General features: G+C 50.6%; 1 protein-coding gene across 1 annotated transcript; it reads left to right on the top strand.

Annotated features, from left to right (window-relative positions):
- Positions 1-33,391: 33,391 nt before the first annotated feature.
- FOXO6 (forkhead box O6) lies at positions 33,392-128,516 on the top strand. Its single transcript, XM_090057776.1, has 2 exons — positions 33,392-35,265; positions 121,153-128,516. Exons 1-2 carry the CDS (start codon positions 34,816-34,818, stop codon positions 122,563-122,565), a joined length of 1,863 nt encoding a protein of 620 aa, XP_089913902.1. The 5' UTR covers positions 33,392-34,815; the 3' UTR covers positions 122,566-128,516.
- Positions 128,517-143,247: the final 14,731 nt, after the last annotated feature.

Here is a 143,247-nt window from a genome sequence, read left to right as displayed (position 1 = left end):
GTAACCACCTGGCATTACTCATATTCTGAAACAGAATAAAGAAACCTGCTTTTCATGAGGAACTTAACTCACTAATGAGCCCAGAATCTGGGTCAGGTACTTTTCCACATCAGGAATGGATCAACACAGGTGTATGCATGAAATAGCCTTAGCTGTGACCCATCGTAGCTGTGGCTGTCTCAAGCTGGGACAACAGAGACTGATTTTTTTTGGTATCTGATTCCCATCAGTATCCACGAAACCACTTCCCACCTGGTTGAATTGTTTGCTTCTCTATTTACTTAGAGGGAACTGTAGTACTTATGCTAGGAATGAATTTGGGAGTCCTGAAAGCTACAGCATTTCAGTGACTCTATGAAACTCGAAGAGTATGTGGCAGCTGAGGCTGCCAGATGAAGCTGGGGCAGCACTGGAGGCACTGCTGACACGACTCAGTGCCGATGCAGTCAGGAGAATTTCGCTGTTATTTTTCTCCTGTTTTCCTGAATCTAAAGTAGAAGTGATCCAGGCAGAAGGTGCATCCCTGCTCTCTGAGCACAGGAAACCTTCATAGGGGCTGCATATGGCAGGCCGATACAGAACCTCGCAGTATGCAAGCAGGTGCCCCACCTGCAGATCTAGCAGAGCATCTCTATTCCTTTTAGATCGCATTCATTTCATTCTTAGCCTAGCACAGATCCTCTTTGCAGGTCCCTACCCAGTAGTGGATGAGACAATTACTTCCTTTTACCACTTCCACAAAGTCCACCCTCCCCAGGAAGTGCCTAATCTTGCCCTGGCCCTGTTGATATCAAAGGAAGCTTTACTGCTTGCTTGAAGGGGCTCAGGGATCAAATGCACAAACACTAGGGGCGTGTGAAGCTTTGGGTGGTGATTTGATTTGGAGGAAATTCAGCCTGATTCTGTGGCCGAATCTCTGAATCCAAATGGAATCAAGGGACCAATTTAAATGTCTGAATCGATTCAAAGATCTCCGAATCGAGAGCTTTGATGATTCAGGCAGTCCCCGGTGGCTGCAGTGGGGAGCTGCAGAGGGGGAGGGGAGGGGGAGGCAACCAAGGGGGGAACCTTGCCAGCTCCCCTGACCCCCCCACTTCCCCAGCCCCCCCAACCCTCTGCTCCCCCATGGCTGCCCCCTGCCCACCCCAGCTCCTGGTACTTTAAAAAAAGACCCGGTTCACTGGGTGCTACCTAGTGGGGGAGTGATCCCCACTGCCTCCCACTGTCCCACGCTGCATGGGAGGCTTTGCCACGAGCCCCCCAACCCCCGCCTCACTCTCCCAGTCCCCCCATGGGTGTCCCACCCAGACCAGCTCCAGCCCTTTAAGAAAAAAAAAATACTGAGGAAAGCCCTGGGACTCACTGCTCCTGCACCTGGTGAGTCGGGGCTTTTTTTTAACGAGAGTTGGGAGCTGGGGCGGGTGGGGCAGCCATTGCTGGGCTGGGAGTGGGGCAGGGGACAGGCCTGCCTGATTTGGAGATTCGGCCAAATCGAATCAGAACAGTGATTCAAATCACCGAATCGAATCACTGTCCCCTGAACTGGCCGAATCCGAATCTGAAGCAAATACTACCCGCTTCGCACAGGCCTAACAAACACACAAAGATGTTCCAACACTGCTCATATTTACCAGGCACAGTGCATGTGTGAGCTCCAAGTGACTTCATCACAGTCAGCATAACTAGATTGGGGGAATCACTAAATAATAGCCATTTCCTCTTTTTTCTTTATCTTTCTGGTTCCTGATTTATGTGCTGTATTCACATGCAGTTGTCACAACTGGTATACAGCCTAATATGGAAATTAGATTTTCCCATGCACAGTTACCTGGTTTGTCCGTGCACTTGGATGCGCTTGTCTGCTGGCTGGAAGCAGTTTGGGCCACACCTGCAGTAATCATGCCTGAGAATTAAGTGTGCCATCATGCATGCATTCTGTGTGAAAACCTGCATGCCTTATATTTTGAGGATCTCACCCTACATGTCTGCAAGAGTGGTTCTGGGACTACTCTGAGCTGTGAGTTTCTTTAATTGCTTGAACCAAATAACTTGTTCAGTAAAAATCAATTTAAATAAAGCTCTGCTGGTTTCCCCCTCTCCACCATTGCAGCCCAGCACTTCAGTCAGATGGGCCAGAAACTCCCCTCAGCTACTTATTTATTTTTGAAAATGAAGCCAGTCCAAAGCAGGATTATCTGAATTAGTTGTACAGCACTCCCTTGACTACAAAGCATGAACATCCAGGACAGCCAGCCAGTTAGATATTCACTGATGGGAATCCTGCCCTCCAAACACTACATGTATTTACATGGCCTCTTGGCTGCCCATGCTCAAGCCCATCTGTTAGGCTGATTTGGGGTCTGCTTGCGCTCTGAAGCTGGTTGGACCTTTGCCGTAGGGCAGAGATGCCAGAAAACGATGGCTTAAATGGGCAGCCTGTGTAACGCTACAAGCTCCTCCTTGCTGACACCATCATACACTAATGATTTTCAATGTGCCAAGCATAAGACAATGTCAGAGCAGGGTGGGAAGGGAAGCAAAGGGCTCTGAGAGAGCAGCTGGTCTTTTCATAGCTGGATGCCAACACAGCAGGTGGTACTTTTTAGCCAGCCCCTTAGGGAAGCCCTGGATCATGAAAAGCCAGAGACCATGTACTGAGCACTGCCTGAAGATACTGATGAAGCCCTAACATCAAAGGACATATGGGAACATGAGGATGGAAATGCTTTCCTAAGCCCAGGATGGCCTGTATACACTCTGCTTCTGGGAACGGGACTAAGAGCTCTCACTAGGGTTTGGTGCCAGTGATAAAATCTGGATCCGGAGCCATAAATCTTGATCTGGGTATTTAGTGCAGGATCTTTTCTAACCCTAAGTCAAGGCAGTCAAAACTAGCAGATGATCTTCTTTCCTAGAGGCAAGGGACAGCAACAGCCTGGTGGGGGCTGAGTATGAGGTAAGCACAGAACCAACAGGCCTTATCTTTCCCAGCTATTTGAATAGCAGTGGACCTCCCAGTGTGACAGCTGCTCTCTTGGCTGACACACTGGAGACTGAATGAGGCACTCCAGAGCTAAAAGACATGAGTTGCTTCAGCCAGAGATAATGCTCCCTAAGTGGGACAAAGACAATTCATGAACTGGCCACAGACTGGGCTCCTAGAACACACACTCACCAGTAGCATGCTGCAGTAGTACCAGATCCTGGAGATCCCGGCTGGCAGATCACATGCATACCTAGGAAGGAGTCTGTCTTTGTTCCCTAGTGATGCTCTCATCTGGTCCAGCCAGCTGTTTGCCAGAGGCTGAGGCTGCTTCTGCCTCGAGGAACATGCTCAGCTAAGTCATTTGTGGGAGATGGGACTCCACAGTGTGCTTGCTCTTTGCTCCTCTTGGTGGGGTGGCTGGGAAGAGTGTGCTGTAGCCCACCATGTGAACACTGAAGGAGCAATGCAGTCAAAACATCTCTCTTCTCACCTGTGTGTTTTCCTGGGGAGCAAAATACAAGAAGTGATATTGCGGGGAGAGGAGAACGGTCCTCATAGTCTGGGAGAGCTCTGAATGTTGTGACCAGCTGGATGGCCTGGGATAGAGGCCACCATGATTGCCCCCCACCCACAGCCAGAAGAGCTGGTTTCAGCCTTGTTGAATTTTACTGCATTGTCCACAATGTTTTAAGAGCACTTTGAGCTGGACTCTGCTGTATTGCAGGGTGGGGAGGTGGGTCTCCTCCCCACCCTCTCCCTTTTGAAAGGGTCACGATCAGTTGTGTAGCTTGTCCTCTACAGGCAATTTGATTAGCTCTACTGCTCCTTGTGCCTGCTAGACTGCTGCTCAGCTCAGGGCCTTGAGTATCTGGTGAAGCCATGAGTGAAATACACAGGCCACAGAATCATAAAAATTAAGGGCTGGAAGGGACTTTGAAAGAGCATTGAGTCCAACCTCCCTGCTCTGGGCAGGAGTACTGCTAAGATCAAAAAATCCCATCAAGGTGTCTGTCCAGTCTCCAGTTGAAAACTTCCAGGGTTGGGGACTGCACCACCCAAGTGAAGTCTATTCCAGATTCTGATCACCCTTACTGTAAGAAAGTTCTTCCTGACATCCAACCTGAAACCATCCTCTAACAGTTTATAGCCATTGCTCCTTGTTCTCCCCTGGGACACCCAGTTTTTCTCCCAGCTCTCAATATTCATCCCTTACATACTTATGGACCGGGGGCAGGCAACTCTTCCGGCTGGAGGGCCACTTAACGAGTTTTGATGAGCTGTTGAGGACCACAAGGGTAGCTCCACCCCTCAACAAGCACCCAGCTCCCTAGTTGCCATGATGGGATTGAAGTCCGACCACTAACCCCTGACCTTTGCCACTGGAAGTCCCTCCCCTTGCCCCTGGAAATACTCCTTTTGGGAAGAGGATTTGCCATCTTAGAACTGGAAAAGCCCCCAACTTATATACTAAAAACCAAACATTCATAATAAATTTAATTTAATTTAAAAATATATATTTTTGTCCTGATTTGGGTGTGTGTGCTGTATATATAGAAGTGATTGCATAATAGCTTAAAATGAAGTCTTACTCTTCTATATTGTGTGGGGTGTGGAGGGGTCTGGGTGCGTGGGAGGTTCCTGGGGAGCTATGGGTGTGTGTGTGGATGTGGGTGGGTGAGTATGGGGGTTTATAGAGATGTGTGGATATGTGTGGGGGTGGGTATGAGGTTTTTGGGGGGCTGTGGGGTGTGTGAAGGGGGAGGAGGGCTGTGTGTGTGTGTGTGTGTGGGTGCATGTGTGTAGTGGGGTATGTGCATGTAGCAGTAAACAGCACTCCCCCCAGAGGTGAACAGGTGTGTGGGTACGGCACTCCCCCCAGAGGTGTGTGTGTGGGTACGGTATTTATGGGGTGTGTGATTATGTGTGGGGGAAGGTATGGTTGTGAGGGAGGGTTTCAAGGTATGTGGGATGTGCATAGGAGCTCCCTGCATGCCTCCCTGAGCCAGTCAGTACCCGCCCCTGCCTCCACCCTGCAACAGCCCAGAGCCTGTATGCCCTGTGGTGCCTCATAGTTTCATAGCAGCTAGGATCAGGAGGGACCTGATCAGATCATCTAGCCTGACTCCCTGCCACAGGCAGGAATGAATGCTGGGTTCACAAGACCCCAGACAGGTGATCATCTAAACTCTTTTTGAATTTACCCAAGGTAGGGCGAGGACCCTAGGAAGTTGGTTCCAGATTCTGGCCAGCCTAACTGTAAAATATTGCCTCCTGATCTCTAACCTAAACCTGTTCTCCATCAGCTTATTACCATTGTTCCTTGTTACCCCAGGTGGTGCTGAGGAGAATAGGGCTCTTCTTATTTGCTGATGATCTCCCCTGATGAATTTGTAGGCAGCCACCAGGTCCCCCCTCAGCCTCCACTTGCCGAGGCTGAACAGGTTCAGGTCCCTCAGTCTCTCCTCATAGGGCCTGTCCTGCTGCCCTCTCACCAAACAGGTGGCCCTCCTCTGAACTCTCTCCAGGCTGGCCACATCCTTTTTAAAGTGTGGCACCCAATACGGGACGCAATAATCCAATTGTGGCCTTAACAATGTTGCATAGAGGGGGAGTATCACTTCTCTGGACCAGCTTGAGCTGTATCTTTGGATGCACAACAAGGTATGTCTGGCCTTGCTGGCTGCAGTCTGGCATTGGTGGCTCAGGTTCATCTTTGAGTCAATAATGACTCCAAGATCCCTTTTCTGCCTCTGTGCTTTCAAGAGGGGAACTCCCCAGCCTGTATGTATGCTGTGGATTCCTTCTCCCAAGGTGCAGCATCCTGCATTTGTCTACGTTGAACCCCATCCTATTGTCATCTGCCCACTTTTGTAGTCTATCTAAATCTAGTTGCAGTCTCTCTCTCCCTTCAAGTGTGCCTACCTCGCCCCATATCTTAGTGTCATCAGCAAACTTGGACAGCATGCTTTCAACCCCCTTGTCCAAGTCACTGATGAAGATGTTAAACAGTGTGGGCCAGAGGACTGAGTCCTGGGGGACCCCACTACTCACATCTCACCAGGCTGAGTACGACACATCCACCACTACTCTCTGGGTGCGCCCCATCAGCCCATTTTTTACCCATCCAACTGTGCAGGCATCAATGCAACAGTCACTTAATTTATTATTGAGAATGGGGTGAGAGACAGTGTCAAAAGCCTTCTTAAAGTCTAGAAAGACTATGTCCAAGGTGACACCATCATCCAAGGATTTAGTTACTTGGTCATAAAAGGCAATCAGGTTAGTCAGGCAGGACCTGCCTCTGATGAACCCATGCTGATTGCCTCAGAGCATGATGCCCCCTGCTAGCCCCCCACAGATGTGCTCCTTGATGATTTTCTCCAAGATCTTCGCAAGCACCGAGGTGAGGCCTATAGTTACTTGGGTCCTCCTTCCTCCCTTTCTTAAAAATGGGGACCACATTAGCTAGTTTCCAATCCTCCGGCACCTGGCCAGATGACCACGAATGCTCATACAGCCAGACCAGGGGCTCTGCGATGACCCCTGCCAGCAATCTCAACACCCTTGGGTGGAGGGCATCTGGACCTGCAGATTTAAAAATGTCCAGCTCTTCCAGAAGATCCCTGCGTGCTCTGGTCCCCACCTGTACTGCAGGGCTGGGGCCAGCAGCAGCAGCAAAGGAGCTGCTGCCACCCAGGCTGCCTACAAAGGTAGTCCCACTGCAGAGCCACCCTAGCCCAGGGGGCAGGAGGCCATGCCACAGCCAGATGGCGCCTCAGCTGGGCGTGACTGAGGGACCCACTGCCAGACAAAGCCCTTCTATGGGCCAGATCTGGTCTATGGGCCATATTTTGTCCACCCTATTATAGACAGCCTCCAGTTCCCCCCTCAGTCTTCTTTTCCCCCGGCTGAACAATCCCAGATCCCTTAATCTTTTCTCATAAGATTTGTTTTCTAGGCCCTTAATCATTCTTTTGGCCTTTCTCTGGACCCTTTCAAGATTCTCTACATCTTTTTTGAAGTGTGGTGCCCAGAACTGGACACAGTACTTCAGCTGGGGTCTCACCAGCACTGAGTAGAGAGGAAGTATTACTTCCTTAGCCCTGCTTGTGACACATCGGCTAATGCATCCCAGTATGCTATTAGCTCTGTTGACTGCAGTGTCTCACTGGCGGCTCTTGTTTATCCTGTGATCAGCTATAACCCTGAGGTCCCTTTCAGCCATTGTACTAGCCAGGACATCTCCTCCAAACCTATATTCATGTTGGTGGTTACTTCTTCCCAGATGAAGCACTCTGCATTTATCCTTATTGAACTACATCTGGTTCGACTCCGCCCATCTTTCCAGCTTGTCCAGGTCTGCTTGGATCCACATCCTATCCCTTAGCAAGACTACTTTTTTCTATAACTTAATATCATCCAGAAACTTGGCCAGTGTGGTTTCCAGATCCTCATCTAAATCATTGAGAAAGATGTTGAACAGCATGGGGCCAAAAACTAAACCCTGCAAAACACCACTGGGCACCTCCCGCCAAGATGATGCAGACACATCCACTAATACTCTCTGGGCTTGACCCCTTAGCTAGTTCCCAACCCACCTGACCATGGACCTGACAGCCCACAATCCCCCAGTTTTTTTAATAAAAGCATCATGGAAAACCATATCAAAGGTCTTTTTAAAATCCAAGTATACAACATCAACCATGTCTCCCGTATCTAAATGGTTCATTGCTTGATCATAGAAGGAGACGAGGTTGGTCAGACATGACTTGCCCACAACAAAACCATGCTGGCTATCCTTCAGCATCAAGCTTTCTGCCAGTATCTCACAAATGGACTTCTTGATATTTTTTTCAAAAATTTTACCCGGTATTGAGGTCAAACTGAGTGGCCTATAGTTTCCTATAGTTTCCTCCACCCTTCTTAAAGACGTGTGACACATTGACCCTTTTCTGGGCTTCCAGAACCTCTCTTCAGCACTACAAGTCTTCAAATACCTTTGCCCACCAATGGTCCTGCAATGATTTCATCCAGGCCCCTCAGCATTCTTGGGTGCAGTCCATCCAGTCCTGCCAACTCAAAGACATTCAGCCACTCTAAGTGCTCCCTCACCAGTTTGACACTGACCATTGTTTCGCAATCACCCCCCTGCATCTGTCCAGTATCCAACCAGGCAGATGACCACCATTTGTATGCAGGACCACCAATGCAAAGTATTCATTAAAGAGTTCAGCTTTCTCCTGACTGTCTGTTATCATCTGTCCCATCCCATTGTGTAAGGGTCCCACATTTCCCTTGGTCTTCCTCCTGCTCCCTATATAACTAAAGGACTTCTAATTGTCCTTGATTTTGGTTGCCAACCTGATCTTGGTCACTGCCTTTGCCTTTCTTATCCTCTCCCTACAAATATGGGCTATATTTGTGTATTCCTCCTTGGTGACTACCCCTCACTTCCACTCTCCATAAGCTTCTGGATAACTGACTCATGTTTAGTGTAAAAACTGGACATGAAAGTTTTTGATTCATACATTGAGTAAGAAGGAAACTAAAAGATTGAATAGCTTCTTTCTTTGATGATCAGGTATAGCAAATGGGGCAGGAGCTACATACTAATAACAGCCTGTGATCATACAGTTAAAGACTCTAACACCACGTAGGGTTGTGTGCTTTGGTTTACAACCTTATCATTCCTGTACCATGTAGCCTATATATAATACTATATAAAATACTAGCAAATTACCCATCAAAAATGGGCGGCGGGGAGGGGGGGAGGCTGGAGCTATGTCCGGCCCTACGCGCTCCCTCCCCATGCTACTCCAGGTCTGGTCCCTCTCAACTCTCCCCCACACTGCTCCGGGTCCAGCACTGCTCTCCCCCGCACTGCTGCCACTCTGGGTCTGGCCCCACTCTCCCCACCATCCTCGCCACTCTGGGCCTGGCCCCGTTCTACCCCCCGGCCCAACTATACCTCCCATTCCCCATCTGCTCCAGGTGCAGCCCCACTCTAGCCCCCCTGCCACTCTGCATCCCCTGGCCCGCATCCACCTCCCTCTCCCTGCCAGCTGTTCTGGGGCACATCAGGGCCAGGCACGGTAGAGGCATTTCCACTGTGATCCCCCGCTTCACCCTCAAGCATGGAAGTGGGGGGAAGCCCCACTGCTCAGGCAGCTGGAGAGTGTCCACCACTGCCACGAACTTCCTCGGCAGCAGCTCAGACTTGAGCCCACACAGCCCAGGCTGTACAGCCAGTCACTGCCTGCCCTCTTGGCAGTGCATGTGCAGTTGTCCAAAAGTGTTATGGACAGACAGAAACATAGACAGACAAACTAAGCATTTTATTATATTAGAATGATTTTGTAAGATCCTCCAAGCCAGCAGAACGTGGAAACAATCTCAACTTTTTCTAGCACAAAGCCAATCCAGCCATTCCACCAAGAACAATAGGATTTCTGATGGAATAAAAACAGCAGGTGTTGCAGTTGAAATCTCATATATAAAAATAACATACAGAGTTATGTGACCAAAAGATATGAATCTATCTTGTGTTCCACTCTCATCATGGCTTCTCAAGTCTCTGCCACATTGCACCCCACCTATGACATAAAAGTTTATTCAGAAATTATTATAAAAGGACTTAACCCTGTGAGGCAAGTTGTATCCTTCTCTCCCCTTTGCTTCAGTGAGAAGCCTTTAACAGTCTATGGGAGTAGCAGTTGTTAAAAATTTAAAGCAGTAGAAGTTGTGCTTTCTTTAGCTGATGGTGACACATTTTGTGAAGCCTAGTCTGAGTATGGTCAGTTCAGTGAATACACTGAAAGCTTTAGTATGATCATGATCACTTGAAATACAATAATGATTAGTTGGTTGGTAGGTTGGTAGATATTACTATATTCCAAGCTGTGAATGCCACGTCCAAACAGAATTTAGTGTATTAGCAGAAGGGAGTTTACCTCTTTCTGTGACAGCACCGCAAACAACCATCTATGCATTCTTACTGGGTATGTCTATAATGAAATGGGCAAGACAAGATGGGGCCACTGCAAATTCAGTAGGGAAAAATCAGTATATATTGATGGTGGACCGTCGGTGGGAGGGAGGAAGTGCCATCAGGCACCCTAACCCACAGAACAGGAATGGTCCATTCCTGATAAAACACAAATCTTTCTCAGCACAATGAAACAGGCTAGTGTTATAAGAAACTACCCAAAGCACTACAGAGCTTTTGTACCCTTTATACTGTCTCCTAGGAAGTACTCCACCCACCCAGCCATACACATCATTGCATTAAAGGGTCCTTGCCAAGATAATATTCATATATTTAAAATAAAAATATTTTAAGTTCAGGTTGCTAAGTAATTCTGCAGTTATACAAGCAGCTGTGAAGCAGCATAAGACCAACAGAACGTGCATAAGCAAATGCTTGGAAAGGCACTGTTCACTTTGTCAATGCAGAGTTTTTTTCATGCATGTGAATATTTCAGCTCAGAGTTTGAGAACCCCTTAAGGGAGTTAACTGCTTAATTTCAATTCAAATTAGTCCGACACCTAAATTCCAGAAAAGTGGGAATTGGACTTCCAAATCCCTGATACAACATTGGAAATCTCATACTTAGATAATATAAACGTAATGCAAACTGGTCACATCTATACGAGACACTGACTGCGCAGTCATTACTGCACAGTCATTTAGTATTTTAGTCCAGTGGTGCATAAACAAGTGCTAAATGACCGCACAGTAATCTGAGTTACTGTGCAGTAGTGCTGATGAACACCTTTTTTGTGATGCTACTGCACAGTAGCCTTATACTACTGCACATCAGTGTTGCGTTACAGGTTTTGCCACATGACGTTACTGCAAAGTAATATTGGGCTACTGCACAGTCAGCATCTCGTGTAGATGCAGCCACTACTGTGATGTTTGTCCCTTTTGCCTTGTTTCTTTTTTACTGCACCTTTAAATGCCTGCACTGGAGGCAAGGCTGTGCAGCTATTCAAGATGGAGGGGATTACAGCTCAAGAGAGGCACTATTCTGCAACTCTCAGGAAGACTTTTTTCCCCCTCTCTTTTATCTAAAAGTAAATGTCACTTGGGATAAAACTGCAAGGCTTTGATCTTTGCATATGGAAAATAGAAAATAGAATAGCTATCTCTGTAATGCTTAGTCCTTCTGTGTTGTCATATTATAGCGTAACATGGAGCTGATTTCCAGCTACAAAGTTCTCACATTTGCCTATGCTGTGTGAGCAAGCAGTGGATTTGCATACAGTGTCGACAAACTGGCATGTAGGCATAGGCATGTGCAAATCCCTGACTTTGCATTAGGGCATGCAGGATACATATTTAGGTTTGGCTAAACAAGGTTCTCTGTTTAGTTATCATTGATGAGATTTGTCAACTTTAACTATAGTGGTGGCTACAGCTACTGGGAATATATCCAGAAATTTAAAATTGTAGTAAATTTATCTATGTACTTTTTTTTAAAATGCATGGACTTGCTTGCTTTTAACCCTTTTACAGGTGGATCTAGCTATGGCTAGGTTCAGTCCATAGGGAATGGCTCTAGAAGCAACTACATACTTAGGTGGGAAAGAAGGGATTGGGAAGGGAAGGGAAATGGTGCGGTTGGCTCCGGAACTGAAAAAAGACACAGATAAGTGCCACCAGTGTTTGAACTCAGTGGTGTTACAAACAAAGATGAAGTGTGAAATTTGCACTTGAATCTGTAGTGGGGAATATTACACATTACTGTTGCTATTATTATTGCATTATTTTTAATTAGTTAGAGTTCAGATTTCCTCAGCCATGGGCTCAATTTTCTAGCACCTTCATGTTTTCTTCTCTGCTCCTTTGGAGTCCCCTTCAACATCCATAAGGCCATCTTACCTTCTCTCACACCCCTCCTTAAAATTCTCCTCTGCCAGGATGTCTACAAAAAGTAAAAACCACAGCTATGTCTTATAACAGTGACCAGCCTTGTCTTGTTGTTCCTCAGTTCACTCTCATCAGAGCCTGTTTGGGGAGTGAGCAACCAGGGAGCGGTCTATGGGGTCAGCATTTGGCTAAGCTAGCTCATATCTAGAGACTAGCAGAGCGGGTCATCCAGCGGGCAGATGGGAGAAGAGAATGTCTGGGCCTTAGCTCTGGCCCCCATCTCTCCATCTGTTTGCCTTGTCTCAGTCTTAGGCTCAAGTCCTACTCTACATTGGAGATGTCTATTTGGTACATACGCAGCTTTTAAGCATCTAAGTCACGAAGCACAATCCTATTCCACCTTGTGCAACAGACACAATTATAATGAGGCACCCAGATTCCTTACACGCCTCCACCTTAGCATGGGAAGATCGCGTGGTAAATGGATTTGGCCTTCTGCCCATGCTCAGAAACTTTAATGCTCAGTATGGCCACCCAGGCATCTCACACCATCTATCATCTGCTGGGATCTTGTTCTGTTTGGGAGTGCAACTCTCCAAATCTTTAGACTAAACAGTTAGAAGATGAGATTGGGAGAGCAGTAGTGAGGGGCCAGCTTTTGTTGAGTAGCCTAGTTAATGCACCTGACCAGCAAGTAGAAACCTTGGGTTCCAGGATCTTTTCAGCCTCAGAGGATTTGATTTCATGTCTTCTATATCCTAGAAGACAAACACCTACCCTAACCACCAAACAAGGTTGCACAAATCCTCCAGCCGGCCTGCTGAAGCTGGGCCGTTAAACGGAAGGGAAACCAAGAAGGATGGGGCCAGAAAGAAAACCAGCAAGAGGGGATGTGACTGTAGGCTAGTCAGGAGGGAGTCCTGGGTTCTGGTCCCAGGGAACAAGAAAAATTGAGTGTGACAGGTGGTGTAACGCAGTGTAACTCTGTTGACTTCGGTAGAGTTATGCTGATTGGCACTACTGGAGGAGTTGGCCCTATAGTGTCCATTTATGGCTGGTTTCATAAGTGAGGATCTACCTCATGTTTACCCAGTTTTGGATGTAGGAATTTCCTGTTGTTTAGAGACACATAGAAAGGTTCAGGCACCGTGGTACACGGTGTCTCTGCTTTTAATTAAGGGCTAAACAAATGGAAAGTGGAGGAGGTAGTTTAATCAGTGTGTCACTGCACTGGGAAGTATTGCCTGAAATCTACTGCTGAAACCGTTTCACTTTGTGAGGAATGAATAAGAGGAGAAAGGGCAGGTTATGTGCTCAGGGGAAGCACTAGGATCTGGGAGGGGTAACAGTGAGCAGTAGTCTGTAGTGAGGTCTGGTGGGAGTCTTCACTTCCTTTGGGGGGACATCACTTGCACGCCTGTTGCATACTGCATACTGAAGGTATACTGTAAGGTCCCAGGCAGTTCCTCATACAGGCATCAGAGAAACAGTTTCTCTAAGATAGGCTAGCACTTCACTTTTCATCTCTGCCTGATGTACACTTCAGTACTTCAGTGCTGATTGCCTGGTTCTTAAGTACCTCTTCTGGCTGGGATGTAAAAGTTTGTTGTAGATTAGCCAACACCTAAGCAGTTAATTGCAGAGCCACTGGTATTTCCATAGTGCGTATATATTTAGTTATAGACTCACCAAAGATTAAGTAGTTCATCCAGATTCACTAATGACTATTCTGTTTACCACAGGCTCACCAACGTCTAATTAACCCCTCGCCAAAGCAAGCTACTGACCCATCAGTTCATAAGAGAAAACCTTTAATAGCTTCTTAATGTTTATATAAGTGTTGGTTTAAGGTGGCCTATGCTTTCTTAGCAAAGGGGAAGCAGTGGGGAATCTTCAAACCACAAAACGTAAAACCACTTTGTTGAATTCTGGTTTCCAAAAGCATTTAGACATTTGAGGGGGCCAGGGGTATGTTGAGGGGGGAGCAGTCTGCACAACTTTAATTCACATACTACCTGGCGGTGTGAGTTTAGACTTTTAGAATCCCCTGGACTGAGAACATACATAGACTTTTTCGTTCCAAAAAGGAGGAACTCTGTTGGTTTGTTTCATAGTTAGGAGAGGTAAAATTAGGTGCATAAGTGGACTTAAGGGCCTAAGTGCAATTCATATTCCACACTGCTTGAGTCCCTGAAAACCTGTTAATACAAAAAGTATGTGGGTCCTTCCTCTTGCTGCTTTTTTGTAACTCAGTCTTAAGGGTCAGATGATGGTGTGTTACATAAGTAGATGCATTAATGGATTTTCATGGACTCGAACAGGGTGGAATACAATTGCACTTAGATGCCTGCGTCCACTTACGGCCCCGCAGGTGGAATAGAATGAGGCCCTTTAATTCTAATGCACAATTTTCACAATGGCCAGTAACTTGCAGTGTTTTGATGAAGTCCTTGGCTCACTGGAGCCTATGGCAAACACATTTTGCTTCAGCAGGGCCAGGTTTGCAGCCATTCTCTCCATTCTGTATGTCCATCTGCAGTCTACTTATAAGTAAGCAGTTACATCTGTCACAGTCAGGAATAGCAACCTCAACAGTTCCCTCAAGCGCTCTGCAGCAGAGTGGGCACACATGCCAGTGCTTGTGTGTCTGCATTAGTGTGTTGCTGTTAAGCTGTGTCGGCCTGTGGATGGGTGTTGGCCTGAGTGGACATGGCTTGGAAATGTGCTCATTTCTGAATTGTCTATGGCATCTCCTCATCCCCTCCTTTCAGCTGAAATTGCCTCTGCTGTGTTGATAACCATAGTAATATCCATTCCAAGCACCACCCTCCTGCTTGGCTTTGGTATTGCAATCCACAGCAAACAGAAGGAAAGTAGTGGATGGCCAGTGATATGCCAAAAAAGGAGTTGCAGTGGAGTTAGAGAAGGCAGGGGCTGAAAGTTTTTGTCTTAAAATGCAAGAGGGATTCATGTAACTGAACACCCCAAGGGTAAGGCTATGAGCAGCCTGATGCCAGGCTGGGGTACAGGCTGGTTCCACTAAATGGGGCTTTAACTGCTGGCTCTTTGACCCGGAGGCTAAAAGAGTGTTATTCATTCACTAAGCTGTCAGAGACCTCCTTGGCTTGTTAGTGTGACTCCAGCTCTTGGTCCACTATGTCAGCTAGGGTGGGGAGGGACATGCATTCACTTGGATGAGACTGGTTTTCCGGACGCCTCGGGAACAGTGCCTTGTACATTAATGAGTGACTGAAATGATAGAAGCTTCTGCTTTGGTGAGTCCTAGGGGCGTCTGCAGATGGTTTAACATTCCTCTAATGCTTTTGGAAAGCCTTTATTTTTTCTTCCTTTGGGCAGATGGAGGGAACTGAACGTACTTTAAGAACTGACCTCTAATTCAAGGTCAGCAGGTCCTCTGGCCCAAACCTCAGGAATGTTGGATCACAGGATTTTCAGATGTCTTGCTAGTTAACTTCGCTCTGAGTGCTATGTATCCATTTAAAAATATCCTCTGACAAATGCCTGCCTCCTTCATGAGCACAAATACAGAGCCTTTGAAGGGAAGAGCGACACCTCTTTTTTTAAAAGAGCATCTGTAATTTTCCACAGCACCAAAGCTTTTTTTCTGGCCTCATTGTCCTGGGATGGTACAGAGATTTTATTCCCCAGGACTTTTTTTGAACGAATAGGAGGAAGACTTTGCCCCTTATGTGTCTTCCAGGAGGAAGTGTCCGAGTGCTTTGCAGACTGCAGTGAGTTCAGTCTCATGACCCTCCAGGAGGAAGACAAATGTTTCTCACCCTGTGCCATGCAGGGCGAGGAGAGGTGAGGAGCCTCCCCAGAGATACACAGCTGTTCTGAGAACAGCAGCAAGCCCTGGCTTCTTGGCTACTCCCCCTCCTGTCTTATCTTCCCTATTACTCCTGCTTTTGTTTGTGAACCTTTGTGATATCTGTTGTTCCTCAGTCAGGCTGGCATTGTGACACCAGGAAGTGAGCGCCACCAAAAAAGTGCTACTTGCAGAAGCTCTGGTCTCACGAGTGTTTCCAGCACCTGTATATGCCATTATTCACTGCTTCTGGGCAATGGAGATTAGTCATGTGCTGTGGCTGATGACTGACAGTGTATGGAAGTCAAGGGGATAATGTGGCTTGCTGTCCTTGGGGGCCAGTTCAGAGAAGGAGATCTGGTCTGAGCTGTGTGAGATTTCTGCAGCAAGGCAGACACTTATTGCTCCAAACTGGGAATTGCCCATGGAGCTGCCAAGGTTTCCCCCCAACTCTGCCAGTTTCCCCCACTATCCTTCCCACCCATACAGAGCCCCTCACTAAAGTGAAGAGGCAGCACACCATTGTAACAGCCATAAATGGGACTCTGTTGAACTCAGGCAGACATGGTTCCCTTTGGCTTCCAGTCCAATTGGCACAGCTCATGGTATCTAGTCCATAAAAACCTACCTGGAAATACAGTCTCAGAGGGGGTTTGCTGAGCATGCAACAGCTCTTTTTTCCTGTCTTCCATCTTCAGCATTCCTTTGACTGCCTCCTCCAATTCTGCCCTTAGCCTCTTCCATGCCTTGTCTTCCGACCCAGTGCACCAGGCTTCATTCTCTTTTCACTCATTGCCCTTATGCAACTTGCTTGTGCTGAGACATTTTGTCCCCAGACTCATTTATAGCAAAATAAGCTCCTGTTTGACTTAGGGCTCCCCCAGGCACCCATCTGACCCTATGATCTGTACTCATGGCCCACGGTGAAGCATGGTGGCTTTATTTGTGTTTCATTGTCAGCACTTAACAAATGACCATCTCACCTACCTCCCCAAATACCAGCCATCCTTCTCAGCATCCGTAGTGAGGCATGGCTCAGAACTCTGCCATGGGAAAGGGCTGGATGTGACTCATTCAGCTCTGGTGTGGGGACTGGGAAACTCCACATGCTGGTCCGGGCTGGTTTGGGGAACCTGTTGGATCTTCATTGGAACTGTTAACGTTATTGGATATGAGTCATGCACACCCTTTATTTTTAACAGTCCTAGTAAAATATCCTGGGTCACTTGCAATCTGTGCTCTTTGGAAGGACCAAAGTCGGACCCCAGTACCAGAAGAGTCTACAGAGCTTGTCCCTGACCTGGTAAGACCCAGAACAGTTCCCAGATGCCAGAGAGAATGGTCCCATGACACTTCTGACCACCCTGTGCAAGACTGGGACAACTGCAGCCTGCTGAAGCCTCCATGAACCATATGGCTTTCTTGAAGGGAGGTGTCAGAGGGAGTGGAGCACTGTACCTGGCTGAGGTGCTGTGTTATTCAGACCCCACAATGGTGTGTTAGGAGTGAGAGTCCAGGATTTCATCCGTGGCTGCTGGGCTTGGTTTGAGCTCACTCTGTATATAAGAACCATGCAGCAGTGCTGGTTCTTCTATCCTGTGACTCCCCTCTGGGGCCATGCACAGCACCCCTCTCTACAAACCCTCTCAGCATAGCCAGTCATAGTAATCAGGCCACAGCCTGTCTCTCAGCACCAGCGGCTTTCCTCCTAGCACTGCCAGACATTCATCAGGGACTCTCTCCAGGCGGCCATGTAGGCACAGTTTAGATTTGGCTGCAGAGTCCTATGCTCTGGGCCCTGCCTGTTGTGTACCAGCCACAACTGCCAGAAGGATCCTTCTATGGTAAATACAGGTTATTACCACATCCAAGAAACTGCTGAGTGCCCTGAGATACCAGGAACCACCCAGTTCCTCCAGCATCTGGGAACCAGTCCCTTCTGCCCCACCCATTGCTCAGGACTGACTCCACTTCAGGGCTCAGTCCAGGCTGCAACCAGCCCAGCTACCTCCTCCCCTCTGGATGGCTACCTCCCTCTGTGCCCACCTCTTGCCACCTCTTTGCCAGCTGCCCTCAGGCTGTGCCCTGCCCTCCTCTCCCGCATTTGCACGGCTCTAGTCACCCACTCGCATGGCCTTGGCAGCCAGCACCGGCATGTGCAAGTTTGTCATGGAATTCAGTGTCTGCCAAGGCCTCTCAGTGCATCACATTTGTCCCTGGCTGAGGGTCTGGGGTTGATGTGTGTGTGTGTCAGGGGAGCAATGCATGGTGGGACTGTGAGGGGTCACCAGCTTGGCTCTATGGAATGAACCAGCATCATCTCCACACTCAAAAAAGGGCAGAGGAGTGCTTAGCCCTTGGGAGGATGATGGTGTTGGCTCCCCAGACCTGTGATCCATGGTGGGAAAGCTGCCTAGTCTTGCACAGAGCCAGGGATGCTTTAGAGAGAGATCCCCATGTTCCCTTTAAAAGCATGGAGTATTTGTGTCTCTCCAGGAGGTAATTTCCCTTCCACAGAGCAGTGTTCCTCCCGCGCTGGCAGCAAACCTCCGGCAAAGTGTCAGCTGGCTGTACGGAGAAGCAGCCTGAGCTGGTAGAACATTAACCTGCCAAGCTGCTCTAATCCTTTAGCCATAACCCCTGCACCCCTGCACAATGCATTCATCAAAGACTAATGAGAAACACATTTCCTGGTCCTCAATGACCTGCAGCATGGACTCTGGACACTCCTCTACCCCCACTGCTTCTGGGCTTGGCTTCTTCATGGATGCAGTGCTGCCTCATTCCTGGCTAATAATGGAGCTCCCTGTCATGTGCATCTGCTTCTTGGAGAGACCACCAGCCTGGCTTCTTAGGGGCAGGATATGAGTTCCTGGATTTCATGGCCTGAGAATCCAGTCTGGGCTCCTGGTGCCCATGGCCCACAGTACAGGAGGTAAGACATGAATAGCACCAGCCTGCCTCTGAGAGAGAGCTGCAGGACAGGACAGAGAGGGGCCGCAGGTGGGGGGTGCATGCTGGTTCCTGGGGTTTTTGGTCTAGGAGCTCAAATGAAGCTCCAGCAAAAATACCTTGCTCTGGCCTGATTAGCAGTGAGCAGGCTGAGCCTGTGGCAGCAGTAGGTGGCCAGTGCTGAGAACTGGAGGCTGGTGTATCTTCCCATGATCCAAACTCATGGGATTCAACTCTGGACTGCAAAGACATGTGCACAAGTTTTAGCCTGGGTGCCCATGCTGTATGTTATGGACCCCTGACTTGGGGTGAGCAGGGCTCCTCAGCTGAGGAAAGACAGTATGGATGGGGAGAGGGGGGAATGTTCCCCATAGTAATAGATGACCTGATGGGAATATGATTTTTCCAAACCTTTTGGGGTCCCTGCTTTGGCTCTGGATGCCATGATTTCTTAGGCAGGCTTACACTGGGCAAAAGCAGATTCTGCCAGCAGTGACTTTCTTACCTGGGGGCTTGTGGTGTACGTGCCTACACTATGCACGTGTTAGGTCTAAACTCTGCACAACTCTGTGTGTAAGCATGTGTGTGCAGAGGTATGTAGAGCCCTGGCTGCCTTTGTTGCATCTGCCTGCTAACTCCTCCCTATCATAGGGAGGTAGGTATGTGCTGGCAGGCATATGTGCTAAGCCCCAGGTGCCTTTCCTGTATATGCTCATTTTCCTAGTAGCTCCTTCTTAGCTATGCAGGGTTCTTATGCACGAAAAGATGTGGATGCATTGATCCCCTGTTCAGTGACCTTCAAAAATGTTCAGTAAATTCAGCTTGGACTCAATGCCCCACCAGATGGCCCTTCTAGAGCATGTTGGCCATGCGCATTTGGGTTTAACTCTCGATTCCTGATCCTGATCCAAGGCAGGCTCATGAAACAACGCATTCAGTATATGTTACTGGGAAGGCAGCCACACACCCCAGCTTGAAGAAAGATGCTGGGCAGAGGCCAAGTCTGGGTGTGGAACAGAGTGGGGGGGAAGACATTACAGCACATTCCAGTAGAGATTTTTTAAAATTGAAACGTGAAACAGAGTTAAGATTGAGTAATGAAAGTGGAGAGATCAAGCAAAGAGGGGGCTAGCTTCTTGATGAAGGGGCTCCAGCTCCAAGCATGGTCAGGCTGCATGCAAGAGGGAGGCATGCTGCTGCTCTGGGCTACTAGTGCTGTCTCCAACCTGAGCTGCGGCCATAGCAGAAGTTGCCCTTGAGATGTGCAGGGGGAGGCACTGGACATTGGGAGACACCTCTGATGTCAAATGGGTGGGGTTGGCCTGACTTTGCTCCCAGGGATCATGTGGAAATATAACCTTCAGGAGCAAAATTAGTTCAGTGTTGACTGCCAGGAACCCAATGACAGGCTATAGAAGTTGCCGAACCATGATTCTTTGTGATCATCACCATCCCACTGCCACTGGGATAAATCCAGAGAACTCCTCAGATGCCAGTGGACCTGGCTGGTAAAAATCTCAGGAAAAGGGTAGACTCTTTCAAAAGCACTGAACCCATCCCCTCCTGGCATCTGACCCTAGCCCAGGACTGTTCACTGGTAGCATTTTAACCCTGTTCATGCAGTACGCTGTTTAGGACAGTGGCTGTCAGTGTAGTACCCAGGACAATGGGGATCTGATCTGTGACAGGGGCACCTGGGGGTCACCACCATACATTAATAGTGGAATTTCCAGCACCATTTGGTGAAAGAACAACTTCCCCGTGGCACATACCATTCCCTAAGCTCCACTGCCAGCTGCTGTGGAACCACGGCTGCTTGGATGGGGTCAGGGCTCCTGGACCTCTCTATGTGGGCAAGAACAGCTGGTCAAAAGTTAAAGCAAGCCACCAGGAGGAAGTGCAATGACAGTGCAGCTGATAGGGCATGGCTAGACCTACAGGGAGAAATGCATTTCCACTGTAAACTCATGGGAGCAATCTGCAGCTGCACAAAAGCTGAGCAACCTTAGAGCCTCAACAGTAGGACAGAGGTTGCTAATTATAGTATTACAGTCCCATACCTAGGCACCAGCTGAGATCAAGACCCCCTTGTGCTTGGTGCTGCACAAACACAGAGTGAGAGACAGTCTCTGGGCCCAATTATTTATAGCATAAATGGACAAGGAAGGGATCCAGAAATCCCACCCAAGGAAGGGTGACATGCCCAAGGTCACCCACTGGGCCAAGCAGGGAACAGAACCTGGCCTGCTAGTTCCCAACTCTGTTTCCTTGTTACAAAACCAGATCTCTTTGACCTAGGTCCTGACACCCAAAAATGTTATCTGATTGTTTTTATTTTGTCATCCAAGTTCTGATTTTACTCCCCCAAATACTGGATAAAATTATGTGCTTGCATCCATTCCCTTCCAACCTGCTCATGTCCAAGGGATGAATAATAGACAAGGGCCATGTCTCAGTCCACCACTCACTGTCCATACTCATCTGTATAGTCACTTTTGGCTCATCTGACTTCTTTCCCCCATCTCTTTCTTATTTAGATTCCTACATGGAAAAGAATGCATACTGCATTATCCTATTACCACTCACCTACTGGAGGCTGGGGGGGGGCTAGGCCTCATGCAGGTCTCTGTCTCAAGGAAGAATGTCTTGAATTTCCAATTCCAATATATCAAACAGGTTATTGCCTATTGATGTAGCAGTGGGATGGGGTAGAGAGAAAAAGCAAGGAGGCTACATGCATGGGACACATACAAAAGCCACTCAGTTCCAGGTCTGATAGCATGCTTAAATATCCCAACAGCTGATAAGCTCCAGGGCTTCTGATATCCTGCATAGCACAAGCTGTGTTTTTTGGAACCGTACCTTTAAGTGTCTTAGCTTCAGAGGCAGGAAGTCTGGGAACAGGCAAAAGACGCTCATGGTCTGTTATGCAGAGGTAGCAGGAATTGGACACTGAATGAAGTCACTAGAAATGAAAGAATACAACCTGAGTGCAAGGATAGAGCAACCAAAAGCTCTCCCGGTGCTGAGGCTCTGGAAATATGACAGAAAACCAGAAGAGATTTATGTAGTGCTTAACTCTGTATCTGCAAACAATGGTGCCTCTGAAAAAGAAGAGTCGGGAGGCAGCTTTATTTTTAATAGCTGGTTCTGACGCACTTGATGTATTTAGCAGTTCTCAATTAACTCAGGCAGAGAACATTAACTGAAGCTAGAGCAGAAATGTGAGGAGGATAGCATGCCGTGGAAAAAGTGACATATAGGAGAGGGTGGATTTTAACTTGAAGATACAAAAAGGTGAGACTATAGGGCTCTGTGGCGGGATAGCCAGTCTTGCAATGTTAGAGGGCTAACTGAGAAAATGCAGAGATCACTGGGGGGGGGCTCCGAATTAACCCTTGCCAAAGCAGTTAGAATTTGCCAATTACCCAGTCCAGACTGAAGCGACTGCAGCTTATGCTTGAACACTGTGATTGAAAATCCAAAATGCTACAAGAAAGAAAGCTAAGGCAGAAGGCATATGAAGCTCAAAGTCATAGTAAAGTAAGAACAGCACATGGAACTATACCCACGGTGACAAACAGCAAAAACCTGGACAATGCCTGACATGGCAAAAGACACTAAAACTGCAGCGGACTAAATCATTTTGCAATAACATGCAAGAGCCAACAAAACACACACAGCATGGATAAGGAAGACAAGAACCACACCAAGGGAATTTGACCTAAAAGCAATAGATGCTGCTTTGGCAGAAGGTGACCAGACTGTTCACTTGAATGCAGCTGAGACATGGAAGCCACAGATGGCAGAAGGTAATAGATACAACTTGAGGCTCATCAGTGTTAGTGCATCCCATTAAAATAGCAGCATTTAGTGAGATCTACGGTCAAATAAACACTGGAAAAGATAAGATTTGTAATAGCACTGGGGAAGGGTGCACCAATGCTGGGAAAAGTGTTTTAAGCCCTTGATGTCATCAATAGGTGCATGTGCTTAGGGGAGGGACAAGGACCAAAACAGTTGAGGAAGAGTTTGGGGACATTTTTCAGGAGATAGGAAAGCTCTCAACAAAGTACAGAACTGAGCTGAGAGACCCTAGGTGTATTTCACAGGAATGACAATACTGGACTGTATGATATAAAGGTTTCATGTACGTTGCAGGACAAATAGGACTTTCCATCAAGCAATGATGTTTTAAAATCATATTTGGTGTCAGGAAATATCACTGCAACTAATCCTAAGTATTACAGAAGAGGCTAGAAAGTTCTCAGAAATGCCCCTCAACTGCTCATATTCAATACAAAAATATAAACCGGCTGCTGGTCAAAAATTTTCCTTCCAAATTGTTTTAAATGGAAAAGGTTTAAAATTGTATCTAGTCTACAGAAATGTATAATTTTTCATTGGAAAACTGTCAACTGAAAATCCAAATATCCTAGCTGAAACATATTTTGATTTGGGATTAAAAGTCTAATTATTTTAACTTATGCCACAAATAAAGAAATTCATTAAAATGTTAGGTGGTTTTTTTTATTTTTGATGAAATTTTCCAAGAGGAAAAAAGTATTTTAATCAGATATAATACTTGCTGTTGCTCCAGGAACTCAATTTAATGACTTACACATGTTTTTTTAAATTTGTCTTTGTGAAATTCCTTTCTTAATAGAGCTAATTAAAATATCCATAGAAAAGCTTTCCAGGAAAAAAATCAGTTTTGCTGAAGTCAAAATGTTTTACAGAAACATGCTGATTTTGATAAAAATTTTCAAGAGGAAAAAAATCTAAGCTAATCACTTAGACTTCATCATTTTGTTTCAGTAACGTCAAAATGTTCCATTTTGATCATGTCAAAACATCAATCTCATTTCAATAAGGTAAAAATAATTCATTTTGACTTTATCATTCCATTTTTTATGGTATTAAATGATTAATACAATGTGCCATACTTTAAATAAATATTGTATATCAGGATGCCATCACCTTATTGCAACAAGATCATCTGATAATTCCAAAAAACATTCTGGTGTTCCTGACCCTTTTTTTTTTCTTTTTTATTAATTATTTAGTAGGACATTTCAATCTTGTCTTTTCTTTCTGATTCAAAACAAAAGCAAGTTTTGAAATGTGGAAATTTCCAGAATAGAAAGTCAGGGTATACTTCTAAACCCTTGGGAAAAGCAAAAATAAACTCCCCAGCATTATGGCACTTTCAACAGCTCTGGACAGCCAGAAGAGCTCAGGCTGGGGACCACTGAATGGGTCTGAAGCTTCCTTATTCAATAATCCCTGATAAAGGAAGGGCATTTTCATTCACCCTGTTAACAACCCTCCTAGTTGTTCTTGTTCTCTTGTGCTTCAGCTATCCAAGAGACAGTCCTAGTGAACTGTACTTTGATCCAGTTGTTTCTGTATTCACTCCAGTATTCACTACAACATTGATCATTTGCTTTTTGATGACAAAAGAACTTATTGGAGAAAATTAAAGACTTCTAATTTGGGGAGTTTTTTTGTGACATTGCCCAAGAAAATACACAGGCAAACATCTCACATGCATCTAATCCTACTCTGAGGTCCAGCTCAGGGCTCTTCAGTGTCCTTCAGTACTGAAATGTGGCATTATAGCATCATAGAGTAGCAGGGTTGGAAGGGACCTCTGGAGGTCATCTACTTCAACTCCCTGCCTGAGGCAGGATCATCCCTATCCATATCATCCTATACAAATCCACTACCTAACCTTTCAACAAACCTACACAGTCAACCCTAGCACAACACAAGACATAACACCCTATCCTGCCACAGATAAATCAGGGTGACCACAGTAGCCAACATCCTGGTACTGCAAACGTTGTTAATATATGCTTAAGAGACCCCAAGAAGAGGCCTAGATCCCCTGCTACAGAGGAAGCCAACCCCCTGCCAAGTCCATACCAATCTGACCATGGGGTAAAATTCCTTCCTGACCCCAGATATGGAGATAGGTCAGACCCTGAGCAGAGGGGCAAAATCCTCGAGCCAGGAACCTCTGGCTTCAAGTTCCAGCAGGAGCATAGATAGGCACATCCCCGGCTTTGGCTCCAACTAACACCCGGTGCCTCTGAGAAAAGCTTTAACAAATCTGAACACATATAGCAGTGTGGGGGGAGAGGGAGGAGGAAGGAGGGAAGGAGGGGCAGTCTGTTCTGTGGACAGTGGTCCCTCAATTTGGGTATGAGCTCTATCACAGCTCATTGATGGGCTATGAGGTAACTTAAGAGCCACAGACCTGTCCACAGAATTTGCCAGTCTTTCCACAAGGGAGAGTAAGCCGTAGGCCAGGATTTCGCTCCTTTTCTTTCCTCCTCTCTCTCTTGTCTGCTTCAAGGGCAAGATGCTGTACCTTGAAGTGAACTGTCCCTTGGCTGGGGTTGCAACACCACCATTGGAGTCTGTTAGCACAGTCTGTTCCACTGCCTCGCCGTTCTAACTGTGAAAAAGTTTTTCCAAGCAGCCAATCAAAACCTATTTTATGGCAACTCCAAGCCATTGCTCCACATCCTACTCACTTCAGAAAAAAAGAAAACATGTTTTTATGGCACCCCGCAAATATTTGAAAACTGCTATCATGTCCCATTAAGGAACTTACTGCAATTTGAACACAGGTAGCTCCTTCAGCCTCTATTTTTGACACCTACCTCTGGATCCTCTCTAATTTCTCCACTCATCTTTTAAAACGTGGAGTCCAAAACTATACACAGTACTCCAGATGAGGCCTAACCAGTGCCAAGTAGAGAAGCATCACTCCCCATGTCTTGCCCCTAATGCTTTGTTTCATGCATGCCAAAGCCACATTTGCCGTTTGTGAAGCTGCGTCGCGCTGCAGATTCATACTGAGGCTGTGATCTATCAAGACTCCCAGATCTTTCTCTGTAGTGCTGCCATCCAGCCAGATGTTGCCAATTTTGTATTTGTATTTTTGATTATTCTTTCCCAGGTGTAGCATCTTTCATTTGTCAGCATTCAGCTTCATACTGTTAGCTGGAGCCCAGTTTTCCTATCTGTCAAGATCCTCCTGAATTGGGCCCCCATTCTCTAACGTGTTTGCAATCATTACCTGTTTCATGCTGTCTGCAAACTTGCTCTTAGGAAGCTTCTGTGCCAGCACCCACATCATTAAAAAGCATGTTGAACAGCTCTGATCCCAGGACAGACCCTTGTGGGACTCATTTTGAAACCTTCTGTTATTCTGGCATAGATCCATTTATAATTACCCTCTGCTTATGGGTATTGATCCACTTGCCTATCCACCTTATGGTAGTTCTGTCCATCTCACATTTCTCCAATCTCTTTACAAGAAAGTCTTGTAGTATTTTGTTAAAACTCTTGCTGAAGTCCAGATGTACTATATCTACAGCATTCCCTTCATCCACCCAAGTAGCTTTTTTGTCAAAGAAGGAAATCAAGTTTGTTTGACATGTTTTGTTCTCAGTAAATCCGTTGTGGTTGCTTGTGATCAGCATTTTCTCCTCCAGATGTTTGCTTCCCCATCTCGGGATCTGGAATTCTATCGTATGGTGATTGCCTCCACCCGAGTTGCCCATAACCTTCACATCCTTCACCATTTTTTCCTTAATGGTCAGAAAAGATCCACAGTAGATGATCACCTAGTTGTATTTTAAACTTTCTGGAAAATAAATTTGGCCACTACGCAAGTTAGGAACCAGCTCTATACATTTGGCTGTTTTGTTCTTCCACTAGACGCACAGAAAATTGAAGTCCCCCACCAGTACCATCTCATACCTTTTGGATGGATTTGTCACCTCCTTGAAGAGTACCTCATCTGTCTCCTCTTCTTGATTTGGTGGCCTATAATAAATCTTTACCATTATATCAATGCCACACCTTTCATCTTCACCCAAATGCACTCTGCTCTGCTATCTTCCTCCTCCTGAACCAGGAAGAATGTGTATATGCTTTTTACCATACAAGGCAACACTGTCATCTTTTCTCCCCGATCCTGTCCTTCCAAAAAAAAAGTGCAACCCTCAGTGTTGATATTCCAGTCATAAGAGCTGTCCCACCAGGTCTCTGAGATACCAATCAGGTAATAGTTCTTCATAGACTGCAGCTTCCAGCTTATCCTGCTTATTCCTCATACTTCTTGCACGTGTACACATACACTGGACTTATTCTGCATTTTGACCTATTTAAAAATGTTGGTGTCCAGTTAGTACTCTGGCAGGCTGATTGTAAGAGGGTGGTCAGGCCCTTTAATTGGGGCAGACAGCCCTTGGGTAGAAGCCCAGCAGTGGGTGATTAAAAACCCAAGGGGAGAGCAGAGCAAGCAGCTCCAGCTGCGGAAGGAGCAGTTTGCGGTCAGGAAACAGACTGAAACCCAGGAGCTAGCTTGGTTCTAGGAATGGCCAGAGCTAAAGGGCCCTCTCTTGACACCTGGAGAAAGGCCAAAGGTTTTTCTTCTGTTCATTTGTTTGTTGTTTGGGCAAAGATCACTGTTTGTATTACAAGGACTGACTGAGGGGCTCCCAGGGGAGCAAAGGTAGCCAGCTAGCATCCCTTGGGGTGCTCTGGTGAACAAACATTCCCCCAGATCCTGGTGGTCACCCGGATAAACTTATAGGTGGCTATCAGATCGCCCCTGAAGCTCACTTATGGACAATTGTTTGGACTGTATGAGGGGCATGGGAGCAGCCAGGCACATCAACCTATTTACACTGATGGACTCCTCCATAAGAATGCAAGTGAGAAAAGGGAAAGGGGATGTTTGAAAGCTCGAACATGTTTTATACCTCATGGGAATGTTTTACATTTTTGAAAAAGCTGGACGGGATATTGTGGAACTAAGAAGAGGTGCCTGGCAGGCCTGAGGACTTTACCCTGCTGAATACCAAAGACCTATTGCAAAGAATGAAAGATGAGAGTGTTTCTCAAAGGAAATGCTGCAAGAATCCCTCGTAATGGGAAATATTACAAGAGCAGCTTGGATTGCCAGCTCCCCTTTTAATTGTTACTCTGTCTGATACAGCATGAGGCTTGGCAACCCCAGAGTGGGTTATTAGGTTAATGGCTCTATCATTGCCATGTTAGCCTAAATTCTAAGTCAGGCAGAAGGCTGGGTAGATTTGCACCTTGTAGACTAATTACATCAGAGATACCTAGCATAAGCTTTCATAAGAACTGGCTTACTCCATCAGATGCCAGGTGTGCCTGCACATGCATTTAATATGCCTCAATTTTCTGCTAAGAAAATTCAGGCTCATTAAAGCGCTCCTGATCACACATCTACATATGCACCCCTGTTGGGAACAAATTTGCTCCCAACCAGAGCGGTTCAGTCCAGGGCTGCTTGTGCCTGGCTTCCCTGCTCTGCCCCCCTGCGACAGCCAAGGGGAGCTCCAGGCTCTCCTGGGTGCCAGCCCTGGGCTGGTAGGGGGCACAGGGGTCAGGCCTCTAGTCTGGGAAGCAGGGGGGTGGGGAAGGGGGCAGGAGAGGAACTGCCCCAGAGCAAAGACAGCTCCCAGCCGTGTGGAGCTCAGGATCACAGCCTGACTCTGTGGCATTGCTCATACCCGAGCATGGGAGTAAGCAGCACCGGAACAGAGGATGAGACACAGGAGGAAGCAATGTCAGGACTGGGGAGGGGGAGGGGGAGATGTGAGAGGTAAGGAGCACCAGGACCAAGGGAGAGATGTGGGGGGGAATTGCTCCCAGTCAGCATCTACATGTGCACTATTGTGCAGTAGCTAATGCACCATAAGTCTAGTGCCTGTATTTGTTGGTACTAGCAAACAGTGCATTAACCTAATTTACTGTGCAGTAAATCCCATGCATGTGTAGACACTGATGCTTTACTGCACATTAAATTAGCCTAAGGTGCAGTAAAATATCTTGTGTAGATGTACCTGTTATGCATCTAATGGAAAAAAGCTTCTGCTTATGGAAACATAGATTCATAGACATTAGGGGCTGGAAGGGACCTCAGAAGATCATCGAGTCCAGCCACCTGCCCAAAGGGCAGGAAGTCAGCTGGGGTCATAGGATCCCAGCAAGATAAGCATCCATTTTACTTTTGAAGGTGTTCAGTGTAGGTGCTTGAACCACCTCCGATGGCAGGCTGTTCCAGACCTTGGGGACTTGGACAGTAAAGAAATTCTTCCTTATGTCCAGCCTGAAACGGTCTTGCAGGAGTTTATGACCGTTTGACCTCGTCATCCCTTGGGGTGCTCTGGTGAACAAACATTCCCCCAGATACTGGTGGTCAACCCTCATAAACTTATAGGTGGGCATCAGATCGCCCCTGAGCCTGCGCTTTTCCAGGCTGAAGAGCCCCATGGCTCTCAGCCTCTCATCATAAAGTCTGTTTTCCTGACCTCTGATCATGCGCGTGGCTCTTCTCTGGACTCTCTCCAGCTTCTCCACATCCTTTTTGAATTGTGGAGCCCAAAACTGGACACAGTACTCCAGCTGTGGCCTCACCAAGGCTAAGTACAAGAGGAGAATGACATCCCGGGATTTATTTGCTTGAGAAGCATGTATGGGTGCAAGCCAGCGTTTTGGTTGCTTTACTAGCCGCAGCATCGCATTGAAGGCTCATGTTCATCTTGTGGTCAATGATGACCCCCAAGTCTCTTTCTTCCATGGTGCAAGCCAGCATAGCACTGCTGAGCCTATAAGTCTATGCATCAGTGATTTAGCTAGTCTACAATGTACAAATCTATACTGCCTTCTACCACTGCAACCAGACTCAGCAAGCCAAGCTGCTAGCTTAGATGATAGAAGCCCCAGAACAGAGATCCTTCAGATGACTATCTGAGATGCCTTAAGAACTGTAATGGCAAATAATTTACTAGGAATGGCATACAGAGGTAGAACGTATTTTAAGGCAGAAACTATGGAGACAGTGTTTAGATGAAGCTCTGCATTTTCTGACCACACCATGTTTCACATTGAAAAAACTTATTGTTCTTGTAGCTAATGCTCTTTGCATTTGCTCTAATGCACCACAACTCATTGCTGATGGTGTTCTTTAATTTCCTTCCACATAGGCTGTTAATACAGTGATCCACTGTGTTCCTCTTAGCACTGGCTCCACTCCACTCCACACCACACCCCATGACTCTGCATCAGTGATTCTCATCCAGGGTGCTGTGGCTACTTGGGGTGCCTTGAGATCCTTTCAAGTAGGGTGCCATGCAATGTTAGCACTGCTAGGTGTGCAAACATAATTCACATGATAAACCCAAAATTTCAAATAGGGATCCATAATGTTAAAAACATTTTGACCTGTTGTGATCTTTCAGAGTTCTTTACAACAAAAGAATTATTTCTTTACTAAGAGCTGGAATTTTCCAATGGGTGCCTCAAGTGTAACGAGGGATGCCTTGAGTTTAAAAAGGTTGAGAATTACTGCTCTTGGGAGTCTGGTGGCAACCACAGATAGTCCCATCATACTCTATCAGGATTAAGGGCAGCCTGTGCCCCACAGGACCATGAAAGGAGAGGCTGCTGGCCCTTACTGCAGTCCTTGCACAGTCATACAGGCCCCAGCACACTCCTGTCCTTATTTGCCACCTTGGTAGTGGGAAAGCGAACTCTTGCATAAACACATTGGTGGAACACAGCAAAAAGTATGTGCCTGTGAGGAATAACTGCAGGAGAGGAGATTGGGGAGAGGTGATATGACTGCAGAGGGAAGTGGAGGGGTGTTGTGGGCAGAGTGAGGTGCTTGGCTGAAGAGAGGTGTGGTGGGCAGGCCTGAGGAGTGTTCAGTGACTGACAGCACCAGACCTGCTAATAAATCTGTGCAGTCATCCGGAAGAAGAATTGCCTGCAGGGTTGCATTCATTTTATTCACTGAAACCCTCTCCTGCCCTACTGTGAGAGCGGGAACCGCTAGCGAGACATCTGAAGGCCTATGATGCTCTGTACTGATCGGGTCTTGATCGAGTCACATAACAAGAATATGACACACCCCTTGTACATGCTCCAGCCTTTTCCAGTCACCCTTGGCATCTTCTCTCCCACTCTGCTCAAGCTGGGTTACTAATTACACCCTTGGCCTGGATTGCGGGTGTCTGACTTAATTCCAGCAGCATGACATTCCAGTGAGATCATTAGGGAGTCACCAGTCCAATTATTCTAATGAGCTGTCGTGCCATCCCAGGGAGTACAGGCGGATCTCACTCGTGTGTCTGCGATGCCTACTCCTGTGCAGAGGGGAAGGGCAAGAGGAGGAAAATCAACAGCTCCTGGAACCTGTTTCTCTGGAGCAGGAAGAGCAAGTTAATCAGGAAGCCTTCATTGCCCTAGACCCTGCCCACCCACAGATTGGCAGAGGGACTATAAGCCATTGCTGACTCAACTGGCCAGCCATTCACTGTGGTGCATGGCTCTCCTGTCCCAGTGTGGTGCCCACAACCCAGAGAAAAAGCCACAGAGGTGGATCTCAGGGGTTAGTCACCCTAAGCAGACAGGCCCTCAATAGCATAGTTCAGATGAAGATTCTGTTTTCCTCTAGTCTCAGAAGGGAGACCTGGCGTGCCAGTTAAGGAACATCCCACCCAGTGAACACCAATGCCAAGCAAACTCCGGTGAGTATGGAGTGCAGGCTCAGGATATCTCAGTTTGTGCTTGCCTTGCTTCTTGGAGGCCCAGCTCTGCTGAGAGCTTGGCCCTTTTCCAGTGCAGGTGCTCAGTACTCAAAGGGATGCCACTCCCTCTGTGTCCTTAACCCAACCCTGCTTGGCGGCACAAAGGGTCTGGAGTTGGATTGCTGTAAGCAGCTGTGATTACATGTGCAAAGTGTGCACACCTTTCACACCTGGCTGGAGTCACCTCTCTTGCTGTGCTGGCAAAACACCAGTCAGCAGCAACAAGAGGGAGAGCAGGGCCTCCCATGGTACCCATTTGGACCCAGGTTTCCCAGGAGTGCTGCAAAGAAAGCACGCTTGCTGCTGACACAGGAAACGGCTTCCTCAAGGAGCTGCAGGAGGAAGTGATGGGAAGAAGCAGGCACTTTTCCCTGTACTTCCATGAAATAACCCATAGCTCTCTTCTCTTGGACATGAAACTCTAGGGAAATCAGTGAGGTTATGCTGTACGAAAAAAGTAAAGCCCTGATCCAATTGAGGTACAGTCACTAACTTTCCTGATAGCTGGTATGTTTGCCTTTAAGCCTCAGGTCCTGGAATCATGTGATTGCATGAAAACCTTGCATTTTATTTTTAAGAAAACTTAGTTCAAGCCTCCCTGGTTGCAGAGAAATGATTGAACATGTGCCCTAAGGACTCAAGAACCAAACACAAATGCATATGACCAAAATTGTAAATCCAGTTTCATTAACTTAACAGTGTGACTCAAGAGTTTTGGAAAAAGCTTCAGTTTGGTAAAGCTTGAGGAGGGTAAAAGTGCCTAATTCTCAATCCTGACTAAGCACTTTGGTTGTCACTGGTGGGGAGCGCTGAAATGACGCCGTGTCTTAGGGAAACTCCAGAGCAGGTCACGTGGCTGTGCAGAGGGACTGTGGTCGGCGTGCTCCAAATGGCCCAAGTTCTACTCACCGATTTCCTGAGCAAATGTGCCTAAGCACTGATTAGGACACTGCCTTCAGATACCACAGGAAACCAAACGAAGTGAAATATTCCAGTATTTGACCTGAGGTTACTCACAAACCCTTTTCAGGATGTAGCCAAAAGCATGAGACCAAAAATTCCCCAAAGTTCCCTGAAACGGAAACAGGAGTTTAGTCGTATGAATGGTTCCTGGCCCTAGAGCATTCAAACACGACTCTGAGACCCTCCAAAACCAGCAGCTTGTGCTGCACGCTTCGGATCTGGGTCTAGCTTCTACCGTCCCACAACCTGGAGAGGTTCAGGTGCCAGGTTTAGTTCAGCCTTTTATAAAGAAAAAGTGCTTTGTACACCAGAGGCCTGGTCTAGACCGGAGCTGGAAATTCAGTGGGCTTCATTTTGGGGGCATCTCTAGGAGCTACGACTGTTACATCTCCCACTCATCCCTCACCACCGCTGTGTGCTCCTGGAGCATCAGTCGGGTTTGCAGGGCCGACAGAGAGCTCGCATATCCCATGTCTAGCTATTGCGGAGCAAATTTTAAAACGGTGCCATGAGCGGTATCAACTGAAGCGTGAGGAGAGGGGAGAACGGAGAGGAAGTTATTCTGGATGCTCCGAAGGGTGACCCGGAGAAGCAGAGCAGAGGCAAAGATTTAGGCAGAACAGCCTAGTGCCCAAGAGAATGCCATAGTCTTTGGGGACCGGGGTGGACCAGCCGGGAGTTGTCAGACTTCCCGGCTTCGAGCTCCCGCGGTCCTGAGAAAATGCTGCGGGAGAACTTTGAATTTGACTTTTCAGACAGTAAAGAATAGCCACGAACCGCTGGCCTCCACCGGCTCCCAGAGAGGCGGAGGGAGCTGCCCCGGGGCAGGGCCCCTTCCCCACCGGGCTCCGAGGTCTGAGACCCCGCACCCAGCCCCGGGGGGAGGGGCCGACAGGGCGGAAGGGCGTGGCCCGGCGCGAGGCCGGCTTGCAGGGTACGTTGCCCCGGGTTACCTCTGGAAACCCTGACGTCACTCGGAGGGAGGAAGCCCTCGGCGCCCCGGAGCGTTCTACCCCGCCCCCTATGGAACGTCCGCTCCCAGCGCCGGCCAATGAGAAGCCGCGGCGGGCGGTGCCCGGGCCGCATCCTTCCAATGAGGGGCGCGCGCCGCGGCCGGTGTAACAATGGGGGGCGGGGGGCGGGCTGGGCACGTGGGCCGCGCGCTCGCCCCGGCCCCGGCGAGGCTGGCCCGGTGCCGCGCGGGCGGCCGGGGGGACCCTGACCCCGGGGCGGGGGCCGGGATCTCCGAGGGAAGCCCGGCCCGGCCCGGCCCGGCGCCGCTGGCTCGCACCATGTGGTTGGGCTGCCGCCCGGCGGGGCGGCGCGGGGCCCGGGTCCCCCCCGACGGGGGGCCCCCGCCAGGTGCCTTGCTCGGGCACTCCCCCGCCTGTCCCCTCCCCTCCCCTCCCCTCCGCGGGCCCCTCCCCCTGCCCCCGAGGTGCCGCCGGCGCGGGCTGTCGCGGGAGCTGCCGCCGCGCCGGGCGAGGAGGGCACGGAGGAGCCGAGTGGCAGCCGCAGGCAGCATGGTGCCCCCCGGCCCCGGCGCCGTCCCGGGAGAGAGGCGGAGCGGGCCGGCGGAGCGGCCGCCGCGAGCGGGGGCCGGCAGGTGCTAGGTGCGCGCCCACCTGCTGCAGCCGCGCACGCCGGAGAGGGGCGGGGGACGAGCGGGCGCCCGGAGCCGCGCTCCGCGGAGCCTTGATTGGGCTTCCCGGAGGCTGCCGCTCATGCCACTCGGGCGAGCAGTGCGCGGCAAGTGGCAGGAGCTGCCAGTCACGGGCGGGGACCCTCCCGCCCCCCCCGCCTCCGTCAGGTGCGCGCCGCTGTGAGCACACCAGCCCTGGCGCCGCCGCTCCGCCGCGCTCCGGCCGGGCCCGGGGGCCAGAGCCGGGCCTAGGGCAGGGGCAGGGGCAGCGTCGCCGGCCGCCGCCTGCCACAGCGCCGCTTCCCTGCCCGGCACCCCGATGCCGTGACCGTGCCTGCGGCGGGGAAGCCGGGCCGCGCTGCACTTGCCACGGGAGCCCCCGCGCGCCCAGGTGACCGGCTCCGACCCGCGCCCGCCCGGACTCGCCTCCAGCCTCAGGCTCTTCTTTTTTGGGGAAGAACTCGCGCCTCCCTCCCTCCCCCGCCCGCCGCCCGCCCGCCGGGCGCTCATCTGTTGCTGAACGAGCCGCTCCCCCGCCCCACGCCCGCTCCGGCTTCCCTGGATGGATGCGGCCGCCCTGCCCGGCTCCCCCGCGCCCTGCCCGCCGCGCTCCTAGTTGCCCGGCAGCTCCGCGCTCCGTCCGGGCTGGCGGCGGCCGCCGAGCATGCGGCACCCCCCCCGCCTGAGGATCCGGCTGGCTGCGCGGTGGCTGGAGCGACCTGCCTCCTAGATCGCCGGACCTGGGGCCGCTCGCCGGTCTCGCCCCGCGGTCGCGGTCGCGCCCTCCCCCGCACGCGAGCGCCGGGACCCGGGCACTGGCGGCGCGCCCCCCCGGCCGCCCCGGGCGTGAATCCCGCTCCCGCTGCCTCGCTCCGGCCGTGTGGAAATTTACAATAAGTCCGCGGGGGAGGCGGAGCGGGGGGGAACATGGAAGAGAAGCTGCAGGCGCATCAGGTTGAGATCGACCCGGATTTTGAACCCCAGAGCCGGCCGCGCTCCTGCACCTGGCCTCTCCCTCACCCCGACTTCCCCGGCGAGGAGGAGGATGGAGGCGCGGCGGCGGCCGGCGGCGGCGGCCCCAAAGCCCTGGCGGCCGGGGGAGGAGCGGGCGAGGGCGCGGAGAACGCGGGCGCCCTGGCCGAGCGCAAAGCCGGCCCGGCGCTGCCCGCCCTGGGCGCGGACGCTGGACAGCTCCGCAAGGCGAAGACGTCCCGGAGGAACGCCTGGGGCAACCTGTCCTACGCGGATCTGATCACCAAAGCGATCGAGAGCTCCCCGGAGAAGCGCCTCACCCTCTCGCAGATCTACGACTGGATGGTCCGATACGTGCCCTACTTTAAGGATAAGGGAGACAGCAACAGCTCGGCCGGGTGGAAGGTACCGTAGCGCCCCGTCCCCGTCCCCTGCCCCTGCCCCTGCCCAGGCCCCCGCCCCCAGCCTGCGCCCGCCGCAAGTTTCCCCGGCCCGTCTGCGGCCGGAGCGGGCCCCGGACCGGAGGGAGCGGGGATCGTCCCGGCTGCCCGGGGAGCCTGTGCGTGCGGCCGGGGAGAGGGGAGCTCCCTCCATGCCTGGTACCCCACAGCCGGGCAGAGAGCACTTCTCTGGGGCTGGGCATCTGGGGAGAGGCGAGTCTCTGGCTGGGGGTGGGGGGGTGGTACGTGGGTTGCAGAGAGACAGGGCTCCTGTTGCACTGGATGTGCCAAAAGGCAGGTCCTTGCAGGGCTAACTTGTCTACATCAGCTCCTGTTCACCTGCTCGCCCTCCCCTTTCCCTGGAGCTAGGGCGGGCTGGCTTCCTCACCTGGCCCTGGCTGCTGCTGGGTTTGGAGTGTCCCTGCACCTGCCAGCTGGGAAGGACGTTTGGCAGTGGGAGCAGAGCAGGGGGTTGTGTGCCTTCCCGATTCTCCTTTGCGTTTCAGTCTTAATTCGAACACGGTTTGGCTAAGTGGCACCCAAGACGGGCCCCTGCCTGCCTGCCTGCCTTCCCCCATGCCTGGATTTTGTGGTGTGGTGATAAGGTTCAATTCTCAATCTTTGTTCTTGAATTGGATTTTCAGTCAAGGAGTGAATGCATCACTGCGAACAAGGGGGTTTGGGAGGAGTGGTGAGGAGGGATACATGTCTACTTTATCACTTGAGAAGTGACTGACTCGCCTCTCTGATGGTTTCAGGGCTATCGGCCAGTAAAGCTGGAATCAAGTGTGGCACAATGATCTTGGCTTGGGGTCTGGAAGGGAAGATTTCGGTGCTGTGTAACACCCATTTTTGCCTGTTCGTATATACGAGCACTAGAGCATTATTAATTACAATTCTGCCAATCCCCTATACATCGTGCATGTGGATGCGTGCATGCCCGATACGAATGCACAAGATTTACCCTGCAGAAGGGCAATTAATGTGCTTTTGCCAATGTGTGGTCAGCGGAGACATTGTCGTACTACATTTGTGGAGTTAAATAAGCGCGCTTTGCTCAGAGAGGATGTAGCACTGCTAAGTGTCTGACAGCAGCAAGAGGCAGCAGACTCTCCACAAACAGGTGTGCTACAGAGATGGCTTTGTACAGCAGGTTTGGTACATGTGTAGAGTATCGGGCATGGCAGCGCTTAACCCTTGCAGCGCTTCGAGAGAGAAAGCAAGCAGCGCTTGGGTCTTTCCCACAGGAGATGCTGTGTCTCCCATCCCTCATGTGCGCGCACACACATGTACACCCCTCTTGTCTCTGGATTTGGTTTCATTGGCAGTGCTCCAGGCTGTTGCCTTTGGTTTGTTAAATATTTCTGTCAGCAGCAATCGATCCCCCCTTACTCTGATTTAATGTGGAACTGTATTACACGGCACTCCCGTAGGCCAAGCACTGGGGGCAGGGAGAGGCTGCGCTGAGCTCTAGCACCTGGGAGCAGAGGTGCTCTGTCTGTGTCACGGCACGGTGCTCAGCGATACAGGGCCTTTGCACCCTGCCTGGCACTGGCAGACACACCTCGTGTCTGTGACACTTGGCAGAGGGGGAGAGCTCGCCTTGTGTCCAGATGGTGTCAGTAAGAGAGGAGACATTTTCTCTTAACCCCTCCCCTAAGCCTTGTCACCTCTATTGTGATTACTGGCTAATGACCAATATGCTGTTAATACCAGCTCCGTTGTAGGCTATGGGCCAAATCGATCCACTCCACTGGAACCAAGAGGCGTTGTGTTTGTTTTCATTGTGCTGAGTTTATCCCCATTTGGTCGTATTTGGGGCTGCTTTGGCCCCAATTTGTGTACCTGAGCACTTGATGAATTTGGTGAAGTACTGAATCCAGTCACTCAGGTATGCTATTATTGGCATGACTATAGCTTCTGCTGGGCCAGCAGAGAGCACTGTGCTTGATGCAGTACAGGTGGTTTGTGCCCCATCCTCTAGGAAGACCAACCAAGAAGTATTATCCTTTTATGCCCTAAGTCACTTCGGGAGTGTGCTGCAGAGCCAGGGCTTGAACGTAGGTCTCTTGAATCCCAGCCTGGTACTCTTAACTGCGAGGCCAGCTTCCTAGGGGGGAGAGTGGTCTCAGAGCATATGTAGAGTAGAGTAAAATGAGAGCATTGTGCAGAGATGTGACCAGTGAGGAGTCCATGGTAAAAGGAAAAAACGGCAGTGCCACGATGTGCACTTGTGTGCGTGCATGCATGTATTAGAGGGTCTTATCCAAGAGCGCATAGGATCAGCACATGGAGGGTGACAGACATTGATGTACTTGGGGATTGCAAGGGGTCAGAGCCCAACAGGGGAGCTGGGGAACCATGTTCCATGCTGGGAAGGTGCTTGAATAGGATTTACTTGAAGAGCCACAAAGTGCCATCCTTGGGGAACGCGGGTGCCAAGCCTCCTTGGAGAGGTTCAGATGTTGATGCAGTCCACCCCAGAGGTGGGTGCCTTTCAGTAGTGGGTACAGAAATTCCCTTCCTATCTCTTCTTCAGCTCTCTGAGATATTGTTATTGAGTGAGTGTAAAATGCTTTATTGTCCCAGATGCCAGGTCTCCTGAAAAGATAATAACAATTTCTGTTGTTACTATGGAGGAGCTTGGGTGGGGTGAGAGGCAGCATTTGTGAGTGGCGAACAAATTTATGAACTATGATCTAGCTGAAGCTGAGAGGGTGGATGTTTATGCTTCTGGTGGCCTGGTGCTGGCACTGATATGGCATATGGGAGGTGGAAATTGCCCGTGAGCAGAGATCAGCAGAAGCTTTTATCCCAGACAGTAAGAGCCCTGGCTGAGGGTGGCACATGGGCTGAGGGCCAGGTTTGGAGCAAAACACAAAGCCTTTCCATGCAGTGTTAGCACCAGCATTAGAGTTCACTGCAGCTTGCAAGTGGAAGGAATGACTGAAAGGGGCCATGAAATAATAGAAAAGTAGGGCTGGAAGGGACCTTCAGAGGGCATCTAGTCCAACCCGCCCCCCACCCCCCCGCAACACTTCATCTCCCCGGTGGCAGAATCATTACTGTCCAAACCACCCTATACAAACCCATTGTCTAACATATTAATAAAACTACTCGGTTAACCCTGACACGACTGCAAGGCATAACACCCTAACCTGATACATGTAAGAAAAACAGCGGCCAATGACCAACTGCTACTAGGGTCCCTCCTGTGCGACGTGTAAGGACTCGGATGAGGGTAGGGGAGGTGTTTGATGGGGCTACTCCGCACACTGCTGGCATGGAGGCAGAGTGCTGAGGGCCAGGGCGCGGAGTAAGGAGTGACTCGGGACTCTGAACATGGACTGTTTTCCCAGTGCAGCCTTAGGCACAGGCAGTGTGAAAGCGTTTTTTCTTTTTTGCAGAATAGGTGTGGTAGTCTCAGGACTGTCTGCAGCATTTTCTTCTGAGCTTCCCTGTCCAGATGTGGTGTCCACAATGCAACCCACAGCCACTTGGCCGAGAGGGTGGACAGCTTTCTGTAGCATCCTGGAGAGATGTTGCACTAAAGCATCCACTAGGGAGCACTTGAGAGCAATGCAGCTGCTTCCCTTGCCCTCCCACAGCTTGGTGAGCTTCCCTTTCTCAGACCTGGAGCCTATAGGGGATGGCCACCACCTCGCCCGTCTTGTATACAGCGACATCTACCTGCATGTACATTAGCAGCCATGTGTGCGACAAGTTTCTGGTGGAGTTTAGCATTTAGTGTAAGGTACTACCAGATTTTCTTGTCTAACCAGTTAGTCTCTAAGGTATCACCTTGCACAAACTTCCTTAATGAAAACTCTGTGCTGAAGGGCCTCTTCTGGAGCTGCCTGGCCAGGTGGTGGCATGAATGAATTTTCAGGGAATTTTCAATGAATTTTTAGTGCCTCTGGGGAGGAATACCCTGAGATGAGCATGCAAACTCACCTGGCTGGAGCTCCACCACAAGCTGAAGTAGCTGCTGTGACTGTGAAGGGGGCAGGGCGGTAACCCAGGCAAGAAGCCAAGTGCTCCCAGCTTCTCTGCAGCACCCTGGCTTCCCTGGAGGAAGTCTGGAGCCCTGGGGCCTGCCTGCCTGCCTTGAGGGGGAAGAGAGGACCACACATTGCAAGTATAGGCAGGTCTGTGAGGGTCTTTCCCAGCTTCCCTCGGTAGTGGGTAGGCACCTGCATGCAGGTTGAGGCTCCTGTTCGAGACACCGCTGCTGTCACGGGGGAAGATGGTAAATCTTAGACTTTCTTTAGGACATTCTCTCTGTGCAGACCTCCCATCTGGGTGGCCCAGTGTGTTCCCAAACAGAAGTAACCGTCATGGGGGGGATGGCAGAAGGTCAGCAGTGGTGCTCTGTTCCTCATCTTCCTGGGCTGATTGCATGTGGATTTTGTCTGCAGTGTGGCATTGCTGCAGCAAGTAATGACTTGCCTCTTGCTGCCTCCCAGTGACATTCAGACCGTGTCTGATCCCTCCCACCCAAATACAGCAGTCAGCAAGCCGCCTGTCCAGGTCCTGGAGTTGCAGAGTTAGCAAGGAGGGCAGGGAATGCCCAGCAAAATGCCTTTGTGTGGGTTTTTCATAGCAGATATATTCTGTAAAGCAGCGTTAGGAAGAGCAATGCTTCTTTTACCCCTGTGCAAGGAGCCTAGGGTGCTGAGACTGCTTTTGCCCTGTCTGCTGTAGATTACCCTGATCTATAATATGTGTCTGTGCCCGCTGTCTGTAGGTTTGGAACGGGCCCTGCGCATAGTAGGCTTAATGTGCTAATAGCTTCTTGCTTTCCCTTATTCTGTTCTGTCCCTGTGTCCTGCACCTGCTCACATGATGCTTCCCACCGAGCCCCACATTGCCCACAGCAGCAGCACACGGGAGGGGATTGTTTTTTCCTTTTCCTCCAGCAACAGAATATCACGGCTGCTATGGAGCCATGGTAAGCCAACAAACTGGGACTCCCTTGGTTGAGAACAGTAAGTCCTGCACATACAATACCAGCCTAAACCTAGGGTAGGGGGAGAGTCTTTGTCCTGCTTGATCCCTGTAAGGCATCAATGTGCCGTGGGTTAAATGCCACACCTGCCTTCTCCCAGGCAGTCCTGCCAATGAGCCAGGGCATCTGGCTCAGCCAGCAGGACTGATAGCTGACTTTATTTTGTTATCCCTCTCATTGAAATAAAGACAGTTTTCCTTTGTTTAACCTGAGGCTGTAAGCAGTGTCTGGATGGTACTGCCCAAAGGCTAAATGAGGCAGTTGGCAGCAAAGCAACAGCATCTTCTCATGTCCCTGCCTCCCCAGGCCTCAGCAGGGTCCCTGCCCTGCCCACTACCCACCCCCAGGCTGCATCACAGCTGTCTCCCTCCTCCCCATGGCAAGAAGTGATGTGCTGATAAAGCTTCACTTGGCAGTCTTGGAAGCACCCAGCCCTGCCCCCATCTGTGCTAGGGGAGCACCATTTCTCTGGCTGGGGGGAGGCTTGGTGCTCATGCTGATAGCTGGGCACCTGGAGTATTGGGCAGTCAATCTTATAGTAATGAGCTGCTTGCAGCTTATTAAAGAGCCCTTGGAGACCCCTCTTCCCCCTCCTGCCCCAGGCCTGGGAGAAGCATCATGGTTTTAAAGAGTTTCATTACTGACACAGCAGTGTTGGAGGGGGGTCTTGGATAATGGGCTTTTGCCTTTAATTAGTTCCCTGCACAAGCATCATGATACTAATGCATTGCATTGAGAGAGGAGTGTGCTTCGGAGGATCTTTGAGCAGTGTGCAGGGGGAACTACTATCTTCCATGCCTGGCATGGATTGAGGGGAAGTGCCCAGTGCCTTCCAGGGAGTTAGTACTAGAGCTGGTAACAGAGCTGACTTTCTTCCCACTGGATAGGACTCTTCTCTTGTCCAGAGCCCACTGGAACTCCAAGTCCCGGCTCCAACCATCAGAGCGCCTTTAACCTTACACCCAGGTAGGATTGGAGCCCAGAAGTCCTGCCTTGTGTCCTGCTGTAGCTATTTAGGCTTGCCTCTTTCACCTGCATGCAGCCATATCAACACAGTGCCTGGAGCTTGGCAGGTCATGCAGAAAATTGTTCAGGGGCTGAGGTGGTGCATAAGAAAGAGAAGGACAAAAAGAGGCCGGTGCGTGATCTATTTTGGGGTATTACCTGCATATACACATGCATGTGTTGGCTCCTGAAGGGCCCTGAATGCCTTCCTCCATCATTTCTTCCTGAAGCATACCTTGACCTGAAATGTGGCTTTGTGCACCCTGGCACCTTGCCTCATGTGGGAGGCGCTTTGCATGTCAGCGTGCCTGTGGTCAGGAGGTCTGCATGGTCTTTGTCCCTAGAATGGCAGAGCCTTGCTGCATGCTGGGGCGCTGGGCTGGGCTGGCCTGGCCTCAGCTGCAAGCCCAGTGCACAGGACACTGCAGGGAGACTGCAAGTTGTTGAGAAAACTGGAAGGACATCCTAATAATGGGAGCATGTCACCCTCCTCTAGCCTGAGCCATGGGCTTACAGTGCCTTGTGAACCATAATCCAGTAACCCCCATGTTTTGTGGGCTCTATTACCCCTATTTTACTGCTAGGGAAAATGAGACAGTCAGGAATAGGCCCAGGAGTCTTGATGCCTGAGCCCCAGGATGTTATCATCACAAAGGAGTGCTGTTTCCACTGTGCCCAGTGTGCAAGGAAAGGGGAGTGCTAGGCCCCAGGGGGACTGCAGGTCACTTCCTGGGGTTCCCCAAGGTGCAGCAGAGCAGCAGCGCACTCCCGGTGCTGTCACGATGGGCACATGTGCCAGGAGCTGCTGCTGTTTTCCAATGCAGGGCAGCAGGCGCCCGTGACTGACAGTTCTGCTTAATTAGGGAGTTGTTATTTTATCAATTCCAAAGCGCTTGAAGTTTTCTGCTCCAGCTCACGCTTTCCACTTGTTAATGGGAAACCAACACCCTCTGTCAAAAATGCAGCAGCACTGATGCATTTTAAAGGTTCTGCTTGCACCACTGACATCCAAAATATAACAATCAGGCTATCAGCTGGTGGGTGTCTGTTTGATGTAGCTCTGACAGTGCCAAACCTTAATTTCCAAACCTTCCCTTCCCCTCCTCTTCCCTCAAGTTACTGTGCTCACAGCACTCATCCCACGCACAGTGACCAGGTGAGTCTCTCAGGCTGAGGCCTTATGTGATTGGGCTGGAAACCTCATTATGTGGACACTTCTCATTTGGGCAGAGGACAATGGTCTCTCCAGCACCAACCCCAGCATTTTACGGCACGAGTGAAATGAATGACAGCACATTCATTTGCGCACCAGGCAGAATAACGTGATGGATTCATCTCTGGAGTCATGTGCTACCCCACGCCCCTCACCTCCGAGAATGATGGAAAGATAGGTCTGAGCAGCTCAGGACTATCGCAGCCTCCTCCCAGCACCAAGCACAATGCAGGAGGAGCTGCCATTGCAGAGAAAGGAGCAATTCCTTCCCTTCTGTTCGCAATTCCCTGTTACTGATTGCTTGTGTTCTTGAAGCAGGTAGGACCCAGCATCATGGGCTGGGGCCCTGCTGTGTGCACAGCCCTCTGGTAAGAGTGGGTTTTGTGGATCATGACCCGGTCTAGGTGAGGTTATTCCAGTGTGCTGGGGGTGCAGGTTTAACCCCATTCAAGTTAAATCGCTGCAAACCCCTGTGTGGACAGTTTTATTTGGGATTAGGTTACACTTGCTGGGAATTGGCTGAAACTGCTGAGAGTATCTACACATGTCATGGCTTGCGTTTAGCTAATGAGGTTTAAAATCCCACCTTCACTTCAGTGGAGACAAATTTCTCCTCCAGTTATGGCAGGTTGGGTGCAGGGCAGGAAGTAACTTCTGCTAAAGAGAGGAGGGGTGTTACGTGAGGGGGACGGTGCCCAGACCAGGATGCCAGAAGCTGCCAGAGCGGAGGTGGGCAGGCAGTGGGGCAGCTGGAGGGGAGGATGTCCAGGCAGGCACTTGTTACACAAGTGATCAGTGGGCTAGGAAACAGGTTCCTCCCTGTTTCTGGAGGAGGGGCACTAGGAAACAGGTGATTTTTGTGGGATGAGAAATGTGAAAACAGGCAAGACTGTGGGATGAAGGCTCATAGCAAATGCTTCAAGGGGGATCACCAAACAGCACACTGGCCAGGGACATCTAGGCAGGAAGGGAGCCAGAGAGCCCAGTCCTGAATCAAGTTATGGTGGAGCCTGCCTGCCTTTGTTGTGAGCTACACTGTGGGCAGCCCCGAGGAACGAAGCCCTCACAAACTGTCCAAGGTACTGTGTCCCCCAGGGCCGTCTCTGGGGCACGTGCCCCTGTCGCTGCAGGACTTGGTGTGGGCAGCCAAATGGCCCCACCTAAGCGCCTGGCTGCACCGCTCTCCCCAGTGATAGCTGAGAGCAGCTCCTGTCCCTGCCCTGCCAGCCTGTTCAGCAGCAGCTGCCGTGAGGCTGACTCCTCACAAGTCCTTCTGCCTCTGTGCATCGCGATCCCCTTCCTTTCCATATAAGGAGATCTTTCCCCAGTGCTTTGGTACAGCAGAGCACTCCCCAGTCGCCGGAGTCTGCGGAGAAGAGGGGCCGCGCGCTCCTTGCCATGCCAAGCAGCTTCTGCGCAGGGTGTTTCGGAGGCACGAGCAGCATCCGCCTGTACCAGGATGGGGCTGCCTGCCTCTGCTTCCTGGGGCAGCTCTGAAGAGATGCAGCCACCCCCTGTGCATGAAGGCACCTCGGGGCCTGCCCCCAAAGCAGCACCCCCTCAGACACAGTCAGCAAAATAACCCTTACTCGCAGGAGGAAACGGCTCTCGCCTTCAGGCACTGTAGGCAAGTTGGGCCACAAGACACTGCCTGGTCTGGTCCTGCTTGAGTAGGTGCTTAGGAGATTGACAGTCCTAACTATTGCCACACACTGCCCAGGTGCTCATTTCTCATGTCACAGGGTTTCATAGGGGACGGCCCTCAGCAGTCCGGCTCCCCCTTTGCCAGGAGCTCATCCCTGACATAGAGCCATGGAGGAGATTAACAAGCTTTGCAGTTCCTGTGTGCTTGTCCCCAGGTAGGCTAGGGAGGACTGATCGGCCCTGGGAAGAGCGCTGGGGAGGTCCAAGCAAGTAGCAGGCAACCATCAGTCTTTCTGGATCATAGTGTATGCATGGGAGAGCACCAGGACCATGACACATATGCTTAGGCAGCAGTATGGAGGAATGGAGGCTGGCCGGACCTTCCATCCCCATGTAGGCCAGTGAGACAGTATCCAAAGGCCAGAGCCTGGATGTTCGGTGCCTTGATGGCTGTAGTTATATGTGCATCCAGGAATCAAACCCAGGTCTCACATGTGGCAGACAAGGATCCTGCTACTAAGCCACTTCATCCCTAGAACATGAACCATAATTTGCTAAAAATAAACTCCCCTCTGAACCTGGGAGCCCAGGAATGAATGGTGTGATGGTAGAAGAGTGAGCAGTATGCACACTGATGCTGGGCTCTTGCCTTTTCTCCTCCATTTCCCTGGGGCATGAGAATGCTGCAGCAATCCTCCAGTCGCCCCGTTCTCCTGGGGCTGGGGCCATGGTTGTTGCATGCAAGGTTTACATCTTTCTGTCTTCCCTCCATGCAGGCTGGCTTCCTTTTGGGGGTTATTTGTCCCTCTGCATCCTGAGTAGATCTATGCAGGGGAAATTCTCACTTCATTGGCCCTTTTCTATCTTGTTTAGGGCAGTCACCTGTATCCCCTCACCAGCTCCAACACGTCACACTCAGAGGTGTCTTTTAATTAGTAATGATGCCTCCAGAAGGGAAGTGAAGGAGGGAGCTGTCTCATCCTAGACCTCACCAGTTTACCCATGTGTTTCAGAGGCTGTTAGCAGTGGTAGCTAATGTAGGAAGACGGGGCTGGGGTAGGACCATGAGGCTTGGAGGAATCTCCCCTGACAGAGTTCTGCTTCCCCCCTGCCCATCAATTTTCTCTGTTCTTTTGGAGGTTTTCATCCTTTTTTTTCCCCCGGAATTGCTTTTCATGCAGCGCTAACTGCTGAAGTAACACAAACCTGCTAAATGGTCCAGCTTTATGATAGCATAAAAATGATACCACAGCAGTGAGTGGGGCTTTATTAAACCCAAGGGAAAAGCTCCAAATGAACAGCTTGCTCTGCTCTTAGCTTTTTTTTTTTCTCTTTATTTTTAATAACCACTGGAATATAAACTACAGTTAAGATGCTGCGGACTAGAAGGAGCACTTACAGGACACTGCTCGCTAGCTCAGTCGCTGCCCCCCACTCCCTCCCTCCTTCTCTTTCTCTCGAGCTCGATTCTGTGACATGAATGCCAGATTCCCGGGCTGGGAAATGGATTTCCTGATGCTTGGAATTTTACTTAAAAGCCCTTTTAAATATTTTGTACAGACTCCAGGTTTGATAAATCAGTTCAAGTTCAGTGCAGTAGCAAAGCAGAGATGTTGGAGGCACAAAAACTGCCTAGACCTGCTCAGTGCCACTGTCCTTTGTGAGGCAATCCTCCCAGCTTGGAACAATGCTTCTTAATGCTCTTGAGCCAGATTTACAGCTGGTATAAATCAGAGTAAGTTAAAAGAGTGATGGTGTTTTATACCAGCTGAGGATCTGGCCTGGTTTTAAATGTCTTTAGTAGGGAGAGAGAGTAGGTAGGTGAGCAAGAGGGAAACTAGAAAACAGCCAAGTCCTCCTTTGACTGTTCCTATCAGAGGAGGTTGTTGCAGTGCTAAGAGCACAGACGCAGACTCTATCCCAGTACTGGACTTGTATTTCATTGCAAAGACATGAGAGAGGGGCTTTGCTGAAAAATGCCCCTCCCACCCCATCCACTCATCTCTTCTGAGACCGTTTTCTATCAAATGGGCTTGCTGTGATGCATTGTAATAGCACTGAGACAAGGAGCAGCAAATTCCTTCTTGATAACTGAGGAAGCAATAGACTTTTTTCTTATGTTGCCCTTGGATGGGTGAGTTGCCTTGATTCTTCCAGCACCCACCAAAGGTACTGGTTTGGCCAGATTTTAGTGACCGTTCTTGTTTGCCCTTTACGTCAGCGTCTGTCCTGATTTGTCATATTATTTTATCAGAAATGGAGATGGATGTATTGAATATAATTAAGGCTTCCTGTCACTTTATGTTATTTTTCAGTTATTTATAACTTTGCCAAACTTTTAACTGTTTGGGCTGAAAATTTCTGTGCCTCAGGTCTGCCTCAGGCTGAATGTTTTGGATAGTTTCAACTAAAATGGTCCAGCCATTTTCATGGATGAAACAAGGGAAAATGTGTCTTGCTGATGTGGGAAATGGCTAGAAAAGTATTTCTTTGAGAAATGGTGGCAACTTCGTCCCTGGTTTGTGACAGAGAGCTGAAATTTAGGCATCTGTAAAAATCTCAGCTTTCTACATGCTCAATAGAGATGTGTTAGAGTTTGGTGGCTAAATTATTTGAGGATCACATCTGCTCTGAGCATGGTCCAGAAGTGAGCAAGTGCCATTGCTTTATCAGGCTTCCTGGGGCTGCTATGGTGCCAGGCAGGAGAACTGTGAGCTAAAGGACTGTTGGCTCTGGATGTGTAATACTCTCTAGGTGATGCCCAGGCACTGAAATGGATGAGACCTTCTGCCTGGGATGCAGAGGGAATGTGATCAAGTCAAGGGTTGAGGGGAAAGAAGTCAGCAGAGACAGCAGATCGGGATGAAGAGCCTGAAGAAAGACTTGGGGTAAACTTACATGTTATACTTAGCCCATACGAAAAGCTCTTAAAACGGGAGCATCCACACATTAAAACTCATAAACCCATGCTAAGTGCCCTCGGAGGGTCTCAGTAATGCCACTTCTAGGCTGTGCTACCTAACTTGTGTCAGGGTAACTTCAGTCTCCTCCACATAGATAAAACGAGCAATTTGAAGCCCTCCAGCATCCCAGGATACATTATTCCCAGTCCTTCCCCCACCCAAGCCAGGGATAAAGCCCAGGTGGCTGGTTCCTAGCCATGTCCCTGCTTGCCAGCCCTCTAGTGGCAAGGCAGCTGCACAGGCAAGAAACAGTATTATTCCTTAGCGTGTGACTGCTCGCAGCATGTTCTAACTTTAACACTGGTTAACAGTCCACAGATTTTGTGTGGTCTAAGTGTAACAGGCAAGTTCACCCTTGGACTGGCAAGGAAAGGAGACTAGGACTAAGAGCAGCTAAGTTTAGATGAGAAGAGGGAGGGTGGGACCTGGCTAAGAGAAAAGACCGGCACTAAAGTGAGGAAATGGTGACGTGGAGGATACAGAATTGAGACACAAGTAGACTAGGGGGCAGGGGCAGAGGGTCTGTGACTGCTGGAGCAGTATTCTTTGTAGTGGATTCCTGGATCCAACCCTGCTGATGACCCATATAGATGTCAATGGGATGGGCTATGATAGGGTTTCCGTTTTTCAGTTAATTTTCTTTAAAAGGAAATTACACACAAGACATGATTCCTAAAGAGCACCTGGGCTCTAAAGTCAAGCACTTGGACATTAGGAAATGTAAGGATTAATTTTGCTCATGCAACCCTTTTTCCTATAACATAGCTTTTTGGATGTAAGGCCACAGTGCAGCAAGTAGATTTCTCCTCTGTTTTGATCCACAGTGAGCTTCCAGAATACCTTGCATCTGTCCTTCTTGCAACAGGAGCAGTCCTGAGACCAATTACATTAGTCAGACTGCCACTTGAAGAGGCCTCTGTATGGACAAGAGCCTCTTGTTTTTGCACTTTGGGATGCACTTCCTGTGGATTTAAACTATGACTGAGGGCTAAAACCACCTCCCCCAAATGTCCTGCCATCCCACTCCCCTCCAGGTATCTAGCTTCCTTCCCTTTGCTGCCAGACATATCTCCCATGTTCTTCTGTCACTGGTACCTCATTTGGCTAGTGCAGTGAATACTCAATGGACATGTCTACTCATGCATCAAGGCGCTTTTCCTAATGCACTTTAAATTTAGTACCTCTAATGTGAGGTGCTCCACAAATGCACATTAGGCTGCATTAATGTGCAGTAATGAATGTGCGTGGTTTTTAAGTGACGCTTAATGTGCATTTGTGTAAAGCACGGTTTTTTTAATGTGACGCTATAATGGCAGTAAAATAGGCTACTGCGCATTAAAGCTCACGTGTAGATGCGCCCAGTGCCAGGCAAAGGCTTAGTCTGGATTTCCTCGCTACCATTCCCACCCTGCTACTATGCCCACCCCCCCAGGTACCCCCCCTGCAGGAGGCAAGGTGGTGCCCAAACAGATGTTTTTATTCCCACCTCCCCTGAACCCATTTGCAGCAAGCGCTCTACTCCCCGATCGCATTACTTTTAATTAGCTAGACACTTCACGTCCGCTCCTCTCTCCTGGTGAAGGTGCCTGATTATTGCTGAGGTGAAAGGCACTTTGGGTTACGGAAGGACACTTGGAACAGTTCGCCTGTGTGCTGCTGAAGCTCATTTTGGACAGCATCTGTTCATTATTATGTGTTGTCTTGGCTGCTTGCCAGCAAGGAGAGCTGAAAGCACGGCACAAAGATTGCTTTCACCCGCTGGAGAAGAGAGGCTGCTCTCCCTGACTCACACTGGAAGGGGTGAATACAGGCACTGGTTGATAGCGAGTGCACGGTGCTGCCCAGGTGCCCCATTCAGGATCAGGGCCCTGTTGTGCTGGGCACTGTGAAAACACTGAGAAAGACCTGGTCCCCTGCCCCGCAGGGAAAGCCCCACTTTCCAAAGCAGTGAGGGTTCCTGTGCAGCTGGTAAGCCTTTTTTATTTGTCACACTCTGCTAACCTCCTCGCTCCTGCTTGCTCTGTCGGTGGTGCCTTCCCCAGACATTGCACTTCGATCCATGTTTGAGCAGGGAGCAGGGGACCCTCTGGGAGTGCTGGCACCCCCTTCCATGTCCCCTAAGGAGGTTAACATGGAAGTCTCAGCTGGTGAGAAGAGTTAGCTCCTGCACCCCTGGACTCACATATCCATGAGTGCACACTTTTCATTTCCCAGCTATTCAACCCATAGGCTATCAGCTTCTCTTTCCTTCCTTTTCCTTCGCACTATCAGTGTCTGCCTCTCCCTGTGCCTGGAGAGCTGCATCCCTGCTCCTTTGGTTTGCTGGCACTTCATATCCCTCTGAATCCACGCCATCTTCCCCAGCTGTGTCCGAGGGGAGGAGTGGGCGGGGGGTGCAGAGGAAAGAGCTGGCCTATGTATACAGCTTCCTCAGCTTGGACTTTTGAGAGAGCCCCAGCACTGCCGGTGTGCCGGGAGCGGGTACCTAGGGGTTAATGCCTGGCTTTTTCCTCTCTGCAGCTCACTGCCTCCAGTGCTTTGTTATAGCAGCGGAGGGGGAGCAGGGATATACCAGAGATGGAGACATGCCTCATTGCTCCCCCAGGGCTTGCATGACACAATAAGGAGGTTTCCCAAGCATCCCCCAGGTGCTGGATGCTTGGGAGCATGGCAGGAAAGGAAAAGCAAGAGGCCTGTAGTCTGTGGGAGGCTGGGCCTGAGCAGGCCGGGGTTAATATTAAGGCTCTTTCCGTTCAGCACTCAAGAGTGCGGGTGATGGTTGGCTGGGCTCTTTTAGCATGGTGAGAAGACCAGGGTACATCTTGCCCCGTTAGCCCCAGGGGCTGGTAAGCCTGGCAGGGACTCTGAGGTGGTCCTGTTGGGATCCTGTGTCCAGGGCAGTGGTGGTTTGAACGTGCAACTTTGGCTTCAAGGCTTAGTGGCAAAGAAAGCAACAATAATAGGCAAATGAGTGGCCCAGCTTGGGCCTTGCCTTAACAGCTGTAGTTCCCTGGGAAGGGAACGAGAGCCAAACATAGTGTGAATTACCCCCCCTTCCCCATTTGACTCACACACGCATCCACACACACCTCGTCTGACATGGCCAGTCACACACTCATACCCAGGGTGAGAACTGTGCCAGGGTGTGAACCTGAACACCCACTGACATGGTCCATCTCCCTCTCTCCTGCTCTCCAGACTCTGGTATGGCTAGTTGCACAAGCATGTACCCCCACACAAGTGTGGAAGAAAGAGACTTCCTGTGCTCATGTCCCTTGTGGTGTCACTTCTCCTGTCACAGTCAGAGGCCTTTCCCAAGTGCTCATCACTGCATTGTTTGGGCACGCATTACGTGTGTTTCTGACAGAGACTCAACACACATAGCTGTACAAAGTGAGCATGTTCCACATGTTCCTGCTCTTCCAGTGCTCACTAGTACAGCATCTGGGCACACACATTACCAGCATGCACAAGCACATTCCCAGACTCACTTGCACATACATCGCTTTTATATGGTTGAGCACATTAGCACTCCTATGAATGTATAAACCCAGTGTGCTAATACATGTACACACTAGCTTGCCCTTTTGCACATATTACATAAAAATGCTCATATAAACATGAACACACTGCATTCTCATACATTCATCCACGCTTAGATGTGTGTATGCCCACGCATATACACACAAATTCACTCTTATGTCTCCATGATTGCACACACCCCCCCATATTCACTCCAGGTGCTCACATATTTATCGATGGCTGGCCACATGCATGTGTTCACCCCTGTCCCTTGCATTCATGCACACACAAAGGACTCCCTGTCTATATAATTGCTTAGTCTGTGTGTACAGGGTACTGGTAAATATTGTGACAGTCAGGCGGGGTGAAATGCAGCAGTTTCTGTCCCCTGAACACACCTCAGGCTAGGCTGACCCCATTCCTCCTTGGAGAGGAGAGGGGATTGGCAGAGTCTCCCAGCCTTGCCAGGGGGCTGAGAAGGAAGAAGGGAGCTTTTTGTTGAACTGTAGGTATCAAAGGGACTGGAGCTCCAGGGTGCTTTTGAAGAACTTGCAGCGTCTCAGGGAGCACAGGGGGAGACTGAGACAGAGGAGTGGAGCAGACACCTTTGATTTGCTCCAAAAAAAAAAAAAAAGAAAGAAAGAAAGAAAAAAAGGGTTCTTAGAAGCTGCCTGCCACCTGGAGCGATGCCAGCAACTGGGACGCTCTGAAGCAGACATGCCAAGCTGTAATTGCAGACAGACTCATTTAAAGAGACGAGACATTTATTTTTAACTTGTGTTAAGGTAATGCGCTGATCTCCAGACTGCAGGTTCAAAAGTTCACTCCCCTCCCCAGCTTCGGGCTCCCCCATTCCTGCCTCACCTACTCTAAAGTTTTCGCCATTGAAAAGTGGTGTGTCCCTTTGCCTGAATGGCATCTTGCAGGGGTGGCTTGTCTGGCATTTTGCTAGACACCCTTGTCCTCCTCTGAGCAGCCTTGGTTGAGTCGGGATCCTGGCACAGGGGGCGGGAGGAGCAAGCCTCTGGGGGCTGAACTCTAGTGGGGTGTCTTAGATGGGAACTGGGCTGGCCGGCCTGCATGGAGAGGATGGGAGCTTATGGTTCTTTGCCATCTCTGTTTCCGTCCACTGGCTCCTTTTGGGGCTGCTCCCTACACCAACCTGGGTTGGAAGGTGCTAAGGATCCACGAGTGTGCAGACTAGTGTCACCATTATTCTCTAGTGGTCGAGCAGCCAGTGTATGAGGCAGGAAAGGAGCATTTGGAGCTAGGATCAAGAGGGAGAAAGGTGAGCATGGACCAGAGACCAGGGACCCTGACCCCAGTGCTCTGACCCCTTGTCCTAGTGCTCTCCCCACCCTGCATCTCAGCTTCACCCTCTCTAATGGGAACAGTGATAAGGACCCAGCACTTAGCTGGTGTGGCTTCGTTCATCTGCATGTGCGAAGCACTAAAATGAGACCAGACACAACTGGATCCTTGTACTCTGAACAGGTAGCTGGGCCTCACTTGCTTACTGCCCCACTGCCTCAGCCTGGGATTGCTGGCTCATTCACCTCTGACAGCAGCATTTGTCAGAGGGCTCATAGAGGTGTAGGGCTCCTGCTTTCAGCTGCGTTTGGGGCCCCTCTCAATCATCTTTAAGGCATCCAGGACAGTGAGCACTTTAAAGTGTACCTGGATCCTGTCTGACCGGCCCCTGCCCCAGCTCTTGTCCTTGCCCTTGCCCGCTGAGCCTGGAGGTCTGTAACAGTATCTTGCCTTTCAACCTTAGAGACCTTGGTGGCCACCTGCACAGTCTCATCCCCTTCCCCTGCAAACAGGCTACAAAACAGTTATTTGCAACTGGGGTATCATAGCACCTTGGGGTGCTTTGAGATCCTTGTATGGGTGCAGCAGTGCTTGGCACCTGTGCAAAAAGGTAAGCTCTCAGTCCTTCCCCTGCCTGAAGCTCCACAACTGTCCCAGCATCCCATGGACAAGTGGTGCCCATGGCCACTCCTCTGGGGACTCCCACTCCCAATGCTGATCCACCTTGTGCCCTTAGCAGCCCCTGTGCCCAAGCAATGTGCTCTGCCATGGGTGGGTAGGGGATGCAGGGCCCTGCTTCTCAGCCCTTGTTCTCCTGTTTCTCCCACTCTCCTGGGGCTTGAGGGAGGGGCCGCAAGGACAGGTGGCTCCAGTTGCTAGCGTGAAAGTCTCCAGAGGAGCAGCTGCAGCCGTGAGGGCCACAGTGAGGGGGTAGAAAGCTCAGTGATTAAGTTTGCAGATGATACCAAGCTGTGGGGAAACATGGGCACACCAGAGGATAGCAGAGATCCAGGATGACCTTATTAGACTGGATCTATGGGCGGAACGAAACCAGATGAGGTTTAATGGAGAAGTGCAAGGTCCTTCACCTGGGTAGGAAGAACCCCCATCACAACTATATGGTGGGTGGTGGTCCACTGGCTGGCACAGCATCTGAACGAGAGCTGGGAAGTCACAATTGACCGGAAGATGAATATGAGCCAACAGTGCGACGAGGCTGCCAGCAGGGCAAATAAAATTCTGGTGTGCATCAGCTGATGTGTGGCCGATAGATGCTGGGAGGTGCTTCTCCATCTTTATTCGGTGTTGGTGAGGCCTCAGCTGGAGTAGCACATCAAGAAGAATGTGGATAAGCTCAAGAGGGTACAAAGAAGGGCCACCCTTTTGGTTAAGGGCATGGAGGGTAGGCCCTATGAGGAGAGACTCGGGGAACAGGGCCTGTTCAGGCTGAGGAAGAGAAGGCTGAGAGGTGACTTGATAGCCACCTACTACGTCGGGGACAGCATCAAGAACTAAGAGAGCAACTATTCAGGAGTGCACCTCAAGGGAGGATGAGGACCAATGGGCATAAAATAATAGAGGGAAAATTCAGGTTGGACATAAGGAAAAATTTTTGCTCTGTAAGGGCACCAGAATCTGGAACACAGTCCCAGCAGAGGTGGTGCAGTCATCCTCCTTGGAGGTGTTTGAGGTGAGGTTGGACAGGCACCTTGCCGAGCTCATCTGAGCCCAATAACTTCTTGCCCATGGCAGGGGACCAGACTTGATGATCTTACAGGTCCCCTCCGATCCTATGTTTCTATGAGTCTACATGATTCTTTGATTGGCTTCCTCAGATACAGATTGGGGAGGGGACAGGTGGCAGAAGTGAGGCAAAGTGTGGCTGTGCCTCTGCCACCCTCACCTGGTATCAGCCTCTGCACCTCCAGTGACCACTGTCTCTCCTTCCTTCTCCTACAGGGAGAGCTGCCTCCTTAAGGGGCCTAATGACCCACCCGCGAGCTCCCCAGGCTTCTTTGCTGAGCAGCCCCTGCCAGGGTTGAGACAGGTGGGGAGCAGAGGCATCATCATGCACCATCCCCAAACATACTTTCAGTGGTACCCTGCCACCCCTGTGCTTTATTGGATGACTCCTACTGGCCCACCCGTGACATAAGCCATCCCCTTGCCCTGGACCCCTAGACCTTGCAGCAGCCACCTACCTCTGCTCTCCCACCGTGGCGCTGTCCAAGCCAAAGCGCTTGCACTCTTGCTCCCGCGATAGCATTCTGCCACCTACCTGCCATCAGTCATGTGCTTCGGTATCCTAAACTGTCAGCTGTCCAGTTACCTCCCTCCACTACTTCAGTATACCCCACGCTTACCCCAGTGCTAACTCTCACCTCTGTCTTCTCTTTTGTTATTGTTTTCCTTTCCAAATAGCCTCACGTGTTGTCTAGTACAGTGTCACATTCTTGACACTTTATTTTATACAAAATAAAGATAAAAAACCGCCCCCAACCCCATAAACTTTTCCTAAAGAGCTCAGGGCCAGTTTTTCCTGGGTTGTCTCTCTGAGCTCTTTTGAAAATCTGGCCACTTACTTTGTCATCTAAAACAGAGGTGTCCTAGATACTGCCTATGGACAGAATCTGGCATATAAAGCCAGTTCACCTAGCCCATGGGGCTGGTAGAGGGAGCAGGAGAGGCAGGGGTGGGCTCTGCCACTGAATTACCAGTGACAGAGCCTGAATGACAGCTCTGTTAACCTCCATGCTGCAGTCACTGCTCACTCCCACCATAGGGTCCAGATCCAGCATGCAGGGGTGATCCAGTTTGACACCTGGTCTAAAACAATGATTTTCAATGCCGCCGCACTCCAGGATCCTGCAAGAGCCTTTTGAGAGAGCTCTGGGGTGCGAGGAGGTAAGCACTCTAAGAAAGAAATTAGTTTTCAAAATGGGGTGCTGCTAAATTCAAGAGAGTTATGGAGGGGGCTTCAAGCCTCTAAAGGTTGAGAACCACTGCTGTAATAGGAATTTGTTTCCCAGGCAGGGCTCTTGACAAGTATTTGCTGAGACATAAGTACTTCCTTCTCAGCTCCCCTGCAGTTCTTAAACAGCTGCAACTGCCAAGCCCCTAAGCACCTCTATGCTGAACATGGCAGGGTGCCAGGGTACCCCAAAAACCAGGATAGGGAGCCAGCTCCCAGCCTGTGCCAGGAGAATCCCATTGTTCAGTGTTCCCATTCTCCTCCCCCCAGCTCTCCCAAGCTCCAATGCCAGATTTAATGTTGAGCGGGGAAAAGCCTTAATCCCAGAAAATCTCAGTCCTGCTTGGTGTTAAGAGCCAGGTCTGTTAATCACCCTCATCATCATGCATATTTGAATTGCACTTTTCACCCTGAAAAATCTCCAGGCATTTTTCAGTGTTATGCCCTTTAGCAAGTGGCTTTGCTGCAGTAAGGAAATAAAATCTCCATTGCATTGTTGTGGTTTACCTGCCTGCATAGGCAGCTCCATCAGTAGCACTTGTATATAGAGTTTCAGCCACCTCCGAGGTGGAGAGCCACAGACAGCAGGAATAACAACAATAGGAGGAGGAGGGAAAGTCTGGGGAACACCTGGCCCAGTATTTGATGGTATAAAGAGATTGCGAAAGGATTATACCAGCCACCTTGCATTGGCTTCTGTTTAGCAACATCCAAGACTGGAACAAGTGACTCGGCCTTCCTGGGATTCAGACTTGTTGCTTGACTTTATTTTTTTTTTTAACCTTCCCTTCATCAGACTGTGCAGCCAGTTTAACAGCCCAACTCGCTGACACCCAAATGCTTCTTGGAGTGGAAAGGCAACGTTGGCTTATGCAGTGCATCAGCAACTGCTCGTTGCCACTGGAAAAAATATGTTCAAGTCCAGGCTATAAAACCACTGTGCACACACGAATACATCCACAGTGCGAGTGAATGTATCTGCAGTTGCAGGAACTGCATGACAGGTAGTTGTGTGTTCACTTACCCCAGTTCAATGAGCAATCAGAGCAAAAGCTTGTGCACAGTTAGTGCACGCTAAAGCAATTGTTGAAGCCCTGGCTGTAGGTATTATAGCTCCTACTTTTTAGAGTTACATATATAATGATCATGGCTGTCTGGAGACAAGTGCTCTACATTCCCTGGGTGATTCCCTAGCCTCCCTCAAATTGACCACTTTGGCTGGGGACAGAGAGATGCTATCAAAGGCAGTTATAATCAGCTAAGTTAACTAACCAGTGCCAAGAATGTGACTGGGGAAGGAGGCTTTCTCAGGCCTATCTCCTGCTCCAAGAACATCTGAGAAAAGTATCTAAAGTAAAACTGGAGAAGAACTGCTGTACAGCACACCAGATTTAAACCTACAATGACAGTGATTGATCCTTGGCCCTTTGTTGGCCTCCTATCCAAGGATCTCAGCATACTTCATGAACGTCAACAGTCCTCAGCAGGGGACCGTCTATCTAACCTTCCCTTGCTTCTTATTTATTTCGTTGTCATTAGCCTGCTTGGGGTTCTCAAGCTTGGGTGTTAGCATCTTCCTTATTTTCATGGTGTTGTCTTCTCTTCCTGCAGCAGGGCTAACGCTTAGCTCAGGGTGGGTAGGTGGGTATAGAACGGGTTGGCAACACTGCCAGTGCCCATGCTGGGACTGGGCAGTGAAGAGCTGCACTAGGGCCAGGCAGCTGGAAGCTGCCCCCTCATGACTGCTGCTTTTTCCTGCCCCCTGCTCCACGCAGCCAGGGGTGCAGCTTCCAGGTGCTGGGGAACTGAGCTGGGTGTTTCTAGCAGCACTGGCACTGCAGCCAGGTGGGGAGGAATTGCAGGAGCTGGGGGCGGGGGCAGGAAAAGCAACAGCAGTGCAGATGCATCTTCGAGTTGCCCAGCCTTGGTGCAGCTCCCCAGCACCTGGAAGCTGCACCCACAGAGTAGAGGGCTAGGAAGAAGCAGTGGCAGCAGCACAGGCACCAGATGTCCAGACCCGGTGTGACTCTTCTCTGGCTGGAAGCTATGTTCATACCCCAGCCAGGGAGCAGAGAGCTGGGAAAAGCCATGGTGCTGGCTGGCCCAAGTATGGGTAAAAGCAAACTCCCCTTGCTGTTTGTGCTGCCAAAGCCACCCAGCCACTGCCAGACTGGAGCTAGGTTGTTCCAGCTTGCAGCCTGAAACGCTGTCAGCCACTGGTGTGTAGAGAACGTGCAATGGTGTGACTGGATCCCATATGCGGTTGCATTGGTTGTTACCTTAGCAAGCTTCCAATCATTTCCTTTCTGGAGCCTAACCTCCTCTCTCATTTGCACTGTGGGGGACCAGCTGGCATTCTTGCCACAGTAGTCCTTCTGTTCTGGTTTCCTGGCTATAACGCTTGTGTAACTACCTTGGGACTAATTGCCTTTAGCTCTTGAAGCTTTCTGAACACTAGTACAAAAGAAGCCTGTGATACTTCTGGTTACGAGTGTCTGCCACGGGCGATCCTAATGAAGCACTGTGGAGTGTGTTGCAATGTTCTAGTCATTCTTAATATGAATACTATGAATCTGTCAGATTTTCTTATCAAGCCATTGCGGGTTGTACTGACTTTCCAGCTGACCCACTTGACTATACTAAGTAGGCCATGGTGTGGTCTACTTGAACTGTTGAATCAAAGAAAATTGCCAGAATGATTCACTTGTAAATTGTGGGCCGTTGTCTGCTACTAGGTCATCCAGAATCCCAGTGTGAGGAAAATGGCATTGACAAGAGGGTGTTATTGTGATTATGGTTATTATTTGTTTATGGTAGCACCTGCAATTTGATATGCATTTTTCTGACTGGCATGAAGGCCTGTCCTCTGCCCCAGGGAGCTTGCAATCTATTATTACATGGTTAGATGCGCTAGTGTATGGTGACTTAGTGTGTTGTGAAACAGAAATCAAGAACATCTTATTTTAATGCACTAAGTGGTAGCCTTCCCCATTTACTGCCAACAGATCTGCCACATTGGGCCAAGGGCCACCCAGTACAACATACCTCATCCTAATGCTTTAAAGTAATCACATGGGATCTGTTTTTCAAAAGTGCTAAGCACCATGAGACTAGCTGAAGTCAATGGATATTGATGTTGCCCAGCTGATTAGACCTTTGAGACTGAGATTTCACAGCAACCCTTCAGTGATACCTGTACAGAGCAGTCACTAACTCAAAGGCTGCTGCCCTGTGTCATAAACTACACAGCTTGAGATCTGAAATGCTGAGCATTATCCTTGGTGCACACCTGGGTGTTGAGAGCAGAGCCGACATGTCCTATTCTGGCCAGGCACCAATGTTGCCAACCAAGATAAGGCAGCCAAGTGTGAAATCAGCAGTCGATATGGGAAGGAGAATGACAAAGAACCACTGAAACTGCATGAGACTGACAGCGAAGGCAAGATTGTCCTCTAAAAAAGGGGCCCCTTTTGCTGGCTCCTTAAATGGCTGCCTCAAGTTGTGTCTCCTTTTGTGCGTGTGTGTATATGAGCATTCACAGGTTTTGTAACATTTGTAGCATGAACTGGAACACATGAATGAATTAAATAGTGCAGTTGGATCTTACAAAAACTGGGTAATTGTGGCCATAATAATGTTTGCAAATTAGTGTTTAGATCAGGTGAATCATCCTGCATACTTCCAGCCATAAAACAATCAGCAGAGTGGCTAGGCAAGAATCCTTCTGCTCTGATACCACACTGCTGGTAAGGTGTGTAAATAGGGTAGCTTTTGCACCTTCCCCCCAAATGAAGACCTCACTAGGCAACATCTGGAAGCATGGAGGTGGGCTACGAAGACCAGACATCTGACTATGTAGAGCAAATCCTATTTTCCTAAATTGCATATGGGCAGCTTCACAAGTCTAACTTCTGCTATCATTACCTGGTTGCAGTCTAAGGCGGATAAGAGTTCCTCACCTGTCCAGTTTCATTAGAGCTATCTTCACTTTGTACCTAGGATGGAGGATGCGTGCTGAGATGCAAAGAAGGAATTAACAAGCTTGTTGTGGAGTGACAAGCTCATAAATTCCACCCCCTTCCTTTTTTTTTTTTTAAGGTTGTCAAACTTACTTCTGTCCCAGCGATGTAAGACAGCATTTTATTGCTGCCTTGCTTGATGGCTGCTCCCTTCTCTGCTGCTGTGATTTATCTCTGCACTTTGCACTGATTGGATTAGAACTTTAAATGCTAAGGGTGCATAACAATATATTTTTCTTATTAATATTAAAAAATCATTATTGGATTTTTTATAGTTCTGTTTTGAATTGAATCCTCTTGTTTGATTTATTCTTGCTCCCAGAGTAGAATTTAATGCTAATAGGAACAATCATTGCTTTGTTTTGAATCTTTGACTGTTTGGAAAACTTTCACTGCAAAGGGAAATTACAGCATTATTAAGAGTCCATTAAAAGAAGGTTTGTCCAATGCCAGTTATTACCTGCAAGTTAGACAGAAAACAAAAAAGCAAAGACAAAGAGCCTGTTTTGCAGGGTTTTCTCCTTGCATCCTTCCCTAGGTGTAACATAATTATCATGGCAATTATTGTAATCAACTCTATTATGTTACAGGTATTAATTGCAGATCCCATTGGTTAAATTTCTTGTGGGATGCCCGGCTAATAGTGTGTGTAAATCGTTGCAGAGCATGACTCTTTTGTGTTAATTTGCAAAAGGATAAAATGTATGTCTGGTTCATTTTGATGGAGTGAGACCCACATAAAGGGGAGTTAGGAACGTAAGAATCACAGATCAGCAGGTCATTGCACTGCTGTTCCTCAGGTCACCAGTCTAGACCCCACTCCTGCAATCATCTCCAAACATCTCTGCAGAGTCCCAATGGGACTGCCAGGCAGGTTTGATGGCAAACTCCTGTTTCTTATTTAGAGAGAGATGATAGACATTTTAAAACTCAAATTTACTTTTCACAGCTTATGGGCTCCTTTCTGTATCAAGCTCCATTGGGTTAGTTAGTCAAAACAGGCCAGCTTCTCCCATCACCAGGCTAGCTGTCTAGCAGTGGAGTCCATGTTCCCCTCACTGAAAAGAGGAGGGCTCGGAGCAGACAGAGCTCTGCTTGCACAGATTTTTTTTAAAAGATGTTTCTCATGAGATAAAGTTGACATAAACTTTCTTTAAACAAATTCTAAAATTGTAGCCTAGTCCCTTGGCTAGTGCCCAGCACAAGATCACAGCCCTATTGCAGGGGATGTCGAAACAGAGAAGACCAAGGGAAGATGAGGTACAGAGAAAGGGGGCTACTGCCCAAACTCGCACAAGAATATTGGTAGCAAAACATCAGGCCAGTACCCAGCCCTCTAGAGCCATTGTTGGTGAATGCAAGGAGAGACATGGAGGCGGGTGACCTTTTGAGCTAAGAAGCTGACACCATCCACCATCCATGGAAGGGCAAGCAATCACACGTGGTTTGGGGAACCATCCAAAACCTTTTGCTGCTTCACAGGAGGTCATGGGAACGACCCCTCCGGAGTCTGTAAAGGGCCACAGGAGAGGTATGATAGGTTTCCTGCTCTCAAGTTTGTGCCCACTTTGTGGTGCTTTGGCCTACCCTACCCTACACTCAGGAAGGGAGTGAAGTAAGCTGGTTTGGACCTTGTATCTCTAAGGTGACTCCCCTGGTGGTATGTCTTGCTGACACCACTTGGAGGAAGAGGGAGGACTGACCCCGCATACAAGCTGCAGGGGTGGCAGACCGAGACCTGGCTTTGTCACAGGTCATAGTGTGATTGAAGGCCTGGCTTCCGTTCCAGCCGCTCACTAAGCTGCGGGAGAGCTGCATGGGAAGCAAATCTAGGTCCACTGTTGAGCTCAGGCCTTCCTTGCTGTTCCCCACGCACCACTGAATTGTCTCCTCACCCTGCCCCCACAGGACGGGCAGAAAAGGTCCCTTCATCCTTTCCCAGGTCTCCAAGGAGTCCTACTGCACAGCATGGAAAGACAGTTCCCTGCCTCTTCCCAACCCAACTGCCAGGCTGCAGTGATCCCGTGATCGAAACATGGCTGTGGTATCTCTTGAACTCAGTTAATCCCTGCAATCCCTGCAGATCAGATGAGAACCGGGCTCTCCAGAGAGCAAGAGGGAAAGAGAAGAATCTAATCATGGGGCGTTCAGTGGGGAAGAGGTGGGGGGAGTCGGCACTGCTCTTTCCCTGGGGCTTCTGGGCAAGAGTTTGTGATCCTTTTTCTCTCCCTTGAGTGCCGATTCTCCGATCCCCTGCCCTGCCCACGACCTCATTCCTCTGCGGCCAGCTGCCAGCATTCCTTCGCACGCAAGGCTGCCCCAGATAGCTGGCTGGGGCTGGGCTGCCTGCTCTCAATTGCAGACACGCTGCCTGGGCTGCTCTTTGGCAGCTTCCTGCCTGCCTGTAGCAAGTGCACAAATAATTCTCGATAGGCTGCCAGGGTACCAAGGAGGGAAAGTGGGTTATGTGCGCTGTGACAGGCCTGGGAACATACCATGCATCCAGCAGGGAATGGGGACACTCAGGATGGATGCACGTAGGGGTGGGAATGGGATTGGGCCAGGTAGGAGGCAGGCTTTTCGAATCAAGTTACATGCAGGTGGGCAAGTGGAGGTGGAACGCGTATTGTGAGGCATATAGATTCAGGATACATACAGGGCTGGCAGGTAGAACTGGGACTTACCAAAGTCTGCACGTAGGTCTGAGGCCTGCCTGGAGTGCAGGCACTGCAATGGGATGTGTACAAAGCCAGTGCGTGGAGCTGAGACACGTGGCATGTACACATACATGATACAGTGGGGAGTGCCGCTTGCACGGGCACCATAGGGACAGGCCCAGGCCCAGGCCCAGGCCCAGCTCTGGAAAAGTGCCAAGGTGAAGCAGCGGTAATACTCATCTACTACAAAGAATCTCACAGGAAGGGCAGAAATCCCATAGGCAGCAGCCAGTTGCAACCTCTCAGCACTCCTCACCAGGCCCTAGTCACACGGTACCCCACACCCAAACCCTGCTTACCTAGGATGTCTGCTTACCTTGGATGTCTGAACCATCTCTCTCCATTGTCACTGTCTTTGCCAAGACACTGCCTTCCAAAAATCAAGCGTATGTTTTTGCCTTGTGGAGTCTCAAGTGCTGGTGCTTGGAGACCCTATTTGCCCAGCTCAGCGACTTGTTGGAGCTTTTCCGTTGCACAACTCCAGCGCTGTCCCATTTCCAGGCTTGGGCAGAGGCAACCTGGGTCTTTAGTGTCAGTGAACAGTTTAGTCTGGGGAGGGAGGTAGGGAGGAAGGCAGAAGTAGCCCTGTCAGTCCCCAGAAGGGGTCTGTTTCCCAGAGTGTGCATGGTGGTTTGGCAGCAGTACTACTTCTCACCTTCATGGTGTGGTTCTCCTGGGCACTGCTCTTGTGCCCAAGCATGGGAGTAGAGGGGGAGAACAGCAGGGAGAAATAAAGGTGCCTTTTAGCTCTTCTTTTGCTCCTCATATTCTTGGGCCTGCCCAGACTCATCTGGTGGCAACAAAAGACCTGGGGAGTCACCTGCTATCCCCTAATAGCCAGAACAGAGCATGCCTCGACCTCCATGCTATAGCTGTTCCTTGGGGAGCCATTTCTATCACTGCTGCTGCTATCGGAGTAGCATAAAGGGGACCAGGGTGTCAGTCCAGTGGAGAACTGACTCCCTGTTCATATACTGCAGGAGGTGAGGGAAGCACCAATTCTTCCCTCTGCCCCAGTCTGGGGCAGTAGGACCTGGGGGACAGGACCTGGACCTGTTTGAGAGAAGCACTTCGAAGAAAACTCCCCGAAAGCCTCCATCATTCCTTGTTTTCACATTCATGCAGCTTTTTAGTGCACCCATTTGGAGCGAGACAGCGGTCTACCCCATGTATTTTGAATGACCAGAAGTTTCTGGTAAGCTAATTGCTGGCCCTGGCTCCACCTCTTTCACTTGCTGGTCTGAGCTGGTAATGCAGGTAAATGCACCCATGGAGCTGGCTGGCTCACAGGGTATCTAGCATATTACTAGACTGTGGTTCCTCCTCTTCCCCCCACCTGCAGCCCTCCAGCTCACCAGTGGGAGTGGGGCACTGGGGATGTGCTGTCTGAGTCTCCCCGTCTCTCCTGGGATGTCTGGGAAGAATATTCCCCCCAGCAGTGGTTTTTCAGCCGTTGTCGTTTCTTTGCTGTCAGTAGGTTTGTGTAATATCTGCACTCCAGGGAAGGGAGCCGTGAGTCCACTCTGAGCTCACCCTTTACTTCCCACCACAACCCAGGAGAAGCCAAGAAAAAAGGATAAAAGTAGATAGTGGTCATGTGTGTCTCTCAGTGGGTGTGTCATTAATGTGTTGTCAGTAATGCACATTAAATCTAGTACCTCCATGACAAGGTTAATGCACACTAAATCTCATACCTCCATGACAAGGTATTAGAAAAAGGCGCAGAACCCTATTTTAATGCACATTATCTAAAAAAACATGGGGGGAGAGGGGTTATAATGCTTTAATGTGCATCTGACTCTATACCTCTGGTTTGTCTTGCTTAAAGCCTTTTCCTACTGGTCCCATGAATAATAATGGTAATGGGATGGCCCTTGCTCCTGCCATTCCCTTTGGCCAAGCCTTCATTATGTTGCTACAGGGGTCAGTTAGTGCATTGCTGGCTTTTTCTGGATGGCTGGTGCATGGGAGAGTGCCTCCTCCTGGCTGAGCCGGGAGATGTGCCTTGACAACAACAGGACTATGGTATTTTGGTATATGAGGCTGGATGGATATACTTGACTGAGGCTGGTGGTGGTGTCTGTGGGCGGCTGGAGGCTGGTCAGTGCCAGCACTCCCACTCGCACTGCTTTCCCAGGACAACGAGCCATGTCTGGAGAGGAGTTTTTCCACCACTGACAAGGCTGTGGCAAATGTGCAGGACAAAACAGAAGCCCTGAGTATGAGAAAATGCCAGATGGATGTGTCACAGCCATCACTGATCTAAGCTAACACAGAGATGTGCGGTATGGTCTCTTTATCCCATGGAAGGAAATGAGGAGGTGCAGTCTCCAACTTTAGAGCTTCTGCACTGCGTTATGAATACGACACCCCTGATCGGAAGCTCAGAATAAAAAAGCTGCCAGCCCTTTCAGCCTACTTCTGCTGAGCTTGCTGTAAAGGCCACCTTTCCTGCATCATTGGATATCCTTGTCCATGCACCATAAACCTGCATTTTGGGCCTTGTGAAACCTCTGTGCAAACAGGAGTGAACAGGCAGCACATGCATTGTGGGTGCAGTTCAGCACGGCCACGACAAACCCATTGTGAAGGCTCCCAGTTGAGAGCGAGAGAAAGGCTTGATAACAACGCACCCACTGCCTCCACCAGCTGGCAGGAGCATGTCCTTAGGAGGCCTTACATGAGCAGCGGCCATATGGCAGAGGTTTCTTAGCACCCTGTTCACAGCCAGCCAGGCAGCTCTGGAACCCCAGCAATAGGATCTGCTCAAACCACTCGACGTATTTCTTGGCTGACCTGCTTTCTCTTTTTTTCTGTATCCTGTAGTCTGAGTGCCTGAGCCAAGGAGCAGTTGCATGGGGAGGCTGCATGCCAAGCCCCTTAACCAGCTGTTAGACCATAAGATTTATGACAGGGACAAGGCTACACTTGGTTAATGATGGTGGCTGCAGGTTAATTTTTGAACATCGGGTCCTTATTTGGACAAAATGAGCAGATTTCTCCCTGACCCAGAGAATTCCCAGAGGAAAGCAGATATCCCATGCCTAGTTTAATAACAATGATACGACCACTCCAGCCCCAAGCAGCGCCAGTCAGCTACACCTCGCAGAGCAGTCAGGGAGTCTGTCTTGAAACTCCTTCTTTTTGTTGAGAGCACATTTTTATTTCTCATTTAAAAGCTGGGGAAATCAAGGTGTAGAAAAGGTAAGGAGCTGGGGCTTCAAGATAGCCTGGCAATTGAAAATGCTGAAAAATGCCCAATTTCGCATGTACTTATTACAATGACTAGATGTGACGGTCAGGTACAAAAATGTGATTATGGTCACATTCACATCCAGACAGTCAAACCTACTGTCATGATCACCTGGGCCAGGGGTGGGCAATTATTTTGGGCAGAGGGCTGCTTACTGAGTTTTAGCAAGCCACCGAGGGCTGCATGACAGGCAGCCAGGGACAGATAAGTATTCATTTTCTACATTTTTTAGGGGCCCTGTGGGCCGGATAGAATGGCCTCGTGGGCCACACCCGGCCTATGGGCTGCATTTTGCCCACCCCTGACCTGGGCAAAGGCCTGTGTTTTCCATGCAGAGCTGTGCCTCTAATTTGCTAAAAAACTCAGAAGCCACGTAAGGTCACACAAGTTGGGGGCTGGCCCTTAGATCCAATCACCTCTCTCTCTGTCTCTAGGTACCATATCCAAACAGGATGCTGGTGACCGTGGTCTTCCACAGGTCTCTTCTCTTTGAGGCATACTGAATTTCTAGTGTTGATACATTCATCCATTTAGATGGACTCTTGACATAAGTCAACGTCTGTCCTCCATGATCTCTCCTTCCCTTAATCTTTCCAGTTATGACCAGACTTTCAATTTCCTCTTTCCTTATAACATGTCCAAGAAACTCCAGCTGTCTTTTTCTGATGTTACTCAGCGGTTTCCTCCTGCAGCCTGCTCTTAACAAAATACCTTCATTTGAAGTGATCCAATCACCAGACCAGCCTTTGTTCCCGCGGCTCCTGGTGTCATCTCTTCCCCAATACTGGTGAATCCATGATAGGCTGACATTTCCTTGACTAAGTTTCCCATGCACTGTAGAGTACTTAGACACAGGTGTCAGTCTAAGTTCCTTAGAAGTACTTGAAAACTTTAGCTATTGTCTTGCCTCAAGTGCCATGCATGCCTCCAGCGTGTATAATGACGACAGACAATAATTCCAGGTGGTCCCAAAGGCAGCAGTGCGTTCTGGTAAAAGGAGCAAGGACCTGCAGATAAGGAGTCCCGGGTCCTCTTTCTGGCACTGCCACTGCCTCAGTATGTCCTGTGCCATGGATTCTGCTGCACCCATATGCCCTCCCACAGATGCCCCTGCCTTGCAGAAAGAAGGCTGCCTTTTAGCCTACAGAGATGGGAGCATCCGGATTGCAGCCTCTTTTCCTTGTGCTGCCCTCCAAGTACTGGTTATCCAAGTAGCTTGGAAAGCCTGTCCAGGTCCTTTCCAAGGAGCAGCCAGGAGTCAGATCCTGCCTGCAGAGGGAAGGCAGTGAGTGTTAGCTCCTATAATTACTGTTATCACTGAATAATGCATAGTGTCATTACTCTAGCCAAGCTTTCTTTCCCTCCTGAGCTCCCAGTCAGCCCTGTGGAGGAAGCATAAGCTGAAGCTTGAGGACTGCCTCAAGCTCAAGTCAGAGAGGGGAAAGACCTAGTGCTGGTTGGGCTGCCTGTAGCGGCTAGGACAAAGTAATTGGGGCTGGAAGCCTCAGGGGCAGTATGAAATACTGTGATGTGGCAAAGGAGCTTTATGTCCATCTGCAGCTGGGGAACTGAGACGGACCATGGGGCAGCAGTGGGGAAGGACTGGAATGGATTCAGCACAGAAAGCCCACCCTAGGGAATGACCACCACCTCCATCCATGGGGACTGCCTACAGACTTTTTTTGTTAAATAAATGTTTTTGTGTTCCAAGCCAAGTCAAGCCCAAAGCCACTCCAGAACCATACATGGCCCTACAACCAGCAAACATCCTCCACCCCCACCAGGGGCTTCAGATGTTTCCAACGTCTTTTGGAGGGCATCCTATGTGCAGGCCCAAGCTCGGAGGCTTGGGTTTTGGATGCCCCCAAGTTTTACCTGCCCTCAGCCATATGGCCACAGGAGCAAAGTAGGGAAGAGCTTCCCATTTCCATAAAATGGGCTTTAAGCCACAACACTTCAGTGGGTATTACACCATGTCATAAAAACAGTTATCCCGGAGAGGGTTGAAGGAAAACTGCCTTCTTGGACCCAGATACACCATGTTTCCCCTGCCTACAGCTACCTCTCAGACTGGGAAAGGAGCTGGAGACCTGGGCTCTGGGCTCAGCTTCCAGCTCTGCTATTGTTGACTCATTTGGGGCTTTTGGTGACTCACTTGCCTGCCAGGTGCTGTGAGCCTTCCCTTTGTGCTGGTACTGGCTGAGGGGTGCGAGACTGCATTAGTTATCATGGCCAAAATCATGCGAGTCTGGGTGGCAGGAGGAGATGCAGCTGTTGAGATGCTCTTCCCATCTGACCCTTTGTCCAGGCACCCACCTACGGGATGAGGCTCCTGGAGCTAGGCCCCAGACTTGGCTGCAGCATCTCGCATCTCCATGTTCAGGACTCTGGGGATTCCTGCACACAGCTGCTGCAGGGCTGAGCTGGCCACAGCAAGCTCTTCCAGGGGACTACCCTCTGCCAGAGAGAGTGTGTTGGGAAAGCAGCTGCTGGGAAGGGAGGCTCCTGGCATAAAGTGTCTTGGAGTCTAGGAGCTGCAAGGGGTTAACAGGAATCCAGCCTGTGTGAAACTTTTGGCTTTGGAGCTGCAGGCAGAAAGTGCATTTGTAGCCTCAAGTGGCTGCCTTGAAGATGATCCAGACCTGTCTGGGAGCCGTCTGCTGCTAAAACCCTTTGATCCACTTACTCTCCTCCGGGGAACTCCCTGCAGTAATGGTGCTAATGCCCCCATGGCGACAGGGGCTTAGCTGCCAGACGGATGCAGGCAAGACCCCCTCCCTCTGCCAGGCAGTGAAGCAGCAGAGAGAGAGGGAGAGAGAGAGAGGAGGTCTTCTTGATAGAGAGCTGATGCTATGAGGATTTAACCCTTACAGGGCTGGATGCCAGGAGATATGTCTGAAGCTGTAGACACCTGTGTATTTTCATCTGGGAAGGCTGGTTTTGGAAAGGAAGGTGTCATCCCATAGGGACAAAGAATTTCCAGGCTCTATTTTGAATATCAAAGCGCAGCAATTGCAGGAGATGTGTTGTGGGAGGGAATCTCTGCTGTGCAGTGGCAGTGGGGAGCTGCCATGGGTCGTGGCCTGGGGGACGGGATGGGCAGTCACAGGAGGGTGCTCCAGCAGCTGCTGCGGCCCCCAGTTCTATTAGGTGGTCCCATTATGAACTCCATTGGTGGATACAGCAGGGAGAAATGTCAAAGACTGCTGGGGCAGCTTTTGAGTCTAGTTTCTGTGTCAGCATTATGGTGGAGCCTCTCACCTGCTTCTTCCCCTTGCACAGGGGCCTGCTGTGAGAGTCTTAGGTATTTCCATATGTTGCACCCTAATGGAATTTCTCAGGGAGGCACTGATAGGACTCTAGGCAGTTCTGCCCGGGTTTCAACCCAAGGGCATTTACTTGCATCCTGCTTCAGGACATTGAAAGTGAGGAATTTAAGCTACGTTTGGTCTTTCTGAGATGAGGGAAATAGATTGCAATATCCAAGAGGGTGGGAGATGATAGAAAAGCTCGGGGCGGGGGGGACTTCTGGCCCCTTCTTCCGGAGAGGCATAATGTCTGGAGGAGCATTGCCTCAGGTTCTTAAATGTTTTTGAGGGGGAGAGACTAATGATGCTGTGGGATAGCAGGGAGGCTGAGCCATGGCAGTCTGGAGTCTCCAGGAATGCAGTCCGGGTCATCTCTGGGGAGGTTTCCTCCTCCTGGATCTGTGGAGACAACGTGCAAGACTGAAATGAAGGGCTTATAAAAAAAAAAGGGAGACTATGATACCGTTACTCTCTCTCTTCTGCCTCACGCCTCCTAGAGAGTGTGATAACCCAAGCACACATATCAGTTGCAGAAGGATCTGCATGCTGGGAAATGCCATTCATTCAAGGAACCTCAGCTAGATACCTGGGAGATTTCCCTGGGGAATGGGCCCAGAACGACTGTGCTCAGCTGGACTTGTCTGTCTGCCTCATTCGGGTGCCAGCACCTCAGGAGATGCAGTCTCTAGGGACATGGGCACGCATAACACTTTCGAATGATTTAAATGCAGTTTAAACTGGAAGTGGACAGACACATAAGTCTGTTAAACTGGTTTAAATCCTCTTGAAATTGTTCAGAAGTGTACCTGGAAAATCAAATAAATATTCTTTTGAACCAATTCACTATGAACTGGCTACTCTGGTAGGTAGCCAGGACTCTGCTGCCTCCCTTTTTTTCTTTTGTTGGTACTTTTTATCAGTGAGTTCTCTTGCACTGCTTGTTCTATAAAAGCTGTTTCTAACAACAAACCGTGTCCTCACTCTGGACTACGCAGCACTCCATCCTGCCCCGCCAGCCCCTGGGAATCAAAACGTGTGGGTCCGAGCATTTCCCCCATTCAAGTCAGGCAAGCATACTGCAGACCTTGGTCATTTGAGGCTGTTGAAGTTTTTTGAACTCATCCTTAGGAAACAAGGGAAAGCAGGAAAGTGGCAATGCCTCCAGCCACAGGTCACCCACCCCCGGGGCTCCCAAACCATGGATGCAAGGACTCCCCACCCAGCCACTGACTCTGAGGCTTGGCAGGCTGGGTGCTCACTCCCACCCACTAGTATCAGAGCCCCAGCACTTCACAAAACTGTGAACTGGTTCCCAATCAGCGACGTTTAGGAATGGTTTCATTGGGACGTGTGTCCGCAGGGTAGAAGTTGCAGGAGCACTCTTGTGGCAGCTGGCTTAGTGTGTGTCAGAGTGATGCTCACCTCTAGTGCTGGTGTCCACGGGGAAGATAAGAGACTTGCTGCTCTTCCTTAGCATGAATTTGTGTTTTGGGAGCTAAGGAACCAGGGTACCAATCTTAGCTCCTCCGGAGGGCGTGTTGTTTATCTGGTAGTTGTCTCACATTATCAACAGCCTTTTTCATCTGTGTTGGTAGCCTAATTCTGCAGGTATCTGGGATAAGGTTTTCTGTATTTTCTTGCACTCAGAATGAGAAGGATTTTAAATGTGCAGGACAGCATGAGCTGGATCCCAAACAAAACTGGATGAAACCTTTAGGATACAACTTTTTTTTCACCAAAAATTTAGATTCAAGTTGAATGGAACGTTTCTTGAATTCATACCGAGTTTGCAAAAATATTCCAGTACAAAAACAGGCAGCAAAACAGAACAAAAAAGTAAGCATTTCCCCCCCTACTTTTAAAAGAGTTATTTTCAATCCAAAATGACATTTTTTTGGCTTAGAAATTTATTTTAGCTTTATTTAAACAACTAAATAAAGAAACTCAAAAGTAAAATGAAATACTTTCTTCTGCCCAAGATGTTTTTTGGCCTTGTCAGCTAGCTGAAGAATCAGCTGTTTGCAGCTCCCATCCTACACTCTGCTCACCTAAACAGTGCCTGGTCCCATTATCGGCCCTCCCCCTGTGCCTGCCTGCTGCCTGCCTCTCCCTCTTCACAGCCCCTGTTCCCCTTCCAGGGAAATATACCAGCTGGCAGACAGGGCTAACAATAGGTGGCAGAGGTGGAGCCCTAAAATCTCTCTGCGGCACCCCATTTTATTTCTGATTCATGCCTTCCAAAGCCAGAACCTGCCTTTGCTGGGTTCACGCAGCTGGCATTAGCACAATGCCTTGGACTGTAAGGCCAAGGAGTGTTTATATCTGGAGCAGGGAAAACCTGAGAGCATAGCTGAATTACAGTAGGGACAGATGTTTTGTGCCACAGCTGTGATAGTTTCATGTTACTGATAAGCAATGGGTACAGTGGGTTGCTGGGCACCCTTGTGGGTAGCACTGCTGCGTGTTACACATCACCAACCCTTGCTATCAGGCTGCCACCATACATCCTGTGCCATGGTGCTTCCCACCATAGTGACCTACACAATCGCCTGCTACAGTTGCTCTCCTGCACGTGCTGCCACCAGACAGTTTGGGAACTGGTTTCCTAGAAGGCAGCAGATGCTTCCTGTAGGCACTGTGCCATTACCTCCAAGATGCTGGGCCACAGTTCATCATGCCAGGCACAATGGCAGCAATCTCTGTTGCTCGTGACAGCCCAGGCATGGGACAAAGGCCTGGAGGAGAAGCTCAAAGAAGGGCAGGGGGGTGGGGGCACAGAGAGAGGGGTGATAGTTTCGAGCGAGAAGGGGCCAGCAGGAGAAAAGAGAAGAGGAAAACAACGGCCAAGGGAAGGCCATAGCTGGGCCAGGAGATGGGTCTAGCAGAAGAGTGTGGCACCCCTGTAGGAGTAGGAGGGGAGCGTGGGAAGGGAACAGGAGACCGATGGGGGTAGCACTGAGGTGTGAAGGGAGGTGACTTTGTGAACCTTACAAAGGCCCTATTGAGTGACAGTGCTTGGCTGCTCTCCTTTGTGTGGAGCAGGAGGCTGGCCAGGAAAAACAGGCCCTGGAGTAGGGAGCACATTGTGTCCCTGGCTGGAGCTGCCGAAGCCCTCAGTACATTCTGTTGTGGAGGAAGCTGGCGCGAGCGAGGAGGCTCGTTTGTCAGGCCGGCTCTGCACATCTGACCCTGGCTGGGAGAGGCTCCCGGCCCTGGGGCGCTACTCTCTCCCACTGCTCTGCTCGCCATGCCTAATCGTCTGCATAATGAGCTCCTTTCAGCCCAGCCAGACCCCCCCCCACTCTGCAGCTTGGGGGGCTGAAGGCTTGTCAGTTCTAGGTCAGCACTGAGGAGGAGGAGGAGGAGGAGGAGGAGGCTTGGGGGGGTCAGATTGCAGACAGCGATCGGGCGTCTTGCCCAGGAATTTGAGGATGGTTTGCAGGCTGCTCTGCCCAGGCAGCAGCGTCTAATTCAATTAAAACTCAGTGTCACAAAGCGGGAGAGTCCAAGAGCAGCGCAGTGCGTGGGAGCCAGAGAGGAGGTGCTTGGGGAGTGGGGGCATCTGTACAGCCTGCCAGTCCTGGGCAGAAACAAGGCACAGGACCTTTCCCAGGGTCAGTCCCAACATCCCGTCTCTGGGGTTAGTTGAACAGAGACTGCCTCTCTCCTGACCCATGCATGGCAGTTTTGCATCCAGCAGTGCAGAGCCCCTGGTTGGATTCGTGGTAGTGAGTCAGGCTGTAAAGGTGAATTGCCCCTTTGTTTCAGGCAGGTTGGTTGTAATTGCCCCTTTGAGCATTCTTTGGCCATGCTGCATTAGGCAGAGTGTAGGAAGGGGTTGAGAGGATGGCACAAGGGCTAGGTGGGCCCTAGACAGGCAAAGGTTCACTGTGGGCTCCCCAGCAAAGCTGGCCATCTCCAAAGCCATCCATGATTCTGGACACTTGAGCAAACTTCATTCCCGCTCATACTGGTGCCAGGTGGCGGTGATCCAGAGTGGGAGGGAGTTTGATGGCTTAACCCAGGGATCTGCTCGCTCTCCATCCAAACTGCCCAGCAGCATCCCAGCTGCTCGGCTGGAACTACTGCATGGAGGGCAAAGGGATCATCCTCATGTTCCACCTCATGTTGGACCTTGTCACTTGCAGGATGGTGGGGCAGACCTGGTCAGTCCAGCCAACCTATCCCTTCCTAATTGTCCTGGCTTCTGCACCCCCCTGCACACTGACCCTAACACACTCACTCCTACTCCCTCATACTACCCTGTCTGCTTGTACACCTACCCTGTCCCTTTGCACATTCTCCTTAGACTCTTACGCTAACCCCATCCCCTTGCACACTCACCCCATCCTCAAGCATAATGGGGGCCAACCTTTTGGTCAGGCATACCATAAAGTGTCCCTTCCCCTTGGCACAGTCCTTTTTCCATGGCAGGTCAGGGGAATCCTGCCTCCCTGAGTGCCAGTCCAATCCTCTACCCGTGCCCAACCTAATGTTCTTCTTTCTGCACCCAGCTTTCTGCTCCCTGCCTGATATTGTCCAACTTTCTGCACCCAGTCCTATCTGTCGGTGTTCCCTGTTCCCACCCCAATCTGCTACATGCCACATACACAGGCTGCCCATGCCACTTGTGACATGCATGCTGCACATTGGCCTCCCCTGCTCTAGCACACTCACCATATCCCTTGTTTTGCCTGTTCCCCAGCCCCTCACATAGTCAGCTTCCACACAAACACTATTCACCCACTCCTTATACACACTTCTTCATCCTTTTCATCACAACTTGATACCACCAGCCCTCATTCCTACATGCACCCCACTATCTGCATGTACCACTTCCACCATCCTGACAACCCACACTCAAACTTGTCTTCATCCATCCCAGCATTCCCAGTCCTACCCAGTCCACCCCCTCGTTCTCCTATCCCTCTCCTCCTGGTCCCCAGGATGGCACTGCTCACCTTTCAGTCTGTTCCTGACCCTGGAGATGAGGCAGTCATCAGCTGCTGACCATTCTAAGTATGGTTACAGCACAGTGCCAGCGTGTTCTGGCAGGGACACCCTCAAGCATGCCCCACTCACCCCCTTCCACTGGTACACTCCAAACCCAAAAAGCAGCTAGTGAGGCAACCCTGGGCTCAACAACAAAGGACATGGTCTTAAGAGTGGCTGCACAGGGACTCCCCAAAGTGCCTTCCCTGGGGTTTTATCTAGGTTTGCAGTAAAATCTCTAGCCCTTAGGGTATGCTAGGCCTACTGGCTAGAGACATACATTATGCATAAACTAGTTTAGGTCATCAGAAACTGGCTTAAACCTCTAACAGAAGAAATGTTTAGTGCACATAAACCAATTTGAAAATGCCTAAAACTGGTTTGAGATAAACCTGGTTGCATGTAGTATCAGACTTAACTTCTTTGGCTCAAACTGATTTATGCAATGTCTGTCCTAGACCCCTTGCTGGTTTAAGTTAAACCAGACTCCCCCAGCATCCCGGCATGCTCTCTGGGCTGGGCTCTCTGCTCCACAGCAGAGCTGGCTCCTCCCCTCTGCTCCCTGGCTGGAGCTCCAGCAGACTGCAGGCATCTGCCTGACTTCTCTCTGCTCCCACCTCCCCTCACCACGCCCTGCTAAGCAGGGATTCTCCTCTCCCCTATGCCTTACACTGACACCACATGCTGGCTATGGTCCATGCTGTGGGAGACGGAACAAAGGCAGACAAGACAGTGTCTGATTAGGGCTCTTTGGAGCTAATCAGCAGGTAGCTGGTAACGTCCCTCCCTCCCTTGGAAAAGCTGTTTAAGAAGAGCTTGAACTAATGGAGAGAGGCTGTTTATTTTCTTAATGGGTTAATAAATACTGAGTTAGGGGAGATAAGCACTGTGTTATCAACTGCCTGCTGGGCTGCCTGGGGGGGTGCGGAACCCCTCCCTAATCAGAACAGCCACTCCCTCCACCCCCCAACTCAGCTGAGCCCTGTGGAAAGGAAGGGAGGGCTGCTCTAGCCCTCCCTGGCTTCTAGCCAGAGCCACTGCAGGCATGTGCCAGCATTTTGGGGATGTCTGTACGGTTACAAACCAGTTTAGTCTATCCAGGTTAAACTAACCTGCAAAGGTTGAATCAATTCAGGCTCAGGCTTTTTGAATGTCTGTCCCTAGCCATTGGCATCTACCTGATCTTGCATCTACCACTGGTCCACAGCAGCCCTAGGCCAGGCCCAGCACCCTGGCTTAACTTTGGACCATGATGCATCCATGTAGAATTTCAGTTCCTGTGAGGCCAGGGGGCAGGGCTCCCCTGATGTGCCAAGGAAAAGAGATTGTGTTCAGCTTAGCTGGGCCAGAATTTTGTCCCTGAAGCTCCTGCTGGAACAGCAGACACAGAGCAGTCTGCGGTGGTGTTTGGCCACTTCTTGCCATCCATTTGCCCTTGAAGCAGAATCCTGGCTGAGGTTATGGAGACAGCTGTGACAACAATGTCTAAGCTGTTGAGAGTAGGTTTTCAGAGGAGGAGGCCAATGGGCTCCCCTGTGGGAGGTAGGTAGCCCCATAGTTCAGAATGGGCAAAATTCTGGTGCCCCTCCTCAGATGACACCAATGGCTGGTGTTCCACTCATTGACCGCAGGTCACACTATTTCTAGTTGGGATCCTGGCTTCCCTGACCTTGCCTGTTCCTGAGTCCTATACTGTGACACTCTGTGTGCTTGTTATACCCCGGACAAACCTTTCTGGTGTGGGTTGCACGCCAGATGTAAGTAACTTTTTTGCAGGGAGCACCATGCACATTTCTGACCCTCTAGTACGTTGTATAGGTCTTTAGGGCTCTATTTCATGAATGACACAGACTTAAACTGACCCCTTTTCTACTTGAACTAAATGAAAATCAAATAAACAGCCCCACATAATAAAAAAACCCATGAAGCTAGTAGAACTGCATTGATTGTCACCTTGTTCATATGTTTGTGTGTTATCACCTTACTAAACATTTGTATATCATTTTTATTGCAAGCTCTCCAGAGCAAAGACTGTCTCTCTCTCTGTACAGCAACTGGCACAATCCAGGTGTTAGGGTTTTGTTGTCATTCATCACTTAACAACTTCCATGTAAAACTAACAGGGCAGCCTCTGGATGATCTCGTTACAGTGTGTTCAGTCTTTGTTGTGAATACTGGGTACTACTGTGATGTAAATGCTAAAGCAATAAGAACAATTTTTGATCCCACCCCCAAAGATAAGAAGTCTGAGTTCAGAGCTATACTTCACATCAGTATTAGGGAAAGATGCATTTCTTGGTCCACAGACCCCTGCTATGAAATGAATATGGATCAAGGTGTCTTGTCTCAGGCCTATTCCTGATTCAGAACTTTCCATTCAGGATTCTCCGCGCTCTTTACAAATATTCATTTATCAACCTTCTCTTGGGTGTTGGTATCATTTCCACTTTTACCAGGAGGTAAACAGGTACAGAAAAACAAAGGTTAAAATTGAAGGAAAGGAATCTGGAAGGGATACTACGCCTTGTGTTTCAAGCTTCAGCCAGTTCTCTAGGTATAAGAGACCAGGGTGTGTTTTATTGTGAGACGAGAGGGTGGGGAGAGGCAGATCATCTACCTGCTACTGACAGTGTTTGCACCTCCCTTTGAAGTAACTGGTGCCAGCCACCAATGTACACTGGGAAGGGTGGATCCCAAGGCTGCTTCAGTCTGGGAATGGTTTTAAAACCTTCCAAAATGGCCCTTGAGGCCTGAGACATATACAAACTGCTTTTGGTGCTTTGGGTTTGTGTGCTCTTCTTGAAGTTACTTTAATATTGCTCCACCCAAAATCAGTGGCCACTTTTAAGAATTTGTACCACAGCAACTTGCCTGATGCAAAGGTAGGAGTAAAACCTGATGACCTGGTGTCCAGTTGTCTTCTCTTAGTTGCTGTGACATTCAGTTTGTCATCCTTCCCATCACTGACTAACTCAGGTGATGTTGGTTCTAGAAAGTCCCCTCCTACATCCGAACTCGGGCATTTGCAGTTATCGTTCGGGTCAATGTGAAGGGACTGAAATTATTTTCATTCTGGGGCCGGACTCATCTTTCAGAGTCTGAACAAGCTGTATCTACAGGCGGCCTTATTAACCCATGCAAGACTGCAAGTTGCAGCCGTACACAGAAAGAGACAGCTTCACTTAGATCAGCTTCTCGGTTTCACCATGCTGCACGCCGAGCCAACTGCTAAGAAAAGTTCAAGATGATGTAATTTTTGCCATTGCAGGTAAAGCTGTAGGTCCCCTGTGTGGCTGACTGTTGAGTTCCTTGGAGACCCCAGCAGGTGTGTCGGTTGTTGTGTTCCTGTTTGTTGCAGGATTTTCTGATTGGAAAACTGCTGCACCTTCTGTGTGTCTTGTTCCCCTTGTAGGACCTTCTTGGGCTTTATGTGGCTTCCATTGCTGATCCATCTCCTTGGGGCATTTCTGAAGCTGTCTTGGGAAGCCCGAGACTGTTTCGCTATCTCTCACATATGGGGAAGAGCTAGTTTTACCCCAGGATTCAGTGACCTAAAGTTCCTCAGAAGGAGTGGGAAGTGCCCATGTCTTTTTTTTTCTCCAAGGGACCCTCCTCTTGTAGTTCCACCTAGACACAGAATTGCTCTCACTTGACCTTGTGCCTGTTTTGTAGCCAACCCCTGGATTAAACCACCCCATGCATAACCACAGCCTGCAAAGGAGGGCAGTGTCCAGAGGTTTCCATCAACAGAGTACTGGGCTCACTGGCAGCTGCAGTCTGGCAGCGTTGGACCATTAGTAAGCTAAGGCTTTCTTAGGGAAAAGATATTGCTTTCCAGTGGTGACACTCTGGCAGGGGGGTTGGTTACAAGTCCCATATTCCTTCTCAGTTGAGGACAGGGTGCTGAGCTGCTGGAAGTCATGTGAATTTGAGGGATCTGGAGAAATGAGGAAAGTGACTCGGTTTTCCCTGTCTTTGGAGAGAATTACTGCAACTTCCCTGAAGTTGAGGAATGTCTACGCTGGTTTGTAAGGCACTCTGAGACTATCAGGGGGAAGGGCAGAGACCATCTTTAATAGGATGGCAACTCAAGGGCACCTTCTTTTTATGGCTACATCCACCTAAGGTGCAATAAACTTGAAGCCTGAGACTGTGACAGTTATAGCAAAGAGGTGCTGATGCTGAAGGCCAAGGAGCTTTCCTCCTGCCAAGACAGCAGTTACTGAGGATCAGCACACTGATGTTCACCATCATTGACTGAGACCTAAAGGAAGAGGCAGGCAGTGAATGTAATGAATGGAGAACTGTTCAGAGACTGTCCTTGCCCTTGCTGCAGGTTAGCCCAGGACAGCTATCATGCACCGAAGGTAAGAAAGATGCTTAGCAGGCCAGAAGCCCCATGCTTCACTTGCCATTGTGTTGCACTGCCAGATCCTCCCTGTGTGAACAGCTGGGATCACACCGCAGGGATGGATCAGGGGTGGCAGGAGGGAGAATGGGCCAGTAGCCAGGTGCCCTTCCTCTTCCCAGCGGTGCCACAGCCCATCTGAAAAGAGCCAAAATGCCATGAGAATTAACATGAAAACAATAAAATAAAACTGAAAATCTGTTCCACCTTCCCTTACCTGTGGGGATCTTCACTCAAGGCTCTGCGTTTCCGTGGCAACAGTGGATGGCATCCCTACCACCTAAAGCAGAGAATTTCCCTGCCTGCCTGTAAGGTGCTTAAGATGTCATCAGCTGTTGCCTGGGTAACACAGAATCCGGAAGCCAGGTCCTGTAAGGCAGGTAGAGGAGGAGCTTAGTTTCACATCCCTTTCTTTGCAGAGGCATTTGCCTTTCTAAAGTTGATGCACTGATTCTGCTATGTAATCACTGATGACCATGGCGTGATTGTGCAGCTGCTGCCCTGCCTTTTACCACCAGCCCTCCCGGTGCAGCTGGGGGTTATATGAGTGCCTGGGGTGGAGAGACGGCTGCTTCTAAACTTAACTGGGAACCCATGGGTGGCCTGCAAAGAAAAAGAAAAAAATTGGCTTGTTCCCTTTCTAATGGATAAAGGAAGCCTGGCAGTAAGAAAACCCAGGGTGTGTTTTGGCTGTCCAGAGGCAGTTCTGCCTGTTGCTAACTCGTAAGAATGGAGACCTTCTTTGTACTGTGCTCCCAGTAAGACTATAGATGCTTGAAGAGCTGGTAGCTGGTAGCTGGTAGATCATCCTAGCCAAGGCTTTGTCCAGCCAGGTCTTAAAAACCTCCAAAGATGGAGATTTCACAGCCTCGCTGGGTAACCAGCCTCTGCCAGTGGTAACCAGCCTCTGCCACTTACTACCCTCCTAGTGAGCAAGTTTTTCCTAATATCTAAACTGAACTTTCTTTGCTTCAACTTGAGCCCATTGCTCCTTATTCTGTCATCTGCCACCACTGAGAACAGTCCAGCTCCATCCGCTTTCAAACCCCGCTTCACGTACTTGACGGCTGATATTAAATCCTCTCTCAGTCTTCTCCAAACTAAATGGTTCCAGTTCCCTCAGACTCTCCTCACAAGTCCTGTGCCTCAGCCCTCTAACCCCTATCATTATCCTTTGCTGGACTCTCTCCAACTTGTCCACATCCTTTCTGTCGTGGGGGTGGAGCAGGGGACTGGACACACTACTCCAGATGTGGCCTCACCAGTGCTGAGTAGCAGGGAATAATCACTTCCCTTGATCTGCTGGCAACACTCCTACCAGTGCAGCCCAGTATGTCATTTGCCTTATTCACAACAAGGGCACGCTGCTGGCTCATATTTACCTTATTGTCCACTGTAACCCCTAGGCCCTTTTCTGCAGAGCTGCTGCTTAGCCAGTCAGTCCCCAGGCTGTACCAGTGGATGGGCTTGTTCCATGCTAAGTGCAGGACTTTGCATTTCTCCTTATTGAACCTCATGAGATTTCTTTTGGCCCAATCCTCCAATTTGTCGAGGTCTCTGAATCCTAGCCCTATCCTCCAATGTAGCTACTCTTCCCCCCCGCCCCGCCCCAGTTTTGTATCACCTGAAAACTTGCTGATGGTGCACTCTGTGCCATCTCTCAGGCTGATGATGAAAACACTGAACAAAACTGGCCCCAGGACTGTCCTCTGGGGCACTTCACATGAGACTGGCTGCCAACTAGACATCCAGCCATTGATTTCTACCTTTTGAGTGTGAAGATCCAGCCAGTTTTCTATCCACCTCACAGTTCATTCATCCAGCCCACATTTCCTTAGCTTGCTTGCAAGAAAGTTGTGGGAGACTGTATCAAAAGCCTTGCTAAAGTCAAAGTATATTAAGTACACTGCTCTCCCTGCATCCACAGAGGCAGTCATCTCATCATAAAAGGCAAGCAGGCTGATCAGGCATGACTTGCCCTTGGTGAATCCATGCTGACTGTTCTCCTCCAAGTGCTTAGAAAGGGAGTCGAGGACCTGCCCCATGATTTTTTCACGGACTGAGGTGAGGTTGGCCAGTCTGTAGTTCCCCACATTTTTCTTCTTCCCTTTCTTAATGATGGGCATTATATTTGCCCTTTCCCAATTATCTGGGACTTCTGCCAGACACCGTAAGTTTTCAAAGATAATGGCCAGTGTTTCTGTAGTCTCATCAGCCAACTCCTTCAGCATCCACATCATCTGTTACTAGGTTACTAGGTTGCTTCCCCCATTCAGGAATGGACTTATACTTTCCCTGAACTTTCTCTTGTTGCTGACATACGTGTAGAAACCCTCCTTGTTACCCTTTTAGCTGCAACTCCAGTTGCACTTTGGACTTCCTGATTTCATTCCTGCATGCTCGAGCAATATTTTTATACCCGTCCCAAGTTGTTTGTCCACATTTCCACTTCTTTTAAGCTTCCTTTTTGTTTTTTAACTCAATGAAGAGTTCCCTGATAAGCTAAGCTGGTCTTCTGCCAGACTTGCTAGTCTTCCTGTGCATCAGGATGGTTTGTTGTTCTTGTGCCCTCAGTAAAGTTTCTTTAAAATACAACCAGCTCTCCTGGACTCCTTTCCCCCTCAGACTGGCCTCCCAAGGGATCCTGCCCATGAGTTCCCTGAGCAAGTCAAAGTCTGCTTTTCTGAAGTCCAGGGTCCTTACTCTGCTGCTTTCCATCCTTCCTTTCCTCAGCATCCTGAACTCAATCATCTTGTGGTTGCTGCTGCACAAGTTGCCTCTACTATTACATTCCCCACCAATTCTTCCCTGTTTGTGAGCAGCAGGTCAAGAAGAGCACAGCCCTTAGTTGGCCTCTCCAGCATTTGCACCAAGAAGTTGTCCCCAACACTTTCCAAAACCTTCCTGGATTGCCTGCTTACTGCTGTATTGCCCTCCCAGCAGATGGCAGGGTGATTGAAGTCCTCCGTGAGAACCAGGGTCTGTGATTGGGAAATTTCTACTAGCTATTTGAGGAAAGCCTCATCCTCCACTTCCTCCTGGTCTTGTGATCTATAGCAAATGCCCACCACAGCATCCCCCAAATTGCTCTCCCCTCTGACTCTAATCCAGAGACATGCAACAGACCTGTCTCCAGTCAGATGGTTATATTTTGATGAAACCAGACCCTGTATGCTGAAGTCACTTGAAATGCCCCAATGGATCACATGCTCCTGCCCTTTGCTGTAATTTAGGGCAGAAGTAGGCAGTCTTTCCTGGCTGTGGGCTGAAATGACCTGCCCCAGGTCACAGGCGGGTAGGTGGATGGGCAGGCACTAGGATCCAGCCACTGCCACAACTTGTCTTCACAGCCATATAGAGGGAACATCTGCACCAGCACTCATCCCTGTGGCAGGTTGGGGAGAGCACCTGCACCTGCAGGCAGCTGGAGCCCCCTGCTGCCAAATGCTGAAGGCCAGATCTAAAGGTTACATAGGCCAAATCCAGCCCACGGGCTGCAAGTTTTGACCCCTGATCTAAGGGCTTTCCTAAGCTTGGAAAAGAGCCCAGTTGGTGACATCCCTGTAAGAACCTTTTCCGAGTTCATCCCTCTTATTTCTGTGAATGCAAGTCCATCATGCATGACTATTTCTCTGAGGAAATGAGCCAGCATGGGTCACAGGCCATGGACATACCTTATTCCAGAAGCCAAGGTCATGCTGTTGCATTACTCCTTGCAAGGAGGCTGGCTATATCCTACTTTGGTGCTCACATCTGGGCACAGCAGGTAGAAATGGAAAGAGAGGCACAAGTGTAGCATACCTTGGACATGAGCCAACTGATACACATGTGCAGAGAGCAAGCCTCTTGGGCCCACAGGTAATGTCCCCTTTTCTAAGCGCACATTCATGTGAGCGCAAATGCTCAGGAGTATCTGCCCATGAGGAGATAAACTTGAGTATCTGGATCCATTGTACTGGTGTATGGATGTTTGAGAAAGTGCCTGAGTGTGTGCAACTGATTGGCACTATTGCTAGACAGCCCTCAGGTGGGTTATGTCAGGGTGCACTGTCCTGGGCTGTCCTTGCCTGTATCACTCCCTGACAGGACAAGAGGAAAATCCTATTGGGCAGCATACTTCCCAGGTGGTGGTGGCAAAGGTTGGCACCACTGGGGTAAAGGTAGAGGGAGGGTCACTATTTGCTTCCCAGAGTGAGTGCTGGGGAAGAGAGCAGGCATCCCTGTGCTCATGGCAGGCTTGATATTATCAACTCCTGTGGCGGAGGCTGCTCATAACCTGGAAATGCAGTGTCTGTGGGCAAAGGAAAGGCAAGATGGAGACAGGGCCATGGAGAAAAACAGTAAACTCCTGGTGCTGAACCCATCTCTTCCCCAGCCTGTGCCCCCTGGCAGGTGGGATTAGCTTCATAAGGCTGATGGCAGTTGGGGACTTAGTGAGAAAGCCCAGCTCAAAGTTAGTGTGTCTCACCAGGGAATACAATTCAAGGGGCTAATGGGAGTCCAAGGAGGACCGTGAGCCTTCCCAGTAGGGTGCCGGGGCTCTAGGAGAGATGCCGTCTGCCTGTGACTGTCCCCTAGTAGCCGCAGCCCAGCCCAGCAGGCACTCAGGTCTTCCCCACAGAGATCTCGTCCAGCATTGGACGCATCTGTGGGCCTTGGGTGTGGGTCAGTCCCACTCTCCAGTGACGCCAGTGGGGAAGCTGAGGCACAGACTGGGGCGGTGGCAGAACAGGGGCTCTGCTGGGCAGAGCAGAGGTTCCTATGCTGCCTGCCTTTCTCCGCTGGTACCTGGAGGGTTAATCCTCTGCAGCTATTAATGGCATAAGTCTCCCAGCCCCCACTCTTGTCAGGGCACCAGGGGCATGAATGCCTCTCCAGCTCACTGTGCACTCAGTGCAGCAGCTGATGTGTGTGTGGGAGGATTCCCCCCGCCCCCTCCCCTCCCTCCATGAATTATGAGTAAGCACAGGCTGGTGAGACCCTGGTGAGAGAAGCTGAGGGGGTGGAGGGGGAGGTAATTAACAGGTGCAAAGCAAGCTGCTGCTGGTAGGTCAGCTGAGTCACTGCACAGATCTGTGCGTGTGCACACGTGCACATGTGGCCGGGGGTTGCATGGCTCTGGGGGCTTGTGTATCTGTGTGCGACCGGGAGTGAGCATGACAGCATGTGTGTATATAGTAGCTGGAACGAGTGTGTGTAACTGCACCGTGTGAATGCACGGTGTATGCTGGAGGACCCTGTCTCTATGGGTGTGCATCTGTGCATGCGTGCGTGTGTGTGTACAGCCTGCCGGATGTGAAAGATCTGCTAGAAGGGTATATAATCTCCTCCTCCTCGTACCACCTGATGAATTCCTGAGGTAGGGCCAGACACCCCACAGCAGCTGTTGGGGCATTTTAGGATGAGGTAGCCATTGCTGCTTTGCCTGTGCCCCATGCCTCCTGGCCTTCCCATGCTGTTGCCTCTTGAGCTTTGGGAGACAGAAGATACACCCGGCCTCACTCCTCCACCCCTCAGGGTTGTTGCTGTCCAGATATTTAGCTCTCCTGGCCTGACTCAGCCTCAGGAGTGCACTGGACTCCGGCTGTGGCTGGGCTCCCCACACAGGCAGCTGAGCAGGAGAGCTGGACTGCTACTGCTCAGCTGGCTAATACAGTGACGACTGCTCCAGCAGGCCAGGCAACTCCCCTGAGCCCCAGCACCTGCAGGGCAGCACAGGGGTAAACAGGACCTTCCCTGAACACCGGCACACTGATGCCCCTGGGTCTCGCTGTTGTGCAGGAGGAGACCTGGTTCCATGGAGGGAAACGTGCTAGCCGGGCTGCTGGGGACAGGCTGCTTGCTTGTGGAGGGAGGCTCAGCTTGTGGTAGGGGGGAGTCAGTTCCTGGATCCCATCAAGAGCTGCTGTCAAACCCAGCTGCCCCTGTGCCTTGCTGGCATGCCGGAGAAGCGTGCTGAACCCAGTCCAGCACCATCACAATGCTGCAGGGAACCACATCCTTTAGGCTCTCCTGGAGGAGCACTTTCTGGTCCCCTCTGCTTCCTGGCACTGTTTTGCTCAAGCTTACATTAAGAAGCCTCCCAGGCACACCACTGGTTCCATTAATAAGCATGTTAGCACCTTGCTTCCTGAGGAGAAAGCCCTCATCTCGGAGACCCCAGCAACTATCACATGGATAACAAGGTGAGGGAATGCCTCCCACCCAGGGTGACTGTGGCTGCAGGTCTTGGCCTTGGAGAGCCCGCCACATCCTGCATGGGCCATGGGGTTGTAAGGGAATGGACCAGGCCAGGGTAGACCCAGAAGCATATGGCACCGGATAGGGATGCTCTGGACATCACCACTGTTCTTCGCACCTGGTTGGGAAGGTAGATGGAAACAGAGAGTGAACTTAGAGCTCGTTATTTATGCAAGGATCCTCTCCAGGCTCCAGAGGGAAGGGGAAGCTGCTTCATGGAAAAGAAAGCTTCAGTGAAACAGCTTGAGGCAGGCTGGAGGGGTGCACACTGGCAGAAAAGAGACACAGCTTGGCCAAGGCTGTGGGCAAAGGTGACACTTTGCCTGCCCTTTCTCCTAGATTCATAGATGTTAGGGTCAGAAGGGACCTCGGTAGGTCTTCGAGGCTGACCCCCTGCCCTGCACAAGAAAGAGCGCTGGGGTCAGATGACCCCAGCCAGGTGCTTGTCCAGTCTCCTCTTGAAGACCCCCAGGGTAGGGGAGAGCACCACCTCCCTTGGAAAGGATGCCCTTTCCAGGTTCTGGCAACCTTGACTGTGAAGAAGTTTTTTGTAATGTCCAACCTAAATCTGCTCTCTGTCACTTTGTGGCCATTGTTCCTAGTTACTCTAGGGGGTGCCCTAGTAAACAGAGTATCTCCTATTCCCTGCTGCCCCCCCCCTTATGAATTTATAGGTAGCCACAAGATCACCTCTCAGCCTTCTCTTGCAAAGGCTGAAGAGATCCAGATCCCTCAGTCTCTCCTTGTAGAGTCTTGCCTGCAGGCCTCTGACCATACGAGTGGCCTCCTCTGGACCCTTTCAAGATTCTCCACATCCCTGTTGAAGTCCCCAACCCCCTTGTATCCTGACCCACAGTACCGCGGTTTGGCCCTCCTTTGATCCCATCTTGACTATAGAGGATGTATATTGTTCTTTTACATAAAGAGCAACACCCCCCACCCCTTTTTCCCCACTGTATTGCATGTGTACAACCTGTAACCCTGAATGCCTACTGCCGAATCGTGAGTGGGGTCCCACCAGGTTTCAGTTAGTCCAGGTTGAAGTTGTTGCCTGCAGGCAGGAGTGCAAGTTCCTCCTGCTTGTTCCCCATGCATTAGTGTAGAGACATTTAAGCCCCCCGATGGGTGCCCTTGGTACCCCACTGTCTTGATGTCTGTCAGGCCCCTTAGTGCTTATCTTAGTGCTTACCTGAGCTGATCCAGTGCATTGCTTGTGGCTCGCTGATCCTAGGTTCTCTTTATCCTCTGCTTTCCCATCGCCCAATGGACCTAGTTTAAAGCCCTTTGGAGATGAGCCAACCTGTAAGAGATCAGACTCTTACCTTTAGAAGATAAATGAAGACCATCTTGTCCCAGGATGCCTCTCTCATGGAAGTGTGGATCATGGTTGTAGAAACCCAAACCCGCATGATGGCTCTAGAGCTGCAGGTTGACCTCCCTGATGCAGGTGTCCTGATGCTGATATCAGGATATCCTGTTCTCTGCCTGTGGCGCACAGTGTCATTTTTTGGGTTTGGGGTTTTTTTTTTTGTAGACTGGTATTGGCCTAAATAAAGTTTTGGCATTGACAAAGGGTTTCTGGGTGCAATGTAATGGCCTGTCCAGGAGGTCACACAGGATGATTGAATGGTCCCTTTTGACTTTCACTGCTGTGAAGCCATGTACCCTGCACACATGTGGGGATGGAGACAGAGGCAGGGAGCTGAATGGTGTGGAAATAGAGAAAGTCCAATCTCTGTGGCTCTGCAGTGACTGGGAGGCAGGGTTGCCTGGGGCCATGAGCCAGGCTTGGCTAGCAAGAGGGAATTCATCTTCTAATTCCAGGCCCATTGCTGACTATCTCAGTGACCTGGTCATGTCCCCTCTCCATGCCTCAATTTGCCCCATGGTCATAACCCTCTTCCCAAACAGCTCCAGGACTGTGTGCAGCTCTTTGCATACTAGCACTTCCTGTCCCCTCTGTTATGACAGGGACAAGGGGTGTACTTGCCTACTCTGGGATTTGTAGCAGCTGTGACTCTTAGGCTCGGGGCTTCTGCCATCCATCAGTAACCTTCCCTTTCTTGCGTGACTTTGGTCTGCCGAGCATGTGCTTGGGGTGTAATGGTCTCTGGATGGAACGGTTATATCATGCATGGCTCATCACAGCTGGATGCCTGGGGGCAAGGGGGTTTCACTCTGCCCCTCCTTCCCTTTGCAATCCCATCTCCCCGGCCTCTCTGTGGCTATGAATGGCATAGCGTGACTGTGGGCAGAGACCAGGACCCTTCAGCTGGGGAGTGGCTGGTTGGGCTCTCCTTCAGCAGTAGTGGCTCCTGCTCAGCAGGAGCAGCTGTGACCTGCGACAGTGACATGTCTTGGTCTGGTGCACGTATGCGTTTGTGATGTGTGTGTGAGTACACGTGTGTACCCTGGGGGGCTGCTGAGCTCTTCGCCTGGATGGGATGAACAGTTGCTTTTTGCCTGCTGCTGTCACAGGTGCCAGGCCCTTTCATGCTGTTTATGGGGACTGTGCCACCTTCAAGGTGTCTGGTGAAGCCCCAGATCCTGTCTCCATAGCCAGAGAGGTCTCAGCAAGCTCAGACAGGTCCTGGCCCCTTTGCCCCCATCTCTGCCTCCCCAGGGCTCTTGGCATGTTGAGTATTCGGGCCTTTGTGACTGTGAGACTGACTTCTCTGTCCTCCCTCATCTAGGAAGTGAGGTAACAGGAGGATGGGTTTTTTCATGTGCAGTGATCAGGCCCTGCTCCACTTGTCAGGTAGACTATGCCCAATGTCTACCTTAGCTTTGGAAGGAGCATATTTTATGCACTGAACTAATAACTGGCCGCCATTCCCCTCAGCACCCTGCAGCATGTGGGACCTCTGGGATCCTAGAGGCTGGTAGTAGCCCCTGCCGTTATCCCAGGCTGTGGGCCTGAGTGTCCTGCTTTAGAGAGAGGCAAGCTCTGGTTGTGCTCTCCACTGACTGAGTGGCGCTGAGTCCAGCTGTCTGCCCACAGTGGCCAGGAAGCAGAACAACTCGGGGGAGCTGGGGTGGGTGAGGGCAAGTCAGCTGGCAGGAGACTCACACAAGCAACTGCTTGTTCCCTTCTCCATGGGGCACTTTGCTTACTAATGGAGACCCCCCTGCCAAGCCAGGCAAGGAGGGGCAGCTCTACAGCCACACCGTGCAGCAGGATTAGTGGGATGGGACTGCAAGTCTGGGCAGTTTCATATCCACATGCCACAGGGTGGGAGACAGAGGGGCAGAGAATCCCAGGCATACTCCCCTTTTTCCCTCGCTGATCACTGCTCGCTCCCCTCTAGCAGCACCCCGGCGGGCTCTTTTCTGTCTGCAGCATGATCTGCTGAGGGAATTGGCATGAGCAGCCTTTCTCTGGCGTTCTCAGGAGGATTCTTCTTGTGCAGAGGGATGCTTTCAGTGGAGCTGTCTCGCTCCAGCTGCCGAGGGTTATGCCCAGCCCTGGGTGGAGAGCATACTGGGAACTCTGTGTGGTCAGGGACTAGCTGTGAGCATCCCCTGCTTGGTGATTCATTTTCTCCCTTTAATTAGAATCTTCCTGTTTTGCAGCATCTGGTCCCAGGTCTTAGTGACACTGGGGCCAGGCCCCAGCCAGTGTGCTGCCGCTCTCCTTGACTGATGCATGGGGTGGGATGTATTACTTCTTACCAGATATTTGCCCCTCAGGCTTCCCAGGGACACTCATCAGAGCCTATTTCCAACAGAGAGGAGAGAACTGCATGGAGTGGGACAGTGTTAGCCTGACGTGTCACATGCATATCCCTCAGCATGACAGAGAACAGGCTGCATGGGGGAGCTAGGATATGGGTGAGGGTCTGCGTAGGGGCCAGTGCAGTGGTGTGGGAGGAAGCACGTGGGACTATCGTGGTTGGCAGGTTGGTGAGGAAGGGCAGCTCTGGTAGTCAGTGAGTGGGAAGGGTCTTTGAGGAGGGAATGGGGCTGGTGATGGGGGAAAGGTATGTGTAGGGATGGCGGTCTGCGCCCTAATCTGAAGGCTGCTTCCTGAAACACTTCAAGGCTGGGGTGAATTGGGTTACTTTCCCTATCAGGCTTCTGCGGTGCACTGGGGTGAGGCCTAGACCTGCCCATGTCAAGGGCCTGTGTCTTGTTTGCAACAGTCACTGGTCTCTGCTTAGCACAGCGCTAAGATGAGAATCACAGGGGCACTGGATACGGAGCTGGGGGCACTACTAGAGTCTGACTGGGGCCCAGGACTGGAGGAGGGGAGGGCTGCCAGGCAGGACTGCGGTGCACTGGCAAGGCTAGGGGGGAGAATGGACGGTGCTGTATTTTTAGTTAAGGAATGAGGGGCTTTGACACAGCCGCAATAAATAATACTGGTAATAATAAGCTCGCATGTGAAAGCATCTTTCACCCTGAAGGATGCCAGAGCACTTTAAAATCTTACCAAACTAAGATATAGGTTACAGAGGGATCACTTTTCACATCACTGAAACACAGGTACTACTCTTGGATGGACAAGGCTTCTGTTTAACAGCACACAGCAACACCACAGGACACCTGAGGTCAGGAAGTAGAGAGCAACAGCAGATCCAAGCTGAAACTGCGGGCAGCATTTCAACTGGGAGAATGCAATAGAAATTGAAAAGGATTCTGGGTGCTAGAGATGAGGGAGAGCAAATCCTAGGGACCTGCGTGGGGTTTGGAGATCTCTAACCCTTCTTTGTACTAGAATATATAGATTTACCAAGTATGTTTGCCATATCTTTGGCATTTACAGTTCCTTCCACAAAATGAAAATGTTGCTTTTCAAAGGAAGGTGTGTTAAAGTCAGGTGTTTCTAAAGAAACCATTGCTAAGCCAGCATTTACTCTTTGGAAAGCCTGTTTCTAAGATAATCAGTAGAAGAGAAAGAGCAAAATGCAAATAGCTTCAGCAGCATGTCTTGCCAGAGCCAAGTGGAACTGTTGGAAAATGGCAATTATTTCCACAGGCAAATTTTTTAATATAATTTTGTTCAAAATTTCTGGTTGCTTTTTTTCCTTAACTTTTTTTTTCCTTTTAGGAAACTGGGGGGGGGGGGAGGGGGGGGGAGGGGAGGCTTTCCCCCTGAAACCTAAAACAATGTTTTTGAAAATCACATTTTTTTCCCTAGACATTTTTCCCAATGTTTTTCTTCCCAAAACATCACAACAGCAAAGTGTTGACCTGCTGTACTGCAAACTTCTCAAATGCCGATCCACGTCATGACCATGGCCCCATGGTTTTGAGTGAGTCTCGACTGGTAGCAAAGATCTCCCACCTATGACATGGGAGCAGCTTACCTGACTCCTGCCCAGATCATGCCCAGCTTTGACTGTTATTGTTGGCAACTTGCTTCTCAAAGGCACCAAAATCATCCTGCTAGAGAGGAAACTGGCACGGCTGCAGCTGGGGCTGGGGAATCTCCTGCCTTCCTTTGGGGTCAAGGTTTCTGTTGCTTGCTGGTTGGCTGTTCCCAAAACACATTTCCAGCAAGAGCCTGGGGGAACGTTACTGCCTCTGAACATATTCCCTTAAATCCTACATTGTACATCTTAGCTCATGCCGAGTCCATTAAGCAAGTGCCCTGGCTTCGGAGGGACTGAGTACCTACAGCTCCCATTGTGCCAGGGAGAGTCTAAATCATAAACCATACACATTTTCCTATGAGTTTGCAGGACAGTTCTTTCCAGTGCCACCTTTCCACGTAGAGGTATCTTGCTTCATAACAGCCAAACCAGCCTGGTCATTGAATGGGAGTTCTTATTGCCTTGAAGGGCAGTGCTTGTGATTTTCTAGATGGTTTTGCAGCTACCATCAGCCTTCAATGGCATGGAACAGGCAGCAGGCTGCACTGGTTGGAGTTAGCAAGGCAGGGGAGTGGCCTTGGGATAGGGCTGTCCACCAAAGGGTTGGAAACCATCCATGCTCTGTAGAGAGTGCAAGCAAAGGGGGAAAAGCTAGGACAGGGTAGGTAGGGAGGACAAGGAGGAAAAGGGGACCAGGCTTTTAGGCTCTTTACTTGCTTCCTCTTAAACACAGACCGTGTGCTGCTGGAAAATTCGGAGTGAGGATTTGCTCCTGCTCATTGCTTATGGTATGGAGTTCAACATAGATCTCTTGGCATCTGGAGCTCAGCCATGCAAGTGGTATAGTGCTCCCATTTTACTGCACCTAGGAAGCTAGACTTGATGCTGTGGGAGAAACCCTATGCGGTACCAGGAGAGAATGTAAGATGATGGGGACGAAGGCTAGAAAAGGAAAAGTGGCTCTCAGCGGGGAACCTATCCACGTGGTCATGCTGTGTCCAGCTCTGGAATATCCATGTTCTGGATCCATCAGGAAGGAAGGGTCTGTAGCCAAGTCATGTCTCTTCTGCATGCCCTCGAGGTGTGATTGTAACCTAGTGGATGGCCCGGTGCCCAGGTTACCATGCACTTTTGGAAACAGTCCAGTTCTAATGCAGATGAAAGTAGCACTGGGGCAGCCTCCAAAGAGCAGGTTCAGAACAGCCCCTAAAACGCGCTCCCGCTGGGGGCTGGGAATTCCACGGCAGCCGGCTTCCAGGAGAGGACTTCTCCGGGGGTTGGCTGAGAGGTAGTGGGAGAAACAGCATTCCCTGCAGTGATTCAGTGTTTCAGCCCTGCCCAGTTCAGAGGAGTGGGTGGAAATGCCTGTTAATGTAAGTTAAACTACTTTCAAGTGTGGGCTGGGGTTAGTTCTCCTAGGCATCCAAACCAGGCTGGGCAAATTTTACAGGATCCGTGGCTGCAGCTATTCCTAAATAGCTATTCTATACTATATTTTTAGGAAGAGCAAATGAGCTGAGGCACCACCCAAGCAGAACTGAGGGTAACACAGGCCTCACCCCTGCCGTTGGCTAAGGTGGGGGCTTATTCTAGAAGTGTGGATATTATGGAAGTGAATGTCCTTCCATTCCAGATCTGTCCATCTGCCTGGGCTCCTGGGTCCACTGCCCTGGGCTCTGTGCCCGAGTTCAGAGTGTCCCAAGCGGTGGGGTTTCCCCTCTCTTCCTTGGGGCGTGTTAGCACTTTTCCTCTCAGAATATTTCTCTCTGACATTCAGACTCAATTCCCCCTCTACGTGAGAAAAGCAGTGAATTAAACACATCCCAGGAAAGTCCTAGAGTCTGCCATGGCAGGAGTGCCACCCGTGGTGAGTTATCTCACATTAGCCCAAGGCTGACTGTTGAAAGGCACAAGTGGATGTGCACACCTGTGTGTATGGGGTTGGGGGGTGTACACTGTTACACCATGCTGGAGGAAAGGCCAGACTGCTTCAACGGCTTCTCATTTGCCAATGTCTTGCCCTCTGTTGGCTGGAGCCCAGATCCTTATTGTATTATTGGTGCTGACTAATAACTTTTATTGTGCAGTTCCCAGCTTCTACTGCTCCTTAATAAATGGCAAACTCTGAGGAGTGCAATGTAGCATATGTGTGTGTTATGTTGTTTTTGCTCATACGCTGAGCTTCAGAAGGGTCACCCCAATATAGACTCTCAGCTCTTATGGTAGGTTTTAACTTCCTTGTGCTTAGTTCTTACTCTTATTTCATTCTCCAGAGTTGCTGCCTTTGGCTTGCCCATATGTGATGCCAGGCCACAGCACACATCTGTCTCCTGTACATCTGGAGGTAACATCTCAGGGATGTCAAGTGCCTGGTTGTCAGGACAGCCAGTCCATGGCAGACTGGCACTGTCTGCCCAAGTCCTAGAACACTTTGCCACACGATCAGCTGCTTGGCATCCAGCGGTCACATTTGCTGTGTTTCCCAGATCAGCTGACACGACAAGAGGAAAATCCAAGCTCTGGGAAGACTTAGAGATAGCTAAAGAGGCTCTTTCTGGGGTTTGAACCCTGCAGTATGGGAATGACTAGGTTGTAGCTCCCTGGGAGGGCATGAAGCTCTGGGTGATACAATAAGCCATTGAATGAAGACACTGATGGGCTCATCTCTTCTAGACTGCAGCCTCTGAATAGTGCCGAGGGCAAGGTGAGAGCCTGGCGTCCTGAGATCTGAGTACTGTCTGGGTTTTGTTTGGGACTGTAGGCACTTAGTTTCTCTGGAAATTAGACCCAAGATTGTAGTACCTGTGGCTGGTTTCCTGTGAGGGCTTCTCAGTCCTGTCGCCAAGCCCTTCCATCAATGTGGACTTGAAGCTTACCTCTTATATCTTCTCAAGCCTTTCTCGCAGCAAGCACAATAGGCTGCAAGCTATTGCTTGGGGGTGTTCCTGCCTTGCAGCCCCTGCAACCTTCTTCTCGGTCGGTGGTCATAACTGCGGGGTTCCTACCTCACCCTGTTGTCATGCTTCCTCGCATGCTACCTCCCTGGCCAAGAATGGCCCTGGAGCTGTAGAGGCCAAGCTGCAGGAGGAAGGCAACAGTAGGGGAATTAAAAAAGTACCTGAGGAAAATGGAGTGCTGCTACCTTAATTACTTAGCTGTAGTAAGAACTTGGTGTGGAGGAAATTGAACCCAGGGGAAAAAATACTGTAATTTCATGCAAAAATTACATGGCAGCTCCATGTGATTTACTGCAGCTATTTTGGTGGCCAGCTCTGGGGTGTAATTAGAGTATTACTGGATAAGTGGCTGGTAGTGCAGAGGGGTCTTTTCAAGGTACCTTGTCTCTGCCAGCTGTGCTAAGCAAGGAAGGGGCTCAGATTGGACTGAACCATGCTCAGCTGGGATCAGTGTCTCATCCACCTGGGGGACCCCGCTTCCCTCCCAGGTAGTTTGATACTAGGGGCAAGCAGGTGCTTAGACACCCTGCCCAGGGCTAAAGCTAGTTTTGTAGTCTGTGTACTACCATTCTCTCACCCCCTTGGGTGCATCGGTGGTGAAATGTGCACCTGCTGGCAGGATGGGACTGGTGAATAAGCCTGGATAGGAGGGCCTGTTTCGGCTGGGGTCCTGAGTGGGTTTCTGGACAAGGAAGCTTAGCATGTTCTGGAGGAGTGAGTGCAGACAGAGCACTGGGTCCTTTCCCCTACTGTGTCACTGGGTCACCTGGGCTTCTCTGTGCTCTGGTCTCGCCCTGTCTGCAGTGAAGATAATGACCCTGCCTAACTCCATGGCGAGGGGGACAGTCTCTGAATGGACCTGTTGTGGGCTGCTTTTGGTGGGCCCTGAGATTAAGGCCAACATCTTGGGGTAGCAGCCTCCGGTATCCATCCCTACAGCAGAGTTTGGGCAGTTTTGAGCCTGCCACGGGGGTTTCCAGTGCTCCCTAGAAATCAGGCTGTGCAGGGAACCAGAGGGGAGCAGTAAGGGGGCATTGTTTCCAGTGACAATGGACAGGCTCTGTGACCCAGCCTGCTGAACTGTCATGAGCCTCACAGTAACGGGGAGAGCAACAAGGGGGCACTGCACCCCTGGGCAGCTGAAGCTGGCTTCTCTCATTGTTGGGCAAGAGCTGGCTGAGGGAAGGGGGAAGACATCTTTTGGGTGTGCACTGCTCTGTCAGGGAAAAGGGGAGCCTAATAAAGGCCTGGTTCCCAGAAACACTCTCTGCTGTGGGGGTGGCTGGGAGTAGGCATGAGGCTGGGATGTCTGGTGCGTCCTTTGGGATTTTTGCTGTAAGTCTCTGGATGGCTTCTCTTGCTAATACTCGGTTAAGCCCAGTATCAGGAGCTCTGCATGCCCATGTTGCTGCTCTGCTCCCTTAAGGAGCACTCAGAGGGGTGAGTGCTCTGCACACTGGCTTCCAGGGGATGGGTTTGGGCCCAGCCTAATTTCTCTGGTGTGGCTGTCACTGAGGAGTCCCTTCCCAGAGTCCATAAATACCATGGAACAACATTGGATGGTGAATCAGGCGCAGCATGAGAAAATACTGAGGAAAGGCCTCCACCAGCTTCAACACTGTGCTCTGTGCATTTGGATGCACCCACAGCGTTGTTATCCAGCACTGCCATGCTTGTGGGCATGGGTGGCAGGAGGAAGGGCAGGGACAGCTCTACATGGATCAGAGAGAGCATTGTCCTCATGAACTCATGAGAAAAGCCTGAGTGGGTTCTCTCCCAGTGAAATAGGATTACCAGGCTCTTCCTGCCTTGGCTGAGCAATAGTGAAGGGACTGGCTGAGATCCCCTCTGATGGTCCTATACAGTCAAGTTCCCAAAGCAGCTCACCAGCATGAGTCTCCTAATGAGACTCTCCCCTCCCCTTACCTTGCTTGAAGCCCTGTACTGCGCTCTGGGGCAGCTGTGTTTTTTCTCTGGACAGTGCTGCTCAGCTCTGCTTCCACCAGCAACACTTGATGGAAGAAGGGGACAAGTGCAACTAAGGGCACAGACAGAAGTTGTATTTGTCATGTGATTGCCCTCCTGAAAGTGCTCTACAGCCACACCATGACACATGTGCATGTGTAGACTGCTTTAAAAATGGCTGATGGTACAACAAATTACAACCCTTATCTAATGAGGGAGCTGATGAAGGTGAGCCAAAGTGGAGCACCTTAGGGAACTTCCCCTGCTTAGGGAACTTATGTTCCCTAGGATCAATCCATGAGTGCCACTGGGGCTGTGCTGATGCAGCCCAGCCCTGCCCCTGGTGCTGTCTGCAGGAATGAAAGGGTGGGGGGAGGAGGAGGGGGAGCTGTGGGCTGAAGGGTGGGTGGATCGGAGCCCCCCCGCCAGCCTTGGGGAACTCCCCTCACCCCTACTGCTTCAGTTCAGGCCAGGCAAACCCCAGCCTGCAGCTCCCCCTCCCCCTCTTCCTTCCTTCCTCCCTTTCTGCAGAGAGCATGGGAGCTGGGAGAGAGGGGCAGGACTGCATCAGCCCAGCCCTGATCACAGGACAGGCAGGCAGACTTAATTTCCACCTCCCCCACGCTCCTCCCCCTCACAGGTGAACATCTGTTGGGTGAGAGGGGGGCACTCTAACTCGTGGCACTTTATGCAAAGCACCATGAGTTAGAGTGGGGACCTGCACATCTGTCAGTGCGGTAGGTGATCTTGCACTGTGACTGAACATGGTTGAGCCAGGCCCCTGCTGTTTTCATCCGCCACAGCATCCCCTGCTGGCAGGGGAAACTGGGTGGAGGGATGCGTATGAGAACTGGATCCGTGATGATCAAGTCCCAGAAAGATGCCAAGAGTGTTGGACAGGAGCCAATGCAGAATGCAACGTGCACTAGGTTGTGCCCAGGTCTCTGTATGCTTGATGCTGGTTACTGGGAGTTTCCCCTGAAGGCACAGGAATTTGACTTGTCATTGCTCAGACCTCCTGCAGGAACAGGGAGTAATTTCCTGGCTGGCTTTCTGTGCTCCACCTGGCAGGTTGGTGCCAAGGAGCAGCAGTGAGGGGAGCTCACCCAAATTGTGACGCCACCTACCATTTGGATAATGGGAGGTTGGAAGCAAGAGCTTCCTTCATCCCTACTCATAGTAACAGGCAGCTCCATCTGGGAAAATAAAGGGCTAAACATGCCAGAAACCCACTTTTCCACCCTGCACCTGTCTCTCCTGTCTGCATGCTGCACTGTATTACAGAGAAAGACTGTAGCTTGCTTGTTCGTGGCTCTCCAGACATCAGAGGTGGTGGCTTTTGAGAGCTATGTAGCCCATGTCTTAGCCAGGAGAGTCCTGCCGCTAGCTAAATTAAAAATAGCTGCAAGGAGCGGTGCTTAAGCCGTCTAATCAGCCACCAGTCAATCGCCTGTCTGAAGAGCTGCTCATCAACGGCGGCAGCAGATAATCAGTGGTTAACCCAAAGTCACGTTGCTCCCAGGGCTCAGTGTGTGTCTGTCTGAGGGACCCCTCATTGCTATGCTCTAGGACAGGGCAGGGCTGGTGGGTGCATGCATGTGAGCATAGAATCAGACAGAGCCCCATGGTCTGAGGTTCCTGCCACATGCGTGCCGTGCTTACAGTGTTAGAGGTCTGACTGCCCTTTCAAGAATAGTGTGCAGGCTTGTGAGCCTGGGCAGGTTTGGCTCCTCAAACTGTAGCACAAGCCAGGCCAGAAGGCTCATATCTGAGCAAGTGGCAGCTGGCAGCAACAAAAGCCCAGGCCCTGAGGCTGACATTGGCTAAGCACTACCTCGTCTTTTTCTTAGGCAGACATAGAGCCATAGCCCTGCCTTGCCATGAATTAGGAGGTAACTTGTTCACCCACTTCTAGCAAGGCATTGCACCTTGCATACGCAAAGCCCCATATATCCACACACACTCTCACACATAGTACATGCAGACACTCAGTCTTCACTTGCACACCACCCCCCCACACACACTTGCAGCACCCCCATTCCCCATAAGCACATATGCATACCCTTCATGCACACATCATGCCATACACACACCCTAACCTCAGGAACACCCCATCCTCATTATGTGTGCACGTGCAGGCACACACACCCGCCTCATAGGCAGCCCTCTGTCTGGTGCAGCCCAGGAGTCCAGTTACAGCAAGGGCCCTGGGGCCATAGAGAGCTCTGGGAATGGCCAGCCTCCTTCTGTTACACTGAACCTGGGCTTGCTCTACTAATTGCCAGGGTTTGCAACCTGAGAGCATGTCCTTAAAAAGCTAAACTTCAGGGCAACAGGCAACGAGTGCTGTGGGCTGGGGGTAGGGTTTTTCAATAGCATGTAACAGAGACGGGCTACCACCTGCTGACATCCCCAGCCGCCATCTCCCATGGTGGCTCTGAGCAAAAACAGCTCTAAATGCAGTGCACCCACCTGGCATGTGTGTGCGCACACATGCACACACACACACACACACACACACACACACCCCTCTTCTCCCTTCCCCCGCTCCTGCTGACTGCGTTCCCCAGGAGGCAGCACTTGGATTCATTATCTAAATTCTGCACATTTCGATCTAATGAGCCCTTTGGAGAGAGCATGGGGTGGGACAGACAGTGCTGGGGGGATTCAAGGAGACGGTGCTTCTTCTGGAGAAGCAAAGGGATTATATTATTACACATGCACACATGCAAGTGCACACACCAACATTACCTGCCATACCATCCATCTGTAGACAAAATGCACGTGCACAGAGCACAGCTGCACAACAGAGCAGCATCCATGCACACTCAACACAGTTTGACATATATACAGAGAAAACCTACCTGCAGCCAGTCCCATAGGTAGCACACTTTAATGCATGCATGTACATGATGGACAACCTATCATACACCCCCACCGCCAAGCATGGAGCTCTACACACAGTCTCCAGACATGAGAAAATACACATCATTGGCATGCTTACACATGATCATAGGTGAACATACCACCTGCCTGTCTACACAGGCGAGTCTGTGCCTTTGGCTAGGGACATACATTACACATAAACTGGTATAAGTAATTGGAAACCAGTTCAAATCTGTAACAGAACAGAAGTTCAGTACGCATAGACCACTTTCAAAATGGTGGAAACCAGTTTAAGATAAACTTGGATGGATGTAGTATCAGACTTGACTGATTTAGGTAAAATTGGTTTATTGAACTTCTGTCCCAGGTCCCCTCTAAATTCAAGTTAAGTCACAGTCCCTTGGCATCCCAGGATGCTTTGCACCTCCCCCATAATCGCCCCTCCCTCCCGCCCTTGCATGGCTGGCAGTTTAGCCTTGGCCCAAGCTAGGGAGGCCTGCTTTAGTGCCTCCTGGCTTCTGGTCTCCGCCACTGCAGGCATGGGGCTGCATTTCCAGAATCAAAAAGTGAATCCTGTTCACTTGCCTTATTGGTTCCGTCTATGCAGCTTCGACTAAGCTGTGAAGATTGAATTAATTCAGCCTGAAACTTTTTGACTGTCTGTACTTCGCCTTTGACTTTTGAGCTAACCTTCAGGACCATGCTGTGTTCCTGTGCCCCTTTCATTACTCCCATATTTGTCCCCTGGTGCCCTTCTTATGGTGGAGCCAGGACTGTGCAGGACATGGCCCTATTGAGGAGATTGCTGTAGAGCACCAAGTACTCTTGGTGGAAAGCCTGACTGAATTGTGTCCTGGAGGGAGCCACTATGCGAGGTAGCACCAGTGTCTTTAAAGCCTGTCCCCGCAGTGCAAGCCCCGAGAACAGCTTTGACTCAGCCAGTCTAACCAGGCATGGTGGAAGCTGATGGCAGCCTTTGGAAAGAACCCGTTGGCTACAAGGCTGGTGTGTGCAGCCTCAGGCAGGTCCTGTCTGTCGCGCATCAGGCCCAGAATCCCTCATGCTTACTGGGGCAGAAGTCAGAGCAGCAGCAGGCCTAATGCACAGGACTGCTGCAGAACAGTTTTGGAGCCTGCAGCTGGCCAGCCTAGCAGCAACCCTGTAGGGCCCCCAGCAGCTTTGCTTTTCTACCCTAATTCAGGCTCATAATTACAATAAGCACAAAAGAAAACCCAGCATAGAAGCCTCCAGCAAACAGCTATGGAACAGCTAGGAGCTAAACTAAGCTGGAAATGGTGGCTTTGAAGCAAGGTTTCCTAATAGGGGTCAGGGCCTTTTGAAACCAGCTACAAGCTAGTGGGATTTATCTCTGCTGGAGAGTGAGCTTGTCCCCTACCCATCACCACCTTGCACCTGGAACATAAGCTGGCCTGCAGCCCAGGATGTAGGGTTACTTTTCCCTTCCATGGCAAGGCCACCATGGCAGTGCATCTCACTGACTGAGACCTCTCTCCTTGTTGCAGCACTACAGCCAGCCCCAGAGGAGCTCAGCATTTAAAAGGCAGCCACTCCTTGAGCTCTGCCTTCCCTGATGATGGCCCAGCACTGTTTGCAGGCCTCTCTGGAGCTACTCCTCCCTTGCTGCAGGTGTTGCAATTATTGCCCGTGATGCTGTCCCCTGGGACTGATGTCATTTGGTACCAATTGCAAACCTTTCTGACTGTGACTCATGCCTCCTGCCTCAACCCCAGCTGCTGTGGCTGGAAAGAGCCTTAACCTGACCAAAGGGCTGGGTCGCCGAGGCCTGGTCACAAAGCCAGGGCAAATGAATCCAGCAGCAGTTGGGCGTGATGATACCATGAAGTTGTCCTGTGCGCCTCCCCCCGTGGATGGCAGAGCGGAAAGGCTGGCTCACATCAAGACGCTGCATGCTCTGCCAGCTGAGGGAACCTCATGGGGCAGCAGGTGAAGGCGGTTTCTGGAGAGCAGCAGGTAGTGGGTGGCTGCAGCTGAGGGTTCACATCTGCTAAGTTAGTGGCGTGGGGCCCAGATCCCCCACGAAGCCACTACATGCCCCTCGGCCCTGAGGTCAAGCACGCTGCTCTGTCTGGTTTATTTTCAGAGCGGACATCAAGTGATTGCAGTTGGCTAAAATATATCTGCTGCTATGGCAACAGAAACACTCCCATTTCAGAACTTCTTAGCAACCAGCTGTTTGGCAGCCCAGTAACCAGGGTTGGTACAGTGTCTCTGGAAGTGCTTGTCACCCCTAGATGGATTAGCTGGCCTCAGCATCCACCTGGGCTTGTGGATCTGCTGGCCCTAAGTGATAGGAGCTAAGGGGCAACCTCCCCAGCAACAGGGTGTTTTTGCCCTGCCCGCACTGGAGCAGCAGAGACCTGGGCTGGATGGGCCCTGCTCTAGCCTGGCTTGGCAATTCCCAGGTGTCCACAGTCACTGCCTTTTTGTGTCTTATGATGAGAGGGATGTGCTGTGATGCCTGGTGGGCAGTGCCCACTCCCTATCTTCCTCCTGGGGACGTGACTGCTGCTTGGGTCCACAGAGGGAAACAAAGGGTCTGCCCTGCCATGCTTGGTGCCACTGCATCTTGCTGCTGCTGTCTCAGGTCACTGCACAGGCCTGGAGGCAGCAGCTCTCCGGAGAGCCCCAGATCAGCCTACTCTGAACAAAGACTTGGTCCCTGGCAGTCACTAATGGGAACACTGGGAATGGCGCGGCAGATGTCCCAGAGCCATGGGAGTCTCCTGCTATATGGCAGGTGCCAAGTTGCACTCTGCAAGCTCCGGAGGAGGGAGACGTGGAGGGGACTGAGCCGGAGGTGGGGGCGGGCGCTGTGGTTTGATTTGCGTCAGTCCGTTATCCTGTTGGTTTGAAAATAACTTGCATAGCTCGTGGTCAGGAGAGGGAGGAGGGAGCCGAGCCAAGCGTGAAGCAGTCTCCCAGCTGCCAAGTCCACAGGGGTGGGGAGGTTGGAGCATCTTGCCAGAGCCCAGCAGATGAGCCTGCGCCACTGCTTGGTCAGTTCAGCAGCTCCTGCTCGTGGTCTGCACAGAAGTGGCCATGCTTGGTGGGTTTCCTGATCCCTGTGAGGCTGCTGTAGCATAGCCTCATGCTCGCATTTGCCTGATAGCAGTTGGCATGGCAAGAGCACACTAGGGGAGCATCACTCAGTGGGCAACCCCTTCCCTTCCAGCCAGAAAGGCGCAGACAATGGAGACCTGCCTTGTTCCTGAGACCCATCGCAGAAGCGACAACAGCTATGACAGTGTTCATTTCCTGCCTGAGGGCCTGATCTGCAGCCCACTGGATCAATGGAAAATCTCCTCTTGACTCCTGTGGGCTTCAGATCAAGCCACATACGCATCAGTGGGGCTCATGTTGCACACTGGGTGCACGCTGGCCTTTCTCTGCTACAGCCTGGATTAGCCAAAGGTCCAAAGCTCCTGAGCCTTTTGTCAAGAGACATTGTCCTCTGAGACCCCCCCAATCTGGCCTGGCACAAGGGCAGTTGGACACATACAAAAAAGCAAGGGCTTAAGGAGACTGAGGGTGGGCGCTTGCTATAGAACCTGCAGCAGCTAATCATCCCGGCATCTCCTTCCCGCTGTTGGATGCCAGATGACACCTGGTTGGGGTGAACAGAAGCCCACTGCGTGAGGATTCTTGTCTGGATGGGACAAAGGAAAAGTTTTGCTAATGCATTTCTAAGGGGCTCCTATCTCAGTTCCATTGATTGCACTCCGCAGTTCAGCAGCTCCTTCTAGTCGAGGCTTTCTGCCCAGTAATGAGTTCAGCTGTCTCCTCAGGCTTGCCCAGGGTAGGAGCAAGGCACAAGTTGGGGAAAGGGACTTGTCTACATTTGCCCAGTGAGTCATCTTCCAAGCCACGAATGGTGGCGAGACCCAATGTCTCCACCCTCCCTCAGCGGGACAGCAGGCTGGGTCTGGGCTAGAAGCAGCTATCCCATCCAGTTTGGCAGGAGGAGCTGTCTGTGGCCTGTGGTTCCAAGCCAGTATGGTGTCCCTTGTGTTTTTCCAGGTGTGTGAGATGGAGGGTTATTTCCCCTGAGCATAGGCTACCTGTCACATGCTGGCCACCCCGGGTCTGTGCAACACATGCAGGGTGGTTAGATGTGTTACTGAGATGCAGGCCAGGCTCCTGACTCACAAGAGTGCACACAGGTCCTTAATGCATGACAAGCAGAGAGAAGCACTGGATAGGCCTGGGCTGACACATGGGGCTGCTTCCGAGCTGACGTGGGCGCCGTGCATGTCAGCCACCTGCGACAGAGGCTTCTGTGACTGACACAGTCCGTCACGCCTCTAATGGGCATTTGGTTTAATTATCAGGACGTCAGGCCAGTTTTGGATCAGGTGAGGGACTGACCAGAGAATAGTTGCTTCTGCTCAGCAGCTACAGGCAGGGCCCTGGGGTGGCTGCCTCTTGTTCCAGCAAATCTCCCGTTGCTGCAACCCAGGTTCTGCCCTCCATCCCCACTTCAGGGAAGTGCCCAGGGCATGGGGCACCCTGCTTGCATGGCTTCCAAGCTGTTTCAGCTGCAACTGTTCCCCAAAATATGGTGCTGGGCAGGGTGGTCAGGAATGCAGGTCGGGGGCATTCAGTCCCAGCCTCTCATAAGAGGTGTAGCAGTGATGCCGTGCCATGGAGGTGCTCAGCAAAGGGGTGATGCAGCAGTGTGAGTGGGGGATGCTCTGCAGGGGATGCTGCAGCAGCATTAGCTCGGGTTGGGTGGTGGTGGAGCTGTTGGGCGCGGGCCACAGGGTGCTGCCACCCCCCTGGCCTGTCTCCAAACCGAAGGATCTGCTTTTCAGGCTTCTGTAGGAACACAGGGCCCAGGGAGCTCCCAGCTGCACTGCTGCGAGCTAAGATTATCACAGCAAGAGCAGCATTTCTAGGGAGTTAGAAAATTAATTAAGGATGAAAGGAGCAATGTATCAGCGAAGGACTGACTGGCTGGAGATAGTGGAGTTTTTGCCTGTCTTCTCTGCTGTCTGTGTTCTTGCCAGCTGCTCCTGGCCATGCGTCTGGAGGCTTTCTGGGCAGCGTAGAGCAAAAAGGCCTGACTAACCAAGCAGGAACCTTGCCCTTTTCTCTGGGCTGTTGTGCTCCCTTTCCCCAGGTCCTGTAGGCCAGCTCTGGGGGCTGCCTGCAGCAGCTGGCTGCGTGCAGGGTATTGTTTTGCTCTGGAGCTGTCCTTGCCCGGGTGCTCTGTAGTTCAGATCTGGGAAAGCCTGTTGAAGGACTAGGTGGCAGCCAAAGCACACATACTCTCCTCCCCTGCAACCCTGGATGCCAGGAGGGGGTTCACCCTCTGACTCCAGCTCTGCAGGGAGGGGGCAGGATAGGTGAGGTCCCCTGTGTGCACCAGGCAGTTCAGAGCACTTCCCTAGCCCAAACAGCAGGACACTCAGTACCGTCTGGCATACCAGAGCACCCAGCTATGTCAGCAAGCCCTGACAGCCTGTCAGGCTGCCCCAAAGATGAGGCTGCTCTTCCTTCTAAAGGGAGAGTGAGCTCCTAGAGCTGCTGTCATGATTCAGCCCCAGCCCCAAATAGTCGATGGGCTGGGTACAAGACTGTGGCCTTGGGAAGGCATATGCAGGCCTGGGTGTTTCTGCCAGCTCCTTCCGTATGGGGGACACACACCCTGTGGCATCACCAGGAAAGCACTCACAGGTGTTTGCTGGCAGGCCCTTGGCCAAGCCCTCCTGTAAGTGAGACCAGTACAGGCCACAGTAGGTTGACAGCAGCACCATGGGTGGCAGAGACCTGAAATGTGTGTGCAGTGCCTCTTGGGCCTGCTGGCTGTTATACACCCCATAGCTGGGGGGAGGGCAGCAGTTATCCCTGCTTGGCTCCTGGGTGCTGAGCTGGTGATGGGAGCAAGTTCTGTTTCAGCTGAGCTCCCCCTCGGGTACCATGGGAAGAGCAGGGGCTCTCTGGCTCTGAGCTGGCAAGCCAGGGGCAATAGCCAGCTGTGCAATGCTGAAGTTCCCACTTGCAGGGGATGTGCATCCTGATTCTCTTCACCAACAGGCCAGAAAACCATCCTGCCCACTTGCCCAACCCTAATGGCATCTGCTGGTTGCTCCGTTTTCTCCATACTCCCTGACCCATGCTCCTTTCTGCATCTCCACTTGAATCCTTCCACCTTTTACAGAGCCCCAGGGCCAAGCCCCTTTAGCCTTTTGATAGCACCTCCTATCAGCCAAGCAGCAGGGCCAGGGAGAGACAGTAATAGCCTAAGCACCTACCAGGGTGGGGCAGTTAGTATTATCCCTGCGGTATACAGATGGAAACTGGGGTACAGCAGGACAAGGGTCTGGGCCTAGGTCAAGAGTGGGTTAGCAGCAGAGTCAGACATAGATCCCAGAAGACCTTTGCCCCAGGCTACATGGCAGCAGGAGCTGTCTGGTAGACAGACAGTCCCTCCCCTACCATAGGCCTCACCAGACACCAGATGCTTCTTTTCCTAAAAGCCCTGCAGGGTTACGTAGCATGCTTGGGGCAGGGCTGGAGAAGGGGGCACAGCTAGAGGGGGCAGCACCCCATGCTATGAGGGGCCTGCCTTGCTCTACCCAGGTCCAGCACCAGGCTGGCTCTGCATGGCTCCTTGCCCCTCCACTGCAGAGCTGGCGTGATACCGCCTAGCAAGCCAATCTGCGCAGCCTGAATTGTGTCCATGGGGACTCAGGGGCAGTTTGCTGCCGGGCTTGCTTATGGGGTCTAGGCTGGGAGCCTGATGATGTGTGAATGCCATGGGCATTCCCTGAACCCTCCCTTACTTCAGACCCTTCTTGCCTGGCAGCAGCTGCTCCAGCAAGTTGGTTCCAAGTATTCCCCACTTCTGGGCTCAGGGTCCCAGCCATTTGGCAAAGAAAAATGAGGAGCCAGGGAGGAGGGTTGGGGGTGATGATGAGATTCTTCCACGACCTTGAAATGCTTCTTGCATCAGACTCTATCTCTATGGGGCTGAGTTGCACCTGGCATGACAGGGCCTGGTGTTGTGCTTGAGACCTGCAAAGTGTTTCTTCCACATGACAAGCACTAACACGATCTTACTTGATACCTTACCTGGGAAGAGGGCAACGGGCAGGTTGAACAAGTGCCTAAATGGGAAGGGGCATTTTCCTACTGTGCTGTTGGGCCCAGGCTGAAGCTTGGGTTCTCGCCCTGCTCTGGGTGGTGGATTCCTGCTCTGACTTGCCAGACTGGGACATCTGTCCCCTCCTGCTTTACAGGGTGCAGCTGTATCTGGAGACTGAAGTTGCTTTCCGTCCCACTGGGCCTCTGCTGAATGCCAGGGTTTCATCTGACCCCCAAAGGAGAAGGACTGGGGCTGTATGGCCTTGGGGTCAGCAATGAATGGTCCTCACCTGTGCTCAGGGTGCAGTGCTTGCTTTGGCTATAAGGCAGTGCCCAGACTCTCTTGGTCTATTCAATGAGTATAGGGCAGGCCATGCCCAGAGAGAAGGGAACAGTGTTGGGCGCTCGGTTTAGACTCAGCAATCTTTAGGACCAGCCCAGGCTGAGCTGTGGGCATTACACTGAGTCCAGCTGAAGCTCAGCTAATTCTACTGAAGCTTTTTTCAAGCCCTAAACTCAAAGCAGGAATAAGGAGAGGATGGTCTGAGCCCTCATAGACCACCCCTCACAGTGTTGCAAGGTTGTAGTGGGAACCGGTGGCCTGGCCACGTTCTGCCCACATTCAATTCCCTGGAAGTTACTACTAGGGATAGGACCTGTCTTCATTCCCTTTTCTGAACTGTGCTATAGAGTTGCTATGTACTGTTGAGCAATGGTATTTCTTTACCCAGAGAAAGCTGCATTTTAGTGGTTATCTATCTGCAGCATCTCTCTTCTCTCAGTCTACTTGTTGCCATCTGTGCTTCCCTTGAGCTCTAGGCATGTTTCACACCTTGGCAAGGCTGTCAAAGGCACTGTAGAAATAGGAAACACCATCATTAGCAGTGCTAGAACTCTGTACAGCACCTAGCGCAGCAGGGCACTTGTTTCAGTGTAACCTCTAGGCAGTACTGTAATGCAAATAATGCTAATAACCAATTGTGTCTCCCATTTCCCTTCTCCTTTCACTGCATCTAAGCCAGTGGCTTATGCTGCGAGTGCTGTGGGGATGATGCCCAGAGGCCATCATGATGGGCAGGTTGGAGATGGGTAGCTATAACTAATATCCTGCCCCGCAAGCTTGCTTGGAGATGTTGCCAGTGAGTGCTGGGGGGATGTGTGAGACAGGGTTGGTACATATTGCTTCTTAGGTGTGGAGTGGGGATATGGCTATATGAGTTAGCATCTTGGCTAGGGGAGAGCCAGATTCCCGAAAGGTCAAGAGCAACAGCTTTGTCCTCCAATATCAGTAGCCCAGCATCATGCTGCTTGGTTGGGTATCATCTGACCCTCCTCTGGCCTGGCTGGCTCTCCATGAGGCAGGGCACCATGCTGGCTCCTTGGCTGTGGCTCAGGCAGTTGGAATATTTCCTCCAACACCTACAATCTTTGTGTGTGAAAAGTAAATAAACAGCAATTAACCCCCAGAGCCACGCGCATTATTATCCCGTCAGCGAGTGCCCGGCTGTGCTCTCCGATGACGAGTCTCATTAGTGGACTGTCACTGCTTCCTCTTGTTAACTGGTATAAGTGTACAAGCAGCTTAGCTGGGGAAGGGGCTCATTAGCTGGCATGACCAGCAGCTGGGCCTGATGTGCAGAGCCTGGTAGGTCCCACATGAGCGGCCAGGCCACTTGGATGGCTGCTATCTGAAAGAGGAATCGACCCAGGAGGATCAGGGCTTTCTGCGACATAAGAGGCCCCTCTCTGAGCACGTCCAGGGCTCCCTGTGCCAAGATAAATAACAGAGCTCTTGGAACGCTGCAGCAGCGCTGAATCCCATGCACTCACCCCGCTGCTACTCACTTGGCAGACGGCAGGGAGCCCTGGAGGCAGCGTGCGCCTCTGACCTGGGGGTCTAGCCGGAGGTGCCCTCCACAAATGCTGTGAACTGTCAGAGATTCCCGGGCCTGGCTTGAAGCTCTCAACAGGAATCAGCCTCTGTAGATAAGGGAGCTGTGAGGGGCACTGTGAGCCAAGAGCAGCCTCGGTGGCTGAGGCCTGTGACGGGACAAACCAGGCCAGCCCGCGGCATTGAGCCCTGCAGCTTTGAGCCCTACCATGCTAACACCTGCCTAGCTCCCCACCCTCCCCTGAGCCCAATCCTTGACCTCTCCTCTATGGAGGAACTCAAAACATTGGCTACGCAGAAAGAAGCCAACGGCAAGGTTGACAACTAAGGCCGGATAATGGTTGCAAGGACTGGAGTCTTGATACTCTATCCGTGACACCTCGCTCCCACGGGGCTGCCCCAGAGCACTCACCTGTGCTTCCCGGGCTGGAGAGAAGTCTGACTTTAGACCACAAGGCAGCTCTGTAATGCGGCCTCAGGCTGGCCATGATGGGGGCTCCCTCCAGTGGCTGGACTCCCTCGAAGGAGAGCAGCTTGCTAAGGCTCTGGGGCAGAGGAGTTTCTCCTCCAGTCACAGTGGCTGGTGCTGGTGCTGTGGATCCTGGTTCTAGCCATGCTCTTCACCTGTGGAGCATAGCAGTGTTCAGGGTAGATAAAAACCCGTTTGTCCCCCTAAATGTGATCGTGAAAGGCAGGGACACAGCCTATAGAACAGCAAGGGGATGCAGTTACTTTCGTGGCACACTTTTCAGAAAAGGTTAAAGCTACACTTGGTTTCTGGGGCACAGACATGCCTAGAGTCACCTCCTTCTCCTCCACTTCTTAGAGGCCCATGGGGTGTGGGGCAGGAGGGAGAGGGGAACAGCTCTGAGCAGGCCCTGGGCCAAAGGCAGGTCCATTATCCAGCTGCTGCCTCCTGGCTGCTCCTTGGCAGCCTTTGGTGGTCAAGGCATTGTCCTTCAGTTTGTAGTGAATCTAGTGCAAGGGGAAGGTATTAGGTGGATAGCCTTAGAGGGCAAAGCCCTTCTTTATCTACAATATGGACACTACAACACAGCAAGCTTGTCTCCCCACACTGTGGGCTCCAACCACTTGGCTGAACTGCAATAAACTGAGCTGCATAGTCTCACGCCATAAGACAGGTATTACAGACCTAGAACGTGGCAAAGCTTTCTACCTTGCCCCCATCCTTTGTGAATGTATACCCCAGAACTAGGTGCAGCATCCAGTAATGGTTTCCTGAGCATTGTGCAAGGAGGGGTTCCCGCCTTCCACAACTACAGACATTTTCTTTGTTTGTATACCCAGGGATCAGGTTCACTCTCATAACTACAGCATTGCAGTGGGAACTTGTGGTGGGTCAGTTTTCTATTTTGACCCCTAAGTCCAGTTCAGAGAGTGACACTGTTCCTTGTCCATAGCTGTGCAGCCTTGTGCTTGGCTGGGTTGAATCACATGCTGGTCCAGGGAGGCCATCCTGACCAAGCCATATATATTCCTCTGCAGAAACAATGGTCCCCATTCGTGCTTGGCTGGGTATCTGCAAACCTCACCAGCAATGAACTGACCTCCTCTGTCTGACACCAATTGGGTTTGGGACCCACCAGCTACTTTCAAGCAGGGCGATGGGCAGTGTATAGGTGGGAGTTCAGTGTGGTCACTACCACCCGAGGTGGATTTGAATTAGCAAAGCTGAACCCTAGCAGCTGAGCAAACAGGAGCCAACAGCTTTTCTTCTTCTTCTTTTTTTTTTGCAAAAAGAAAGGAAGAAAGAAAAAATCTATATGCATGTATACACACACACACACATATACAGAAAGAAAGAAAAAAAAATATGCATGTGTGTGTGTGGGGGGGTGTATTTATATATATAAAGCTGTACCACTGCCAACCTGTCTTGGGACAGCTGTGGTTTGCCTGACAATCCAAAACACACCTTTACAGTTACATCATTGTCATTCCTGTTACAAAATTGCACCGCGCACCCATGTTCCTATGCACCCACTTACCTATCACCATCACCTTTAACCATTACAATTATGCAGAGCACCTGCTCAATGATCTTCCTCTCCCTCCCCACCCTGCCAGCTCCCCCAACTATTCCCAGTCGTCCTCTCTGAGCCGGTGAGTGCTTGGCTGGTGGGCACGCCGCCTAGGGAAGATACGCGGGACCACTTTTCTGGAGGGTCCTGCCCAGCTCGTGGGTGGGCCCAGAAACCAGTGGTGTGCAGGTAAACCAGGCATCCATTGCACTGTGTTTGCCCTGAGCTGTGTGTGCAGGAGAGGCCAATGCCCGCTGTATAGCAGGGTAGACACTGCATGCACACATATCTGCTGCCATAGCCTACCCTTTCCTGCCTGAGAAAACTGACCCCCTCCAGGCCTGAGCACAAGGAAGGAGAGCAGGGGGCCCATTTGTCTAAATCAGCAGCTGCCTCATACCAGTTCATCTCAGGACAAACACGTGACAGGGAGCAGGGAGCCCTGCTGTGTGCAGCCCGCTCTCAGCTCTCAACCAGGAAGCTGCTTGTTTGGCTTCTCAGGGCAGGGAGACAGGAATGAGCGGAGGAGGAATGAGGGAGGCCTCTGCAGCAGGGTGGGACCTGCCTTCCCCCTCACTCCTGCTTGGAGGCTCAGGCCCTGCCTCCTCAGCCCCCCTCCTCCCCCCATTATGTCTAGCGGCTGCCAGAATAGGGGCTGGTTCACTTTGCTCTGGCACTTCAGGGAGCTTAGATCTATATTAGGATTGTGCGGTCTGGACCGTGCCTCCTGTCACTGGTGCTTTTCATTCTGAAGTGCAAGAGGAGATGGGCAGGGTATCCCATCCAGCCTGGCTCTGACAGCTGGGAATGGCTGAGTCCCCAAACCTTGGGCTCCTGAAGCCTGTCTGTGATGGAGCAGGCAGGGCATCAGGAGGTAGGCATGACTGGGGAGGTTGCTGGTTCTGACCCCATCACCATTTCACTAGCAATTGCTATGGCCTGTGGATGCAGCTCCATGTGATGAACAGGCAATAGGAGCTGCTCTGGGGGTGCATGCCTGAGCCCTAGGGGCTGCGGGCTCTGGGGAAAATTTTCATTACCTGCCGTGTGCCTAGTCTCACTGACTTGCCTGACTTGAGTTGATCCCAGTGCTTAGTGTGGTTGTAGAGACAGGGCTGAGTTGAGTGGCCTTGAAATGAAGTTTGAGATCAAGTAACTTAATAAGTGTCCAGACCCACAGATCTTCTTGACTTGGAAGGAGAAAATAGGAGCTCAGCGCCAGTGCCGGGCAGCTCCTGTGTTAACTGACCAGTGCACAGGCTGATGGAGGAAGGGAGCGCGGGAGGGATGGGCAAGCAATGCAGCAGGATAACACTAGATGCCAACCATTCTGCTCTGACATTTTCACCCCGACTGTGTCCCTAGCTGTCTGGCCCTGCCTCCTCTGCATGTTGTCCCTGTCCAGGATGCCAGCCCAAGCTGCCAGGCAGGACCTCAGCAGACAGTGTCTGTCCGGTCAAAAGGACATTGAGCAAATGTACCCAGCACAGCCCCTTCCAGATGCAAATTAATAGTCAAGTCACTCATCAAAACAATGGGGTCCGGCTAATCCTTTTACAATGGGACTAATTGCTAATCAGACCGATTTCACACTGGCTGTTTCCCTTGACAATGAGGCTCCTTGGAGAATGGCTCCTGGGGGGATGGGAGCTGTCTCCCTGGCGGCACGTCTTCTGATGCTGGGACTGCCTGTGCACCCAGCGCACAGCTGCCTTCCTGCTCTGGGAGTATTTCCTTCAGCCTGTGCAGGATCTATGGAGCAGAGCTCACGGTGAGGTTGGTTGGGGGGGCGAGGGCGGGGGGGTTCTGCTGTGCTGAGAAACCCCTCCATTCCCACACCCACAGTAATGTGTTCCCTGCTTGCCATCTGCCTGTTATGGCCCCATCTATGCAGGCTCTGAGGGCAGCTGGCTTTCCTGGCTCCTTCGCCTTGTTCTGACTTGCGTCTGCTCTGCTGACAACCAGGGACTCTCCTAGTCAAGTCCAGAGTTCTCCCAGGGACCCAGCATGTACATGCACACAGCTGCTGTGTCTGATCACACAATGGCAGCTCCTGCTCCACTGCAGACCCACTGCGTAGGGGGAGCAAGGCAGCTGGTGAACAGCACCTGGCAGCAGAGTAGCTTGTTTAGGACAGGAAGTACAGAACTACACCATGTCCCACAGGAGCTGCAGGGAGCGAGCTTTGGGAAGGCACTCTTTTGGTTCAGAATATAAGGATTAGCCCCCAGCTTCTGCAAACATTGCCCCATGGTCTGCAGGGATTACCTGGGTGAGCAATGTTGCTCCATTTTGCATCTGAAATGCGGTGCCTCCCTCAGCAATGCACCCTCGCATATTCTTGGGGTTCATCTGGGTGCTGACGGAGAGAAGAGCACCCTGACTAGATCCCCAGCACTATTTTCAGCCACAGAAAGGCTTGCCTTCTGCTTTGCCACCTGTGCAGAGCTGGTACTCTCGCTGAGTTGCCCAGCCAAAGGCTACAGGCTGCTTTTGGAGCTCTAGTTACTGGCTCTTGACTTTGTTTTGGCTCCATGCTGAAAAGCCAGCTGCATTGATCCTGCAGCGTCCTCCCAGCAATGCAAGCATTGCAGGGTTGAGCCCTCTGAGCTGGGTTTCTGGGTCAGCTGAGTTGCACATCGTGATTTTGCTTCTGTGCTCTTGGGCAGTGGTGGGGCCTTGCACGGCAAAAGCTTTGAAGGTCTGGCCTTGGAGTGCCTCCTTTGTCATGGCCACTTTATGCACATCTGTCCCCCATGCAGGCTGCCATTCAGGCCTTGGGAAGATAGCCATGCTATACCATCCAACATCTGGAGCTTGGAAGTCATTAAAGGGGGAGAAGAGTATTATTGGAAAAGGATGGTGGTAGTAGGAAAGGCTGCTGGGGTAACTGGAGCTGTCTGGGAGGGGAGCTGTTACTGTCCCTCCTCCTGTGTATTTTATCACTTGGATGTGGCTTGTGTTTGCGACACCTGTAGCACCAGCAGGTCTTTGCTGTGTGAAAGGCAGCGCGGGGTAAAGGATGGCTCACAGGAGCTACTCATCCCTCATCCCACTTTCACCACAGAGCTGCTACGTGGCCTTGAGCAAGAAGCTTCCTCTCTGGGAGACTGTGGGGTGTTAGCCCCCTTGCCGAGGGCTGGGATTGTGAATTAGCTGGAGTGCATGAAGAGTTTTGCAAGTGCCAAGGGCTCAGTACGTGCCAAGCTCTGGGCAACTCAGCACGAGATCTGCACACCCCTCACACATGCAGCCCAGTCAGTGCCCTCAGTCCTGACATACAATGATGCACTTGTACACACATTAATCTTATACCCTCCCCCCCAAGGGCTGAGATCAATGCTGGGGTCAGATAGACAAATAGTGCCTTGGCTGAGGCAGTATCTTGACCATCTCTTGTCTCTGTTCCCCCACCTCCTGAGTGCCCAGCTGCAGTGAATGAATATGAGGTTAACCACAGCCACTGGCTCTTAAGCTTCCTCTGATCAACGGAGGCTCATGTGGTTGTGGGTAGATATATGTTGATGGGGCTGCAGGTGCTGTGCTGCCCCCCTGCCCTGCTGCACCCAGGCTGTCTCAGAAGTCCCAGATAATTCAGACAGACATGTCTCCATGCTGAAATATTCATGTGCATGTAAATATACTCCTTTCCTGCAGCCAGGACTTGGTGTCTTTGACTCCAGACCCAGAACCCATGAAGTCGAGGGCAGTGAAGTGAGGGCAAAAATGTGCCTGTGCCCTATGCCCTTCCCTAGAACAGTCAGGGTGAAGATGACTTGTCACCTTCAGGCCCAAGGCTAGCGGGACTCGGGATCCTTTGTGTTTTATAGCAGAAATCCCCTTTGGAAGCAAGGGAGCAGTGGTGAATGGCTGGGCCAGCAGCCTGGAGAGGCTTAGCCATGGCGCCAGCCCTGCAAGCTCCATACATGCTGTGCCTCACTCAGACCGGGGCCAGAGGATTCCTGTATTCAGGCTTCATCTCTGCACAGCTCATCTGGGGCAGCCCAGTGAGAGGGCTGGTGGGGCCATCTGATGGTTTCTGGGATGGGGAGATGGGCTCATTCAGAACTGGACTGAGATTGCCCGGTGTGTTTCAAACAAGCCGGTGAATGACTGGGGCCCTGAGAGAAGGAAACAACCTACTTACACTGTTGAGCCAGCCAGAGGTCTGCAGAGGAGCTCAGCCAGACCAGTGCCTGGATGAATGGATGGACAGATAGACAGATGGGTGTCAAACAAACTACAGGCTCTGCAACCTCCCCGCTGCCCCACAGCACCATTTGACTCCCCAGAGAGCAGACCTGCCTCTTTCTGCTCCGGGTTGATGGGTGAGTGTGGTGCCTGCTCCCAGTGGGTCAGAGTGAGCCTAGGGCACACTCCAGAGCTGGCTTCGAGGCACAGTGGGGAGAAGCATCTGGGCTCCTGTCACTGCACTCATTTGCAGGAGGTGATAACATGTGATTGGTCAGGAATGACCTGGCCGGTCCCTTTGGCACTGTCCTACAGGCAGTAACATTCTCGTGGGCAATAGAGCAAAGGGCAAGGTGCCCAGTTTGTTATGGAACCACTTCCCTGTTGTCCTATGCCCAGAGTACCGCCCCCCTGGCGCACACTGCCCCATCCCCTGGCTCTGGCCAGGTGAACTGGGACCAAACCCTGGGGAAGAGGTTGTACTGCCACGGTGGGGTGGTTCTGTCCTTGACTCTGCAAGCTGAGGTCGCTGGCCATGGGTGGCTATGGTGCAAATGGGATCTGTCTGGCACCACAGCATAGGCTAACAAAGATACGGCAGGCTGGCTAAATGAGGGACCTTGGCATGCAGTTCCAGCAGCTTTGGGGTGGGCTGTGCCAGGGAAGTGCTTGGAGGCAGGCAGGCAGGACTGCCTCGGTATCATAAGGATTTCACTGGGCTTTGGGATCTTGTACCCTGGAGAGGTTACAGCTATGACCATCCAGATACCAAGCTGTGTCCAGAGCAGCTGAATGGGAGGAGAACCTCCCAGCAGCCATCACCTAGGGCTTTCATCTCTGAGAGCCAAGGTCAGGACCAGGAGAGGCCTCTTTCTCAGTCCTGGGTTTGGGGGGCTGGTTGGAGCTGCTTGCAAAAGAAGAGGACTGCCGCATCAAGGCACTGGCTCTGGGGCTGAGCATCTGACCCCAAGGCTGCTGCTGCAGGCGTGAAGCAGGAAGCAAACTGCCTTATTTCACTCTGCTAATTAAGCTCCCCATTCCCGCCTCCACACACGCTCTCCCTGCCTGGCCCCTCTGCCCTGCCACCAGTGCCTACACAGACGCAGCAAGCAAAGCGCATCAGGGTGCTAATGAAGCAGAGTGCTGGACACTGGCGGCTCTGACTCCCCAGCTCGCCCCAGCCAGGGCTCAGTGAGAATTAATTACTGCTGCTCTTTGCTCTTAATGAACCTTCTCTGAAGCAAGAAGCATCAGCCTCCCTGCCTGCAATGGCCGATGAGCTACAGCCTCTCCCCACCCCCACGGAGCCTGGTCCCACTGCTTCAGAAAAGGGAGTCTGCAGCATCCAGCCCCACACTCATCCCCACACGCATGCTGGCCCAGCTGCAGAACCCCGGGCCAGCCCTGTTACCAAGTCCAGCGTGGCTTTGGGTGCCAAGTTCTCAGAAGGGAGCGATTTCCAACTTGTTGGAATTGCCTAAAAAAGGAGAAAGGCAGCGGGTTGGAAATGCTCAGCAGAAGTGGGCAGCTGGGACGGTATTTGACACTACAGCTCAGTCATTAATACTGCAGGGGAATCTCAGTGCAGGAACGTTTCCATCTGGCCTTAGTGTTACCTCTCCGTGACTGCTCTGGCTAAGTTCCCTTCTTGGCTGGCAGCCTAGCCCCCCAGCATGAGCCAGGCATTCCCTCCCCCCTGCTTCCCCCCATGGTGATGCTTCTGCCCAGCTTTCCCATCCTCTCCAGTGCCAGACCCTTGGGGAAGACAAATTCCCTTTGCCTTGTGTGTGCCCTGGAGCACTGGCCTTACTTAACCCTTTTTTAGAGCTGGGAGGCTATCACAGTCATTTGCAGAGGAGCTTGAGTACACTGAGTCATGAGGCTAGAACAGCATTGTTCACCCATCTACAGCCCCAGGCCTTCATGCCCATGACACAGGGAGTGCTGGAGACTTGCAGGGTAAGTAGGTGTCTCCCAGTGCAGGATGCATAGTCCCACGACCCTTTTCTGAATCAGTCCCTGGCACAAGGGGTGGGGCAGCCCTGCTCAGCCTGTTGCATCTAGGGAATGAAGCTCTGCCTTGAGCTGCTCCCAAGGATCGTGGTTGGAGCCAATACCTAGCACCTCACAGGGCTACATGGCCAGCCTGGAGCTAGATGATCACAGTCTGACATGCCAGGATGGAGGCTGCCAAGCAGCTTTGCCCACAGGCTCTGGCTGCAGCTGCTGGGGCCCACTCTCACCAGTCCCAGGCCATTCCCAGCCCCTGGATGACAACGGAGCTTGCACACTGGTTTAAGGTACTAGAGCTTGCCTGGGGCAAGTGTCCCTTGGTTAAAGCAGTAACTGCTTGGAAACCACCTGGCTTTGCCCATGTCTCTTTCTCTGTCCCCTTCACCATGGTATAGCTGCTGGAAGGTAACTGTGGCTTGTGCCTTGCAGAGGTTGGCAGTAGGGGTGGCTGTGGCATGGTGCTCTCTGGGAGAGGAGAGGGGATATTTCAGTCCATGGTGCCAGGATGAAGCTGTAGGTCATAGGCTGGGGAAAGGGTGCCCAGAAGGAAGGTTCTTCAGTGTCAGAGATTCCCTTGTGATGCTGGAGGGAGTGTTCAAGTGTGGAAAGTCCCTTGGAAAAGCCAAAGAGCAGTGCTGGGTAGAAGGTCTTCAGGGGCACATGTATTCCCTGCAAAGGCCCCAGCCCAGCACCCCTCTCTTGGGCAGTTCTGCAGTGGTGCATAATGTAAGTGCTTCCAGCTCTCTGCCTTGCCAGCTTGATGCCCTGGCACTACAGCTGTCACTGCAGCTGACCAGCTGGCTAGAACAAGCAACAGAGGAGTCCAGCTGGCCAGGTCTAGCCAGGAAGGGGGGTGGAGGGACAGTGAGCAGGCAGAATGGAGTTGCCACAGCTAATCCATCATGGGAACATCTTTGGGGATTAGCACCTTGAAATGTCTGTCTGGGTGGCTTGGAGGCCTGGTGAAGGAGCATGGGGTTTGTGTGTGTCTGGCCTGGTGGGCACTGGGGAGACTGAGGGGCAGCTGCTCTGGGGAGGGAGCTAGGCCAGCAGGCAGGGACAAGCACGCACTCCTGCAGAGCTCAGCAAACAGTGCAAGGCACTACTCCCTGGCAGTGCCATGGCACATCACAGCACCTGCCAGGCCTTCAGTGGCAGAGCAATGGGACAGCCCACAGGGATCCCATACATCCTCCATTGCCTCTCCTGGAGGAGGCCCTGATGCCTTACAGCATGGCTCTGCAACCACCACCCAGCTGCTCTCCTGTCCCCTGCCCTAGCAGGCCTCAGTCCTGACACAACACTTCAGTCTGGGTGGGTGGGAGTACAGATCATACAGCTTGCAGTCCTGTTCAAAGATGCTGGGCTGGATCTAGCTGAGAGCAGGAGTGGCTGCCACGTCTTGTCGCCAGAGAGCTATCTGGCATCTACAAAGTGTCACTCTTCTTGGACAAGCCTCTGCATAGCTTGCCCCCACCCCACTAGCACCAGGACCACCGGTCCTACTCCCCCTCTGAGACTGGCAGATTAGTATTTCTGGGCTCACTTAGTGGCCCTTGCTGGGACTCTATGCCCTGGTATTGCCTAGGCTACAGCAGGTTTCTGCGTGAGACATCGATAACCCTGGACTGGGGAATTATTACCCAGGCAGTTCCTGCCTGGTGATCTGAGGATGTCCTGCCCCTAGGCTCCTACAACCTAATCAGTGGGTGATATGCAGCTGTCTGCAGTATCTCCACCCTTCTGTAGGAGCCGTACCCTCACCAGAGGTCTGTGCAGACTCTGTACACCATTGCTTATGGCACCTGAGAGCCCCAAGACAGCTGGGGCTGTGGCACTGGAACCAGTATAGATTAGACTGTCCCAAGCAAGGTCAAACAAATGACTGAGGCTACTGGCAGTCTATCTCTGCTGAGACTCCCAGGGCTAGTTTCAGTGGCAGAGAAGGCTCAGGGCTGGTGATGGCAGCAGAGCTGCTTGCACATGGTCCCTCCTAGGGATAAGGCTTCAGATCTGAATTGTGCTGTGCTTCCCCTTCTTCCTCAGATACCACGGCATTTCACTCTGCACTGGATATCCACTGTGGCTGTAGTGTGAAGAGTGGCCGGTCCTATACCCTGCGTTTGTGTGCATGGCTTGCCAAGCCTTCTCTGTTTGGCTGCCTTTCTGGACGACTAAAGTGCCCCAGGAGGCATTGGCAGCAAGAAGCCTGAGCTTTCAACAGCAGCACAAAAATCACCTGCAGAGCCGAATAGATGTGACAGGAGCAGGGGCCAGGCAGGAGGCTGCAGCTGCCCCTGGGCACGTCTCAGGCACTGTGGCAGGGTATTCATCCATCCTGGCATGGATACAGGTGCCTGTGAGCCCTGCTGGGAAGGGGCAGTTACTGCATAGCCAGGGTGCTGGGGGAGGTGGTGTCTGTCACATTTAGAACTGGACTGAAGCCCAGGTCCTTGGTGGCTGGCAGTGCCCGTGGCTCTGAGTATGCCTTGGACCAGAGTGCATGACAGGCATCAGAAGTGCTTAGCAACCAAGGTCACTGGAAGGGGGAATGCTTGTGTGCAGCAGCTGGGGGCTGGGGGGTTGGGGGACAGGGCTAGGGAGAATGGGCATGAAGTGGCATTCTGCCCGGCAGTTCTCTTTCTGTGAGTAATAGGCAGCACCTTTGCCTCCCCTTAGTGCCATCTAGTGCCTGCTCCCACCTTGCCCCTTGCCTTTCTGGTGCTCCACCCATCTGCAAGCAGCTTCTCACCCGGCTCTTGGCAGAAGGAGTCTGGGTACCCCCCCTCCCTAATGGGGTCATCACCCCAAGGCAACTCTGAGTCCCAGCTGTGGCATGGGGAACCTGCCCCCTGCTGTCCTCAGTCAAGCTCAGGATGTCCACCAGTGAGTGCATGCTGAAGTCTCTGCAGCCTTTCCTCTACCAGGTTTCAGCATGAAACAGCCAGCCCCTGCTGTCACCACTACAAAAGGCCAACTACAGGACCTACCCTCAGGCCCTGTATCACTGACTTCCAGAGCAGCTGGCTCCCCTCTGCACCCTGGGCTTTGCCTGCCTTTGGTTACACATGCATGTCCTGGGATGGACTATCAAGTGTCCCCCATGGCTTTGTGCGGGAGATCAAAACTAGAGCTGGAGTGGGGAGGCCAGCCGCAGGGGGTGATGCGTGCAGGGCAGGTGTAGAGAGGAAGGAGGGGCAAGGGTACAGAAAAGGGGGGTCTCAAGAGTGCAGGGCAGAGTGTGAGAAGTGGAGAGCCCTGGACTCAGACTAAGAGCCAGGGAGCAGCTGGTGCAATGTGGAGACAGGGACACAACCACTGTTCCTCTGGGTTTTATGGACTGGGCTGGGGAGTGCATCCAAGGGGCTGCTTGTGCCTTGGTTGCCTCCCAGCTGCAGCTGGCAGCCATCCCTGCCTGGGGATGATGACAAGCCTTTCTGTGTACAGCCACCAGATCGGAGGGGGCAGAGGGCCAGTGCTGGCTCCTCATCAGCCCCCTTGCAGTGCCAGGTGCTGCCTCCACGGGCAAATAACCTCATGCTGCCACAGCCCAGAACTGCCTGGACTCCAAAGCCCCCCTGTGGGGCAGGGGACAGCAAAGCCACCCCTCCGCCCCCCTCCCAACCCAACCTGGCAGGGATGGGACTGAGTCCTCACCCTGCTCTGTGCTGAGGGCAGCCCAGGAAGGGGTTAATGGCCAGCCTGTACCTGCAGTTGCATTTTAAAGATGTGAAATTAAAGCCCGTAATTTATTCTCCCCACACACGAAGGAGCAATTAGTTCTAAACACGGCTTAATCAGTCAGCGCGAGATTGATTTCTGTAGACTTGGATTTGGTGGCTGCTGGCGAGGAGCCAGGCTGGGAGCAATCTCCAAATAAATGAAGTGCAGAGAAGTAAGCCATTACATAATATGATATATGAGGCCTGTAACTCACTCGCCTCTTCATTAGTATTCCACTGTATGCTGGCAAAGGCACCAAACTTTCTCCCCGGCACCTCAGCAACTTCTTCCCTGTCCACTTTTTGCCTCCTCTAGTGGGGCTAAACCCTTACCTTTTCACCTGATGCTCCCCTCACCACAGCCCCCTCAGCTAAGACTGGCACCCTGCTGTTGTGACCCCTAGCCCCAGCTAGCTGCCTACTGTGGCAGCTACAGGTCCCTTGGCGAGTCACTTGAAGCTCCAGCCATGGCTTCCCGACATGAAGAATTAGGAGTATCTTACCCCACTCCTGGGCCTTGCCCTTGGCTCTCACCTTTTTGGGGGGGCTCCAAACCTTATGACAGGGAAGCATTGCTGACAGCCAGAGAAACTGAGGCACAGAGCATGAAGGCAACTTTCCCAAGCTCATTCGGCAAGTCAGTTCTGCAGCCACGGGCATCTCCACCCCTGCTACTTGCCCTCGTCTGCCAGCCTCTTCTGCTCTGCAGGGTCTCTGAAGGGGCACCCAGGGCTGGGAGGGGGCAGAGGACACTTCTGAGGGGGCAGAGCACAGTGCTCGTAGGTCCTGGTGCACGGGGGCGTGAGGAAGAGCACTCACCCCTTTGCTGCGGGGTAGCCAGGGTTTCTTCAGCATCGCCACAAGTGACACTTGCTATTGTCAGCGGGGCTAATCTGCTGCGCGGAGCCCCACTGGCACTTCCATGGGAAAATTCCCCTGGACTCCGAGGGATAAGCCACAGGTCACAGACTCTCTCGTTTGTCTTGGATCGAATTCTTGCTGTTTCGCTCGGCATTAGCATCAAAGCAGTGGTACGAGTCGGTGGGCACGGCCTCCTCCTGTCGCTCCATTTGCAACATTGAAACTTGCTTTCTCCGGTGTCAAAAATCTCTCAAATGGCAGCGGGTGCCGGCAGTGTGCAGCGGGGACAGGCTTTGTCGCATATTCCTGGGTGGGTTGGGAGGACATGTGCATTTTCTCCCTGGGGGTCTGGTGCTGAACCGGCCCAACTTCTGTGCGAAGCCGCAATTGTGAGGTACTCAGGGATCTGAAGTGGCTCTTGTTTGTAAGCAGGGACTTTCCACGTAACCACCCTAGCTCCTGAATTCAAAGGGGTGGAGGAAAAGCAAAGGGTTAGGTTCTGTTGTGCTGACTCCTGTGCACATCCAACTTTCCTCCTCACATCTTGGGGGCAGGAACGAAGCAGCTGGCAGGACAGGAGTTGGGGGCTGGAGGGGGAGGGATGTGGCAGAAGCTTGCCCTCAGTAACACAGTTTCCCAGTATGTCTTTGCACTAGAGGTGGGCCCCAGACCCACAATCCAGATCAGATCCAGTATGCATGCCCCATGCATCAATGACCATTGAGCTGTCACAAGGTAGTACAATAGCAGCATTTGCCTGGGACGGAAAAATTGCTGCAAAGAAGTGTGAGAAGCCCCTGAGCCAGGGAAGTGAGGTATGGAGACATTCCTGCCCTGTTTGTTGCTTATGAATTACCCAGAGCCAGGCTCTGACCTGCTTTGACTGGGCCAACTGCTTGACGTTACTAGCTGGACAACCGAGGAACTACAGGCCATCCCAGCTGCTTGTGAATTGCTATTGGCAATGTATGGGCAGTCACCTAAGTCACCTGCTCTTATTTATGCTCTTGAATGGATGCTCCTCAAGGCCAAAAAAAGCTTTTGAGATGGCTGACTTAACCTTTGTGGTATGCAAATAAATATTCACCTGGGCGGCACCCTACATCTTCTTCCACAAATATTTCTATGGCACTGGTTGACTGATGTGAATGCCAGTGCAAAAGGGAATAAAAGGCAGTGACTAGGGAGCTGTGTCTGAGTCACAGTACTGCTGGGGGTGCAGCCAGACACAGCTCCTATTCAGGACTGGTTCAGAAGGTTCTGCTAATTTTATGTATGCTTTTTATACATGCCAGGGAACCAGACACCTAGATAAGGAGTGCAGAGGCCTCCAGCCCAATTGGTGGGCTGTATCTGGTGTGCCCTGACCATTCCAGCCGGCTGATTCCAGGGCGAGGATGCTCCAGAGGCTAGCATGAGCATGGATTGATGTGGGGTGGGGGAAGAGGGAGGAGCTGTTAGTGGGGATTAAGAACCCAGCAGAGTTGGGGAGGGAGAGGGAGGAAGTGTGTTTGAGAGAGTCAGGATGGGGATTGGCAACATGGGACTCCCAGGTACCCGGCAGCAGCAAGCCAGAGCTGCACTTTCATCTGGCCGTGTTTGGAAGGCAGACAGCAGGCTTCAGGTATCGGAGGGCAGGCTCTGCTAGTAGGAGCTGGGGGTCCAAGGGGGAAGCGAGGAGGGTGGAAGGGGGTGGTTCATATTATCAGGTGCTCAGGGCTTGTCTTGATTCTTACTCCCATGTTGCTGTTTCTGACATTAGGGTCAGTCTCCACAAGGAGCCACTCCTGGCTTATCCTGCAGAGAGAACATCATCATGCCTGAGAATGGGGTCTGGCCAGTGGCCTGTGTGCAGGGGGTTGGTTGTATCAGTGCAATGTCCATGTTATAGACTTTTCCCATGGCACTCACAAGTTCCTTTTTCGGCAGCCATAGAGAGGCCAAGCCCCAAATGAGTGATGGGGGCTGACTGCCCCATGATTTCACCTGGCCAGGGCAGAGGCTGAAACAAAGAGCTTGCCCTTACGATGCTCCTGTCCTGAGGGGGTGAGGTGTTCATTATCCAAGGCAGTCAGAGCCTTTGAGGAGTCCCTGTCTGGCTAAATCTAGTGCTTTTTGGAGAGTGCACACTGCTTCTGTAGTGAACCAGGACTTGGAAACAGGTGGCCTTATCCTATGGCTGCTACCCAGACCTGTGCTCAGCCCAGGGAAGCTCTCCTTCAGCTGTGACAGGTGTGGCCATGAGGGGACCAGGGTGCTGGTGCCTTCTAATGACCCAGGGTTCTCTGTGTTTTGTTGTCTCTGCAGAACTCGATACGGCACAACCTGTCCCTGCACACCAGGTTCATCCGTGTGCAGAACGAGGGCACTGGCAAGAGCTCCTGGTGGATGCTGAACCCTGAGGGGGGCAAGACTGGTAAGACGCCTCGCCGGCGGGCAGTGTCCATGGACAACAACAGCAAGTTCCTGAGGATCAAAGGGAAAGCCAGCAAGAAGAAGCAACTCCAGGCCACGCAGGAGCGTGGGGAAGACAGCCCATCCTCCCAGCAGGCCAAGTGGTCTGAGAGTCCTGCATCCCACGCCAGTGATGAGTACGATGCCTGGGCCGACTTCCGGACACGGGCCAATTCCTCGGCCAGCACAATGAGTGGGCGCCTCTCACCGATTATGGCCAACCATGAGCCAGATGACCTGGAGGACGATGATGGGACACCATCCTCCCCACTGATGTACCCCAGTCCATCCAGCACCATGTCTCCCTCCCTGAATACCAGGTGCTCTGTGGAGCTGCCCCGGCTGACTGACTTAACTGGCACCATTAACCTGAATGAGGGGCTCGGGGAGAGCCTCTTGGATGACTTGCAGGACAACTACAGCATGAGCCCTTCCCAGCAGCTCCCCTCAGGAGCCCTCAGACAGAGAAGCTCCAGCTTCACCTTCAACTCCAAGTGCTCAACCATGGGGGCTGCCACCAACACATACTGTGGGACTATCTATAGCCAGCCAGCCATGAACCTGATGCGGCGTCTGCCCATGCAGACCATCCAGGAGAACAAGCAAGCCACCTTCTCACCCGTCAGCTCATACAGGAATGCCTCACTGCAGGACCTGCTGTCCTCCATCTCCTACACGCACAAAGAGAGCATGGCCCAGGGTGACCTGCCCATGTCTCAAGCCAGCACCATGGTGCAGTCCCGCAGCCACAGACACAATGCCCTTATGTGTGGAGGTGGGGATCAGGGCTTAGCCTCTTACCCTGCCCATTCTGCCTCCCTAATGAAGAACAACACTTTGTATCACCCGTCACCAGCCAGTCACCATCCTGCTGTCAACAACAGTGCCTTACCTAATCCTGTCAGCCTTATGAGCTTGCCTAGTGACACATGCAGCATGGCAGCCATGCCCCATCATGGGCATCTCCATTCCTACGCTAATAACCAAGGGGCACATGTGAGCTTGCTGGATTCCCTACAGGGCCCCTACCAAGGGGCCATTCACCCCCCGGTTTTGGGCCAAGACAGGTTCCCAGCAGACCTTGACCTGGACATGTTCAATGGCAGCTTGGAGTGTGATGTGGAGTCCATTATCCTTAATGACTTTATGGACAGTGATGAGATGGACTTTAACTTTGACTCGGCTCTTCCACCACAGAATGGTCTCAACATGCCCTCATTGCCCAGCGCCCCTCAACCCACCAATCAGAGCTGGGTGCCAGGGTGATGCTCACCCAGAATTTCTCCACCAAGCAGTCACAAGGGGAACATTGAAACAAACTCTTTTTTTTTTTTTTCTTTTCTCTTCTGCCTTTATTTGTTAAGACAGGCTAGAGCCATCCATTTAAACTTGAGATCAACACTAAACACAAACCATAGGTAAAACATCAGTACAGGCATAGGACACAGCCCCATCCATTTCCAGGTACAGTACTGCTGGGTGCTCCAGACAAGCCACCTCCAGAATCTGCTGGAGAGCTGCAACTCCCACACCAGCTTCTAGACCTCATGCTGTAAAAATAAGAGAGAGCAGACAGGCATTGGTGCAAAGGGCAGCCTTGTTCAATCCAGACTGGTTAGGCAGGTTCCCTAGCTCACTGTGCCATTTGTGAAGTTCCTTAGCAAGTCAGGCTGGGTGTCTGGGCCCAAAGGGATTTGCATTTGTTGGGAAAACCTTTCCAAATTGTCCCCAGTGGTGGCTCACCCCTTGCTGCCACTTTATTTGATTCCCCCTACTCTTCACATCTGCTAGCCTTGTGCTGGGTTTTGGAGCCTGCTGTAGATGTAGTGTCCTGTAGCAGGGTACCTTGATCGGGTCCCCCCCCCCCCACACCTTTAGAAGGGCTTGTTTTAATCTGAGCATTTTCAGACACTTAAGTACCAATTGCAAGTAAAATGATCTCCTCTACTCAAGGGAGGCTCACCACTTTAGCAAGATCCCTTTGCTGTGTGTCATCTAAATGAGCTGCAGTCTGCAGGCCCTTCCACCCACCAAGTCCATACCAAAATTGTGGATTTCCTTGTACTGCTTAAAACATGTTTGGTTACCTGATGGCAATCTGGTGAGCAAGGGAAAGCCTGTGAACTATGTAGATCTAGCAGCTGGTACAGCATGTTGGCAGCACCCACGCACATGGGGCCTGCTCCAAAGTTGGCTTCTGGCTTCTGATCTCAGCCAACTTTGTGGATGGCCACGTTTTCAGCCTTGGTGCCTGCAAGAAAAACACCAATAACTGGCAAGTTGTCTGTATATTGCACATGTGTGCACATGCAAAGCAGGTGCTTTATCCATGGTTGCACACTCAAATGCCTGTTCTTTGGGCCCACTGTACTGTGCCAGGAGCTGGCCCTGTGTTGGGTGCTCTGCTAGCCTGGCCCCTCTACTCCAGACTGGCTGGGAGGAGGTGAAAGATAGGGGCTTATTTATTTGATTTCATGCACTCTCTTGCCATGGAATAATAATGGGGTTCGAAAAGCAGCTAGAGGAGAGCTCTGCTGAGAACTGCCTTCTGCTCTCAGACCGGTGACAGGGTAAATGAATGGACACAGACATTGTGGGTTCATATCAGGAGTCTGCTCCAGCCACAGTGTTGAGATCTGGAGGTGGGACTAGCTCAGGGGGTCTTGGCTCTGGAAGCATTTCAAAACTTGGGTCTGGATTGCAATGTGAAATGGCTCCAGAATTGGGGCAGCTCTGCTCCAGGGTCCCCGGCTTCTCTATGTCCCCTGGAAAGGGGCTTAGGGTTCCAATGTTCCTACTGCCATCCTGCACTTTAGTATTGTGCCCCTGGGTTTTCACATTAGTTTAACCTATGTTCCCATTCCTGCCCCATGGGTTACTGTGCTGGTTGCCATGAAGCTTGAACCTGGGGACTGCCAGCCTATGGCAGTGAGTGAGAGAGAGAGGCAGGTGCTTGCCAATCTCAGAAGCCCCCAAGGTAAAATATTGGGTTCTAACAATGTGAGCCCAAGGGAGGGACTGCTTTGCACCTGGGCAAATGCTGCCATGGGCACAAGACACCTGAGCTGGCCCAGTAGGTGACAGCAGTTCAAAGAGCACTGGGATGCTAAGCAGGGGATCAGCTTTCATGGGGAGGGGAGGGTCCTCCTCACATTCAGCAAGAATGGTGCCAGCCCAGGGCTTCTGGACTGGCTCCCAGTAGGACTCTGAATGGGGCCAGCCAGTCTGATAAGTCTTAGCTGGGGGGGAAGGCAGCAGTGATGCTGCTGGAGCTGGGCACTGAGGGTGCTGGTGACCAAATTCAAGCTGTGCAGAACTTCCAGCTTCCTGACCAATGCAGGCCTGAGCCCAGCCTGCCCAGAGCAGTGTCTACACACTGCAGGCAGCATCTGCCTCCATACTGAGTCAAACTGACACCTGCTCCAAGTGTTGCAGCCTGAGCTTCCCCATGCAGTTCCCTGCGGTCTTAGCTCTGGTGCTGAGCTCCAAAATGAAATGGAGCTCCTGGCTCTGGTGCCCAGCTCCTGCAAACTCTACTGGGGTTTGCTTTAGGTTTTCCAGTCCAGTTGACACTGAACCTGGCACAATCTGGGTGAGGTTGCTGGATCACCAAAGAGCCACAACCATTAGATGCCAAGGTGGCAAAGTGCCTCATCATTAGGGGCCAGGGGTCCCTGACTCCATGGGGCTGCCTGGCTGTAGCTATGATGAATCCTTCCTCATGGGCCTGTGTCCCCTTCAGTGTGGAAAGGACACTTTTGATCCAGGGGTCCAAGGCTTGTGATCTAGATTCAGGCTTACCTGGTTCTGAACAGACAGAGATCCATGGAGCTGAGTACAACAGCTCAGGTGGGTTGGAGTCCTGACTCGGATGCCAGGGGAGGGCTGCCTTCCCTGGGGGATTGGTTCCCCTTCCCACCCTGAAGTTTGCCCTTCTTTCTCTCAGCATGTCACTGGCTCTTCCATGAGTCCCCAAGGCTCCCCTAGGAACAGAGAAAGGATTCCATTACCAACTGATTATTTTTTTCAGTCCCATCCCTTTTCCATTCCCTTCTCCCTGCCCTCAGCATTATCTCATGTGCATCAAGGTCCAGGCAACATGTCCCAGTCATGGCAGCTGCTTCTTGCCTGGGGAAAGGCAGTACCCCGTGGGTGGGCATATCCAGTTGTCCCCCTTACCCAGTGAGGTTCCATCTGGTACCCAAACTGCCCAACATGTTTGCAGTGGATAATCACAAGGAAGCCCCATGTACCATTGATCACCTTTGCTCCAGGTACATAGCAGTCGTAGTCTATTTATAAAGACATTACAGGTTAATTAATTATGTTTACATTGTTTTATCATGTACAGAATTTAATATATTCTATGATATATAGTCTTTCTTAAATGCTTTTTTTTAAAAAAAAGTTACTATTTTGTTGAGAAAATTAATTCATTCATTTTATACATTCAGATTTCGTTTTCAGACACATTTGATTAGTCAAAAACAGAAATTAATAACAAGTGGTTACTTAATACCCTGCCGTGCACCCAGGGGGTGGGGTGGAGGTGCCAGGGACTGTCAGCTAGGAGGCTGGCATCTTTGCCTGACCTCTTTGCCATGATGATGCTGGAGACTGAGGGCTGGGGCCCCTTGCAAGTGCTGTGAGCATTTGGGTGTGGCTGTGTCCTAACTGTCCTTCCGTGCTTGGGACAAAAGGGAAGGGATCTAGTTTCTTCTAGACAGGTGATCAGACATGCATCTAACAGCACAATAGAGGGCAGAGGCATTCAGAGATATGCCACCTGCAGGTAGCATTATAGTCTCTGCTGACACTGGCCAGGCACTTGGGGCCTCTGGTTATTTTGTAGGAAGGCAGATTGATGGATACAATTTTGGTGTATGGCCATTGGGTGGCTGGGCAGGCGGCATGGGTTGTCACAGTCCATGCCCAGTTTGGCTTTGCTTCAAGTTCTCTGTTCCTTTTGGACACTCTGATTTTTGCTTTTGCTGGTGGGGAGGGGGGCAGGGAGGAGAGGGGCAGCATGGGGAGAATCCGAAATACCGGAGGTAAACTCTACCCACCTGTCTGAACCTGGCTGCTGGGTAACAGGCATCCTGACATTCAGCTGGCTTAGGTCTGTGGCCTGGCTCTGCCCTGTGCTGGTACAGTCTCACTAGGATGCTTGGAGCTGAGCATCAGGGACTTCATCCATCTTAGACTAGCCCCTGCTCCCTCCAAACCTCAGTTACTGCTTTCTACCCCTGCTACACACTTCCTAGAGTGCATTGCTGATGGGTGAGGGGAACCTTTGAGCTTACACCTGGCAGTAAACTTTCCTCTTTGAGTAAAGGGGAAGAGGAACACGGAAGCCCCTGGCAGGTCTGGAGAGCCCCTTGGCCTCACTTGGTCCTGAGCCATCCGATAGCACTGAGAGGTAGCCGCATCAGCAATGGGGCAGGGTAGTAGTAAGAGAAAAGACCCCTCTCCTGTGCCTCCCAGGCCTGCCATGCTCCTCCCTACTCATCCTGTCCTCCTTCCCTGCCCCGCAGTGTTTTTGACCTGGGAATCCACCCCCAGGCACGTCTTATTGCAAAGGTGTCTTTGTGGTTCGTGACCGTGGGGTTGTTGTGTGTGCGGTGGAGTCGTGTTGGTAAGCGTCGTGTATACCGTCATTGTGCAGTGCAAGGGGGGGCTGGGCAGTGGGTGGAGAGCTGGGCAGGTCATTTGGTCACCTGAGAGAGCCCAGTGATGCCTGAGTCTCCAGGGAAGGACCTGTTCAGCTTCAGGTGTATGAGGGTGATGTTAAGTAGAGGGCTGGAACCAGCTGGAGTGGAAGCCAAAATGTAGCAATGGTTTAGAGGTGACTTCTGCAACACCTAGGGCAGGACAGACAGGTGGCCCCAGGAGACTGGAAGAGAGTACAGCAGGCAAGATAGGGTAGGCCTGTGTGCATGGGGCTAGGACGGCTCAGGGATGGGGAAAGAAGAGATGTTGAGTGCCGTATCATCAGGGATGCAGATGGGGGGAGGGTGAAAAAAATGAAGGGTTGCTTCAGGAACAAAAATCCATCTCTGGGTTGGCCTTTCCCAAATTCTGTGGCCCATGTTCTCCAGGGTGGTCTGAGGCCATCTGTCTGCAGATTACACCCAGTACCTGAGGGTGGAAACTTGCTCCCCTTGGCAGAGCTGCAAGTCATTGGCCAAGGCTCCCCAGACTCAGCCAGTTTGCAAGTGTCTCCCAACAACCCTCATAAGCAGGCAGTTATAAGGTGCTTCTTGGCTGGCCCCAAGCAGCCATGCAGGCAGGGCCCAAAGTGGCCAGATGCTCTTACCCCATGTTGACTGCAGGGAAGACCAGGTCTAGGAAGGTCATGAGCTGGCCATGCTGTCTTCTACAGTGTGCCTGACCAGAGGAGGGAACAACTATGCTTAGCCTGGACTAGTCCACTGCTCTCTGTCATGATGAGGACATGGCAGTTCTCTGCCCACAAGAGGCATTATCTGGCCATGGGATCAAGTCTGAACAACGGTTGTAGCATACCTGGAGCCAAGGAACCAGTTCTGCAGCCCCACATAGAAGACCCCCAGGAGCTTGGCTTTTAACATTGCGGGAAGCACAGGGAAGGGGCAAGTTGGGTCTTAGTTTTCACTGCTTTGAGTTGGAGAAATCTGTGGCTGATGTTCAAGTTTTATTTTAAATTCTCTCTCTGGAAATGACTTCTGGACCACAGGCTACAACCCCACCCTGTAGGAAGCTCCTCTTCTGGTCATGGCCATCCAGACCTTAGCCTGCCAGCTCATTCCAGTGAGGATGGAAGCCATGTCTGTCCCCCTCTGCCTAAGTACAGCTGTTCTGCCTAGAACTTCATACCAGATCATCTCCCTTGGCTTCTGGTGGTCCCTGGCTGCAGTGACCCCGAACACTACCCCAGGCTAGGAGTGAGCGATCTGGTAGAGGAGAAGGCTCTACGGAGAAGGGAGGGTGCTCTGGAGTGACCAGCTCCAGCAGTTTGCTTTATACAGATGTTTTGGTTCATTCTTTCCCTCATATTTATAACTGTACAGACTTGGGGGGAGGGTTTCTGACAGGCTGTTATCTCTCACCGCACATATATTGTAGGCGATGTAACCTTCTTGATTGTGCTATTAGAGTTTGTGTATGTGGCAATGTAAAGAACTGTGTATAGTGCATTGTACAGCATATTTTCATGAATAAAATTGTTTTAAATATTACAGGCCTGGCTGTTGGCTTCAGTGTGTGTGTGTACAGGTATGTGCCTGGGTCTGCATGCATGTGTGGATATGTGCAGGCACACACATGCTTTCTGGTGCATGAGCATGAGAATGGATGGAGAAGGCAGCAATAATGGTGACTCAGAGAGAGAGAGAGAGAGATGGACAATGAAATGGTCCTCTATGACCCTTGGGCTGGGATGATGAAAGACCAAATGGAGTTCAGAAGAAGAGCATGACATGCAAATGCCCATCAGTTTAGACGGTCCTTCTGGGGTGATGGGATATTTCTCACCCCAGCTGTCATTGTTGTGAGACGGTCCAGGATGCAGAACATCAGAACTGGTCACTAGGGGACAAGAACAAATATCCTCAGATCTGCCACTGGCCTACCAGCAAGGCCCTGGGGATGGAGAGTAGAGTCTCTAGCACTTTCAGGGCTGGGCTGGACCCAGGGTGATGGGCAACATGAAGACTCAGTAAATAACTTGTTTTGTAGAGAAGGCACTAGTACCTCTGTGGGGAAAAAGCAGTTGTCTGTGCCACAGCCATGCAAGGACATGAGAAAGCAGATGGTGTAGAGTAGTTGTGGCTGGGCATGTGAATGGCTCTGGGTCTCCATGTGATTGCTGCGCTGTTAGTAGGAGTCATTCACCGAGAATGCAGCCCATTCCCAGTGACCCAGGCAGTCGCCACTGTAGAATATCCCTGCCTGTCCTCCTCAGGCTGCCTCCACCCTGTGCCCCTTCTGCAGTTCAATACCACTAGCCCCCCTGCTATTCCAAGTCTCTTCTGCCCTTTGATGCCAGAAGCCCTTCCCCCTTGTCATCATCCTCTTTCTAGCTAATGCTGTCCTACTCCAAGGTCCTTCTGCTCCCATGTGTGTCTGCATCCTCTCTGCCACCTCCCAACTCTGAATGGTGGTCTGTGAGTGATGCCTTATGCCAGCCCTTGCCTAGGTGAGACTATCATTCTTTGGTGGCTAAATTTGCACTTGGGTGATTCATTTACGCTCCAACAGTGTGTGCCTTCACTTGCCAGTGGCCTGTCCATACCAGCATTGAGTTCCCAAATGCAGAGCCCATGTTTGAAAAGTGGGCTTTTGACTATTTTTTAAAATAAGAAAATAACAATGTAAGTCACTACGCTATGCACTCTGTGAAACCTGGTCCTGAGCTATGGGTAGGTTGCATGACCCAAAGGCACTATTCTGCTCAGCTGGTCCAACTGGCTGCAGAGCAGGACCATCACGCCATGATCTGTGTGTGACAGGAGCGCAAGTGCTTGTGGTTGAGGTACTGCCTCTTCTCTTCATGTCAATCTGGTTTTTTTTTTAAACCTACCACCCTAATCATAAAACAGCCTGTAAAACTGGATTATGTATTAAACCTATCACAGAGGCTAGAAACATGTACAAGAGAGTGAAAAAAAATATTTCTCCTGCATTATCTTGACATTTTTATTGATAACTATTTTTACTGACTTTTAACTTTTACTGATACTTCAGATAATTGATAGCCTGTATCACAGCACTCACCCACTGCTCGCTGCCCACTGATGCCAACCTCCTCCTTTGTTAATATCCTTCTTCTCCACACTGCCCATCCCACCTTCCATTTCCAGGAATACATGCAGGTATCAGAGCAGGAGCCTTTGAAACACCTGCCACTAAAGCTGCCTCCATATTTCCTGTTTAGTATCCCTTCCAGTCATCCAGATCCCCGCAATATTCCCATTGTGGGATAACCTTTTTTCAGCTTTTGCAAGACATTTTCAAAATCTCCTAAGTGACTTGGGAACATAATTCTCATTTTCAGAAGTGACTTACACTTCTGAGGCTAGATCTTGAGGAACCTATGTGTCTTTCTAAATGTAGAGAAGGGCCTTGAGAGAGTTATACAAGCATCCGAGCTAAATAGGCTCCTAAGGGCTAGATTTTTAAAGTATCCAGGCACCTAAAGCAGAAAATCAGTGCTTGGTAGGGTTTTTAAAACACCGAAGTGATTTGGGTGATACATTCCTATTGGAAGCAGTAGTTAATTCCACCATACATTTGCCCGCCTGTCCAGGTACCAAAATACTCTGGATCATTGCTCTGAAGGCATTTGTAAAAGTAGGAATTAGGCTTCCAAATCCATTTTGAAAATGTTCTCATTGGATCTCTTGCCCAACAAGAATATTTTGTGGGAAAGACTGAGGGGTAAATACCCTAGCCCCAGACGTTCTGAATGCAAGGAGAATTTACAGATTGATTGTCTGTAGGTATAACTAAGTGACCCAGGTACCTGCTAAAAGGTAGGGATACAAAGCTAGAATTTGGAAGGGAAATTGTTTTTGTGGACAAAAAGGGACACAGAATGCTCTAAGGGAAATTGGTCCGAAGGTTTGAGGGTATCATGCTTTGCACATGTAGTATAGAGGCTACAGATTTTTCGGTTCAGTCCTCCTATTCTAAGCCTAGAAAGACTACATAGTGGGCATGTCTACACATGCATTAACATGATTTATTTAATGTGCATTAAATCCAGTACCTTATTGTGTGCATTAGTCTGTCTAAATGCACATTAACTAAAGGACGTGGAACACATCTACACATGCGCTTTAATGTGCAATGGCTTATTTTAATGCATAATAAAGCATCACGTAAAATGTGCTTTTAATTTAATGTGCATTAAAATAGGCTAATGCGCATCAAAGCATCACTTAAAAAGAGTTTGCTTTAGTTAATTCGCATTAAGCCAGGCTAATGCACATGTTCCTAGTATCTCACAGTGGAGGGTGTGTCTATACACGTGCTTTAATGCACATTAGCCTTTTAATACACATTAAAGTGCAATTTTAATGCACATTAAAGTGTCACTAAGGGCATTTTTACACATGCTTAGGCTGTGGCACCAGGCACTTTTAATTAGTGAGCTGTGCAAATTAAAAGTGATTGCACAGTATGTCCCTGCACTGAGAAAATGGTGGCAGTGAGCTTTGAACTAAAGCACATCAAACATGTTTTAGTTCAAAGCACACTACCAGCATTTTCTCAGCGTGGAAGTGCACTGAACTGTTGATACACATGATATGCAAGGTTGCCAGAGAGCATTAACTTATGTGCTCCAGCAGACTTGATTAATCAAGTCTCGCTCTGACTTGCTGGATTTCCAGTGCATTGGAGCAGGGTCCCCACATGTATGTAAATGCCCTAAAAAACTGTGTTATTTAGTTAATGTGCATTAAAATAGGCTAATCATCACTTAATAATCATGACCATTAGCTAATGTTATTTAATTAATGTGCATTAAAATAGGTTAATTATCACTTAATAATCATGACCATCTATACACATGCTCCAGCGTGGGGTGGAGGGGGGCACACTTTAATTAGAGCGTCTGAGAGCCACTCTAATTAAAGTGCCCACAGCATCATGTGTATTCAGTGTCCCATGCTTCAAAATGGTGGTGGGGATGCTTTAACTAAAGCTCGTTTGATGAGATTTGCTTAAAGCACCCTGACACCATTTTGAAATGCGGGGATGCTGAATGCACGTGATGCAGAGCCTTCTGGAGTATGCTAATTAACATGCTCCAGCAGACTTGTAGCATGTGTCAGAGTACACGTCCATTGTGTATAGGTGCCCCTTGCTCTTTAGTTAATGTGTATTAAGATAAGCTAATATGCATTTTCCTAGTACGTTACAATGGAAGTACTAGATGCAATGTTCATTAACTAAAGTGTGCTAATGCATGTGTAGATGTGCCTGGAGGGGGCCTATACACATGCAGCGAGGCTGCTCTCATGCACTGTAATTAATCTGTTTGAGCAGACTCTATTTATTGATCAAGCCTACTAAAATGTGGTTATTACTGTGCTCCAGCAGACAACAGCACCATGTGTATCAGTTTCCCCATGCTTTAGTTAAAGTGCCCCAATCACCATTTTTCAGCGTGGAGATGCTGATACACGTGATGCTCCAGGCACTTTAATTACAGCGGCTCTTGGAGCTGCTCTAATTAAAGCTCCCCCTGCCCAATCCCAGAGCATATTTATAAACACCTGGAGGTACTAGATTTAATGCACATTAACTAAAGCACATTAATGCTGGACTCGATGAGGGGGCTGGACTCAATGCTCTTCTGAGGTCCCTTCCAGCCCTAATGTCTAATGTCTATGAAATGCTTGTGTAGATATGCCCATAATTTTTAAGTTATGCTTAATGCTCATTATCATGTTTTAATGCACATTAACTAAAAAGCACTTTTTAAAAAGCATTAAAACACACATGTAGATGCAAACATCTATTACTAACTAGGCAGGACAAAGTTTAAGGACTACAAGTCCCTGGGTGCATCTACATGAGATGCTGACTGTGTAGTAGGGCTGTGTGAAGCTTCGGGTGGTGATTCAACTTAAAGGAGATTCGGAGCAATTTGGTGGCCAAACCTCCAAATCCAAATCGAATCGGGGACCAACTTAAAGGTCTGAATTGATTCAAAGCTCTCCAAATCTTTGGAAAAGCCCCCCAATTTCCCCTCACTGGCCTGGGCGGGGCACCTGTGGTGGGGCTGGGGGAACAGGGTGGGGGGGTTGGGGGGCTTGTGCAGAGCCCCCCCATGCAGTGTGGGGCACTGGAAGGCAGCAGGGATTGCCCCCTGCCCGGCAGCACCTGGTGAGTTGGGGCTTTTTTTTTTTAATACGTGCCAGGAGCTCGGGCCGGCAGGGCAGCCATTGCCAGGCTGGGAGAAGGGCAGGGGATGGGCCTGGCTTGGCTGATTCAGAGATTCGGAGATTTGGCAGCAGCCAGATCTCCAAATTGGATTCAGCTGAATCTAATCAGGATAGTGATTCAAATCACCGAATTGAATCACTGTCCCCTGAATCAGCCGAATCCAAAGTGAATACTAGCCGCTTCGCACAGGTCTACTGTGTAGTTGTTACTGCACAGTCATTTAATATTTGCATATACAAGTATTAATTGACTGTGCAGTAACTGGAGTTACTATGCAGTAGTGTCCCCAAATGGCTTTTTGGTGATTCTGACTGTGCAGTAGCTCATTACTACTGCACAGTAGTGTCTCATCATGCTTTGTGCCATGCAATGCGACTGTGCAGCTGCAATGAGCTACTACCCAGTCAGCATCTTGTGTAGATGCAGCCCCTGTATCAAATAGGGTTAAGCAGTACATCAGGCTCAGTCCACACACACCAGAGGGCATGAGTCTTGCCCCGTCTAATGCCAGATTATAGCATGGTCACAGCACCTAGCAGGGCTGCATGGCTCACTTTCTTAGGAAAACACCAAAACCCATTATTGCTGTATTGAAGCAACTGGAAAAAAAAGCTAGATGATCCCAAAACATGATGTCCTAGATCCAGCTATAGACACTGACTTCACAGCTAGCACCTCTCTTTTCTTGTTTAATCTTTGCTTTCTGCTTAACTCATTCTAATGCCATTTTATCAGCTTCACAGCTCCCTTCCACTCTGTGGGTGTGTCTGCACATGTGCTTTGTTATGTAGTTGCCTATTTTACTGCACATTAGAGCATCATTGCAAAAACCATGCTACCATGCTAATGCACAGTAAAATTAGGCTACTGCACATTAAGTATCCCTAAAAAAGTGTGCACTTTCGCTACTGCACATTAGAACAGCCTACTGCACATGTAGCTACTACCTCATATTAGAAGTATTGAATTTAGTGCTCAGTAGCAACAGCAGATTATTGAATGTGTAGTAGGGGTGTGCGAAACAGTCCCTATTTGATTCGGATTTGGATTCAGTCCAAGTTAGGGACAGTGATTTGATTTGTTGATTTAGATCACTGGCCCTGATTTGATTTTCAGCCGAATCCAGATCTGAAGAGTCGATGCTGATTCGGGGAATCAGCCATTTGGACATAGACACAGCTTTAAAGCTGTGTAGCAGGCACGGCTCATGATCGCTGTGATGCTGGGGCATCCCACAGGAGTGTGGGTGGGGGGCCTTCATGTGCTTGGCAGCAAGCCCAGAAGTGGACCAGAAGTACTTCCACTCCACTTCTGGGTCTGTCGGGGAGTGTGCGGGGGGGCCCCCCCTCTGCTACCACCCTGGCTCGGTGATTGGCTGCAGAGGGACCCCGGGTGCCTCCCCCACATCCAGGAGGCACCAGTTGCTGAGCCGTGGGGATGCACCCCCCTCACGTGCTCCCTGGTGGACCCAGAAGTGGATCAGAAGTGCTTCTAGTCCACCTCTGAGTCTGCTGCTGAGCACACGGGGGAGCTCCCCATGCTTCTGTGGGACACTCCATGTGCCCCAGCATCGCAGTGTTCACAAGCCCCTGCTACCTAGAGGTATGTAGAAATAACAGTTAAAGCTGTGTCTATATCCAAATCTTTCCAAATCAAATTGGAGGGTTAAAATTCAATTTGGAGAGATTAAAGGGTCCTATGATTCGATTTGGATCTGGAGATTCAGCCATCAAATCAGGCCAAATCTCTGCCAAATCGAATCAGGGACCAAAGCTTTCCATAGCCTTAATGTGTAGATGTACCCAATGTGTCCAGGCTGTTACCCTGGACATAAATGATGGGAAGAAATGCATTCTTAGAGCTTTCCACATCTCCAGCATCTTTTCACCTCAGCTCCTCTGACCTAGAGAGGATGCTACCCCAGCCCCTGGGTGAAAGCAATCAAACCAGGATGCATCATCCCACAGGGGCCTCACCTGCTTCAGTTTTTATAAGATGAGAGCAGATAACAGCAAGCAGCCTGGGCAACAGATCACCGTGCTATGCCTCTGGCTTTCTTGGAACATCTAACTTAATCCGACTCTAGTACTTAGCCTCAGGTTGTAACTTCATCTCTGTAATCTTGACCATGATTCTGCTCCAAATTTCAGGCTTGTGACATCCAGCTGCAAACTCCAGGCTTGTGAATCCCAGCTTTGAACTCCTGCCTTCTGGCATGATAACACAGGTGACCTACCCTGAGCATCCGCACCCTGGGGATTACACAATTTATGCCAGTAAGAGATGCCCACAGGAAGCTGTAGAGACTGGGGTGTAGGTGGTTTGGCCTAGTGGGTAGGCCACTAGTGGAGGGCCTGAGACAGGAGCTAGAGTCCATGGTACCCAAACCAAGGGAGAATTACAGAAGCAAAGCCCCAGTCACAAGTCAAATCAGATATCTGGAATCCAAGACTGATTACCAAAGCTGAGGGGAATTTCCAAACAGGCAGATTCCAGAAGCAGAGCTGAGCAGGGTCAGAAGTTGGCGAACCAAGAGCATAGGATTCAGGAAAGCTTACCATAGCAGACCACAAACCAGCCAGCAATCTTGCCTGAAGTTCGGTTGCCACAGGTGGACTTAAATGGGGAGGTTGCTCTCCCCAAAAGGCAATCAGGAAGTCCTAACAGTGGCCAGCTGGCTTATCAGCTGAGGTGGGATGACCACTTAGAGCTTCTGGCAGGTTTGGCTAACTGGCCAGGCTGCCTGTTAGGGCTCCTGACTGGTAAACATCAAAAAAGGAGAAGAAAGATTGAAAGAGAGAACTGGGCACCTTGCGGGAAATGAGAGACAGAGGGCACAGCCAAAGATGGGCAGGAGGACTGTACCGGACTTAGCTTTTTCATATCCTTGTAACAAGGTATTTAGCAGTATTTTCAGATTCACTGGAGTCAGACAAGCTACACCATGCGTGCTTCTCCTATTGCCTTAAACTTGCAATTTTTGGGCTGTCAACTATGTGCTTCAGTGCCCCCACGACCCCAGCCCCCACTGAGGAGTGGGTAGTCAGGGTAGGTGTTTTCTGGTCAATGATGTTAATTTTTACTACATTTTGGATTGCCACTGAAATTCCAGAGAAACACTAGAAGTGAACTAATATTGTGCCAATATTCCAATATTGTGTGGGTTAACTCAGGTATTCCTACACTTTCTGGATTGATATTAAAGATGGGTGGACTAACGGAAGAGCTGATAGAGGATTCATCTAAAGAATTTGGTGAAATGACAGTCACCATGACTTTATGAAAACCAGACCTTGTTAAACCAGGTTTTATGTTTTGATGAGATTACAAGTTTGGTTGATAGCAGTAGCAGTATGAACGTAATATACTTAGATATTTGTACAGTATTTGATTTACTGCTACAGGACATTCTGATTTTAAAAAATAGCCCTATACAATATCAATAAAACATTCATGAATTGGATTTAGAATAATCTAACTGACAGACCACAAAAATAGTTGTCAATGGAAAATGATTATCGAATGCTGGTGTTTTCAGTGAAGTTCCATGGGAATTGGCATTAGGTCCAACGCTAGTCAACATTTCCAGCAATGATTAGGAAGTAAATAGAGAAATCACTATTGATAAATTTTGTGAGTGACACAAAGACTTGCAGAATGGGAAATAATGAGAAGGACAGGCCAGTCATACAGAGGTATCTGGATTGCTTGGTAACCTGAGTCCATTCAAACAGTCTGTGTTTTAATATAGCCAAATGCAAAGTAATACATGTAGGAACAAGGGATGTGGGCCACAGCTGCAGAATGGCAGGCTGGAAGCAGTGACTCTGGAAAGGATTTAAGTTTTGTGGTGGACAAATATCTCAATATTACTTTCCAGTGTAATGCTGTGTCAAAGTAGGTTAATGAAAGCCTTGACTAGAGAAACAGGTGAGTATTGAGTAGAAAAAAAATGAATTTACCCCTGCATGTGCCACTGCTGACACCCAGGCTGAAATATTGCCTTCAGTCCTAGCATCCACAATTTTAAAAGGATGTTGAAAAATTTGGAGAGCTGGTAGAAGTCAGAGATGATTGGTGGGGTTGACAGAATGACCTACCATGAATAACTTCAGGCACTCAGTCTGTTTAGCTTATTAAAAAAAACTTGGTTACAGCAGATAAGTATCTTTATGGGGAGAAAGCACTGAGAACTAGACAGTTATTTAATCTAGCAGAGGATGGCAGAACAAGAACCAATGGCTGGGATCTGAAGCTGAAAAAACTGCAGTTAGAAAGAAAGACATTTTAACAGGGCAAATGCTTTGGCTTCACCACTGAAACAAGCCACCAAAGGCAGTGGGGAGTCTCCATTTCCTGACACGTCAAGTCAGGACCAGATGCCTTCATGAATTCATAAGCAGTGAAGACGGAAGAAAAATGTGATCATGTAGGCTGACCTGCACAGCACAGGACAAAAAACTTCTCCAAATTAATTCCTGCTTGGCGTCCAGTAGTTGCGGTTGAGCTACGCTATTGCTTTTAGAAAAAACATCCAAGTTTCCTTTAAAGATCGGCAGTGATGGAGAATCCACCACAACTCCTGGTTAAAAACTGCACCTAACTGTGCCTCAGTCTGATTTTGTCTAGATACAACTTCTGGCTAAATACACCTTTGTCCACCTTTGTCCTAGCAGGCCTGCAGCCTCAAATACCAGGCCTTGGCTTGACCAACACAGCACTTTATCCAGACTTGCCATCCTTGCTGCAGTTGCTGGACAGTAACTGCCTAAGACCCTGATCAGTGCCTGAGACTATGCCCCACTCCCTGGGACTGTCGGAGGTCTGCTCTGATGCATGCTAATTAGCAGGCATAGGAGCAGATTTGATTAATTGATTCTGCTGTAGTGTGCTAATTAGCACACTCCAGCAGCCTCAGCGTCACATGTATTCAGCGTCCCCACATTTCAAAATGTCAGTGGGGGTACTTAAACAAAAGATTATCAAATGAGCTTTAGTTAAAGTGCCCCTGCCACCTTTTTGAAGCTTGGGACACTGAATACACGAGAAGCTGTGGGTACTTTAATAAGAGCGGCTCTTAAGAGTTGCTAATTAAAACATACCCCTCCACCTGCGAGCACATGTAAAGACACCCTTTTCAGTGGCGGGTTTACAGCTCCTGACCAGGCGCTTGGTGTATTGAAGGCTAGAGAAAGGAACAGGAAGTGCCTGGGTAGTGGGGTTTTTCCCCTTTCTTGATTGTGCTCTTGTCATTCTGCATATCTCTTGATCTTTTTTGTTTCCTAACTTGGCTTGTTTCTGAACTTTGATCACCAGCTCTGGTTCTGATGCTATGACCCTTCAGGCTAGTCTCCCTGATTCCCCCCACCCCTCCTTAACCCCAACCCCTTAACCCCTTCCCCCCCACCCTGCCCTGTCGACCCACATCCCTATGCTGACAGTCTACTAGACTGAAAGACCCACTGTTATCAGTGCTTTGTTCCTCAGATAAGTGCTGTAACTGCTGCTTCAATACTGGCTGGGGTGGCTCCTAGCAGCCACACTGATCCTGCATCTCACTTTATCTCCCCAGGGCACCACTTTGTCCTTGTCTGCCACATCTCTGATGGAAGAAAAAATGCAAATGTTAAGAGTTTGCCCCTAATTATTTGAGTAAATCTGTAGGCACCTCACCCTCCCCTGCTTGTCATTGGGCCACCTCATACTAGCCCAGTCTTTGCCTCTGATGCTAGGCAGGGCATCTCTTGACTTTATGGGCCTCTGGTAGCTTGTTCCCCATGGGCAAGCCATCCTGGGGCCTCAGGTAGCCTGTAGGATCCATCTTCCTATCCACAAGGCTGTGTGTTCACAAACTCTAAAATGTAATCAATGCCCACTTGTTGGGCTTCTTCAGTGGCCTCCCAACTCCTCTTCAGCCACTCAGAAGTCTAATGATGAAAGAAGACTCACAACAAACATAAACACAGGCAGTTCTTGGGCTTACGAGATCATTGGTTCCTGAAAACTGGGTCTTAAAAGTCGAAAAGTTGTAACTCGGAAATGTTTTCCCCATAGGAAACAATGTTATAAATGGGGAGTGGTTCCTGAGCCAAGGCCTGATACCCTGTTTTCACCAAAAATAACCCAGAATTTTGTACTCAATCAATTATAGATGAATGGCTACATTAATGCATTTATATTGTAAATAGCAATCATATTGATTTAGAAAGACTTCTTTGAGGTGAGTTTGCTGGACTTTTTGAAGGGTTCTTGTCTGGAGTCTCCTCAGGAGTTTTGGCTGCAGGTTTTTTTGGAGTATCGTCTGCTTTCTTAAAGAAAGTGTCCAAGCAAGTTTGGACAAATGTTCTCCAGCAACATGGGCAACGCAGCAAACTTGTTTGCTGGTATGGTGTCGCGTCAGATCAAGCGTTGTATTGCAAAGCTGAAACCGACATCACAAAGTTGAAACAGGGCGTCAATTTATAAACGTTGTAAGTGTGAAACGTAACTCGAAACGTTTTAAGTTAGGTACAGACAGTTCTTGACTTATCTCCATGTGAGCTTTACCGTGCTGATCTCCTTCACTCTTCAGGTTCTGGGCTGGTTTAATAATCTCCAGCTCGGGGCTGCTCTTTCTTTCTTCATGTAAAATATTTTGTCTTGGAGGCCTCATGGCCCTCTTCTTAGTAATTGGATAGAGGCCTCTTTTACAAGTATGTGGACACTGATCAAATCAGTTCTTTGCTTTCCTTTTTGAGATTGGGCTCCCATGGCTAAATCCTATTTCACTTACTAGGGCCTTGTTCAGCATGTAAGTGAATGTGATCACATATAACAGTGATTTCATTCCACTCTACTAGACACCCTGAAAATAAGGTAATACAAAAGGTGGGTGGGTTCTCCTCCTCCCTTGTTTGTGTCGCATTCTTAGTGTCAGATGAAGTTGAATAGGGTGGGATCACTGCACTTGGGTACATCATCCACTTAGCTGCCCAATAGGTGGAATAGACTCTGTCCTTTCAAGGGGTACTAGTGTATAGCCCATGAACCCCTGGAGAGTGCACTGTGCTTTGCTCTGTAGGGGCACACAGCTTTCCCATTCATTTAAATGGGCAGCACTTAGATGTCTCCAGAAATTAATCATCAGTTGACCAGGAGGTACGTGGCTTTCCATTCATTCCTGGTAAATTTATATCTCTGCTAAGATATTTCTGTCTGTGTAGAATGCTTCTGCCCTCTGACTGCATCAGGCACATGTGTCTTAACAGGGCCCTCTTGTCCTGGCAGCCAGATGTCGACATAGGCAGCATAAGGATCCTGGTTCTCTTCCATAAATAGTCTAGTGGTTAGAATACTTGTCCAAAATGTGGGGAAACTGGGATTCTAGGCCCCGCCCCAGGGATGAAGGTTTGACCCCATGCCTCCCTAACCACCAAGCTATGGGACAGATATGGCTGTTAATACCTGCCAACCTCTCACTTCCAAAATCTTGAAGATGGTATACTGAGTGGCCAAGAGGGAAAGAGTCATAAGGTCATAAGAAAAGCAAAAAGAAGCCCCACTCTATTGGTCTGGGAGAAGGGTCCAGCCCTGGAAGGGAGAATGGTTTGGGTTCTGGCCCCTGATCCCAAGGTAAATACCATTTTACCTAATACCTATTTAATGCCAAATGTACCATGTTCTCTGACATGGATTTGGAGCCATTTCCATAGTAAGACATGGCTGTATTCTGGAATGCATTTTAGTAATGAGGGGCAGGATCTGGCTCAATGGAGTTGTAACAATGCAAGTATGATGAGGTGACTGGCTCTGTGGATGTGGGAAGACTGGTGGATGTGGTGTACCTTGATTTTAGAAAGGCTTTTGATATGGTCTCCCACAACATTCTTGCAGGCAAGCTAAGGAAGGATGGGCTGGACGAATGGACTGTAAGGTGGATAGAAAACTGGCTGGAGCATCGGACTCAGAGAGTAGTAATTAATGGCTTGATCACTACTTGGCAGCTGGTATCAAATGGAGTGCCCCAGGGGTCGATCCTGGGGCTGGTTTTGTTCAATGACTTCATCAATGACCTGGAAGATGGGAATGAAGTGCACCCTCAGTAAGTTTTCAGATGACACCAAGCTGGAGGGAGTAGTAGATATGCTGGAGGGTAGGCCTAGGATTCAGAGTGACTTAGACAAATTGGAGGATTGGGCCAAAAGAAATCTCATGAGGTTCAACAAGGACAAGTGCAAAGCCCTGCACTTAGGGTAGAACAATCCCATGCACCAGTACAGGCTGGAGGCTGACTGGCTAAGCAGCATCTCTGATAAAAAAGGACCTGGGGGTTACAGTGGACAATAAGCTAAATATGAGCCAACAGTGTGCCCTTTGTTGTCAGGAAGGCTGACAGGACTGCATTGGTAGGTGTGTTGCCAGTAGGTCAAGGGAAGTGATTATTCCTCTCTACTCAACACTGGTGAGGCCACATTTGGAGTACTATGTCCAGTTTTGGGCCCTCCCCTACAGAAAGGATGTGAACAAATTGGAGGGAGTCCAGAAGAGGGCAACACAAATGGTGAGAGGGATGGGAAACTTTTGAGAATAGACTGAGTGAACTGAGCTTATTTAGTCTAGAGAAAAGAAGATTGAAGGGGGATTTATGAGCAGCCTTCAAGTACCTGAAGGGGTGTTCAAAAGAGGATGGAGTTTGCCTGTTTTCAGTAGTGGCAGATGAGAGAACAAGGAACAATGGTCTCAAGTTGCAGCAAGGGAAGTTTAGGTTAGATATTAGGAAGAATGTTCTCACTAGGAGGGTAGTAAAACACTGAAACAGGTTACCCAGAGTCCATCCTTGGAGGTTTTCAAAACCTGGCTAGACAAAGCTTCAGCTGGGATACTGCTTTGAGGGGGCTAGACTAGATAACCTCCTGAGGTCTCTTCCAACCCTAACTTTCTATGATTCTAAATAGGAGGGGACTTTGGCCTGCAGTACATGGGTAATCTGAAAGAAAATGGATCTGAACCCTGAGCGTGCCCACTCCACCCTCCTATATAGGCTGGATGGGTGGTAAGAAGTGAGATATTAGGAGAGCTCTAACAGTAGAGATTCAGCAGGTGGGCCAGTAATAGAGGACTGGAGAAGACTGAGTATTATATACATGTGGTCATTATTAAAGAAAACTCAGACGTGGACCTTTGGTCCTACCAATGCACCCCTCACCCCTTCCACATCCCCCTCTCCCCTCCACCTTCCTGCCCCCTTTTACCTCTTTTCTCTTCTACCCCAATCACCCCATTCCCACTCAGCTGTTGTCCAGCTGTCCCCAGCTATCATTCCAGGGCCTTGCAGTCCTGAATAATAGCTAGTGCATTTGGGAGTAGTGCCTCCTGGGATACGGGAGGGCTGCAAATTGGTGGTTTTATCTCAGGCGAATACCCAGAAATTAATTTAACACAAGCTAGTTAGCACAGCTCAGAGATAATCCTCCTCTGAAGTGGTTTAACTTTAAAATACCTAGAAAGCACTTAGCACTTGATAATGAGCCTTAATGTGTTCTTAACATAGTCTAACTGTAATAGGTCATCTCACTCATAAAGTGTTTGTTTTGCTTGATGTTTATCAAACGTGTAAATAAGTTATGCACTTTGGGCAAAACCCCACGCACCCTGGGAGTGATACCAAAGACCTGAGAGAGGTCTTACCTACCTCAGGGACTCAAAGAACCTGGCTGCTGCATTGCTGTCTGCTTGCCTCCATCTGCTCCTGCATGGCACAGGGCCTGCTGCAACTAAAGCTGTGGTGTAGGTCTGTGCTACCAAGGCAAAGTTTCCCTGGGGGCTGCCATTCTGGTGCCCCCTCTAAGTCGGTGCTCAGGACTGGGCATGGCTCAGCTACCCCGAGTAACACTCCTGATGTTTATTTATAACATTTTACAGATTATAGTATGAGAACTGACCCCTGCAGGATATAGTTAGAGACACACCTACTCAATGATAATTCCCAGTTTACAATTGTATTTGGAGATATAACAGTTAGCCATTTTTTTTTTA

This window comes from Crocodylus siamensis, chromosome 7, assembly GCF_052110815.1.
Source record: "Crocodylus siamensis isolate JL-2025a chromosome 7, ASM5211081v1, whole genome shotgun sequence".
In the NCBI taxonomy this organism is placed as follows: Eukaryota; Metazoa; Chordata; order Crocodylia; family Crocodylidae; genus Crocodylus; species Crocodylus siamensis.
The sequence above is the reverse complement of the archived record's forward strand: the minus strand, read 5'-3'. Positions and strand labels throughout refer to the sequence as shown.

What these genes read in the sequence shown, in the direction of transcription:
- FOXO6 (XM_090057776.1), top strand. Translation starts at nt 34,816, where the DNA reads ATGGAAGAGAAGCTGCAGGCGCATCAGGTTGAGATCGACCCGGATTTT. An exon ending in ACAGCTCGGCCGGGTGGAAG is followed by an intron (nt 35,266 to 121,152) that starts GTACCGTAGCGC and finishes TTGTCTCTGCAG; the next exon opens with AACTCGATACGGCACAACCT.